The sequence below is a fragment of the Garra rufa genome, chromosome 2, assembly GCF_049309525.1.
Source record: "Garra rufa chromosome 2, GarRuf1.0, whole genome shotgun sequence".
NCBI classification, from domain to species: domain Eukaryota; kingdom Metazoa; phylum Chordata; class Actinopteri; order Cypriniformes; family Cyprinidae; genus Garra; species Garra rufa.
The window spans coordinates 18,122,542-18,266,720 of record NC_133362.1 but is presented as its reverse complement, the minus strand read 5'-3'; the positions used below and the strand labels follow the sequence as shown (position 1 = coordinate 18,266,720).

General features: G+C 37.1%; 3 protein-coding genes across 3 annotated transcripts; all 3 read left to right on the top strand.

Annotated features, from left to right (window-relative positions):
- Positions 1-10,175: 10,175 nt before the first annotated feature.
- Positions 10,176-13,892, top strand: LOC141325879 (E3 ubiquitin/ISG15 ligase TRIM25-like). The gene is made up of 7 exons (XM_073834607.1): positions 10,176-10,766; positions 11,431-11,532; positions 11,644-11,865; positions 12,364-12,520; positions 13,003-13,047; positions 13,138-13,179; positions 13,324-13,892. The coding sequence occupies exons 1-7, from the start codon at positions 10,176-10,178 to the stop codon at positions 13,890-13,892; spliced, it is 1,728 nt and encodes a 575-aa protein (XP_073690708.1).
- Positions 13,893-19,340: 5,448 nt separating this feature from the next.
- On the top strand, positions 19,341-24,975 carry ftr81 (finTRIM family, member 81). Its single transcript, XM_073833806.1, is given in 8 exon segments — positions 19,341-19,467; positions 19,470-19,858; positions 20,186-20,281; positions 22,929-23,154; positions 23,696-23,875; positions 24,019-24,057; positions 24,158-24,199; positions 24,423-24,975. Coding segments are annotated over 8 exon segments (1,590 nt in total). The 3' UTR covers positions 24,914-24,975.
- A 14,002-nt stretch (positions 24,976-38,977) lies between these two features.
- jag2a (jagged canonical Notch ligand 2a) lies at positions 38,978-90,172 on the top strand. The gene is made up of 26 exons (XM_073834606.1): positions 38,978-39,040; positions 39,535-39,855; positions 50,772-50,832; positions 60,257-60,511; positions 62,118-62,178; positions 63,802-63,932; positions 64,360-64,479; positions 65,558-65,671; positions 65,785-65,898; positions 72,814-72,927; positions 73,792-73,838; positions 75,839-76,012; positions 76,092-76,242; positions 76,408-76,572; positions 76,933-77,046; positions 78,319-78,432; positions 78,523-78,636; positions 78,716-78,832; positions 79,040-79,067; positions 79,313-79,398; positions 79,526-79,639; positions 81,023-81,138; positions 82,123-82,377; positions 83,198-83,329; positions 84,992-85,145; positions 86,110-90,172. The coding sequence occupies exons 1-26, from the start codon at positions 38,978-38,980 to the stop codon at positions 86,574-86,576; spliced, it is 3,702 nt and encodes a 1,233-aa protein (XP_073690707.1). The 3' UTR covers positions 86,577-90,172.
- Positions 90,173-144,179: the final 54,007 nt, after the last annotated feature.

Here is a 144,179-nt window from a genome sequence, read left to right as displayed (position 1 = left end):
AGCTAACAAAAATAGGTCCCCAGAACGTCCCCTAAATGGCCTCTGCGAACGTCCCCCGGACGTCATTGTGTAGGGTCCCCGTTACGTCTAGCGGACGTTCGCTAAGACGTCCTCCGGACGTTCACGGGGACGTTCACAGGACGTGCAGCGGCCATTCGGGACGTTTAGGGGACTTTCACTTTAAATTCTCTGGATGTCATTTTATTTTACATTTAGGCTAATCAAAGACAACAAACACATTATATAGAGCAAAATACGTTTATTTTAATTGAACATTTGTAAAGTTGCAGTGCTCTTTCCGTGTGTGGGTGTGGTTGCCAGCTGTGGGGTTTGTCCGACGGCAATTCTTCCCGTTATCTTCTATCCTAAAACAACAAAATGAAAACATGCAGTTGGATTATGTTTTTTTTAGTTCTAGGACTATAGTTTGTCCATTGAAAAATAATTTGCAAAGACTGTTGAGAATTTGGATTTAGACCAGGCGGTCAGTAATTTAGTGAATGAAGATATCCGTCCCAAATGTTTTTTCTTTTGCCGCATTGGCGTCTCTGTGTGTATTTTTACCACATGAAAATTAAATACCTAAGTTCAGTTTCTGTAAATATCATGTACATTTAACGTTAATCATTTCACCTTTACATGCTAAGGTTAGCTTCAAAAAGTGTTCACATGCTAACTGTCAGCAGCCGTACACGATGGACAACTTCAGCAAACGTTTTAAAATGTTAACTTTTCAGCATTACGAGATACACAGTGGTTATGGTAGCTAATGTTTATAAATATAAAAGTATAAATACCTTTTCGACCGACAAAAGCGAAAACAAAAGTCTGTGTCTGAAGAAATTACCGGGATGACCGTTAACTGTCACTAAACAGCTGAGCGTTGCCATGGATACATGCGCGTAACCCTAAAGTGATATCACTCAATCACGCGCTCATTTGAGCTACACTTGCTTGTAGCCTATCTCCCAATGTGGCTATATTGTATTACACATTTAAATGCAAAAATAAGAATCTTCCTAAATATATTTTCTTATTGGTTTACCAACAGTTTAATATGTAAATAGAATACATTTATTTGTCTTACCTTTGTTATTTTCCACTTTCTTTTCCATTCTTCGTTTTCTTGCCTGCATTCATCACTCTATATTATAACCAGGCCCGGACATAGGCATGGGCAAGGTGGGGCAATGCCCCCCTAAATGCTGTGACTGCCCCCCCAAACGTAAAGGCATGCAAAATTCCGAATTTCATAAAACAAACAAACTAAATTGCCTTATGTTATTTATCCTATTTACACGAAGGTATGTCAATTCGGTCTCTACATGATCGCGCGTTTACAATGTCTCCTCTGCGAAAACGGACGGGATCGCGCACTCCATTCATAAAAACCGACTTTACTATAGCGCGAAATACCACAGAATTCGTCGATTTTTGGATTAATAAATCCAAAGTTGGTCTGTCACTTAATTCAAATCGCGATATGGACTAGTGTCTGTGAAAACTGAAATGCAAAAAGACTGGAAAAGAATTTAAAAAGACTGATGATGATGGCAATGTAGAGTTTAAGGACCTCTATACCGTTTGCAAATATCTACACGGGTATAAGAATGCATTTCCTCAGCTCCATCGCATGTATGTATCCTCCCTTGTGATTGGAATATCATCTCCATCATGCTAAAGCGCTTTCTCCACTTTGTCTCGTGTTCTTACTCCCTTCCGCCGCACTATTGCTACATGAAAGAAAAAGAAATGTAGTTATTCTGGCTCAGGAGAAGGGCATAACCACAGGCCTAGATATGCATGCATTTGTTAGTCTTTTTGCACAGAAAAGCAGACGACTGATGCTTTAAAAAAAAAATTTGTAAAACAAATACACAAAAAAAGAAATAAAAAAAATATATGAATAAAATAAAAAGACAAAAAAATGAAAAGATAGATAGATAGATAGATAGATAGATAGATAGATAGATAGATAGATAGATAGATAGATAGATAGATAGATAGATAGATAGATAGAGACATTTAAAAAAGTCAAGCCAGTGTCCTATTTGTGCCGGTCCCAAGCCCGGGTAAATGCAGAGGGTAGGGCATCAAACATAAAACCTATAAGACAAATCAAATGGATCAAAGGAGAAGATAGAGATATGGATAGGTGGACTGATATGATGACAGCATAGTTATAGTTTTCTTTGCATAGATAATTAGAGAAGCTCACCCACACTTGCCCCCCCAATATTCTACATGCACCCCCTAATGGGGCTGGCTAAATCCGGCCCTGATTATAACATACTTTTAGAGCAACCTTATATTCTTCATGCATGGTGAATGCATAGAGCATAATTGTAGCTTGTGTTCAATTATATTATTGAAGGGTATCATGTTTTTGATGTATAAATGACAGCCTAACTGCTAAAAACAGACTCATGATTTGATGACATCTTTAATTACAGAAGTCACTCCTGTTTTCTTTTTCCAGAAATGAAAGTTATAACATTTTAACATTAACTTAATTATACAATTAATTCAAATGTATTATATTTACAATAAGTCATTTAGCAGACGCTTTTTTATGATATGGAATTGATATGACGGTCTCAGTCAGGTTTTTTTTTCTTTTTTGCTAATTATCTAATAAATAGAAAACAGATAGAATAGAAAAAGAATAGAGCAAGCTTAGATGCCTTTTTGTTTAATATATAATAAATAGAAAACAAATAAATAGAATGCAAAAATAGACGTCCCCCGAACGTCCGCCAGCGAACGTCCAAACGAGGACCAAATGCGGACGTCCTCAGAAAGTCGGCCAACGAACGTCCAAACGAGGACCAAATGCGGACGTCCTCAGAAAGTCCGCCAGCGAACGTTACAAATCGGACCAAATCCGGACGTCCCCAAAACGTCCGCCAGCGAACGTCAAAAAGAGGACCAAATCCAGCGAACGTTATAAAGCAGACATACTGCGGACCTAAACGGACGTTCGCAACGTCCGGGGACGTCCCCTGTTTGCTGGGATATGTTCTCCCTACACGTACGTGCTTTAATACTGTAGGTACACTATAATTACAGAAACATACACCGTAAGTTCAGTATACTTATGTAGTTCTTTGCAGGTTGCATATCTGGTTTGTTACCCCCTAATTACCCAAATTTAACATATTCTTCCCTTATACCTACATGTTCGTTATATATAGGAACACTATAATTACAGAAACTTACACCGTAAATTCAGTTTACTTACGTAGTTCTTTGCGGGCCGTAATCTAAGCGTTACCCATATTTTAACCACGTGTAAAAAATAAAAGTTAATTAGTTGCAATTAAGGCATATTAAATGTTAAAATGCATTTCAAATATAAAGTTAAGGGTATAATTACATATTTTACTCTTATTAATTTAATAAATGTAATAATTTAAAAGGTAAGTTTAAAAGTATCTTATCGGTGTCGATATCGATGATACTGGCCTTAAAAGTATTGGTATCGTATGGAAAACAAAATAAGTGGTATCGCCCATCCCTATATTGCTCACTTTCTCTGCTATTTACTCCAACACTTTGAATTGGAACATGACGTAATTTTGGTCTAGAATCGAAGTAGGCCTACTACATGTCTGCCATCTAGTGGAAGGAAATACAAATGAGAAACCACACCGAATTAGGAAATGCCTATTTTATTCGGTATGACGTCTTGTCGCAAATTTGCGACTTTAATTGGCGCTTAGAGGGTTAACGGTATGAATATTTATGCAATGTACTTAAGTGTTTTATTTTTAATAAATCCGCAAAGTTGTCACAAATCTGCTTTTTTGGTCTCTCTTCTCAAGTAAGTAAAGAGAAGACTGTCGATAACCATGCACGTATTGCCCACAGGGCACTTTTGAGAGTAGATGGTCCTGTTTGCCCGGAAGTATGCACTCCTAAAAATAAAAGTTACAAAGTTTTTTTCTTTTCTTTTCAGTGATGCCATAGAAGAACCATTTTTGGTTCCCCCAAAAAACCTTTCAGCGAACAATTGTTAAAAGAACCATTATGAACATTTAAAATATATATACAAACAACCGTTTTCCTCCATAAAGAACCCTTTCTGCAGTTGAAAGGTTCCAGGTTCCAGGTTCTTAATGGAACAATCGATGCCAATAAAGAACCTTTCTTTTTAAGAGTGAACAACGCACGTACGTGTTCCCTCGTTTATTTTGTAAGAGCAGTGCCCAACCTTTTACTATGAAGGGCGAAAGCTTGAGAACCGAAAGTAAAAGTTAGTTTATATATAATCATATAATATTACAACTTAGAATAAAAAACAAACAAGCACGTATATTCTCTACAAAAAAAATCAATTAAAAATGAACATATAAATAGTGTTTACACCATGGTTTACACTTTAATCTTCTGTGACATTTCTTTACAGGTGCTCATTGATTTTACCTCACCGAAAAAGTTTCGATTTCAACAGACTGTGGCTGCGTTCGAAATCGCATACTTCCATACTATATAGTAGGCAAAAAGCAGTAGGCGAGTGAATAGCCTAAGTATGTTTGAATCTTCAGTATTCATAAAAGAGTAGGCGGCGAATGCACTAATTCTCGCGAGATTCGGACGAACGTATACTTAAAGTGTGTTCGAATATGCTTACCTACTATATAGTAGGAAAAAAGAGTACGTGAAGAAAGAAGTATGTTCGAAACCTCAGTATTCATAAAAGAGTAGGCGAAAAAATCCCTGGATGTCCTACTGCTTCAACCCAGATTCGGAAGTGTTCATCTGATGCACACTTTTCAATCCCAGGAGGCCACAGAAGGCCAAAACGTCATTATCGAACGTGATTGAGAATCGCAACGAGGTTGTTTACAAATGTGAGTATTACAAAGCAAAACACGGTTCCCTGTCTTAAAATCATATTTGTTGAGCTACTATCGTAAACTGCTGATTTGCATAAGGTGTCAAGACGTTAGACAGTAACGTTAAAGTATATTTGTGATTTCGCTGTAAAACACGTTTTAATACGTATAGAGACCACATACATCTTAAAGATGATTACTAAATGTCTATTTAACAACTGACAGGAAAATGTTCTAAGAGAATTAAATGAGCACATCACAACACGAAACAGACATCTGAGTGAGTGATGGACGTTATGTGAGTTTATGTAGAATTCTGTTGTCAACACTGCTTTAGATTAATGTTATGTAAATAAACACATGTACATATAGTAACTAAACATGAGTTATCTATTTAATTTGTCTATTAGTACTGTAAATAAATTCAGGAGCATTTGTATTGGATAAAAAGCCAATTAACACAACAGCTACCTCATAAATGTAGGAATGAGTACATGAAGTGCTGCCATCAAAGGCTTTGAGAGAGTACACTACATACATCTATTTAAACCTTAAGTTGCAGTTTATTAATAATATAAAACAAATAACTTTAAGCAGAGCTATTATAGCACTTTTCTGATTCTTGATTTCTGTGCCTTTGTTGCAGATATTTTGTGGTGGAACAGGACCTGAAAGGAAAGGGGACAGCAGCATTTGCGGGGAAAAAAGTAAAATCTGAAACTTAATATAAAGTTAGATAATTTTGTTACTTCTGATACAGAGATTTAATGACATTGTGCTGTTAAAAGGACAGCTTTTGTATTGTATTTGTGCATCTTTGTATGATCTGAAATGTCTGCAGGCTGGTGTGTGCAGTGAGAAAGGAGAAATCCACAGCAGCATCCTGGAAGTGGTCAAGTGCCATCGATGAGACCCTCCATCACTCCACCTGCCCTTTGCCTCATCTGGACCAGATGTTGCTGTGGTCTCTTCATTCTCAGAGTCCAAAGAGCCAGCGAGAGCATCTAGAGAAAGACTAAAATACCAATATGTCTGAATAAAGCTTTGTTCCATGTGTCTTTATTTATGTTCATGGTTACTTTAATTTATTATTTTACTCATTTATCTTGTTGTCGGTAAATAAAAGTTTCATTTAACATATGCATTAATTAATTACTTGATTGTAAAAAAAACATGCTTGTTTTACTAAAAATATAATTAATTATAGGTCAGCATGTACCATTATTATTGATCAGTGCATTCTGAGGTAATCTTAATTTCTAAGTAGTAGCCTAATACTTACATTTTTTGAGTGTAAACTGTTTTCTCCAAACACAAGATCTTCGAGCATGCGGTTTCGAACGCAGCCTGTATTTAAGGGTTAACCATACTTATGCGTTTATCTGATAGCCTATACATCTATATCTTATATGTCTGATAGTCTTATAAAGCTTAGATTGCTTTTGTTTTTATTTTATTTGTATTTGACATAATACAAGTAGCCTACCCTGCTACTGCTGATCAATCTTGATCACAAAAGGATAAAAACGTTTACAAAAAGTGATGAGAAGAAATAAAACTCAGGCTACAGGTAATGTGAAATCTGCCCTCAAGAAAGCCCCTCCCTCTTCTCATAAAATAAAGTGGAACGATCTCTCTCTTGCCATTACAATTGGATACAAGAGATGGTAAGTATGCGAGGAGAGAAGGCCTATTTAATATTTCTCTGTTTATTCATAGCCTTTCTGGAATCTAGTTTATATTTGTGTTGCGAACATTTGTTAATCTATTGCGACAGCTAGGCTATATAAAGGTCGGCTATTTGCACTTTTTTTATTGTAGCCAACTGTTTTTTCCGTTACAGGAAGTGATTCGGTTTGCGATAGTTGTTGTTATCCTTTTGGATATTTAACTTTTACACATCTGGAACTCATGTTGTGCGTTTCCCGTACTTGCTGCAAAACTAGCAGTACGATAGATCGTTAACCCTGCTCCTGGGGACCCACTGTTCTGCAAAGTTTCTTTCCAACCTGCTTCAACACACCTGGCCTGTGACTTTTCAAGTGATCATGAAGACCTGGATTAGCTGGTTCAGGTGTGTTTGATTAGGGATGGAGCGAAACTCTACAGGAAAGTGGGTAAGACAATCTTTGTTTGAAGACTGTTACATCTAATTTTGCTCATGTCAAGGATTTATAAAGTCCATATATTATACAAACAGGAAATGCGTTAACCGCAGGCCGAGAGCTGGTGTTCCACCCACACAACGACGCTGTCTGCAAATGTTAGTTGGCACTATGGTTTGGAAATACCGACTTGTTGAACTATACTGATAACGACGGAATTTGTGACCCTGGTTGGCTAACGACGCTTTTAACGATGCTATCACTCCCAGGCGCGTTTTATTAATTGACAATGCATGGCTGTAAAAATTGTTTCAGAATACACAGCTTTCAGTTTCGATTCACAGTAAATGCTATACTCTGCATGTAGTCAATTGTCAGGTGCTGCGGGAAGTAGGGGTGCTGCAGCACCCCCTGGCTCGGAGCTAAAGAAAAAATGGGGGTGCTGGGAGTGGGGGAAAACGCCCCCCCTTAAGGAAAATGTGACATTGCAGTGAAACAAAACATAAATGTGACTAGAACTGCCATCCCGGTTTTGAGTGACGATGGCAGGAGTTATTCACCAAATATTAAAATTGCTCAGCCTTCATAATTAATTAGTATTTTGACTGAACATATTTTTTGTACAAAGGGGGCGTTTTGCCCCAGCAGTGGGGTTAAATGCCCCCTTTCTTACCAACCAGTTTTCTTCATAGATCAACAGCAAAATGAACAGACTATAGTTTTTAATCTCTAAAAGTAAAAGGCAAGTAATGTATCAACATGTATATATATTAATATTTATTTGAGGAATGTCCAAAATATCCAATTTTTTTTTTACATTTATATTTATACATATAACTAAGCCATGCAAACAAATATGTTGAGGTAATTTTTTTTATTTTGTTCAAATATTTTGATTTTACCACCTAGTTATACTGCATTAAGTGTAAAACAAAGGATTTGATAGACAGAAATATGTTATTATAGTAATTATAATAGATAGAAACTATGCCCTCTGGGGGGCGTTTTACCCCACAAGCTATGTCTTTTTTTTTTTTTTTTTTTAAATACAATTATATTTCTTATAAATAACATATCCTCTCAAACTACAGACTTCACTATTCATCTATCATACAACACTGTGGTATCCTACAGAACAATATTCTCTTAAACACTTGTTTACTTATATCTGAAAATTATAGCATTTTCCATGAAATCCTCTTCAAACACGTCGCTGGTGTCAGCTTTTTCAAGGAGATTTGTTTATTCCCGTTGTCAACGTAGTGCATAGCAACAGTGAAAAGGTATCTTGATTTTTTCTAGTGGTTATTTTGGGAAAAACAGTAGGGGGCGTTTTACCCCAGGGGGGGGCGTTTTCCCCCACTCTACCCTATGTAAATTATAAATATGTAAAAAAGAACTAAAACTAATTTCATTAATTCGAATAAAATCTATGACAAATAAGCAACAATTGTCGTGTGACGTCACCGCATCCGTTATTGAAGATTAAAAATACACCAGTCAACATGGCACAAAAACGCATTTCTGATTTTTTCGCGAAGCCCAAACAAAATAAAAATAGACTGTGCTGGCCGATCAGACCTGGAGCTTATGACTGTATAAGTCATTTCGAATTGTATCTTATAAACTTTTAAGCTTGTAAACTTACTTTTATATAATCGTTTGTTGCCATGACTTTGATCATATTTTTTCCTGTAACAGTCCAGTGCTGTAAATGAATAATTGCCGGATCCAAAACACCAGTTAAAAGGCATTGTGACCGACACTGACAATACAACTTAAGAGTCAATAGTTCAGCAGGATGATGGAAAATGTAAGTTACATTAAAAATAAAATACAATTATAGTCTATATATAAAAGGTATAAATATAAAAAATATATCTGACTTTAACACATTTAAAACCGATGTAAGGTGTGGCGCTGCGCAAACAAGTTCATGAAAAGGAAACCGAGAACCGGCATGACAGAACGCGCATCCTCTGAGCGTGCACTGTAAAAAGTTTTCACCAGTTTCAACTTAAAAACATAAGTTTAGCAGCTGCCTTAAGTTTTTAAGTTAACTCAACTTAAGTCATTCAAACTCACAAGTTATATAAACTCATTTTTATTAATAAGTTTATTAATTAATAATTAATAAGTTAAAATGACTTGTAGTTTTAAGCTGATTTAACTTAAAATCTTAAGGCAGCTGCTGAACTTAGGTTTTTAAGTTGAATCTGGTGAAAACTTTTTACAGTGTGCAAAAATAACACTTAACGGAATTATGCCCAACAATTTCTGTATGACCAAAAATAGTGGAGTAGTTTATGTTTTAGCTATTCGATCCCGCCGTCGCTTCGCGCGCACACCACATATTCTAGCAATTCAATTTGACATTGCAGTCTGTACATTATCAAATTAAAATACAGTCAATCAAACATTTAAAATATTACTCTGGTCAATTTAAATAGTCCGTAGCCTAGTATGTGTTTTTTTTTTTTTTTTTACATCGACATAGGAACATAAAGTACAAAGCCTAATAGTTTATAGTAATAGTTTATCATTCAAATACAATTGAATATGAAAACACTTTGGATTTGTAACGCAAATAAAATGGATTTCCACTTTTAAAACATAGTTTGTGGTTCATTATTATTAAAACAAATCAGTCATAAAATAAAACATCTAACTCTTATTAACAAAATGAAGAAGACTAGGTTATACTTGCATTGTAACCTAAATGGTTTCCCTTATTTAAAACGAATACTTAATTTGTGGTTCATTGTGTGTGTGTGTGTGTGTGTGTGTGTGTGTGTGTGTGTGTGTGTGTGTTTTTTTTTTTATGAAAACAGCAACAATAAAGACCAGCTCAGTTATTTTAAAACGAAGAAATAATTATTCATAAATAATTAAAAAAAAAATTTCTACAGCACCCCCCCCCCCCAGCTCAAAATGCGTTCCCGCGGCAACTTGTTTACAATTAGTACGTAACTTAAATGTTTCAGGCATATAATGATTTTTTTTCCTGTTCATTTCAGAAAGACCAGATTCAATATCTCGTCATCACAACTGTTTAATATCTAATCGAATTGGATCACTGTTTATATATTTGGTGCTACTATTTGCTGTGAGCATTCAAGATTTATACAGTTGGACAGTTCCCTGTATACTCCTGTCACACTGTGACGAGAATTCACTTACATTCAAAATATAGTCCACAACAATCTAAATGTCTGAGAGTCAAAGCTGCAAAATGGCAGAATCTTCTGATTACCAAAATCCTTTTAACTGTCCAATCTGTCTTCATCTTCTGAAGAGCCCAGTAACTACAGCTTGTGGTCACAGTTTCTGTATGAACTGTCTTAATGAGTGCTGGGATCGGGACAATCAGAAGGGTGTTTACAGCTGTCCCCAGTGCAGGCAGAAGTTCAGCCCAAGACCAGCTCTCAGCAGAAGCACTGTGCTGGCTGAAGTTGTAGAGAGAATGAAGAGAGAAGCACCAGAAACAGAAACAGCCCCTTCTGTACCGACTTTTGCTGTGTCTGGAGATGTGGAGTGTGATGTCTGCACAGAGACCAAATTTAAAGCCGTTAAGTCCTGTCTGACATGTTTGGCTTCTTACTGTGAATCTCACATCAAAACTCATTACGGATCTCCTGCTTTAAAGTGGCACAAACTGGTCAACACCTCACCTCATTTAATGGACCAGATCTGCTCTCAGCATCATAAACCTCTGGAGCTGTACTGTTCCCAGGATCAGAAGTTGATATGTGTGCAATGTGCTTTAATCACCCACCAGAACCACCGTATGACTTCACCTGCATTAAAAAGAGAAGAGATACAGGCAAGGCAACTGTTTTGTCTATGTAATTTAAAAAAAAAAAACATTGAATTTGTTGGTCAGATATGTATTTTAATTTTTTGCTAGACATGCAGAGCTCATTCTGGGCTTTTAAGCAGTAATCATCAAAAATGTATATTTGCAGTATTTAATAGCCAATATTACTTGTGTAATGTATATGATGGATCTGATGTAAACCTATTTATTGTTCAGAAAACATTGTGGTGAGGAACAGAAAAAAGAGCCAAGCTTGCAGGATAAAATTTTAGCTTGTGTTTGTTGCCATTATTGCTCAAGTGATCTGATCATTAAACAGTGCTGAATGTATGAGTAAAGGGTGTCCAAAACATTATGTCCAATCAAAATGCATTCAGAGTTGGTAAAAAAAACAACAGAAGTTTGAATATTTATATAAAATCTGCTTTTTAGCATGGTATGACCAAGAACCGCCCACAGCCATATAATGTAAAGCAACTAAATCGTTAATTCAAACAAAATAGTTAAAAAATAGTTTAAAAAAACAAAACATGTTCATCCCAACTCCATGATGTTGTGTAGTTCCATCCATTCAAATTAGAGCTTGCCAGACTGTTCATTGTTTGGTAACAGTTTCCATCACAGTTAAATAATTCTTACAGAAGCATCATACTAAACTATTATAATTGTCTTACAGGGAACCATGACATCAAATCAGAATGACCTAGATAAAGAAATGCAGAAGCGAGCACAGAAGGTGGAGGAGTTAAGAAAAGCTGTTGACTCTTTTAAGGTAAGCGCCTTTATGTTACTGTCTGCTGATAGATGCAGTAAAGGAGTGGATTCCTAAACCTATGTGCTACTTAACAGTATTTTTCCTGTCATCTTACAACACTCTTTACAGGCAGCAGTGAAGAACAGTGAGAAGATCTTTACTGGGCTGATCAGCTCCATGAAGAAAAGACAAGCTAAGATGACAGAAGTGATCAGAGCTCAGGAGAAAGCAGAAGTAAGCACAGTTGAAGAGCTCATACTTACAATAAAGCAGGAGATCAGTGACCTGAGGAAGAGACACGATGAATTGGGGCAGCTTTCACAGATAAAGGATGACATCTACGTCATTCAGGTAACAGAACTGACCATTCTGCCACTTCCTACTTCACCATATGTGCATGCCCTAAGTGCTAAGATATGTCCATATAAATGCACACATACATTTACAAAAAAGCAATCAAATGCAACATCTAGTGATAATGCATAAGTTTGCTAACACTTTAAAATAAAGTTCATTAGTTAACATGTTAACTACATTATCACAAACTGAGAATTAACAATACTTCTACACCATTTATTAGTAAGGTTAATTTTTAATATTTAGTAATGCATTGTTAAAATCAGAAGTTGTGCTTGTTAACATTATTTAATGCTCTGTGAGTAAACATCAACTAACAATGAACGATTGTATTTCTTTAACTAACATTAACAAATAAGGTTATCAAATACTATAATAAAGGTATTCTTCGTTGTTTTTTATGTTAGTTAACTAACATGAACAAATGGAAACTTATTGTAAAGTGTTACCATAAAAAATAAAATAAATTGTAAAAATAATTTCTATTTGCAGAATTTCTCCACTCTTTCCCAAATCAAACTTTTGGACTTGTACAAAATATCTATCAACAAAGATGAGACACTTAAGAATACTGAAACAGTTGTCTGTCAGCTGAAAAGCCAACTGGATGATCTTTGTGAACAAGGCCTTGTGATGATATCAGAGAAAGGTGAGATGCTATAGTTTATAAATCGTGTTGGTTGAAATTATGAATTTATATAATATTTGTACATATATTACAGAGCCCTATACCTAAGCAAGTTGCATGATTTCTGGTCTCATCTTTATGGCTTAAACTGTGTGAAATGAGTTTAGAGCAAAATATGAGCAATTATAATGAAGATAATACTTTAGAAAGCACTAATAAATGTTGTTGTAGCAGCAATTGTAGTTGTAACATTATTGTGTTGCTGCGCTAGTCATATAAGTACTTTAATCAACTATAAAATAGGTAATGTGAAAATAATACTACAGTAATAAATTATAATAACTTTTTGCTTGTTTGATTAGTCAAACCACAATCTTTAATTTCTCATTAATTTTTACAAAGTAAATCAACTTTTCTTTTTTAATGATATAGCCTAAATCACAGTATATTCAGACAGATTGTCATAATCATGGTAAAGAAATACTAATGTTTTTTTTTAATAGTTCCCACTTTCCATATAATGATAAACAATGAGAAGATCACAAAGTGTAAGTCAACATTTTTTCTTTATTTCTTCCAAATCAAGAACACTCAGACACGCACAATTATATACTTTTATGTTGTTTTTATTTGTTTAGATTTGCCATCAAAACCCATGACCAGAGAAGAGTTCCTTATATGTGAGTCATGCTCTGTAGCTTTGCATCATTTGACACATATGTTTAGACATGTTGCAGAAAATAAAGATGAAATTAGAGAATACACACCATAGAGAAGAAAACCAGTGCTGAAGTGCATGTTGAATTTCATTTTCTATTTAACAGATTCCACTAAACTAAGCCTGAATTCATCATCAGCCTGCAGTCAGCTCTGTGTAAACCAGAATTCTGTGTCAAGGAATGATGTAATACAACGATCTAATCAAATAAGCTACAACTCTGGTTACTACTACAATGACCATTACTCCTCTGGCTACTATGGGGATCAGAGATGTTTAACACAAACCTACCAGGTGTTGTGTAATGAGAGTTTATCTGGACGCTGTTATTTTGAGGTTGAATGGAACGGAGAAGGTTGCTCTATTGCATTGTCATATAATACAATTAGTAACGGAGGAGATAATTTTATCTTTGGCTCTAACGACAGATCCTGGATATGTGATTTTTCAACTTCTAACATTTGTGTAAGATACAGTAACCAAAATACTAATATTCCTGTGGTCACTAAAATTGGAGTGTTTCTCGATCATGAAGCAGGAACTGTGTCCTTCTACAATGTCTCTGATAAAATGACCCTCCTGCACAGAATCCAGATCAAATTCACTGAGCCCCTCTACCCTGGGTTTTCATTTTTGAATTGGAAAAATCAATCATCAGTGACAATTTGTATTTGATTGATTTAATTTGTAATGTAAATTGGGTTTAACCCATCATCACAGCCCCCTAAAACTATAATCTTCATGTAATTTTTATTTCTTTCTTCTTCTTTTTCTTCCTTTTTTCTGTTGCAAGAGTTGTGTCAAAATGCCTGTCTTGATGAATATCCACATAAAGGGTTATGTCTTAAGTGAAGTTAAACAGTTATTGGATGTGTGTCAATATAACAGTCATTCTGGAATCAAGAATGATGAAATTTCAATGGTATCTAAAATGTTGGTATCATCAAGTTATATTGGTCAAAAACAACATAAGCAATAACTTTATTTATTTAGGGGGGCCAGTGAATGTTTCGGCAGGGCAAGTACATATCTGATCTAATGGTCTGGCTGATCAGCTATAGTTTTAGCTATAGTTAAAATAATTAGCTTATATGATGACAATATTCTGTTAGTCAAATAGTAGTCTACATGTGTACTGATTTAAACTGTACTGCAGAAAGACTATTATATAATTTATCTTTTTTTTATTTTCTTTTTTTACTGATTTAAGGTGTGGCACCACTTAGGTAATAATCTCTTGGCAATGATTTTGAAAGTTACTGAATGAACCCTAATTCCAAGACATGGAAAGCCAAAACAAAAATGTCACAAATTAAGTGTCACATTCTGTGTGTGATCACATACAGCATTGTTAAAGCATAATCCTTAATTTAAATTCCTTTTAAATTCAATGCAAATTTAATGTCACATTCTATATGTGTCTTAAAAAGCATAATCCTTAATGTAAACTTTAAAATTCTTTACTTTTTTAATCCTTAACAGAAACTTTTGGCCATATACTTCCCAAAGAGTTTTTAAAAATGTTAATAAGAAGTTATCATAAATGTTCTTTTTCCTCTGTCATTATGTGTAAATATATGAAAAGGGACATGTCATGGGGTGTTTTAAGCCTGTTCTTCCATTTCAGTGATATCCAGAAAGCTAATGGTTTAACTTTTTATAGGCATTACTCTAGATTTCAAAGTTTACTGAGGGTTTAATGTGTGTAGTGGATTCAGGCAAATTGTTTATGGTGATGTATAATGCACAATAAATTACTTTTTTTTGTTGTTGTAAAAACTCGTTTTAAAAAAAATCGTTCATAATTTAAAAATAAATAACCATTAGAACTGTCTGGCTTGAGAATATTTTTGAATATATTAATTTGGCTGATATTTTGTGACATACAAAACAGGAATAGTACCATAACAAGCAATTAATAATAAGGGGGCAAAGTGGTATATGAACGCTGTGGCAGGTGCCCATCTTACCTCTTCTTGCCTTATGCCTGTGGGTTTTCTATCCCCAATGATAGAAACGTCACACTAGCATGCAAGGTTAAAAATGCCAAGATACCAGCAGTGAGAGTTACAATAGGAAAAGCTTGATAGAAACCTTCTTTTCTACTATAAACACTAGGGGTGTGACGAGATCTCGTGGAACGATGTGTCCCGCGAGATCTGACTGGTCTCGCGGGAACGACGATATCATGGCAAAACATTGGCTGTGTCCCAATTCGCCTACTTATACTACGCCCTAAAAGTATGTACTCTTTTTGTGAAGAAAAAGTACATACTTTTGAGTATGTAGCAGAATAGTAGGCAAGCTTCGGGACATACTACTTCGTCATAACTGCTTTTTTAACTGACGCTCTGTTGCTTAGTTACCTGAATCCTGTTTAAAATGCCCTGTCAATCATCACAGTTAACATTATCTACATTTCGTTTAATTTGATTTCCAACCTTATTAGAGAGAAATGAAGAGGCACGTTCTTTCAGGAGTCTTTCATGCAGTGAACTCTGCTCGTGTTTGCATAATTATGCATTTAAACGTTAATGACCAAACCTATCATTATAAAAGTTCATAATGTTGCTGCACATGAATATAACGAGGATAACATTAATTTATCAGGTTACACACTGATTATTTTTTCTCTACCTGTCCGTTGGTCGCGCATATTCTCCATGTTTGTAGTTTTTTAACACTTTTTATGCGTGTTTGTAGTTCTAATCGAATCCTCCTTCACTGCGCAATGTGTTGTGGGCGACATTAGCCGTTAGAGTGTGCATTGATCCGCACTTCGAATTCTGAAGTTACATAGTAGACCATCCGGGAATCTGTGGAATACTTTTTTAAATATATTACGATTTGGGACATACTAATTCTATTTTCGAATACTATTTAGGACGGATAGTATGCGAATTGGGACGCAGCAATTGTGCAGTGTTTACATTAGAGCTGCATGACTAATAATAATATATAATAGTTAAAATATCACGATCTCTATTCAAACACCCATGCGATCTTATTCATGAATGACAACGATTCAGCGATGTCTATTACAACTGTTTCACGTGCTCCACTGACGCTTACGATGTGAAAGTTATTGAAGACATTCAAATCTGCATTCTTACTGCTATGGTTTCAGAAAGCAACACAAACAGTCTTTTTAACCACATAATCATCATTATGTCTTTGTTACAGAAATTTAAATAGCGTAAGTACTGGGATAAAAGCTTATAGTTTGGATATAAACACTTATTGTCTACAGTAGCGACCAAAACAACGGTTATTCTCTTCACCAGGAGGTGGCGACAACTGCACGTTTAAAAAAAAAAAAAGTATTTATCATTGAATTATATTAAAGAGATTCCAATAGTGAAACAAGTCTTTATAAATTGAGACACGGGATCCTTCATTTTTTTTCAGACTTAAGCAATGAACATTATTCAGAACCACTAGTAAATTATGTAATTTTGTTTAGATTTCTAATCCTTTTTTTCTTCAGAATCGTGATCTCCAGTTTATAAAAGAAAATCGTTTTTCAGTTTACCCAGAATCATGCAGCATTAGTTAACATTTTTATTACTGCATATAATTCATTAAAATATAAGTTTAGTTTCATAAAGTACAAGTTCATATCAAAATGCACCTACATTTTTTTTGCATTTTGTGTTTTTTGTTGAATAAAATACTATTTTCCCCTATATATTTCATCGTTGAGGATTTATTTTAAAAAGTTAAAAATCTTGTCTCGTCTCATTCTCGTGAACCCAAAATCTCGTCTCGTGAAATAAGTGTCTCGTCACACCCCTAATAAACACTCAATAACATTATAAATTCTGATAAAATTATATCTGAATAACAAGCGTGTAAAAGCACCTAACCATAGTTGTAAGCCTAAAGACTTCCTGATAACTTACCCCTCCATTCCGATTGGATGATTGGAATGCTGTTCCAGGATCAACAAGGATGTGTATAACAAGCAATTAATTATAAGGAGACAGTAGTACACTATGCTCTTACACACTATGTACTTATCCACTATGCACTCAACCATATAGTATAATGAAATATATAAGGTTATTTTGTCATTCAACATCGGTCTGATAGTTATGAATTCTGCAAATGTACAAGGAGAAGTTCACTTCCCGTAACTATAATGAATTATATAAGGTTATTTTGTCATTCAACATCAGTCTGATAGTTATGAATAGTGCAAATGTACACAAACTATAACAATGTACACCTAACATTTAAAGCTTTAAAGGAGAAGTTAACTTACCGTAAATTTCTAAAGGCAGGTGCCGCCCAATCTTTGACCTCTTTTTACTTCATGCTGTAGTATCTATCTACTTGAAATCTAAAGTTTAGGATTGACTCTTCTACAACAAATAGGCCTATATGGCACAATATAGCAGTGCTGTGCAGCGTGTAGTGTAGAACCGCTTTAAAGGGGTCATCGGATGCAAAACTCACTTTTACATGTTGTTTGAACATTAATGTGTGTTGGCAGTTTGTGTACACAACCACCCTACAATGATAAAAATCCACTTAGTGGTATTTTTTATCTTTAAAAGTAATATCCTCTTTTTAAAATCAGGTCATTCTCAGCTTCTTGTCGGTGTGACGACACACAGACAGAGGCCACTCCCATGATAGTTGATTAACATGAGTGCCTTAACTAAGACCCGCCCTCACTGAGCTGAAACAGTACGACTTCGATCGCCATTTTGTCGACTCAGGTGCAGGGGAAGACAAGAATGTCTCTGATTGAGCGATTGAGGTGTTCTGTTGTTGGATGTAATAATGAAGGAAGCAGTAGTCATTTACTCCCGACAACTGAGCTGCTGAAGGCGCAGAGGATAACATTACTTTCGTTTTTAAAAAAGGAAAGCGCCGATCCCGACCTACCTATGTTTGTGTGAATTGTTCCTGATGCAGCTTCACCGACATCAAAAGTGAGTATAAGGGTTTTTTACAGATTACAATGTTAGTCCAGCTATAATAGTATCTAATATTCCACCGTGGCTATTCCCAATGCCAAGAGTTGATTTACAATTACGAACTAGCTAAGCAAGCTCTTAAACACTTAGAAAATAAAACATAGAAATACAGGTGATGCTTAGCAAGGAAGATGTTTAAGGGAAGATAAAGGAATTTATTAATAATGAATGGCAAAAAGCATGGAACAGTGATAATAAGGGCAGACATCTGTATAATATACAACAGCAAGTAGGGAAGGGAAGAAGTCAGTTTAGAAACAGGAAAAAAGACACTATTACTCGGATCCGAATTGGACATTATGGGCTAAATCATTATTTATTTTAAATCGGAAGACATGAACTGAGTAAATGTAATTATTGTGGACAGGCAGAAACAATAGAGCATGTTTTAATAAGTTGCAAAAAATATGAAAGAGAAAGATTAGATGTCATTAAGGTAATAAACACAGAATGGGTATAAAAAACATTTAGCATTCATAGCCTCTAGAAAGAAAATGCAGAACAACTTAAAGTATTCAGTGCGGTTATAAAATTGACTAAAAAAGTGGATTAGTAGGAAGAATTTAGTTTTTTTTTCTGCTTATTAGTGCTCCACACTCCAGTTCGGTTGGTGGCGGTAGTGCGGTAGAGTTGGTTTGCCAGCCGCTATAAAACTCTACTAGAAGAACCGTTTAGAACCGAAGTTTGACCTGAAGTTCAACTGATTACAAGGTATTAAACAAGGTTTATATAGGGCGTGTAAAAACAAGGTGTGCCCGCGGTGCCATGTCACTTGGTTAGGAAAACAGTAAGTTAGAGAAATGAGGTGGCTTTGATTTGAAAAGAGAGAGGAGGTAAACTAATAATTTAATCACCTGTAAATAGATTAATTATATAATTAATGTGTTTAACCAAGTATAGTTTAAAGCATGTACGCTACATTTCTGCTAAGGTGCATTCATTCATTACCTAAATAAAAGCTGTAAAGAAAGGATTAGTTTTTTATTCCTGTAGCCTACTCTTAATGTGCCAACATTCATTGCAACATTACTGAGTTCACCACTATGGAACTTGTCTTATAGTAGCAATATTGAGTAATCTATAAAAATTCAGTGTCCAGTAACATCACCTACTGTTTTTATGTTTTCACAGTAGCAAAATGGCAGAATCTTCTGATGATCAGAATCTCTTTAACTGTCCAATCTGTCTTCATCTTCTGAACAACCCAGTAACTACAACTTGTGGGCACAGTTTCTGCATGAACTGTCTTCATGAATTCTGGGATCGGGGATCGTGCTGGCTGAGGTTGTTGAGAGAGTGAAGAACAAAGCACCAGAAGCAGGAACAGTCTCTCCTGTCCTGAGTTTTGCTATGTCTGGAGATGTGGAGTGTTACATCTGCACAAAGAGCAAACTAAAAGCCATCAAGTCCTGTCTGAAATGTTTGACTTCTTACTGTGAATCTCACATTCAAACTCATTACACATCTCCTGCATTAAAATGGCACAAACTGGTCAATGCCTCGCCGCATCTACTGGACCAGATCTGCTCCCAGCATCGCAAGCCACTGGAGCTGTACTGTTGCAAAGATCAGGAGCTTATATGTATGCAGTGTGCTTTGATCAACCACCAGAACCATACCATGACTTCACCTGCAGCAAAAAGACAAAAAATACAGGTAAAATGACATGCATGCATAATATTTTGTGTTTGTAAATAAACTAATGACAAATGTGTCAGTCAAATATATTAAACAGAGAAAAGTGGTCTATGACATAGATACAAATATTGTTCTAAACAATTATTACAAACAGTATTATACTACTTATCAGAATCTTAGTATAATATTGTCAAAAGTTCCTTCCGTTAAAATTGAAAACAAATGAGGGTCTGTTTTCACAGCCAGTGTGTCACACTCAGTTGTGTTCACTGTTTCACTTGGGAACAGTGAAAAACTTTGTGAATAGACTTTTTTAGATTGCAACTATTGCTAATTCAATCACAGGTACAGTTGAAAGAAAATCAGGATGGCCTACAAAAGGAAATGTGTCAGCGAGAGATGAAGGTACAAGAATTAAGACAAGCTGTGGACTCTCATAAGGTAAGATGATTGTAACTTAAAAGTCTAACTTTACCTCTATGTTATTTCAGTAGTTCCTCAGGTTGATGTGCATATGCTGTTGATCTGGACTGTAAACGGCTATATGATTATTGTATTAAAGGCTCCTAGAAATAGGTAGACCTTTATTAAAAGACTTCTGTTTGATAGTCTAATAAGTGCAGTTCCTGATGTATCCAGTAGGAGGCATCATCGTTATAGTTTATTGCCTGCTGCGTCATTGTACAGGTCCTTTTCAAAAAATTAGCATATTGTGATAAAGTTCATTATTTTCTGTAATGTACTGATAAACATTAGACTTTCATATATTTTAGATTCATTACACACAACTGAAGTAGTTCAAGCCTTTTATTGTTTTAATATTGATGATTTTGGCATACAGCTCATGAAAACCCCAAATTCCTATCTCAAAAAATTAGCATATCATGAAAAGGTTCTCTAAACGAGCTATTAACCTAATCATCTGAATCAACTAATTAACTCTAAACACCTTCAAAAGATTCCTGAGGCTTTTAAAAACTCCTAGCCTGGTTCATTACTCAAAACCGCAATCATGGGTAAGACTGGCGACCTGACTGCTGTCCAGAAGGCCATCATTGACACCCTCGAGCAAGAGGGTAAGACACAGAAAGAAATTTCTGAATGAATAGGCTGTTCCCAGAGTGCTGTATCAAGGCACCTCAGTGGGAAGTCTGTGGGAAGGAAAAAGTGTGGCAGAAAACGCTGCACAACTAAAAAGAGGTGACCGGACCCTGAGGAAGATTGTGGAGAAGGACCGATTCCAGACCTTGGGGGACCTGCAGAAGCAGTGGACTGAGTCTGGAGTAGAAACATCCAGAGCCACCGTGTACAGGCGCCAGGTCAAGCCACTTTTGAACCAGAAACAGCGGCAGAAGCGCCTGACCTGGGCTACAGAGACGCAGCACTGGACTGTTGCTCAATGGTCCAAAGTACTTTTTTCGGATGAAAGCAAATTTTGCATGTCATTCGGAAATCAAGGTGCCAGAGTCTGGAGGAAGACTGGGGAGAGGGAAATGCCAAAATGCCTGAAGTCCAGTGTCAAGTACCCACAGTCAGTGATGGTCTGGGGTGCCATGTCAGCTGCTGGTGTTGGTCCACTGTGTTTTATCAAGGGCAGGGTCAATGCAGCTAGCTATCAGGAGATTTTTGAGCACTTCATGCTTCCATCTGCTGAAAAGCTTTATGGAGATGATTTCATTTTTCAGCACGACTTGGCACCTGCTCACAGTGCCAAAACCACTGGTAAATGGTTTACTGACCATGGTATTACTCTGCTCAATTGGCCTGCCAACTCTCCTGACCTGAACCCCATAGAGAATCTGTGGGATATTGTGAAGAGAAAGTTGAGAGACGCAAGACCCAACACTCTGGATGAGCTTAAGGCCGCTATCGAAGCATCCTGGGCCTCCATAACACCTCAGCAGTGCCACAGGCTGATTGCCTCCATGCCACGGCGCATTGAAGCAGTCATTTCTGCAAAAGGATTCCCGACCAAGTATTGAGTGCATAACTGAACATAATTATTTGAAAGTTGACTTTTTTTGTATTAAAAACACTTTTCTTTTATTGGTCGGATGAAATATGCTAATTTTTTGAGATAGGAATTTTGGGTTTTCATGAGCTGTATGCCAAAATCATCAATATTAAAACAATAAAAGGCTTGAACTACTTCAGTTGTGTGTAATGAATCTAAAATATATGAAAGTCTAATGTTTATCAGTACATTACAGAAAATAATGAACTTTATCACAATATGCTAATTTTTTGAAAAGGACCTGTATATTGTGATCAGCTGTGCACATAGAAGTTTTTCCTGCCTGTACTTTGGACGTTTGTTGGTGTTTTGAAGTTTAAAGAGTTAGTAAATGACCTTCAGGTAAGTTTTCTTCTATTTCTAAATAATTTCAACCAGGTTTGAAGTGTTTTTTTTGTACTTTGTACTTTGATATGATTATGCACAGATGTGTAACGATTTATGGATGATCGTCTGAAAAATGTGCAACGCCAGTAGGCTAATTACTCAGTTACATAATCGGGTTTACTTTGTAATCAGTCAGTAACTGTCAGTAATGTCAAATTTGATGCTGCATACATATTAACCAGTGATATTGCCCTGTGATGTTATTTGGTCAATTACACTGTTCATTAAGGCACATTCGTACTGAAGTCATTTTGTATGATATGTATATCACCTGCAAGTGCACATCTGCTGCATATTTAGAGTTTTAACTGTTATTCAGAGATACCGAATATTAGCATTCTTGACTAGGAAGTGACCGATTCATTTGTAAATGACTTTATTTTTTTTCCCCTAATGATATGGTTTGTTATTTTTAGACTAATACTGAATACATTTCGAAAAGAAGCTCCGGTCTCCTCATTCTTTGTGTCCTGACCGACACCTCAGGAGTGTATACTGATTTATAATTAGAGCCAGAACCTAGCAGTCTCCTTCCCTCTCCAACAATTATTGTGCTTATTAGAATAGTGCTGTATAGTTACGCTAAGTTAAAGCAAATTATACTGTATTATAGTTTGATAATTAATGTAAAGAATTTTCCTATTTTTTGGACTATGATTGGGAAAATTTAAAAATTTCATCTAACAGTGTTCTGCAAAGGCAGCAGTGGAGTACAGTGAGCAGATGTTTACTAAGCTGATCAGCTCCATGAAGAAAAGACGAACAGAGGTAACAAAGATGATCAGAGCTCAGGAGAAAGCAGAAGTAAGCAGAGTTGAGGAGGTCATACTTACACTGGAGCAGGAGATCAGTGACCTGGGAAAGAGACATGAACCTTTTGTTCTGACTGTTTGGTTTCCTGTGTCTGAAATCAGCTTTGATCCCACCCCAGCTTCTCTGCCCTGATTAACTCTCTTCACGTTGGACACATTGTTTTTGAACTGATGCATATCTATGTGAGCACCACTGTGAGTTGCTGGTTACAAACAATTGCATAACTAGACCTTGGCTGACAGGGCTGAAGCCCCTAATGTTTTTGGTAATAGCTCTGAATGTTTTTGTAATGAAAAAAAGAAATAAGGTTTAATGTTCATTACATTGAGTAGGGTACAAAATCGAGACAGGCTGCAATTCTAAATGTTATTAAAATTCTGGTCAGTGGACCCTAACCGTAGTTACCACCACTTGCTAACACACAGTGTGTGTTTAATGGGTCATTCAAGGGCTTGGAAATAAATCGGGGTGAGAAGGTGCCAGCTTCACAGTTTTAATCATAATTTTGTTTCATTTGGAATCTAAAGAACACTTGAATTCTCATTCCAACATCCAAATCAGAGTTCACTTAAACTGCACACAGCTTTTCAAACCGGCAAACCACTTTTAAACCAAATAAACTGAGCTGTGATGTCAGACAGATTCACCTTTTTTCCATCTACAGAATTTTTCGTCTCTTTCCCACTACCAATGTTCAGACTTCTGCAACACATCTGTCAGCCAACAACTGACATTTGAGGAAATAGATGAAATCATCGGTGAGCTCAAAAGCCAACTGGATGATCTCTGTGAACAAGACATTGTGAGGATATCAGAAAAAGGTGAGAGATCTTTTAAAGATGTTCAAAATTTTCTTGGCTTTAACCATAAACTTCGAAGTCAGAATTGTAAATCATCATTTAGAATTTACACAATATACAGTATGCAGGCAGAATGTAAAAATCATCCATGTTTATCTTTTTAGTTCCCACTGTCCATGTAATGGTGAACTCTGTGAACAAATAAGATCAAAAAGTGCAAGTCAACATTGTTTTTTTTTCTCATGTGACAAACAAAAACACCCAGATACAAAAATATATACATAATGTTTTGTTTTTGTTCAGATTTGCCATCTCAACCCAAGACCAGAGAAGAGTTCCTGATGTGTAAGTAGCTCTGTAATTGTGTATAAATGTGTGCTGAATGCAGTTACACAGCTCATTTTATAGAGTGAAGTCATGTAGGAATTAGATGGTGCCAACCCTGGAGAGGCTTTTATTGAACAATGAAAACAACAAAAAAGTCAAATTTACTAAAAGATTAATCCAAGATCTGACAGGAGTGAGGAAAAACCCATAATAACTAATATAGCTTTCTTTTTATCAACAGATTCCGTTGATCTGAATCTGAATGCTCCAGGCTACTCTACCCTCTCTGTGAAAAACAACAAGTCTGTGCTAAGGTGTAATAATGGTTACATGAGTTATGAGCAACATTTTCAGGTTTTGTGTAAAGAGAAACTATCTGGACGCTGTTATTTTGAAGTTCAGTGGGAAGGAGCAGGTTGCTCTATTGCATTCTCATATGACAATAGTGCTTCAAATTCTGCCTTTGGATCTAACAAAACATCTTGGAAATGTGACTTTCCAAAATCTAATATTCGTATGCAGCACAATTGGCAGGAGACTGACATTTCCTTGGTCTCCAAAATTGGAGTGTTTCTTGATGAAGAAGCAGGAACACTGTCCTTTTACAATGTTTCTGACAAAATGACCCTCCTGCACAAAATCCAGACCACATTCACTGCGCCCCTCTACCCTGGGTTTTCATTTTATAAATTGGAAAATAACTTGTCAGTGACAATTTGTGATCTTCCATAGCTAAACACTTAAATCTCATCTGTACCAACAGTGACAATTAGTGAACGGACACTAAATACAACACAAACAGTAGCAGTAAACAGCAGCAAACAGTATTTCTGCTGCTAATTGAATGTCATATTCTATGTGTTCTCATACAGGATTGGTAATTTCTGCCTGTTTCAGTGACATTCAGTAAGTTGTTTCATTCACTTTATAGGGTGTTTATGCTGATTCCCTTATATTGTATTTAGACTGAACTTCCATGCTGAAATGAATGTATTACGAAAAGTAAGTTACTTTTTGTTCCAACTGAGAAGTTGTTAATAGATCTGTATTACAAATGAGCTATTAAACATATTTAACCATTCTCAAAACTGTCTAATTTGATTTCGCAGTGCACCTCGGAATGTAATCATTTTGCAGAAGGTGTTATCTCAAGTGACATGCAAATCAGTAATGTTATGATAACCAGCAAGTGATCATAAGAGGACAATACGATTTTAAGCATTAATAGTGTTATATTGGGGTGGCAGGTGCCGTCTGATCTTTTAACCTCTTTTAACTTGCGTTATGCATTGGGGGTTTTCTATTTCAAAAGACAGATGCCAAAACTGGTGAGTGTAGGAGGTCAGATGTTAAGAATGCTTGGATTACTGAGGCATCCAGCAGTAGGTGGCATTCGATACAATAGGAAAACCTTGATAGAGACATTTAAGCCTGCTTTCTTCTAAACAACACGTCCACCCACACACACACTGGATGTGGTCTGCTTCAGTCAGGGTGTGTAATAAGCATGGCAGAGGTCAGCAGGGGTCGTACCAAACCTCTTGTGCAGTCAGCATTCTTATTTTAGCTCTGAACTGCTTAATGTGGACTATGAGACATTTAGGTATTGTAAACAATAACATCATGGACTTCTGTAAAGCTTGTTTAAACAAAATAATAATTAATTAAACTAAAACACATTGCCATAAAGCGAATTGGAGCGGCACTAGTTTTTACAACAGCGAAAAGTATGAAGAAAATCCGTATTTTTTAAAAACTATCCACCTTAGAAAGAGTGGGCGTGGCCATTTTTTTTTTTTTTTTTACATTTATAAATTTTAAGGGTCTGGCTTGGCATCCAGCTATTTTTAGCGGTACAAAACAGTTTGTTTTGCCTCTTGATATTGCAAATTGTTGTGTCTTACCATATTATTTTAATGTATTATCTTAATTATGAGCACACTGGTTTGTAGTGCAAACAGTTTTACCTTTTGCTGCATGTTATTCTTCTCGTTATTATAACGGATAATGAACTGGAAGTCTCACCCATAGGCTTACTTTCTAACATTATACTAGTAGTGTATAGGAAAAATATCACATACGTGGCAAATTGAGATGAATAGTTAAATGTGTGTTTGTGTACAGCTACACCTGCTGGTCAGATGAGAGAATAGATTCTCTTTATGTTGCTCACTCTCTCCTTCTCTATTTCACACACGCTATTCTAAACAAGATCACTCATTAAATCTGTCTTTTGTGAGGTTCTCTCTCTTTCTCCAAAGAGCCTGGGGTTGTACAAAGCTGCATAAATTATAATCTTTTCATATTCAAATAAGGCCCGGTGGTCGTTAAACCCATGAGGGGTTAATGATGAGAGAAAACTCGTTAAGGCTAGGCCAATTAAACTGCACAGGAATCCCTGCAGAAGAGCTATGTGTAAAGGAGGGCAATTAAGGACTAATTAGGAAGAATTTTCTTAATTAATTCCAAAAGGGCACAAGTGTGTGAGACCTCCCATATGATAGTTACTGTTATAAAAACACAGACTGTGTATCTAGAAAACACACGTAGGACATCTTCATATCCTTCACCCAGTTCTCTGAAAATGGGTCACCATCAAAGAGAAACTGGAAAATAGACACATTATGAAATATTTCTGCTCTAAGATCATTAGAATTAACCACCAGGGATTTTTACATTATAACAGCTGTCCTGGCATACTGTACAGACTGATATAGGCTACTGTATGTGCTAAAGTAAGATTTTAATACGATGATTGTAGGATGAGATATCGATTTGACTAACAAGATTTTAAAATGACTTGATATCCTGCTGAAAGTGAACTTGCAATCAGTTAAAGGCATCCAAGCACAGCATGAAATCTATGCAGACTGCGTTGAAAAGTTAGTTTGGCAAGTTTTTAAAAATCGATCGATTAATTTTACGTTCGCTTTTATTATTTTTATTATTATTCAAATCTAATTTGATTCAAATCTAAAGTGCTCCCTCATGTGGTTTTGAAGGGTATTGCTATATACTAGTCAGTACATCAAAAATCAAAACTTGACTGATAAAAAAGGGCAAAAACATTTGAGTATATACATGTGACCTACCTTTCAGTGTTACTCATTTCCTTTTTACTTAGAAACCTGTGGTCTTTAAAGCTTTTGTTTACGTTTTTCAAAATGATGCTAAATTATGAAGGGGTGTGTTTACATTTATTCATCATTACCTTTGTGGCAGATATATAAAATATGGATATACCATTATATCTTTGTTTGACCTATGTGACCCAGGACCACAAAACCAGTCATAAGGGTCTTTTTTTAAATTGAGATTTACACATCATCTGAAAGATGAATAAATAAGCTTTGCATTGATGTATGGTTTGAAGGACAGGACAATATTTGGCCGAGATACAAATTTGGAAATCTGAGCGTACAAAAAAAAAAAAAAAAAATTTTTTTTGAGAAAATCACCTTTAAAGTTGTCCAAATGAAGCACATAGCAATGCATATTGCTAATCTAAAATTAAGTTTTGATATATTTATGATAGGAAATTTACTTAATATATTCATGAAACATAATCTTTACTTAATGTCTTAATTATTTTTGGCACAAAAGAAAAATCGATCATTTTGACCCTTACAATGTATTTTTGACTGTTGCTACAAATGTACCTGTGCTACTTTTGTGGTCCAGGGTCACATATATCGTATGAAACATTTTTGTTTTCTCAGTAAGCGTGCTGAAATCATGAAATTATTTATCGTAAAGACAGTGTTTTACAATGTAACACTGCATTATTATGTGGTCAGGTAATAATTGGCTTCTGCGTAAAAGACTGACCGTAATACTGCATTTTGAAGCCAGACGATTTAAAATCCTACTTAAAAGACACTTCTCTGTTCACATACACTATTAAGTTAATCCATATCCAGACGTGCAGACGCACACACATATTTTGAAGTCAAAACAGCTGCAGGACCCACCTTCACAGATCTCTTTAAGCACAGAGAAGACGCTGCGTCTGTTATCGTGAGGTTTTAATGAATGATACTGTAGTTCAGTGGATGTATAGGTGGTGAGTGTGTGTGTGTCTTTGATGCAGTGTGGAGACATTATGTCTAGCAGTGTTTAAGAGCAATAATGCTCAGGTAAAGGTTGAATCAGCGTCATCCACCTGTCCTTTGTGTGGGCTTGTCATCCATCATCCTACAAGAAAAGCAAATGATCCCCTGCAAAGCCCTGGACAATAATAAAAAACATATTGGTTTATATCAGCGCTTCTCAAATGGTAGTTTTTGCAGGGCTGCTCTGATGATGGGCAATACTAAATGCAAATAATAAAATGACAGTAAGCATGTAATCATGCTTGGTTACAATGACAAAATAAGGGTTATCATCTTTGAAAACAGAAAACACTTGTTTATATTGATGTTTACGTCAAAGGATGTGCTTTGAATCAAACTATAAGGTATTTCCTAGGTATCACCTCGACAATATAATTAATAATGATACATTATCCATGTGTTCACCTGACAAATAAATATATATACATTTTTGGCAAAAATAAAAATCTGTAAAAATGATTGTGTATAAAAGATAATTGGAGTATGTTTTACATGTTTTATAGTGCACTACTTGCTGTTATTATTATTATTTTAATTAAAAATCATTAATAAAATGAAAAAAAAAATTTTGTTTAAAGACATTTTAAAGACTCACTTTTATACTACCATTCAAAAGTTTTTGAACAGTAAGATTTTTAATGTTTTTTTGTTTTTCTCACCAAGCCTGCATTTAATTGACCAAAGTACAGCAAAAACAGTAAAAATGTAATAATAATAATAATATTATATATATATATATATATATATATATATATATATATATATATATATAAATTTTACTATTTAAAATAACTGTTTTCTATTTAAATATATATTAAATATATATTTTAAAATGTAATTTATTCCTGTGATCAAAGCTAAATTTACTCATTACTGCCACATGATCATTTAGAAATCATTCTAATATATAAGTTCAAGAACCATTTTATTATTATTATTATTATTATTATTATTATCAATATTTAAAACAGTTAAGTCTTTTTTTTCAGGATTCTTTGATGAATAGAAAGATCCAAAGATCAGCATTTATCTGAAATAAAAACTTTACAATTATATATTTACTACACAATATAATTAACATTATACAATATACCGTTTGAAAGCTTGGAGTGAGTATTATTTTTTTTATTTTTTAGGGGTAAGAAGTTATAGAAATTAATACTTTTATTTAGCATGGATGCTTAAAAATGATCAAAAGTGACGATAAAAACATTTTATAATGTTACAAATAATTTCTATTTCAGATAAATGCTGTTCCTCTGAACTTTATGTTCATCGAAGAAACCTGAAAAAATTCTACTCAGATGTTTTTAACATAATAATAATGTTTTTTGAGCAGAAAATCAGAATATTAGACTGATTTCTGAAGGATCATGTGACTGGAGTAATAATGCTAAAAATTCAGCTTTGAAATCACAGGAATAAAATATATTCAAAAAGAAATCATTTATTTTAAATAGTAAAAATAGAATTTCAGAATTTGACTGTTTTTGCTGTACTTTGGATCAAATAAATGCAGGCTTGGTGAGCAGAAGAAAAAAAACGTTAAAAAATCTTATTGTTCAAAAACTTTTGACTGGTAGTGTATGCTGACATTTTGAATTGATGTCCAATTTGAAATTTGGGTCTTAAAATAAAAACTAGATAAGAAACACTGTTTTATATAAATAGAAGAGCACAGGACAGAACAGCTTAATAGAACAAGATATGCAGGAACAAATGTTCTATTAAGAACACATCTAAGTGTTTTTAAAAAGTGTGATGAAAGAAAGGCACATCATATTATATATGCTGAATGAAAAATGCATTTATGATATTTATATCAAAACATCAATATGTTTTCCAGTACACACTAAACGAAAGTATGTGGACTCCTGACACCACACCCATTCGTGCTTGCTGAACATTTTAATTCAAAACCATCATCCTGAAACCATCATTTTGCTGCTATAACAGCTTCCTCACTTCTGGGAAGGCTTTTCACTGCATGTTGGAACATAGCTGTGGGTTTGCTACCATTCAAACACACTAGCATCAGGGAGATTAGGTGATGTGATGTTGGGAGATTCAGGTCTGAACTATAAAACGTTCTTCCATGCCAGATTCTTTAAATCATTTCTTTATGGACCACGCTTGGTGCATTGAAGAAATCAAACCTGTTGGAACAAAGTTAGCAAGGTAGCAGGTTATTTCAAATCATGATATCACAGCGGTCTTTTGGCAAGATGCTACTAAGTTCATGTGAGAACAATTAGAAAAATGATCAATCACAGACCGGCATGTTTATCTTCAGAGAGACGAGATGCTCCCGGGAGCTTCTGAAATACAAGCCACCGTGAATCTGAGCAGCGCCAAAGATCTGAGGCGTCAAAGACAAACAGATCAGGCTCTTTAAACTCTTAACTGTCAACAAAGTTGACTCCATTTAGTACCGAATCCAGAACCCGGAGTTGTGATGTCACAAAGAGCCATTCGGGAGAACTCTGGAGTGTTCCGTGCTTACAGTAAACAAAGATAAGAGCCATTCTCATCTTCTCTTGTTTGACTGGAGTTTTCCTCTCTTCTGTTCTGCTTTGATTGATAAGATCTGCACAGGCATTACTTTTGGCATTAGGACAAATGTGAGTGTGCACTTTGTAGTCTTCTTGACATGTAGAGGCCAGACTTTCCTCCTTTCTGACGCTCTCTCTCTGTCTCCTTTTCCAGGGAAATTAATACCAGAATCATGCACATGAAAGGATTATAGCCCCACATATAAAAGTTTGCCCTCAAACGTCATGTCAAGGTTCAGGAATTAGTATCATTCATGCAAAAACCAGGAATGTGTTTTGGCATGGGATCGTACCGTGGAAGACTGAGAGTGATATGACCTTGACTGTGTGTTTTTCCTGTGCTGCTAAACTAAGCGGCAAAGTGTTTGGAACAGAACGGAATGTCTGTGGAATTCCCCTCGATTCCCCTGGATCTTGTAGTAGGCCTACCTTTGACAGATTTCGCTACAATGAAGTCTCTCAACCCCTTTTTTCTCTCATTCTCTCTCTATCGCAGGAAATGTTACCTCACACAGAAAAATACCTCTATGTGTGAAACACAATTGCACAGGATCTTTCCCTGCCCAAGAACATTTCCAACAGTTCTCTTGTTCTCGTTCGGAAAAAAACATGAGAACACAGAGGAGTGTGCGAGAAGTCATTAAAGAACATCTTAACAAGTCTTAACAGGAGAGAAAAACATGTTCATGCATCAGGTAATGAGTGAAAGTACATGCCTTTGAATAAGGTAAGGCTGAAGAGCTTAATTCGGTATAAAAGGTTTTATAGAAAAATAATGAGCAAAACATGAGTGCTGTTGTTACAAATATCACTGATAATTAAGCCTTCAGCAACTTTTGGAATGAGATATTGCAACACACATGCAATCTCATGTCAACTATAACTATTTTATATTTAGCAGCCAACTTGTATGAGTTCATACAATTTCAGTCATACTTTTTTGTGTGATATGACAATTAGGTTTAGGGGTGAACTTTCCTGCTGTTATCTGTACTGATCACATTGTACAAATTCACATGAAATCACATATCAGATTAAGCTGGATATTGTTTTTATAAAAAAAAGTTCAATAGACATAATACAATTTTAGACACAATATTGTTAAGTGCTTTGTCTATTTTTCAAGAGAAACCAAAGCAGAATTTGCATCTCAGAGCAAGACATAACAGTGGTGTTCCTATAAATGAATCAGTGTTTTAAACAAATTGGTTGAGTGAATAATTTAATGACTCACTTATAATACTTATACTAAATAAATCTAGCTGCATTCAAAATCAAAAGTAGTAGGTCATACAGTGATTAGTTTTCACCTACTGTTTTTCAGATACTATAAATTCAGACAGTCTTTTTTTTTTGCACAGGTTACTATATAGTTTAGAAGTAGGTATATTTAGATACAACATCTGTTTTTACGGAATCCTTTGAGTGAATGATTGAATGACTTGTTTTGTTCTTGAATTAATCTGGGTTTTTTTTTAACCAATGAATGATTCAATGATGAATGAACTCATAAATATAGTCGTTTGGCACCACCTACTGGCAGAACGATGTAACAGTTTTAACTGTGATTTCATGTGTTTTTAGCATTTTAATTTAGATGCAAGTTAAAGAACGGGAAGATGACTGTGGACGAATAAAACTTCCTAAAGACTGCGTTTTTGTTCTCTCCATTTCAGCACTGATGCCTTTGAGGCTTTTAGCAGACCACAGCTACTGAAAGAGCTTACAAACAGCAGAGACAAAAAACGCTAGATGCAATCCTGACAGGACGTAAAGATGCTGTTGCTTGTCATGATGCCGCAGCCACTGAAAAAGTTTCTCAGCGCGTATTTTACTCGATATCCGGGGCCTTTAGACTCCTTGTAGAAAAAAATCGATGCCACAACATTTGCTTTAAGCCTACACTTAAATCCTTAAAGTAACTGTTGTCATCCTATCAGTATTTTATTTGCAGAGTTGTGTATTCTGAATTGCGTTGCGGTAAAATAGCAACAGGTAGCACCATTTCACGTCATAATGCCCCTCACCCTATAGCCCAAAATGTGTATAAAACAATATGGACTTTTTAAAAAATGTAAATCTGTCAAGAATTTTCTACTGCATATTTCAGTAAGAGACATAATATACCTTATATTGAGCCATACATGTCATAACACCCAGGGTTCCCTTTAAGTCATTCTATGACACTCTTGGAAGTTTGCTGAATCTGAAAATCTGAAATCTCCACCTTGCATGCATAGACCTTCTGTCTTAAGTGTTTTATGTATATATGCACCCCCCCCCCCCACACACACACACACACACACACACACACACACACACACACACACACACACACACACACACACACACACACACACACATTATTTAGAATATTCTCATGTGTAGAAGGTCACAGTCACACACAAGTGGTCCTTAGGGATTTCTCTGAGAAACACATAATCCATGCACAACCAGCCCTGCCTATCTCCTTCTATTCAGCACTGTATATAAGCAACACAATGTCTCATTGTGTGTGTGTGTGTGTGTGTGCGTACTCCTCCCTCTCCTACAGCACACTAATGCAATGAATGATTGGCACAGCTGACTGAGCTGATAACAGCTCCATCCTCTACATACCCACCCACTGCTAGGCACGCACATACCCGTCTGAGGTTAACCCTCATGGGCCGCAGACCTATACTCTGCCATGGCATCTATTCCCAGAAGCCTGGATCAAAACCACAGCTGGGTTTTTAAAAACTGGCCTATGTGATGGGGTCACATAGCTGTCTAATTACCAGTGGTTTACAGTCTCAGGCTGGATCTTGTGATTTATTTATTTTTTTCCCCACTTTTTTTTTTTTATAATTGAATGTGAAAATGTAAGTTCTGTCACTAGCAGCACCAACACAACTGCAATCTGTCTGAATGCCCTGAAAAGGCAGAGTAACAAAATCAAAATAAAATTAGGTTCATATGCTTACAAGCTGTTTTAAAGTAAATTAGTGTATTGTTTGCCAGGTTGCTTACTGAAATCCTATGAAGATATAGAGCAGGAGTTCTCAACTCTGGCCCTCGAGGTCCATTTTCCTGCAGAGTTTAGCTCCAATCCTAATCAAACACACCTGAACAAGCTAATCAAGCTCTTCATCATTACTAGAAAGTTACATGCAGGTGAGTTTGATCAAGGTTGGAGGTAAACTCTGCAGGAAAGTGGACCTCGAGGGCCAGAGTTGAGAACCTCTGATATAGAGTGTTTGTCATCGACTGGCCATATTGTCGGCACAGAACGTAAAAAATGCCACTGAAAATGGACAATTATTGTCATGTTTTAGGCTGTTTTGGAAAAACATTTGGAGTAAACTACCAAAAGTTATAACAAATCAAGGAGAAGAAAAAACTGTCTGAGCGAACAAAAGGCATTTGTGGTTGGCCAAACTGAACCAGGATTTCCAGGGCAAGAATCTTGACAACATTTGTGTTTGTTCTTATCATTTCTGGGGGGTGTTCCATAAAACAAGTTTACCAAATAAGTCAGGCTTATCTCAGTTAGTCTGACTTATTTTGAGCCAAATCAAATGACAATAAGTCAGACTAACTAAAATAAGCCTGGCTTATTTGGTAAATTTGTTTTATGGAACACCCCTCTGGTCAGGTAGGTTAGGTGAAATATTAGGCTAATAATTTTAATTAATACTGCTTGTACGTATCTTTACCACCTATTAACTATAGTTTAACAAGATATTGTGCCCTTTTCGTGACGTAAGTGCAAACCGTCTACAGTACTTAAACGATAAATCCATAATGATTTTATTTTAGTTTTACTTCATTTTATTCGCGTTTGAAAACGTAAACACAATGCTTGCTATTCTTGCCCCGCCTCCGCCGTCTTCTGATTGGTCCGCTGTTTCGTAACTGACATTTGATATGTCGCGCTGTGTGCCAATTAAAGTTCTTATTTCAGTTTGACTCGGCGGACATGCGCGAAATGAAACGCCAAAAGAGAAGCGAGACGCAGCATCAAAAACATGAAAAGGCAGCACAGTGGATCCCAAAAATGCGGTATTTGTAAACCAGCCCTTATGATTTCGAAAGACATGAGACAAACATGTTCTCTGAGTGCACACAACATGTAAGTACAGTTCAAGATAAGTCCTGCTTTTTTCGTGAGAGCATAACTCACAGCTGTGACTAAAAACAAAATGTAAAACTTAAGAGTAAGCAAAGGGATCCAGTAAGTTTCATTGCAGTCACCTTTTTTAGGAACTACAATCAGTTTTCAGAGATATATCAGAACAGGGCAAGCTGAGGTGAGCTGTAATTTGCCTCTTCTGAAGATGACATGTCCAGGTCAACACATTGACATTTCGCACCCCTCCAGTGACCCCGAAAGAAGTGTAGAGTGCACACACTGAGGGAATCTGCATTAGTCGTAATAGAAGTCTGACTTGAGGTCAGAGGTTAAGCACTCTCACACTCCATCACTGACATTTATAAACCTGAGACAGAATTTCACACCTCCCAGTAACACACCTGCTCACTAACTCTTCAGCACTTCTGTTACTCTCTGCGTCTTCAAGTGGAAGGAGAGTGATTGGGATGAAGACAGAGTGAAAGCATTTATGGTGGCCCACATAGATTTGGGCACTTAAAAAATGCTGAACTTTGTAAAGCCTGACATACACTACCAGTCAAAAGTTTTTGAGCAGTAAGATTTTTAATGTTTTTTTAATGTTGTTTTTTTTTTTAAGAATTCTCTTCTGCTCACCAAGCCTGCATTTATTTGATCCAAAATACAGCAAAAGCTGTAATATTGTAAAATGTTTTTTTGCTATTTAAAATAACTGCTTTTTCAGATCAAAGCTAAATTTTCAGCATCATTACTCCAGTCTTCAGTGTCACATGATCCTTTAGAAATCATTCTAATATGCTAATTTGCTGTTCAAGAAACATTTTTCTTATTATCAATATTATTTATTATTATCAAAACAGTTGAGTACATTCTTTTCAGGATTCTTTGATGAATAGAAATATCCAAAGATCAGCATTCATCTGAAATAAAATTATACATTATACACTATACCATTCAAAAGCTTGGTGCAAGTGTATGTGTGTGTATATATATATATATACTTTTATTAAGCAGGGATGCTTTAAATTGATCAAAAGTGATGATAAAGATATTTATATTGTTCAAAAGATTTCTATTTCAGATAAAAGCTGTTCTTCCGAACTTTCTATTCATCAAAGAAACCTGAAAAAATTCTACTCTGCTGTTTACAACATAATAATAATAATAATAAATGTTTTTTGAGCAGCAAATATTAGCAGAATATTAGAATGATTTCTGAAGGATCATGAGAATGGAGTAATGATACCAAAAATTCTGCTTTGAAATCACAATGTATTCAAGTAGAAAACAGCTATTTTAAATAGTAAAAATATTAAACAATTTGACTTTGCTGTAATTTGGATCAAATAAATGCAGGCTTGGTGAGCAGAAGAGACTTATTTAAAAAACATTAAAAATCTTACTGTTCAAAAACTTTTGACTGGTAGTGTATGAATGTTATTTTGTATGTGAGCTAATCTGTTATGTTAACAGACAGAGCTGTAATCTTTTATCTTATCCTGCGTCAAACAAATCAATCAGCAAGACTATCAAAACTACAATTGTATTTCTGACTGCAGGCCAAACCTCAGCTGTTATTATAGAGCTACAATGGTGACAATGATGACAACAACAATACTTCAATTAGTCAGACTCAAATAACGTGTGCTTCTGGTGTAGATATTATTCCATGTGCAGTCGCTGGAAAACCAAGCTAGTTTCCCATCTCGAATGTGTACATGTTCTATGAGCTCATTAGAATGCAGGTGCTTTTCTTTCTATCACAGCCACAGTGTGTCACATCCTCAGAGTGCAGCAAGCATTGTTAACATCTAATTCCTCTTCATGCAGCTCTCGAGCTGACTTCCTCTCTTTATTCTGGCTATGGACCGGCACTAGAGGAACGCAGGATGGAGTCTTGACGGCAAGATTAGGACTGTAGCGTCACCCATTTCCTAATGAATGAGAGAGCGAGAGTAGAGACAGACGTTAACAAAAAGCAGGACATGACACAGCTATACAGAAAATCGGTGATATCATCTGGTTTAGTCTATTATTAACAAACTCTTTTATTTACTAAAGAGCAAAAGTTCAGGTCTGGTATCATGCCTGCGGGGTGGGAAGCCTTTGACCACACACACACAAAAAAAAATCCCACGCTGTTTTATCAAGAACAATAATGACTTCAAATAAAAAGAGATGTGAGAGTGATTATCGACAAATGCTTAATGTAAACAGACACAAACAGACATGTTTTGTTTCACTGTATTTATGGGAACATCTCAAAAACATGATTATGAGGATTTTAAACTGTGATGATCACATGTGAAGTTGTTCAGCATGTACACTACCAGTCAAAAATGTTTTAACAGTAAGATTTTAAATGTTTTTAAAGTATGTTCTGCTTACCGAGCCTGCATTTATTTGATCAAAAGTACAGCAAAAACAGTGAAATGTTAACATTTATATATATATTAACCTTGAAATATTTTTACTATTTAATATAAGTTTTCTATTTTAATATATTTTAAAATGTAATTTATTTCTGTGATCAAAGCTGAATTTTCAGCATCATTACTCCAGTCTTCAGCGTCTCATGATCCTCCAGAAATCATTCTAATATACTGAATTGCTGTTTATGAAAGATGTATTATTATTATTATCAATATTTAAAAGAGTATTTTTTTTTTCTTTGAATAGAAATTCAAAGATCAGCTTTTATCCAAAATAAAAAAGCTTTTGTAACATTAGACACTGTACTATTCAAAAGCCTGGAGTCAGTATTTTTTTTTATTTTTTTCTTTCTTTTTTTTAATTATCAAGACATAATGTTACAAAACATTTCTATTTCAATGCTGTTCTTTTGCTGAAATGCTGAAAAACGTAGCTGGTTTCAACATAATAATAATAATAGTAAATGTTTTTTGAGCACAAAATCAGAATATTAGAATGATTTCTGAAGGATTGTGTGACAGAATGATGCTAAAAATTCAGCTTTTAAAACACAGGAATAAATTGCATTTTAAAATCTACTCAAATAGAAAACAATCTAGTAGTGTAGCCTATTTGTCAAAGAATTTTCATTTTCAAATTAAAAGACAAGACTAGATGAAAGACAAGACTAGATGAAGCCAGCTAATGAACGACAGTCTCTTTATTAAACTTTTCAGGACCTGTGTAATACGGTACATTTAATTCATATAAGCCAGGGGTTTTCAAACCTGTCCTGGAGCCTCCCCTGCCCTGCACATTTTGCTTGTCTCTCTCATCTAATACACCTGATTCAAATCATCAGCTCATTAGTAGAGACTGCAAGACCTGAATTGGGTGTGCCTAATAAGGGAGACATACAAAATGTGCAGGGCAGGGGAGCCTCCAGGACAGGTTTGAAAACCCCTGATATAAGCCATTAATCGATCACTAGAGGGCGCTCTGTATCTTTTACCCACAATCATTCACCCATGCCTTGTCATGAGTGTAGAGTTAGATTGTGAAAGAGTACAAACAAGGCAAAATGCTACCCCCAAAAGAGGAAAAAACCTTAGTGTGAATAATCGTTTGCAGAATGCCAACGTACAATAATTATAAAACCGTTTAATTGCCAAATATTTTAGAATCGAAAAATATTCATTTTATGAAAGATTAAAATTCTTAAATTAAAGCAGTATTTGTTTGACGCTTTAAAATCTTTTCCCTTTACTTTACAATCGAAGTCAATAAGTCTGTCAGATCTATAATTTATAGGAAGGCCCCGCCCTCTGACAATCCGATTGGCTGACGCAGACGTTCTACTACAGCTGACGGCTTGCCAATGGTTTATTGAGCTGTCAATCAAACCCGTTCAGACGGCTAGTAGTTGACTGATATAGTGAGCGCAGCGCGCTGGAGGAGCGAGTGGATGCATGTGTGTGACTTTCATCTCATCTTCTGGAGGTCTTGCGGAGAACGGAATCACTTTGAATGGCTGGATTTTTGTGGATAATGATGCACATATGAGTTTTCTTTTTTTTAATCATGTCGTATTAACTTCATAGGAGTCATGCATAACTATCTCGGAGCTTGTTTCTTAGTAGTGTTTTTAATTTTGACGTTTTGGACTGAGGTGAGTTGAACTTCCATTTCTTTTACTTCCATGCCTTTTTAAGTCCACCTTTTCCTTCACTAGTTGTAAAGTCACAGATTAAACAGCCGTTTTACTCTGAAGTGAAGCTCATTCATGTTTGTCAAATTAGATTTTGAGATTCTTGACCTAACAGAATTATCCTGCTGTCAGTGGTATCATGTGATCCTTAAACTTTAAAGACGTTTTTAAATCAGTCCGCTTGCACTGTAATCGAAACTTTAAGCGTTGCCTTATTGCATTGCATTATTGCGCAAAACTGTTTATTCATATTTGCTGCGAGTGCACTTGATTAGTTTGCAATACCAACCATAAAATCATGCAAATTTAGGTGAGTGCACTGTATCCGCTATATTGTTTCGTTCTGCATGTTCTGTCTTGTATTTTAATGGGAGCAAGACAAATTATTCAGTGCAGTCTTACAAAGCCAAGCTGTTTGCATTTCATATTTTAACTGCTGTTTATGTTATTTTTAGGTGTGCCAGTCGTCGGGTTATTTGGAGCTCCAGTTGATCAGCGTGGAGAATGACAGCGGTGAGCTTGCGAATGGAAACTGCTGTGACGGCGCACGGAGCGCACAAGACGGTCTGTGCGAACGGGACGAATGTGACACGTACTTGAGAGTGTGTCTAAAGGAATACCAGGTGGAGGTCACCACATCTGGCTTATGTACGTACGGCACTGGAAGCTCAAGCGTGATCGGAGGGAATACGTTTCAGTTGAAAGGATTCAATGGAAACCCAAACAAGGCCAATGACCTCGGGACCGTTATCATCCCCTTTCAGTTCGCCTGGCCGGTAGGTGTTCTCCGATACCCTCTTTCATCAGCTCTTCAACAACAAACAAACCCTTTTTGTAAACATTTTCTGTATAGTATTTTGATTTTATGAGTTTTCAGAGTTTGAACTCGAATTTTCTTAAGTAGCCTTCTTAAATTCAAGGGTGTCAAAACTTAACAATGCTGGTTGAAACTTAGTTTGTACTTTATTTTACTTAAAATTAAGAAAAGCGAGTAGCTAAACTTAAGGTTGAACATTTTTTACGGTATAAAGGTGTTCGGATTGCAACCACAATATGATTGTAAGCAGCTTTTCTTATATTAGCAGTAAAATTGAACACACATTATAGGCCTATACACTCAAATGCTGAGTGAAATATGGATAAACCCAATGATTGAGTTGTTTTGACCCAGCAGTTGGGTTAAATTTTTAACCCAGCCATCTGGGTAGTTTTATTTAACTCAACTGTTGCTTTAAAACTACTATATGTGACCCTGGACCACAAAACTAGTCATAAGGGTCAATTTATTTTAAATTGAGATTTATACATTATCTAAGCTGAATAAATAAGCTTTCCATTGATGTATGGTTTGTTAGGATAGGACAATATTTGACTGATCTGGGTGCAAAAAAATCTTTAAAAAAAAACTTAGCAATGCATAAAACTAATCAAAAATTAAGTTTTGATATATTTACCATAAAAAATGTACAAAATATCTTAATGGAATATGATCTTTATTTAATATCCCAATGATTTTTGGCATAAAAGAAAAATCAATAATTTTGACCCATACAATGTACTTTTGGCCTGCTACAAATATACATGTGCTACATAAGACTGGTTTTCACATATTTCTTGCTTAAAATGAACCCAAAATTTGAATAAGTTGTAATTAAATTATTATTAAATGTTCACCTTTTGATTATTGTTGATGCCTCTAGTAATTTTGTGTGGTTTCATTTTAAGACAGACTTTTAGTAATTTTTAAACAATAGTTGAGTTAAATAAAACTAACCAGAAGGCTGGGTTAAAAATTTATCTCAACTGCTGGGTCAGAACAACCCAGTCACTGGGTTCGTCCAAATTTCACCCAGCACTGGGTTGTTTTTAACCCATAGTGTATGACTTTTGGGTAGTATGAAGTCACAAATAATATAAAGCCCAGCTAATGTTAAGAATTTTCTTCCTGTATCGCATATTATGCATATTAAGATGGTATCTGTGGAAATGATTTCTAGTCTTAGTCCAAAGTGCTTGATATTTCCATATTAAGCCAGCTTGACCATTTTAAGATTGTATAACCAACTGGTAGCTGGATTGTTGTTGGTCTAAGATGGTCTACTAGCTTGTACTAGCTAACGACCAGTTTAGACCAGCTAAAAACCACCTTGTTCCAAAACTTGTTGCAAGCAGATGGTCAAGACGCCCAAGTGCACATGCATGAATGGCTACTTGGTCTTAACACCAACTGGTAGCATACGCTTTAAACACTCATTGCAAAGCAAATGTTTGACTCGGTGGAAAGAGGAGAACTCGGTGTCACGGTGGTCACTGGCGTTAATCGTAGAGATGATGAGTAGAGCATCTCCAGTTCCGGCGCGCGTTTGGCTGCGCGAGCGGCGGCTGGTGCGTGTCTCTCGCGCGCGCGGAGTGTACAGTTACACGCTTAACTGATGGTGTCGTATTTATAGGACGTAGTGTGTTTTACTTCATGGCATGCAGACGGGGCTGCATGAAGAACATGTTTTGTTGGAGTTTAGAATGAAGACGATTAACAGACATTCATCTATCTATCTATGATGGTCTAGCTAAAAAGTAGCAAAAAAACACCCATCTGACAAGCCTGGTTTAAGTTTCTTTTTTTCTCAGCAGGGAATCTACAACATTTACAGCAAAATAGTTGCTACGATTGATGTTACTGTAGTAAGGAATCATTAATAAACATGCCACTTTCTCAGAAAAACAACTGAGCATCTTTTTTCTTAGTGAGACAATCTTAATATATGGTCATCAGTGAAGATGAGCACACAGGAATGCTGTTTTGAGCAAAAATGAGATTGCACTTTTTTTTCAAGAAAGGCACGATTTACACAAGACTAGAGCTGGCATGCTCGTGGAGTGATATCACAACCAGAGAGATAGAGAAGAGAAAGAGAGAGGCAGTGGGAGTTGTCTACATGATCATGTTTCAGATAGCAGCATTGTCGCTAAATAGACCAGAACAGATAGTTTGTAAGATAACGCAGGGCACATTACTGTGGGTAAAACATTTAACTCAAGCCACACAGCGCTTACCTCAGTGTGAGTTTGTTGTTGTTTTCTTAACCCTGGTAAATATGTTTTGTAAGAAGTGAAAAATGCTGAATCACTGCATTTGAGTCTTGTTTGCTTCCAGATTTCGGCCGGGGTGATAACAGTAGCGCTGTGGTGAGAGCTGCCTGTGTTCTTTTGTTATGTACACATGTCTTTTAAAGTGGATTTGTTTTAAACACACAATAATTGCTCAATTGAAGATGAAGTCATGTACATAGTAATGAAATGCTTTGGGACTGTGCATGATTATTTCTATATCTCTGTGTTTTTCTTTGGAATGTTGATCTTGGAAGAATCTGACCAGGACTGAACTTGAGACAACTTACAGATTGTTCAGTCAATCTATCTATTAGGGATGTAACAATATCAAAATCTTGTGATACAATAATATCGCAATATGAAGTCCTCAATACAATTTTTACTGCAATTTTTTTTTAAAAAGAGAATTTTGTACATTATAAAGTTAAATTATTCTATCTAATGCACTTTCAGAGTTAAAAATTAAGAGCTCCAACCTATGTTCTTAATTAAGAAAACTTAAATCAGAAAAAAGTCAGTGAATTGACTTGTACCTGAACTTTAAAGGGGACTCAACCCTCGTAATTTGAGGTAAACTTTCTCAGTCTTAATTACATTCACACTGGTGTGTTAGGAAGCCAAACAAATTTGAGTATTATTATTCTTATGAAAGTCATAGCCATATATTGTAAAACAATTGCACTGTAAATTGGTGTATCATTTTTGCTTTACACTACAGTAGGTAAATTACAGTACTTCTTGCCTAATTTCTACACTTGAAAGTGATGGTTTGAATTTGGACTGTAGTAACATTACCCATTGAAGCCACTAGCTGCCAGCAATTCATACTGCACTTTAAAGCTTTTATTTTGATGGAAACGACAGTAGAGCTTTTATTTTGACAGAAAACTCTGCCGTGAAAATAAAGCATAACTGGTGGCCGTTGTGTTCCCGAGCATGCACTAAACTCAAAGCACATGCGATAAATGAGTTCACTGCATTCACTGTGAACTGAGCTGTTCTGAGGCGCGGTAAACACCGGATCACGAGCTGATCGGCTGAACAAAATGCGTGCTTCGCTTTGAAACGCACAGTGAAAACAGACTTGATGAAGCCATATTGTGCTTTTGATTTTAGTTAGTTTGACAGATACTGTGCCAAAGCATAATGGCCCAAAACACAACTTTAATAACCTTTTGTGTTAGAATTAGGGATGCACGATATGTATCGGTCGATAACTTGCGCGTTTTGTCAGTAAAGCCGGTTCTGTAATCAGCGGTAAATGCCATCAGGTGCGTGATTTCACGTTGAGCCGTATATACTACACACAGCCGTTGTTTTCAGACGAGTTGCGCACATTCACACTGATAATGAACATTGCTATGCGCAGCTCGTCGGTAAACAACGGCTGTGTGTAGTATATACGGCTCAACGTGAAATCACGCACCTGATGGCATTTACCGCTGATTACAGAACCGGCTTTACTGACAAAACGCGCAAGCTTTATCGACCGATTGGTATCGGTGCATCCCTAGTTAGAATCATGTGACATGACAAGTTTAGACACTTAATTTAGGTTTAGACTTTCTCTCAGAACCGTTATCTGGTCACCTTACTTCAAATAGATTCATAAGTGCTGTTTAAACAGCTTGGCAGGTGAGTCATTTGAGAAACTGGTTTCACATTCAGCTGGTAAACTTCTGAAGATTCTTCCCTGCTGTAACTCTGTTGCAGTCTGAAGTGAGAGATGTTTGCAGTCTTGTGTTAATACTGGTGAAGACAGCCCATAGTAGGAAGGAAATCCTCCTGCTGTGATGTTTAATAGTTATTTTTGGAACTGGCAAACCTCAAAAACAAACACTTGCTAATGGGAATAATCCTCCCATAATGTTCTCTGCAGCATGTGCATGTTTAATGAATGGAAATGATGGTAGACAATGTACTGTTAAATACAGTTGCATCATTGCACTTGGTACATCATCACTGTTTAACTAATCTAAAATCTGCCAAGACACTGACATCTGCCGTTGTCCAAAGTTTCTTAGCAAGTCGGGGTGTGCCAGGGGAGGGACGCGGTTTACGGAAGGTGATGTTTATGAGCCTTATAAGTCCTGCTGTGCCTGACGTCCTACAGCTGTGAGATCTTTGATTCTCTTCCAGCATACCATCCTTTGTTTTTGGATAAAAATCCCATCCCACTGAGCACACACACACCACAATAATTTTTTTTTTAATTTAAGCTTTTCCAAGTAAGAGCTGAACAAGTCCATGTTCTGTTTAGACTTATTCTAAACCCAGAATGCACAGTTAAGAAAAGATATCTTTTTACAAAGCAAACAGAAATATACAACAGCAATGTATCTTTACCAAAGATAACGTTCGCTTTTTCTAAAGCAGTCTGGCTGTTTTGAGATATGGTTCAGGACTGCACTGTCATTTCTGTCTCTGTTTTAAATCACATAAATGTAGACCTGCCAAGATGCAAGGGAGATTGTGTTACATTACAAGTTTTACTAAAAGAGAGAGGGATGTAAGTGACAGGCAAACCTGACTCATTCATTTTTTACTTAAACAGTTATGAGGGTCTTTATTTGATCTCTTCTACTTTTTCCATTATTTCTTTATTTTCAGATCTTTTCTGTCCTCCTTTCACCTCATCCTGCTTTCCTTAAATCTTGGATGAGTGTTGGGTCTCTCGTTTCACGACTGTTTCTCTCCTCTTTTCTGTGAGCGCTCTGCACAGTTGGCTGCGCATTAGATCACAGGTGTTTGATGCAAACCCGTGTTGTGTTCTTGGACTGTGATGTTGTCTGCTGGTTACAGGAGTGATAACAGCTGATATTTGAATATTAGACCTATTAATGCAATAATGTTCCCATCTGGGCTGATTTAGTTCTCAGAAGCTTATAGGATAAGTTCACTTCCAGAATAAAAACCTTCTGATAACTTACCCCATTTCATCCAAGATGTTCATGTCTGTCTTTTTTCTTAAGGTTTTTGAGGAAAGCATTTCAGGATTTTTTTCCATATAGTGGGCTTCAATGGGAGTCAGCGGGTTGAAGGTCCAAATTGCAGTTTCAATGCAGCTACAAAGGATTCTACATGATCCCAGCTGAGGAATAAGGTTCTTATCTAGTAAAACGATTGGTCATTTTCTAAAAACAAATACAAATTTATATACTTTTTTGCAAGACAAGCATTTGTGTTTAAGTATATTTTTAAGTACATTTTTATTTTTTTTAGAAAATGACCAATCGTTTCAACAGATATGATGCTTATTTCTTGGCTGGGATCATGTAGAGCTATTTGAAGCAGCATTGAAACTGCAATTTGGACCTTCAACCTGTTGATCCCCATTGAAGTCCACTTTAAGGAGAAAAATCCTGAAATATATATTTTTTAAAAAACCTTTCTTTTTGACTTAAGAAAGAAAGACATGAACATCTTAGATGACATGGGGGTGAATAAATGAACAGGGAATTTTAATTCTAGAAATGAACTAATCCTGTAATGTTTGTTTTTCATGAACATCCCATCTCTACCACCATTACTTCTGACATTCATATTAAATGTTTATATAAGAGTTTTGCATTCTTTGCATATCTCTTGTAGTCTGTCTGTATATGCAGATCTTTAAATGTCAGTGAAATGGCATTTAGGCACTTGACAGTGCAGATTTTTTTTATTTTAATGGCTCAAATACACAGCTTTGCGTAGCTTATTGCTTCAATAAACCACCACCTCTTTAACTGAAAAACTGCACACAATAGAATTGCTTTGTTAGTTCTGTGCCACAGAAACCCAAGCACATAGGGTATGAAGTGACTTACACAGGTGTGTTACCAGCCTGCACATATCACATTCAGCTTTTAGGTGGAACAGTTTCCGTGTAAGTGTGTTACTGTGCATTGATTTGAATTTGACCTGAATCCTTAGAGACCGGTATATTAAAATCTAGTGAAAGTGTATATGATAATAAAAGGCACATTCAGGCTGGATTCTTGCAATATTTGTCCTCCTCACTGCCCTCTGAGGTGTAAAAACTGTGGCACTGCCTGCTCAGTGTCACTTAGGAGGTGTTATTTATTCATTGCCAGTGTGTGCGTGTGTTCCTGTGTATCTGCTGGCATGTGTATATGCATGTGGGTGTCTTATTTCCCTCTAACTAAGGAAAGATAAAATCTTCCCTGCTCCTGCTCCTCCCTGGACTGGTGGCTGGTGTCTGATGGCTGTCTTTAGAGATTAGTAACTTTGTCTTACGCCACTGCACTGACCAGGTGTTTACATCAATATGCTGCAAACTAAGCCTTTCATTAGTTTGCTGACACTGATTCCTCAGCATCCTGACACATTTAATGGCTTTGGATGTTATTCTTGATATTTTAAAGCAGTATGCAACCCCTAGGGGGTCTGTTGCTGAACTGCATGGGGTTCGCCAATTATTATTTGTTGTCAAACAAAATGAAACATACATTGCACAAAAATACAATACTGAGTTAATTTCAACCCAACATAAGTTAAACTTGTTTCATTGTCTTTCCCACAGTAATTATTATTATTTTTAATAGCTTTGTAATATTAGCATCGTAACAAAGTACTTAAAAACATTAAAGAGATTGTAAAGAGACCCAAAAATGAAATTTCATGACACAGATAATTTTATTTTGCAAGCTGATTATGATAATATGCAAACGCGTCAAATGTGACAGTAAAGACATTTATAATGATACAAAAGATTTTTTTTTTAAATAAATGCTGTTCTTTTGGTTTTTCTATTTTTCAAAGAATACTGAAAAATGTATTAGGGTTTGCAGAATTAAGCAGTACAACAAATCAGCATCTTAGAATGATTACTGAATGTGATATGTGACCCTAGACCACAAAACCAGTCATAAGAGTCAATTTTTCGAAATTGAGATTTATATGTCATCTGAAAGCTAAACAAATAAGCTTTCTATTGATGTATGGTTTGTTTGGATAGGAAAAGATATAAAATACAACTATTTGAAAATTTGAAATCTTAGAAAATCACCTTTAAAGCTGTCCAAATTCTTAGCAATGCATATTACTAATCAAAAAAGTTTTGATATATTTATGGTTGGACATTTACAAAATATCTTCATCAGAACATGATCTTTACTTAATATCCCAATGATTTTTGACATAAAAGAAAGAATGATAATTTTTACCTATACAATGTATTTTTGGCTATATACCCGACCCGTGCTACTTAAGACTAGTTTTGTGTTCCAGGGTCACATATAACACTAGAGTGGAGTAATGGCTATTAATGCAATGTATGAATAAATTACAGTATATTTTAAAATATTCAATCAAAAAATTCAAATTTTAGAATTATCACATTTATTTTTGGTCAAATAAATTATCTTAGTGAGAATAAGTTGACATTTTTCATGACACATGTCCAACTGAAAGGGAATCATAAAGAGTAATGATCAGTAGTCTGTCTTTGAGAACAGAGTTTGTTTGAAGTTTTCATGAGGATGTGATGATTGTGAAGAGCTCCAGGCTTAATCGCATGAACTTTGAAATATTTTAGTGAAACAAATATCACTTGTTTTTTTCAGTTTATGACTCATAAGATCTGGCTCAATAGTTTGCATATGCCTTGCCCAGTTTAAAAGCGTAGCCTTGTACACCTTTCACAATGTTAGGATTCACTTTCTAATTTCTGAGAAATTGAAATTATGTCAGTTATTATCTTCCTGGCTACTAATGTGTTTTTAACACAGCATACTGGTTTTTCAAGGCAGATTTAACACTTGTGGCTTTTAACAAGTAGCTGGACAAACAGTGAGACAACTATGCAAATGAAAAATAGTTTAATAATAATTTTATATTTGGATGGTGTTGTTTGTTTCTTCATGAACAACTTTCAGATTCCACCACCGTTACTCCTCCACTGTAACACTCATGTTAAATATTTTCTGAAGGGTTTTGGATGCTTTACAGATCTGTTGTAGCCTGTCTATATACATACAAAAATGTACATCTCTAAGTGTCAATAAAGTGCCAAAACATTACTTTTTTTTTGTGAGACACATGAACTTTAGTGAAAGGTTTAAAGCCTTGCTTGTATCAGGAGTCTTTCCTTCTTACATTTACTGCATGCACCTACAAGTTTGAGTGGTTTGGCTTCACTGATGTTAGCGTGCTGATTCATGCTTCCAGAGAAAAGATGCGTGAGTGTCAGCACATGAAATCCATGGGCATGTTTCTCATGCCCTGCTGCCGCAGTAAACCTGATCTCTCCCCAAACCAAAAAATATAACCTTTCAGCCAAACGTAGACCTGCTAAAATCACCTCTTCAGATATGTCCACGTTTTTTTCTTTTTGTGTGTGTGTGTGTGTGTGTGTGTGTGTGTGTGTGTGTGTTAAGCTTTACATCATACATAATTAAAAAGCTGTTTCATTGCATATGTTGTGCTAAAGTATTGGAAATGAATGGTGGTGTCATTTGCATTTGTATTTGTACAGACTTAAGCTAAAGGAAAAAACGCTTATTACATGCTCCTGTATGCTATCCTGTCCCAGAGATTTCTTCCTAATGTTTCAGACATTTCCTGAAATGTTCATCCAGGACAACGTTTGTAATCCAAAAGCACTCAGGTTCTGTCAGATTAAAGGGAAGAAACGTTAGTACCCCTCATTTAGGTGAAAAAACATGACCTCTCCCATCCTTCAGTCAGTTAGTTCACCTCACTCCCTGTGAAATACTGCTGGTTCAGGAACCTTTTGAAGTCCTTCTGCCCATACTGTTTTTTGACTTGAGTTAGCAAACCATTTTCCCATGAAATAAATGAACACTGTTGAAGCACGTGTCTGTGTGAAAAGAAGTGCATGCATAAACATCACGCAATCATTTATGAATTGTTGACTGCAGCAGTGACCTGATATACCTTCCTACAAACATCCTTGCACCATCTCATCATTCATCTGGTTTATAACCCAGCTAATCAGTCACCAGACCGTGGGAACCAGGTTATTCACATTGCTGTTATGACTTGCATCCTGTTAAAAATGCACGCACACATATACACGGTATCAATATGAGAACACAAAATAGATTTCCATTGTTTAATAAAGGCTACACACTAACCCAACCCTAGAATCTCAGAAAAAAATTGCTAGATATTATTATACTTAATTAATAGGTGTTTTTTTTCTTTGAGGATGTCCGTAGATGCTTTTATTTTGTGAGGTTAATGCGAAAAACTCTTTAGGATAGGATAGCTGGCATACCAAGTATTATACTTTCTTGTATTCTCCTCCTTATATTGTCTACAGTTATACAGTACACAACTGTTTAGAAGTTTAGTGTCAGGGTTTTTGTTTTTCTCAATAAATACATTTTTTCAAGCAGAATAGACACATTAAAGTGATCAAAAGTGACAGTACAGACATTCATAATGTTGCAAAACATTAATAAATAAATGCTCTTATTTTGAACTTTTTATTCAAAGAATCCTGAAAAAATGTATCACAGTTTCCACTTTATTTATTAAAGGGGACATCGGATGCAAAATTCACTTTAAATGGTGTTTGGATATAAATGTGTCTTAGCAGTGTGTGGACACTACCACCCTACAATGATTAAATCCATTTACTCCTTTTTTTTTGTAGTCCCCCAAAAACGAAGACCGTCTCAATTATCAAGCCGTTTTCATTTTCTGAGGAGTATGACGTCATATTGATCAGGCTCCGCCCACAACCACTGACAGACTGTTCTGTATTAGGATATTTCCACCCTCAAACAGTTGTACGTTGTCCGCCAGTTTCTCCATGCTCAAGCAGCTGTAGCGACGTTTCGTTAGCAATGCAGGTATTTTGTATTTGGATGTAAAAGTGTTAAAAGTCTTAATTTTCTCTCGACATTAGAGCCACTGAGGACGCAGTGGATTCGTTTTGTTTTTGATGTTAATGTGCCACCAAATACACAAAAAAGGGAATAGAGGGGTGGCATAAGCAGTAGCTCATTATCATTTGGAGAGACATGGGCCGAAATGGGTCAATGTGAAGAGCTGTTTGACAAGGTAAAAGGGTGTTGTTTTACACTACCATTGAGGATTTTTAACCAAAGTATGTTGCAGACATTTCATGAAGACCCTGAAGAATCATACCAACTTGTAGAAAATGGGCAGCCGATGTCCCATTTAAGCAGTGTTTTTAATATTGATAATTTTAAGAAATGTTTCTTAAGCAGCAAATCAGCATATTAGAATAATTTCTGAAGGAACATGTGACTGAAAGATTGGAGTAGTGGCAGCTGAAAATAGTAAATTGGAAAGCTATTATTTAAATAGGAAGCCATTACTTTAAACTGTAATAACATTTCCTTTGTTTACTGTATTTTGATCAAATAAATGTAGCCTTGGTGAGCATAAGAGACTTCATGCACAAACATTAATCTACAAAATAAACTTTTGAACTGTATTGTAATAAAACTCTTTCTTTCATTTTGACTCTGTAGGTAGACTAATATGAATGATATTTTGTGTTTGTCTTCAGCATAGACTTTGACTGTGGAAACCTATATGTCTGTGTATATTAGCTAACTAGCTCTTTCTCTCTATCTCCTAGCGAGCGTACACTCTGATCGTGGAGGCTTGGGACTGGGACAACCAAACGATCCCAGACAGCAGTGAGTAATGATTTCTCAACACCCTGACACACACCACCATGCACTGCTGCGTATGCTGTCTCATCAATACCGACAATCTCTCTCTCTTGAGCAAGTTCACATCTAGGGCTACAAGTGACACAGAACATTGTTTCTGAAACGAGATACAAGATGTATCCATTCAGACAAAGTTACTCAAAGCAGTGTAGAAGGACTGCATTAGCTTTGAAGTATGCTGTGCGTTTATGTAAAATTTCTTTCTTAGACAGATTCCTCCTCATTTTCTGTCAGACTGAGGCTATGCCCTTTTGATGTTTTCACACAGACAGCTGCTGTTTCTTTTAGTACAACAAACAAAGCAGGTGGCCGTCCAGAGTATTAAGACAGCTGGATGCCTGTGGTCTGGTGTGTCTTTGAACCACAAACGGTTACCGACTGACCAATTAAGAATTTGCATGCACAGAACTCAGCAGAAAATTACACTGATATCTGCAGAAATCAAATGCCTGTCATGCACTATGTTCCACACATCCTAATATAGTTCTCCATTATAGTAAAGGTTAAAAGCTAATGCATTTTTTTTCCTCATTAAAAAGTATCATACATACAGTTTAAGTCAAAAGTTCACATACACCTTGCCGAGTCTGCAAAATGATAATTATTTTACCAAAATAAGAAGGATCCTACTAAATGCATGTTTTTTTTTTTTGTTTATAACTGAACTGAATAACTTCTGAATTTCTTTAGTACTGAACTGAAGTTTACATACAACTTGCAGAATATACAAAATGTTATTTTTTTTTTTATCAAAATAAGAGTGATCGTACAAAATGCATGTTATTTTTTGTTTAGAACTCACTTGAGTAAGACATTTCACTTTAAAGACATTTACATATGTTCCACAAGAGAAAAGAATAGTTTACTTTATAAAAATGGCCTTCAAAAGTTTACATACACTTGATTCTTAAAATTGTGTTGTTACCTGAATGATCCACAGCTGTTTTTTTTGGGGAGGATAGTTGTTCATGAGTCCCTTGTCTGTCCTGAACAGTTAAACTGCCTGCTGTTCTTCAGAAAAATCCTTCAAGTCCCGAAAATTGTGTGTTTTTTCACCATTTAAGTATATTTGAACCCTTTCCAACAATGATTGTATGACTTTGTGATGCATCTTTTCACACTAAAAACAGAGGGACTCATATGCAACTATTACAGAAGGTTCAAAAACTCACTGATGCTTCAGAAAGAAAAATATTGCATTAAGACCAGGGGTGAAAACTTTGGAACAGAATGAAGATGTGTACAGAAGATACTTTTTTACAGAAGACAAAATAAGTTAAATTTAAATTTACCCTGATCTTCAAATTCAAAACGTTTCCACCCCCAGCTCTTAGTGCATCGTGTTTCCTTCTAAAGCTTCAGTGAGCGTTTGAACCTTCTGTAATAGTTGCATATGAGTCCTCAGTTTGAAAAGATGGATCTCAAAATCAAACGGTCATTGTTGGAAAGGGTTCAAATACACAAAAATGCTGAAAAACAAAGAATTTTATGTGACTTTAAGGATTTTTTTTGAAAAACAGTGGCCAGTTTGAAGGGACTCATAAACAACTATCACTAAACAAAAAGTCATTCAATCATTCAGAGAGAATCAAGAATCAAGTATATGTAAACTGTTGAACAAGGTCATTTTTTATAAATTCTAATATTATTTTCTCTTGTGGGCTATATGTAAATGTATTTTATGTGAAATGTCTTACTCAAGTCAGTTCTAAACAAAAAATAACATGCATTTTGTGTGATCCCTCTTATTTTGATAAAAAAATTAACATTTTGTAGAACATTTCATATCGACATTTGCATATCGACCATATAACCAAAACATTTCTGAGTGCATCTTTAAATCAGTTTTGGTTTATCAACACTGCACTTTCTTGATCAGAAAACACTGTAGGTCCGCTCTAATGATATGGAAACCCAGTCTGCAGGACATGTTAACACACAGTGTGAATGTTGATGTGTGTGTGTGTGTGTGTGTGTGTGTGTGTGTGTGTTGTCTTACCCAGATGTGTCCTGTTTTCCTCTTCTCCTCCTGAGGTTCTCCATTGCTCCATAATACATGATGACTCTGACAGGAAGAACCATTAATGAAGGAATTCATGTTCTGGGAGTTGGCCGATCATTAAAATGTACACTATAAACCCTAACAAGCTAAATATGCTCAAAGAATTTCAGGTAATTAATTACTGTGAAGACATTTAAAATTCAATTTGCCATCACAGGAATAAATTCTCTTTTAAAATATATTGAAATAGAAATGAGTTACTTCAAATTTAAATAATGTTTCACAATATTACTGTATTTTTGATCAAATAAATGCAGCCTTGGTGAGCATAAAAGACTTTTTTTCTTTTTTCACCAAGGAAAAAAATCTGAGCATTATTGCGACTAGACTGGAGATTCGCATATTCGACTGGATGGGAAGAGTTTATGTTAGAAAGTAAACTGTTATTTTATGTGTTTTTGGAAAAACATGTGATGTGGAGATCAGTTAGTGTTAACGTTGCTGCTATGTGAGGATTTCTAAGCAGGTTGTTCTGTGGTTACTACTGTGATGATGGCTAGAGTCTCTAGTTTGGTCAGAAACAAGTTATTAGATAAACTGCTTTATAGCAAGCAAATCCTATTATATTCAATAATATCTTTTTGTAAAAACTAAGGATATTTCGTAAAAGATCATTCTACTGCAAAGTAGAAGAAACATACATTTTGTGTGAAGCTTCATTTTATATCTCTCTAGACACTTTGTCAGATTTGAGTATTTGTATAGATTAGTTTGTTTATTTGTGTATGAATAACTTGTTTGGCTGTTTGTTGCTAGTGGCCTTAATGGGGCATGGAGGTTGTTTTAGCATGCAAATGGAAACTGTTTATACTTAGCATGTCATGTTTAAAGTCCCTGGAGAGAGTTTGGGTCTAAACAAAGAGTATGAGGTCATTGCCTCGTTAAGACATTAATTACTGTAGCGGCTCGTTATTTTCCACACATGTCTGTGAGCTAATTATTGTCTGAGCAGCTGCAGTGCTACTATTCTTCACACTACATGCACGCACACATACAAACAAATACGCCGCCGCCAATTAGTCATAAAGCAAAGGGCTACTGACAGGACTGGCATGAATATACTCTCTCACAAATACACACAACACTAACAAGGCACTGATTTGTTCGCATACAAATCTCTGCTGGACAGTTGTCATGTGACTTTCTGAAGTTCAGCGCAGGACATTCGGTTGCTTCAAACGGAGGCTAGATCTCAGACAGACAGACCGTGAGCAAGATCTAGTCTGCATTTTTTTGAGATGATCACCCAGATGACAAGATGTTGATGTTGAGACATAAACCGGTGAAGAGCCAGTGAGAGGCTGTGAATGCTCCTGATGCATTGTGTGTGGAAGGGTGCCAAGAATTACAGTTTGCTAATAGATGACTTCTCAAAATTTGCTAGCAGATTATAGGAAATTTTATTTCTGTGATAGGCTTTTGCAACATAGGCTCATTGGAAATACATGCCTCTATATACATGAAAAAAGTACCTATATGTACGAATCACTGCAGTTTCCAGCTGAAATGAACATGAGGCAGTAAAACTCCAACAAATTTTATTCCTTTTCAGACAAAGTATGATTTACAGGTACAGAGTTTTGAGTAATAAAGCCTAATTTTCACACAAAATTTTCTAATTCAGTAGGTTTGCTCAGTAGCTCACGTGATATGGCGTTGCACTTGAGTGATAAAGAGCTCTGGTACGATCCCTGTTAAACCTATGGTTTATGGTAACAGCTTAAAAGAAAGGTAAAATAGCACAGCTGCATCAGCAAATGCATTTTTATATCACTTTTGCATTTGTTAACACTATCAAGTAGGTTTAGGGTTGGTTTTAGTGTAGGGGATATTTACAACACAACAGAGCATTGACCTTTAGCAACACTCTGGATAGTTGAATTCTGAACAGTCGCAATACGTGCCTGTACCAACGTGATAAAACTGTGCCATGCTCACATATTGAACATGTTTTAGCACCACTCTCTGGAATTTTCACTTTGAAACTACTGTGAAACGTGTAGTAACGTAATTACTGTGTTGCAGAAATGTATGTAGAGGCATGTATTTTCATTAGCCTGGGTTGGGCTTTTTAATTAATAATAGGTAATATTTAATTAATACTTAATAATAAAATCTAATTCTAAAATATACATATACACTGCCGTTCAAAATTTGGGATCAGTAAAACTTCTCTTATGGCCATCAAGGGTGTGTTTATTTGATCAAAAATACAGAAAAAAACAGTAATATTACGAAATTACAATATAAAATATTGGTTTCTAATTTATTCTTGTTCAGTTTTCATCAGCCATTATTCCACTCTTAATTGTCACATGATCCTTTAGATATCCTTCTAATATGCTCATTTATTAATAAAATGGTCTATGTTGGCAACAGGCCAAATATTTTTTGGAACCTTAGCAATCTTTGATGAATAAAGTTGTAAGAACAGGATTTATTCAAAATATAAATCTTTTCTGATAATTTAAGTCTTTTCTATCACTTTTTATCAATTTAACGCAACCTTGCTGAATAAAAGTATAATTTCTTTCAATAAAAAGCAGAGAATAAAAATGCGCTGACCGCAAACTTTTGAGCGTTAGTGTATATTGTTAGAAAAGATTTCTATTTTAAATAAATACTGTTGTTTTTAATGTTTTATTCATCAAAAATTTCTGAAAAAAGTATCAGGTTCCAAAACAAATATTAAGCAGCACAACTGTTGCCAACAAAGATAATAAATCACCATATTGGAATGATTTCTGAAGGATCATGTGACACTGAATACTGGAGTAATGATTCAGCTTTGATTACAGGAATAAATGATCAAAAACATAATTTTACATCATAATAATATTTCACAATATTTTTTTTCTGTATTTTTGATCAAATAAACACAGCCTCGATGAAGATAAGAAACTTCTTTAAAAAACATTAAAAATCTTATATTGTGTGTGTATATATTGTGCAATATTTCTTAATATTAAGTACACAATTTTAGGTCTTGCAAAATTGCATTATAATGTTATTATTTTAGATAATAATGACAAAGTACTTCTTTGATAGAAATCATCATCACAGTGGGTGGTTTCTGTGTTTATATTTATGCATGTTTTTGTTTCCTAGACACCACAGACAAATCTGCTGTCACAGGAGATCAATTTATCATCAGGGTGTCATACCTGCCTTGCAGTTTCATTTTTTTATACAGGTGTTTATTCCAACTCTGCCTTCTAGAATTAGCTCACTTATGTAGATCAGGCCTTGAAGTAATAAAAAAAAAATAATCTGGCTTTAGATGCAAGAAGCCGGTTCTGGCGTTTGCAGGGCATCAGGTAGCGGGGGCCCTTGGAGGAGAGGGTCCCGCGGGGCTGTTTACCTTTCAGGAAGTCTGTCTTTCCAGCTCAACGTTTGGACTCTAAACAGCTCGTTCTGGCCAGCGGGTCAACTGCATTGTTCACGTATCGTCAAGGGGCAGAGAAAGGGTGTTATTGTGTTTCACTTGTACTGCAGCACTGGCTGGTAGATCGCTAGATGGTAATAAAGTGGATAAGTGGAAAAAATGCAAAAGGGAAGTTAAGAAAGGTGGGGTGCATTACCATGGAGGAAAACTTAGAAAAGTGGGCGAGAGAGCGTTGTGTAGTTATAGGGGAAATTATTTGGCCTTGTGCTACTCTTTGGTCTATTGTTTGTGATCTGTTATCGCCGTGGCGATGGGGGCCGACTCGCACCCATTGTGATGGAGGCAGTGAAACAGCAAACTGGAGACAGACTGATGGAGAGATGTGAATGAGACAGAAGGAAAATAATAGCAAGAAAAAGAAACTAAGAAAAGATGCTTTGTTTTTAAGGCTAACAGCAGCCATCATCTGTGTTTCCTGAGATTTTTCGTTATCTAAAGCTGTTGTTATGAGTTAAAGAGAGACTCTCAGATCAAGGCTGAAGTTCTAGTGTTGATTGAGCTCGCGGATAAACACGACTGATTGCGTTTTATACCTGGCGAGAGCTGTTCATCTGCTTACCTGTTTGATAGTTAGGGCTCTTATGCGTGAGTGTGACTGTGTTCTTGAGCTGGCTTATCTTCAGGGTCTCTCTCTCTCTCTCTCTCTCCCACACACACACACACACACACACACGCTACTGTGACTCTACCCAGTAACAGTCTCTAAGTGTCTCCTTCAGCTTATAAAGAGGGAGTGATTGGTGTGTATTTTTGTAACTAATTGCTGTAGATGAATTTTTTTTATACATTTATAAGTGAGGGGGAGAGCGAGGGGGGAAGAGAGGACAGCAAAAAGGGGGGATGGCACATTTGATATGAAAGAGCGTGTCGAATTCCTTTTTTTAGTCGGAAAGTAGGAAAGTATGTCAAAGCTTTTGTTCCACTTCTGGAATCGTGTGTCCATTTAAGGAAGAGAGCAAGTGGACTGAGATGGGGCGAGCGGGGTGATTTCAGCTGTGGGGAAGGATTCGTGAGAGAACATGCACAAGGACGATTTATAGAGCACCTTGGCTGACTGTCAAACATAACGACCTGTCAGAAATACCACTGCCGTATCTCGAAGACATCCTCAAATTGGTTAACTGGGTTTTAAAATATTTTCTGCATTCAGATACAGTCAAGCCCAAAATTATTCATACCCCTGGCAAATTCTGACTTAAGGTTACTTTTATTCAACCAGCAAGTTTTTTTGACCGGAAATGACACAGGCTTCTCCCAAAAGATAACAAGACGATGTACAAGAGACATCATTGTATAAAACAAATATTTCTCAGCTTTTATTAAAATTTAAACAAAAAGTGTCATGTCCGAAGTTATTCATACCCTTTGCAAACTGTCACAGTCTATGGAAAAATCCAAAGTTCTATACCATTCCAAATAGACCAAGCTGTTCTAAAGCATCCTAATTACCCTGATTCATTGGGAACAGCTGTTCAACTCAACAGGTGAAAAACAGGAGCTCTCTGCTGTTGGTTTGTGGACAGTCATGGCTAAGACAAAGGTCTAACGGACACCAAGGAGGACACCACTTCTCCAGATAAGGCACACAAAAACCCGCTTGGCCTTTGCAAATGCTCATCTGGACAAAGAAGAAGACTTCTGGTCTTCTGTTTTATGGTCAGATGAAACAAAAATTGAATTGTTTGGCCACAATGATGTAGCGTTTAGTTGGCATAAAAAAGGAGAAGCCTTCAACCCTAAGAACACCATCCCCACTGTCAAACATGGTGGTGGGAACCTAATGTTTTGGGGGTGTTTTTCAGTCGGTGGACCAGGGAACCTAATCACAGTAAACAGCACCATGAAAAAGGAGCAATATATCAAAATTCTCAACAACAACATCAGGCAGTCTGCAGAGAAACTTGGTCTTGGGCACCAGTGGACATTTCAGCATGACAATGACCCAAAACACACAGCAAAAGTGGTGAAGAAATGGTTTGCAGACAAAAATATTAACATTTTGCAGTGGCCCAGCCAGAGTCCTGACTTAAATCCAATTGAGAATCTGTGGAGGGAGCTAAAGATCAGGGTGATGGCAAGGAGACCCTCCAACCTGAAAGAGTTAGAGCTCATTGCTAAAGATGAATGGGCAAAAATACCAGTGGAGACATGCAAAAAGCTGATCAGCAATTATAGGAAGGGTTTGATTGCTGTAATAGCCAATAAAGGCTTTTCTATTGAATATTGAGAAGGGTATGAATAATTCTGGACATGCCACTTTTTGTTCAAATGTAAATAAAAGATGAGTAATCATTCTTTCCACAATATTTGGCCCGAGACACAACTATTTGAAAATCTGGAATCTGAAGGTGCTAAAAAATCTAAATGTTGAGAAAATCACCTATAAAGTTGTCCAAATTAAGTTCTTAGCAATGCATATTACTAATCAAAAAAGAAGTTTTGATATAATGATGGGAAGAAAATTACCAAAATATCTTCATGGAACATGATCTTTACTTAATATCCTAATGATTTTCATAAAAGAAAATAATTTTATATCAATAATTTTGACCCATACAATGTATTGCACACAAAAAGTATTCTTGTAGCTTTATAAAATTCCGGTTGAACCACTGATGTCACTTTAGACTATTTTATCAATGTCTTTACTACATTTCTAGGCCTTGAACGTGGTAGTTGCATTGCTGTCTATGCAGGGTCAGAAAGCTTTAGCTTTTGATAAAAAATATCTCAATTTTTGTTCAGAAGATGAACAAAGGTCTTAGGGTTTGGAACAACATGAGGGTGAGTCATTAATCACAGATTTTTTATTTTATTTTTGGGTGAGCTATCCCTTTAAAATGTACAGTTTGATGCCTGAATTCACTTGCAGCATTTAAGTGATTGATTGTAGTGTTATTTATTTATCATTTTATGACAAATTTGTGTAGATGCTACAGCTCATATTGGTAATATGCAAATGAGCCTCTAGCCTCATTACATGGTTGGGCTTCGAATGATCATGTCACCCCCTCATTCAGCCATATCCCCTATCATATCCCTAGACGATAATATTGCTAATTTAATCAGGTGTGAATTTCTCGTTTGAAATGGAAAGTGCTGCAATGTGAGAATCTCAAGCCAACACCCACCTTCATGAACAGCATAGATTAGATTTGAATCATTGTTGATGTTGTGTTCTCTCGCATTTTAAAACACTGTTTGTCTTTTTCCCACACACCCACACACACCCGCAAACAGACTTTCCCTCTCCCCTACATTGTGACTGTAGTTATTCGCAAGGTCACAGCGTTTCTCTTTGCTTCTCGAGAGAGAGTTTGGGTGTGTGTGTGTGTGTGTGTGTGTGTGTGTGTGTGTGTGTGTTTTTTCTCTGGGGTTTGTGTGGGGGGTTCTTCCTGGTCTGTTCCTGATTGTATTATTTCCTCACTGGCTCCCAAGCAGTCTGAGACAAGTGTGTGTTTCACTGAAGCAGGAAGACAGTCCGTGCTTCGTCATACACACACAAATACACACACACACACACACACACACACACACACGTTGGGTTTACATGTTTTATGGGGACATTCCATAGGCGTAATGGTTTTTATACTGTACAAACCGTACTTTCTATCGCCCTACACCTACCCTACACCTAAACCTAGCCCTCACAGGAGATTGTGCACACTTTTACTTCATCAAAAAAAACTCATTGTGCATGATTTATAAGCCTGTTTCCTCATGGGGACCTAAGAAATGTCCCCACAAGGTCAAAATCTACTGGTATTCCTATCCTTGTGGGGACATTTGGTCCCCATAACGTGATGAATACCAGGTACACACACACACACACACACACACACATATATATATTTAAATGAATGTTTTTGTCTTTCTCATAGGTGATGATTTGTTGATCGAGAGGAGTGTTAATCGTGGAGAAATGAACCCTGGAGAGGAGCGACAGCTCATTCAGCACAAGGGCCGAACAGCCAGCGTCCAGTACAGCGTGCGCGTGCGATGCGACCGCCATTACTACGGCAACAAGTGCAACAAACAGTGTCGCCCCCGAGATGATTACTTTGGCCATTACACATGCGATCAGTTTGGAAATCAGCAGTGCATGGAGGGCTGGACCGGCCAAGACTGCAAGCAAGGTGTGCGAGTTTGCTAAAGAGAGTGATCCAACAATCCAATTAATTCCCAACCTAAATTTTTTTTTTCTCATTTAAGAACCAATTTCACTTGGATATACATCACACAGAGAAGAAAAAATGATCTCAACTTCTGTTCTTGACATGTTAAAGAGTGCGTTCATCCAAAAATGAAAATTCTGTCATTACTTACTCACCCTCATGTCGTTCCAAACCCGTAAGACTTTTGTTCAACTAAAGAACACAAATAGGATATTTTGAATAAATCTGAGAGCTTTGTGACCCTGCATAGACAGCAATGCAACTGACATGTTCAAGGTCCAGAAAGTAGTTAGGACATCATTAGGACACAGAAGCGAAGTAATTGTTGTATAAAATTTTTATTTTAGTTTTTTTGTCCACAAAAACTATTCTCGTAGCTTCACAAATTAAGGTTATATCATTGATGTCAAATTAACTATTATAACAGTGTTCTTACTACTTTCTGGGCACTGAACGTGGTAGTTGTGTTGCTGTTTATGGAGGATTAGAAAGCTCTCGGATTTTATTAAAAATATCTTAATTTCTGTTCCAAAGAGGAATGAAGGTCTTACGGGTTTGGAACAATATGAAAGTGAATAATTAATGACAGAATTTTCATTTTTGGGTAAACTAACCATTTAATATATTGTTGCAATTTATGAACAAATGCAAATTTTTGCCAGCAAAAACTATTAATTCCTTATCTATTAGAATGTGGTATGACCAAAATCTTTAACTATATGAGTATTTTTTATTTCTTGTGTATTGCTGTTATAATGAGGTTGTAACTTTAGATGCAATCAAAATATTATTGATCACCGCAGCAAAAAACTAATGCAAGCCTGATAAGTAGAAAGTTCCCAACCAATATGCTAACAACTTTAAGCAGTTTATGCATACTTGACACACAGTATCCACGACACAAGCATTATAGCAAAATCTTTAGTCTTGGGGGCAGATTTACTAACAGCTTGCACCAGCGCAAACCATCTTTTGGTGTTAAAATAGTACTGTCAGGATTTACTAAAGACACGTAGTAAAGAATTAGTGCTGAAAAGGTGTGGACACAGTTATTTTTGCACCTGACCTTATTGAATATGCATTTGAGGGAGTTTCTCTTTCAGACACAAAATTTATGCTAAGGGAGTATTAAAATGAATCATGCAACTTGATTTATGGTTACGCTTGTCAAATTACTGGTAAATTGTGCTGCTCTCGGTAGATTGTGCTGGTCATTACAGAGATGTTCTGGCTGCATCTGTGTTCTTTAATGTGCGCATTGTTTGTAAATCACATGCAGAATTTATTTCCCTCCCTCTAGCGCTTTTATGGAATTGGGCTTTAATGCTAATTTTCCCAGTAAATCTGGCCCTTGCTCTCCTAGACTTGCTACTCTTAACTTTTCTTAACTTATACGTCCCATTTATGATAAAGTTTTCACATTTCCCTGACCTCCAGCAATGAACTTGTTATATGTGTGAACACCTTATTATTGTTGTCATCATTCTGTGACTAAATTACATGTCTAAATCAAGGAAGAGCAAAAGGAATACAATAAAGCTTATTCAAATTTCTCTGTCTCTTTCAGCTATTTGTAAGCAAGGCTGCAGTGAGCTTCACGGAAGCTGTGACGCTCCGGGAGAATGTGTGTAAGTGTTGTTTGATCTCTCTCAGTCTCTATATATTCTCAGGTCATGCAGTCTGACAAGATGAATGAGTCTGTTCGTTAGAGTAAAATTGTTTCGCACACACATTTTCTGGCATGTGCAGATGCTTTAAATAGTCTTGAATGAGCTGAGCAGACAACTGAAGGATAATATGATAATATTAGCTCCGCCTCCCTCATGAATGTCTATACTCAGAATGAAATACTAGCTTAATAATGAATACTCTGTAGTGAATACAGGATGTTATTTTTAAATATATGTGACCCTGGACCACAAAACCAGTCAGAATAGCATGAGTATTTGTAGCAATAGCCAAAAATACATTGTATGGGTCAAATTATAGATTTTTCTTTTATGCTAAAAATCATTAGGATATTAAGTAAAGATCATGTTCCATGAAGATATTTAGTAAATTTCCTACTGTAAATATATCAAAACTTAACTTAACTTTTAGTTAATAATATGCATTGCTAAGAACTTCATTTGGACAAGCTTAAAGGCAATTTTCTCAATATTCCAGATTCCAGATTTTCAAAGTTGTATCTCGACCAAATATTGTCCTATCCTAACATACATGAATGGAAAACTTATTGATTCAGCTTTCAAGAGCTTAATGAGTCTATGCTACTGTTTACACTTATAGACTTATGAGCTCACTGTTTGTCACAGTATGCTATACAATATAGTAGAGTAGTATGCCGTTTTGAATCGTCACCTCTCTCATGAGTGTGCAAGTCCATTTTTGTGTGTCTGAGTGATGTTTCTTTTCCTCTGTGTTAATTCAACCTTCTTTTAAAGTATGTGAGGTGGAAATGACCTTTTGACCACCAGTCTGTCTGGAATTCATTGCTGCCTAAGATTAGGAAAGAGACAGAGGTCATGACCCGTGTCTGCTACTGGAAAGAAGTTTACACTCCTGTTTCTGTGATACTTAGACTTCCCTCCCTTTAGAGTTATCGGTGTAGTGTACATGTGCAATGTGTGACACTACCAGAAATTCTAATATTTCTGTGTGAAGAAAAACAAAAGTGAACCTGGACCACAAAACCATTCTTAACTAGCACAAGTGTTTTTGTAGCAAGAGCCAAAAATACATTATATGGGTCAAAATTATAGATTTTTCTTTTATGCCAAAAATCATTAGGATATTATGTAAAGATCATGTTCCATGAAATTATTTGGTACATTTTCTACCAAAAATATATCAAAACCTAACTTTTGATTAGTAATATGCATTGCTAAGAACTTCATTTGGACAACTTTAAAAGCGATTTTCTCAATATTTTGATTTTATTGCACCCTCAGATTCCAGATTTTCAAATAGTTGTATCTCAGCCAAATATTGTCCTATCCTAACAAACCATACATCAATGGAAAGATTATTTCCTCTTATTATTATTGACTATTATGACTGGTTTTGTGGTCCAGGGTCACATTTCAAATGTGTATCTAAAAAGTAGGTGAAAAATCATACTATGTTGATATGATGTAATAGGTTTAACCACTGTTTGATAAATGCGTTTAATGGTGTAGATTCATCTCATGGAAGCTTGTGCAGAATTATCACACACATACACACACTCCTGCTCCGTGTTGGTTTTGTAGGTGTAAGTACGGCTGGCAGGGCCCACTGTGCGATAAGTGTTTGCCGTATCCGGGCTGTGTGCACGGCACCTGTGTGAAACCCTGGACGTGCACCTGTGAGAAGAACTGGGGAGGACTTCTGTGTGACAAAGGTAGGTTGAATCAGCATATTAGAATGATTTCTGAAGGATTATGTGAAACTGAAGACTGGAGTAATGATGCTGAAAATTCAGCTTTGACATCTCAGGAATAAATTACATTTTAAAATGTATTCAAATATAAAAAAGTTTAGCATAAGAGACTTGGTAGTTTGCCTAAAAAATTTGCAAACACACACATTCACAAAAGAACCCTTTTATATGAGATTCCTGGTGTTAGGACCTGAAATGTCTCACTTAGCTCAAAAATGTTTTGTTAAGATAGTAAATGAATGCAGTCGAGGTCTGTTCCCTCTCACTTGAGACATTTACTGACATCCACACACATTTTTCTTCTCTGAATGGAGTGTTGCGACGACTTCTGCCATATTCTTTCCTGCTGGAAAAAGAAATGAATGTTTATGTGTTTGTTTTTGTACAGATCTAAATTACTGTGGCACACACAAGCCCTGTGTAAATGGAGGCACGTGTCTGAATACAGAGCCAGATGAATATTTCTGCTCCTGCCCTGAGGGTTACTCTGGCAAAAACTGTCACGTCGGTAAGAAACCTTAATAAAACTCTGACAAAATTTTATAATTTCTCAAATGGGGTCATGACATGGATTTTTAAAAAAATATTTTAATATGCTCCTTGAGGTGATAATGTTAATTACTTTTTTTTTTTTGCACAAAAAAACTTAATACATGGAAAAATTATTATTTTCAACCCTTATTCTGACCCTCCGTCTAAAATGACCTGTTTTAAGGGGCGGGGCTTGTCAGGAATCGGCCACTGTTATGATTGGCTAACGTCATTGCATAGGAAACAGTATCAACGTCCCCTCACTATTGCATGCGAGTGTTTTGACAACATGATAAAAAAAAAAACGGTTATTTCCAAACAAAGCATTATGAAACCATTTACTTACAGTTTGTGATGCAGCTGCAGCCAGATCTAGTACCGCTTCATCTTTCAACAAATGTTTCTTTGTGAACTCTCCATGACACCGATCCTCATTTACAAAACAACATACTCAGATCGAACCTTAGACACGATCCGGGATGTCATTAAAAATAAACTATCCACTTGTTCCTTACGCTGGGATCCTTCTGATATCTGTACAAAGATACAAACAAGCTGTTTAAACCAAACTCATCAAAGCGAACGTTCTTTCACTCCATTTGTCCCATTGACGCAGGCCCAAGCGCATCTGTATACTGTATCCAGTGTAGACTTGATAGCAGCAGTGATCGTAATTACTATTTGCTTTTGACCCGACACAACGCCCGCATTCTGCTTCTCAGATGTTAGGCGACCGAACGCCAGTAGGCAGGGCCTTTGGTGAGAAGATGACTATTCATTGATGCCTTGCTCTGGAGGCAGTGTTTATGCAAATGTTTGTCCCCAGGTGGTGTCACCTTGCACCTCAGACCCAAACAAGCCATTTTTGGAGCTTGATTAAATGCTTTGTTTATAATGAGGAGGATGTTATAAGCTATGAAACTTGCAGGATGTTTTAATGGTTCAAAGACCTCTTATATGCTAAAAGATCAAGGCATTTCTCATGTCATGACCCCTTTTAATGGTTAAACATAAAACATAATTTTTTGAGTTTAACCAGTGTTTGTACCCTACAGCCGAGCATGCGTGCATGTCAAACCCATGTGCAAATGGCGGGACATGTCATGAGCTGGCATCAGGATTTGAGTGCCAGTGTCCCCCAGGGTGGGACGGCCCAACTTGTGCTAAAGGTCAGAAGTCGTTACTACTCTAGATGAGCCAGACTACACTCTTAATTGACATATTGTGCATATTTTTTTTAATTTTCTGTTGTTTTTTTCATTTGTGTGTGTGCATATTTTAGACAAAGACGAGTGTACATCAAATCCGTGCGCTCATGGGGGGACCTGCTTTGATCTGGAGAACGGCTTTGAATGTTTATGCCTTCCACAGTGGACCGGCAAGACCTGTCAGATAGGTGAGACCTAATGTTTGTGTGAATTCATACTCAAATCTGTTGGGGGCCATAAAACAGTACAAGGTTTAATTGGATCATAGCATGTCTAAATAGGGGGTCGGATGGTGCCTCTCAAATATCAGCAGTTCTCTGAGTGTGCATAGTGCTTCTTTAATGTAATGAGGTGTGCAACTGAATGTCGTGTTTACATCTTACACCACGAATTACTCACAGTTGATTGTGTTACGGTGCGAGTGTGCGTCTTTGATTGTTTGTTTTTTTCTGAGTGCATGAGTGTGTGATATGCTTGCAACTATGTATATATGTTGGCATTGCGTGCTTGTATGTTTATTTAACCTGAGTTTGCGGGTATGTACTGTATGTCTGTGTGATATGGAATTTCGTCTGAGGCTGTGTGGTCATGGCAGATAGCTGAATATTATCTGTAACTGGACCTAGGTGATTTAAGTAAAGCTATATTTATCAATAGGCCTGGCAACTGCCAAGACGGGGGCTAAATTTATCTTTTTGCGGGACTATATTAGAGTGATCATGGGGGGGAGAAAGAAGCTCGAAAGGGGTGTGGTGGAAGTATTCTACTCCACTGCAGCTAGTGCGACAGGAAATGCTTTATAACCTGTAAACAAGCGCAGTGTGGAATTGTAGCCGTGGTGTCTGGTTATGGGGGCGGGTCGGGTTTCCCAGGTTGCACTCCGGTCTCAGGTGTGGAGCGGGCAGGGTTACCTGTGCAGGATTGAGAAGAGAGTTCGATTTCATCTGCTGCACAACATCAGTCCCATATAGCTACAGTGCTACACACAACTTTTATTAGCCTTTATACACACTATAGTTACCTATACATATTAAACATATTTGCAGGGTTTAAAAAAGCACATTGTTAAAAAAGCTAATGATAATAATAACAATTATAATGTTACAAAAGAATTCTATTTCAGATAAATGCTGTTCTTCTGAACTTTCTATTAATCAAGGAAACCTGAAAAAATTCTACTGCTGTTTTTAACATAATAATAATAATAATGCTTGTTTTTTTGAGCAGCAAATCAGAATATTAGAATGATTACTGAAGAATCACATGGCTGGAGTAAATATGCTAAAAATTCAATGACTTTCTTAATGTATTTAAATAAACAGCAGTTATTTTAAATAATAAAACTATTTCACATTATTATTGCTTATGCTGTATTTTGGATCAAATAAATGCAGGCTTGGTGAGCAAAAGAGAATTCTTTAAAAACATTAAAGCTCTTACTGTTCAAAAACATTTGGTAGTATATGGGGGTAAATTTAAAATTTAAAATTATTCCCTTTATTTTAATGCTTATGTCCTGTATTAGATCATTTCAAGTCTTCTTGAGGCCCAAATGGAAGTCCCGTCTTCTTGCCCCCTTACTTTTTTAGTGTGTCTCAATGATTTTATGAGAGAACATAAATATTTAGAACAGTTTTACCTCATTTTTATGAGCTTCTGGTTAGAGATGCTCCGATCAGCATTTTTGGGGCCGATCACCGATTACCGATCACCAAGATCATGATCTGCCGATTGCCGATCACTGCCGATCACAGAATGGCAGGGGAATGGGAATCTTTGATCTATAATCTAGCAGAGTTTGCACCATTTGTAGAAATGAAACTAACTCTAAATTAACTATATTGAAGAAAAAAAACCTCTAGAAATAGGCTACAGTCAAGATCTTGAAGAACCACCAAGTTAGGGTTAAGTTGCTGATACCTTCCCTGCTGAAAAAAACATGCTGGTCCTTTGCTGATTTATGCTGGTCATGTTGCTGGTCAAGGACCAGCATTAACCAGCCAAAGAACCAGCATGAACCAGCAAAGGACCAGCATAAACCAGCTAAAACCAGCATCCCAGCACCAAAACATACCTAAGCAGCATATGCTGTTTTTTTCACCAGGGTTTGACGATAGCAAGACGATTATTAATATTATCCGTCAAAAAGGCGCCTAACTTTAGCGATGCAGTGCAGAGAGTCGGTTCTAGGATGCTTCAGAAACTTGTCGTGATATAAACACACGCAGAGAGTGGCCACGTCGCCTTAACGCGCCGCATGGGGAAGAGATTTATTAGGGCCCGAGCCCAAAAGGGCGAAGGCCCTATTGTTCTTCTAAGGGTTCTTATTTTTTTTTTATTTATTTTTTTTTTAAACCTTCTGGGCACTTTTGGGGGCCTTAACATACTCAAAAACTCTTGAAAATTTGCACACACGTCGGAATCTGCGGCCATCAGGACGCCACAGAGGCTGGGACCCGGGCATGGTTCAGGGCCTCTACAGCGCCCCCTGGAACACAGTTTGAAAACTTGATGTACTGCGCACACATACTTGCACGTATTGATATGAAACTCGGTACACATATAGATCTCACTGAGCCAAACAACTTTTGTACTCTATGTCATGGGCTGAACGCAACAGGAAGTGAGATATTTAGGGCTGTTTAAAAAGCGCATGCTCTGGAATTTAACGTACTCCTCCCAGGGTTTCCATAGGATTGTCACCAAACTCGGTCAGCATGATCTCAAGACATTGGGGACGCTAAATTGCGAGGGGATTTTTGATATCTCGAACGGTTTGGCCGTGGCAAGGCGACAAAGTTATGGCGAGAAATGAGAAACAGGAAGTGTCTAATTACTGTTGCACACATTGCTTGATTCTTATGAAACTTCACCAGTTTGTTTGTTGTATGATGCCGATTCCATAAATGTGACTATTATGAGTCAAAGTTATAGCGCCACCAACTGGCAGCAGGAAGCGTGTCATTTTCAAAATCCTTTGAAATCAGCCTCTTAATTTTACTTGATTTTCTTCAAACTTCATCAAAATAATGTCAAAACACGGCCGATGAGAATATGTAAAGGGGTCGATGATAAATCAAATACTGTTGCCATGGCAACGTGTCAAACTTTAAAATTTGATTCCTGTCTTTTCGAGGCAGATAACATGCTTAGAATTTCATGAAACTCAACACACACGTCAATATTAATGATAGTTAGACACTGGCAAAAGGTCATAAATGGGCGTGGAGCAGGCACTCTATAGCGCCATCTTTTGACAAAAGTTGGGGGGTTAGTTTTTCCTACAGTCACCAAACTCTGTACATATATTGTTCTCATCAATCTGGACAACTTTCTAAATCAAACTCATTAGCTAAGACCAACAGGAAGCCAGCTATTTTGATTTGAATGTGGATTTTTGGAAAAATCAGGCTGTAAACAAATTCACACTCCTTCTAAGAAAAATAAGGTATTCACACCAAACTTTTTTAACATGAAGAGAAGATTCTGAAGATGTTAAATTGCGAGCGGATTTGGGATATCTTGAACGGTGTTGACGTGGTGATTTTTTAAAGATGTAGTAAAAAACATAACCGTAATTTTTTTATATCTTTAAAGTGCAGCATCCAAACTCTTTACAACTTTTTTTCACACAGAGATCTTATCATTCTGAGCAAGTGCTGTAAATATAATTTTTTTACAAGCTTCTATGAATTAAAGAAAATTAAAAATCGAAATCAGAAACCTGCTGTCACTCTGGGTCTCTGTGTGTGTGCGTAGTTGAGTCACAGTAAGAGAGACTGAAGGGGGGAGGGGTGAAAGGAAGAGAGAGAGTGAAACCCATTACCCCATTACAATACTCAACTTGATTTTTAAAGATATTTTGAAAGAAAGAAGCGTTTATAGAGCACTTTGTGTATTGCTGTACACCCACATGAACTGTGTTCATGTTCATGTTAATTCACAGAACATAAACTAATGTTAAAATATACTATTTTACCATTAAACAATATATGAATACTTTTTTTGGCTTAAAATTAAAATTAATAAATACTATTTAATTATTGTTCATGTTAACTAATATAGTTAATGTTAACAAATGAAACTGGTTGGCAATTTTATATATTGTGTGCATGTGTCTGTGTGTTGATTTTAAAGTTTAACCCTTTCAATTCAGTAAACTTTAATTCCAAACTGGCTGAGGGTTACTGTGAATGCATGTGCCAACTGGGCACCGTTTTCCTAATTGATTCTTTGTTATGTAGCGCTTAAAAGCGATGTCTTATAACAGGAGTCACCTGCAAAGAAATATCCACACACAAATTGAACAGATAGGTAACGATGACATTTAAGCAGAAGTGGTGGACGTAAAACAAGCAATAATAACATTTTGTTATCATCATGAATTACATGTTCTTATCATCATCATCAGAATATAGGGAAAATGTTCCCTATATTGTGAACGGCTTTGGGATATCTTGAACGGTGTTGATGTGGTGATTTATGAAAGTAACAATAAAAAAGATGAAGAGTTATTTTCATATATCTTTAAATTGCATTATTCTTACTCATCAAAACTTTTTACATATAAAGAACAAGAAATTCTTAGGAAATACGTGTAGTTTCAAAATGTTATCATGCTCAGAGGCCCCAAAAACATTAAAAGTGTCAAATAAATTCGTCTGATTAAAGCTCTAATACCAGGGATGAACACTAGAGGTCCTCATAAGATAAGGAATCGTTTGACCTCTAATGCTATTTAGCTCATTGTCAGTGTATAAGAATGACAATAATCCATAGAATCAGTTGATATGTACTGTACTGTCAGTGTAATTTTACATAATTATTTTGTATAGGTGCTTAAAGAGCATTAAAAAATTTTTTTTATCTTTTAAGGAAAAATTATGTGATTTAAATACATATATACACTCTGACTGATAGAACAAAGTATCTTATAAGTATGACACTATACTGCTCAGTTCACTTAATTAGAATGAGAAACAAATACAAAAAGGCCAAAAAATCAACTAAGTTAATATGTATTTATTTTTAATATATTTGTTTATAATTATTTCACAGATGCTTATAGACTATTAAAATAATATTTAAAAATGCTTGTAGACCATAAAACATGGTAACTATTTAAAATAGGGTCCAATACCTACAAAAAAGCCTCTTGGAGCAAAATTTGACACCCAACAGGAAGTCGGTTATTTTTAATTTTCTCAGCAAATTTTGTAATTTTTGCCATTTTCAGGCCTCGTACTTGAAGGAACTCCTCCTAGAGATTTATCCGGATTAACGCCAAACTTGCTGAGTGTAATCTAAAGCACTTTGTGACGGTAAATTGCAAAGATCTAGAGTTTTCATTGGAGGGCGTGTCCAAATCGGTATCGCAAATTTCGATGTTTCGCCATGAAAAAGGAAGTTTCTATAACTCAGGGATACAATGTCCGATCTGTCCCAAACTTCACATGTGTGATAACACTCCTGACCTGAAGACATCTACATTCCCATATTCAGTTATAGTCATAGCGCCACCTGCTGGCAACAGGAAGTGTCATGCTGTACTCTACAACAAACTCCTCCAAGAGATTTATACAGATCAACACCAAAATCGGTCAGTCTAATAAAAAGGCTTTAGAGATGTTAAATTGTGAAGATCTTGAGTTTTCGTTGAAGGGCTTGTCCGTGGTGGCCTGACAAAGTTTGATGTTTGGTCATGGACATAGAAGTTGTTATAACTCAGCCATAAAATGTCCAATCTGCCTCAAACTTCACATGTTTGATAAGAGTCCTGGCCTGAAGACATCTTAAGGCCAATATTCAGATATCATCATAGCGCCACCTATTGACAGCAGGATATATCATATCTTGCACTAACTTAAACATACCAAGGTCAATCTGCACCAGACTTCATATGTTTGATGAAAGGGCTGGCCTGAACACATCTACATGTCAATAATCAGTTACAGGCATAGCGCCACCAGCTGGCAGCAGGAGGTTTGGCACATTTAAGTGACTTTGATATATTTTTCCTACATTTACTGTATTAAAAGCATACTACCCACCGTTTGCTGTTTTTCTAAAGCCACCGGTCGGCGGTGAGCCCTGGTGCGAGGGCCCGTTCATCGCTGCTTGCAGCTTTAATTTATATTAAAGTGCACCTCGCACTAGACTAGGCTATGTCCTTTGATATTGTAAATGTTCTTTGCTTGTTATTTGTAGCTGCTTTTTAAGATGATGTAAGGATTATATTATCCAGCATCGCAGTCATTAGGATAAAGGTAGTAAAATGTGGTTTAGGCTGAATTAAATATGATATATCAGAATCTGTCTGTATATAGGAAACATAAACATTCACCTCAGTAACATCTATATGCGTTCATTAGAATTATGATGCGATAAAACGGCGCTAAACATACGCAGGTGAATTACACGCGCACCGTTTCTCCTCATTCTATATGGACTGAACTACAACATTAACTGATGACAACAATCAGACATACAGCGGTAACATTATTGCAATATGACGGGTATAGAAAGATACATTCATTTACATTCAAGCACGCACATTCACCACTCAGAATGAAACCGAAAGTATACTTCTCCGGCAAAACTACAGTCAGCGCTCTGTACACGCACAACTTAGTCACATGCCCAAGAACAAGACTACCCTTACAAAACTAATAAAGAATTTAGTACTCATGTTGCATGTTGCCACTGGTAAGCTCCGCTCTGCTGTTGTTTACCTAGGCGCCGTGCATGCACGTGTGAAAAACTTGCGCGAGTAATTTCGGTCAGGTGATCGGCTTTTTTGATCGGCGCTTTTGGGGTTCGCCGATCAAGCTATTTTTACCCAATATCGGCCGATCATGATCGGTTGCCGATCGATCGGAGCATCACTACTTCTGGTATGTGTTTTGGAGGCTTGAGATCATTGATATTGTAGTAATAACACATACCGGGGAATTTAAATGTAAAGCTGTTAGTACAGAGGATGTGAATATGCCACGATGGGAATCATGAAACATGACCGAGATCTTGTGCTTGGTGGTGGGGCTTGAACTTCCATGCTCTCTCTAGCTCCCCTCATCCTCATCCTCCTCTTCTCTCTCACACAGATGTGAATGAGTGTACGAGGAGACCTTGTCTAAACGCTTACGCTTGTAAAAATCTAATTGGTGGATATCATTGCAACTGCTACCCGGGCTGGGCGGGACCGAACTGTAATATCAGTCAGTATACAAACTCCATAAAATCTACAAATTCTATATACCTTATATGTTTCCCCTCTTTTTCTGCAAAGCAGCATACTTTTGCTCTACTATTTCCTTTTCTCAAAATGCTGATTAAAGCTGCCTTGTTTTTCATGAAGCAGAAAAATTGCTTTAAAGGAATAGTGCACCCAATAATTTCTAACTTCGATCCAAACCCATGAAAAATTTGTTCTTCCACCATACAATATAACCAGTTTTGTGAACTGTATTAACCACACACAGAAAACGGGTCAAAATTGTACCTTTTGGGGTACAACAGCTTGTCACTGGAGCACTACCTTTAAAAAGGTACAAATTGCTACTCTAAGGTACTAATAGGTACTATAAGGTGCAAAAAAAGGTTTTAAGGGTACTGCTCTGGTGACAAGCTGTTGTACCCCAAAAGGTACAATTCTGGCCTCTTTTTTTCTGTGTGGCAATTTATAGAAAAGGTCTGACTCAAATGATTTGTTCATCACACCAAATTATCATATAGCTTCAGAAGACCGCTTTTATTGTTCTTTTTTGTTCTTTATGAAGTTTGAAAGCTTGTTTTTAATTGCATGGAAAGAGTGACCAACATAGTCTTCAGAATTAATGTATACAACAGAAACGTGGTCACTTTTGAGAAAGCAGCAAGAGTAAAGCTGTATCTTCCATCTTCAATTATTCGCTATTGCTTTGTCTCTTACAAGTTTTCTCCTAATTGTGCATGTGTTCTGTTAATCTGCCTGCTCTTGCATGTCTAAAAGCCATTTTGAGCTCGTTATGCTCTTTTTCTTTGTGTTTTTACACATTTCGGACCAGAATGTTGTGCTGATTGTGTTAATGATTATTTTACAGATGTCAACAGCTGTTACGGTCAGTGTCAGAATGGAGGAACTTGTCAGGTGGGCATATTACTGTTGTATTTGTGTTTATATCTCTTTTTAGACATTCTGGGTTGAATCAGATGCACTGCACTGCATGCTACCAACACTCATAACAGCGTAAAATTGTGTTTCTTTACACTGTTCTAAATTACACTATTCAACTAGGTAAATAACACAGTGCATGCCGGATTTTTACGATAGTCTTTTAATGCCACGTTAAAATTACAAGTATAAAGTGGAATTGTTTCGAGAACTGAGTCTTAGCAATTAAAGTTGCAAAATTGTAAGAGTATAGCCTGCACATAGCCTGGCTAATGCCAGACCACGTTATGACTTCGTCATGATTCGTGGTCTGGGAACCACATGTTCATTTTCTCGTATTTGAGGCGTGGTTTACGAATGCCCAGAGCCGTTTATTGGGCGATACGAATGTCTGTCAAATGCGCCTGTGCCAGAGCCATACAGAGAGAGCTTTGTATGGCTCTGGCCTGTGCGTAGCTCATAGCCAATCATTTCAATTATACCGTATGACGTATGTAGAGCGAACGCCAAAAGTTGCTCTTTTTTCAAAATAAACTTGCGTTCTAAACTACTTAGAACACTATACACCGTGTCTACACCGGACGCGACAGTTGCCGCGCCGCAACAGCTAAAGTCTGTCTACACTGGACGCGACAAGGCGACCGTTGCAAATCATTTAAACTTTGTGTGAGCACGTCATAAATAGAACGCGGCATCAGATTACTGTCTGGGATTTGCCGCCCCGCACCGCATCCAGTGTAGACAGCATAATAGGTTCTAATGTCATTTGTCGCGTCGCATCACGCCGCTCCCGTCCGGTGTAGACACGGTGGAAGGCTGCATCTAAAGATAACTTCGCGTCTGCTGCCATGCTGGATCCATAGTTATTAACAAACTGCTTTGGTGAGTCGCATAGAAGGCGTCATCGTCTTGCTGCTCCCTCCCCGTTCTGTGATTGGTTCCCTATCTTAGGTGAAAATTAGGTCCATGGTTTCCAGACTAGACTAGCAGCGTGAATAAAATCGCGCTGCGCAAGGCAGTATGGGGAAACCCAGGCTAGCCTGCACATGCAAATGGCCCGGATTGGGAGTACTGGGAGAAGTTGCCAGGCCACCGGAATTTATTTGAATATATGTGGGATTATTAGCAGAAATCATGTGTTATACTCGCAGAGACAGTATGCTTGGAAATATTATTTTACATCTTTGATTGCATTCATTAGGCCTATTTGTAGTGCACCAGCCACCCAATAATAGCACTAAGCTTTGTGCTTTTGAAAAAACTTTCATGTGTCATAAAAAAATTTGGTTCGAATTTCTGTGTTTTTGTATCCGTAGCAAGCATTTTGATAGGAAATGATGACGAATCCGAAAAAAATAAAAAAATACAAACATCTCAGACTCAGTGTGCAATGACCTTTATTCTCAAAATTTCTACATTATTCGCAAAATATTACGACTTCAATCTTGCAATCTTAAGGTTTTTTTTTTATTTTTTAATGTGGCACTAAAACGCCGTCATAAGATTCAGGCCATATTCATTACAAAATTTGTAGACATTAGTGAATTCCTCCCTTTCTGGCTTTTCAAACATTTCTGTGATTGCCTTTTATGTTTCTACTGTATGAAAACGTTTTTTTTTTTTTTTTCAAAATAGCAGAATTCAGTGAAATAAACCACGAACATCCTAACTCAAAACATACAGATTTTGCAGCTATTTAAGTTATACTTCTTAGGGAGAGCAAAACTTGCATATTTCTTCTGTTCTCAAGGAACCAATAAATGTTGGCACAGGTAGTAAACGTAAAAAGATAAAAAGAAATTGAGTAGGTGTTAGTTCCTTAAGTAATGAACTACCTCTTTAAGAAAATAACACGTAATGGAATTTATATTGGAGTAAGTTATCATTTCTTGGTTATTTGCTCCCTGACTTTTACAAGCTTTCTTGGGCTTCTGCCCTGCACACCTGTGAATCATCTCCACCTCTGTTTTTGTTAGGATGGTCGTCATGGTTATGTTTGCCAGTGCCAGCCAGGCTTCATGGGAAGACATTGTGAAGTACAGCAGAGCAGGTGTGCCAGTTCCCCTTGCCAAAATGGTGGACGCTGCCGTTCGCTAGCTACGGGTTATGAGTGCGAGTGTCTGTACGGATACACCGGAACCAACTGTGAGGTGAGGTCGATAATTACATACTGTTTGCACACACAAATATATTCTCAATCACTCATAAGTTCTCTCACTCTCTCTGTAGGTGCAGGTGGATCTATGCAGTCCAAACCCATGTCAGAATAAAGGCCAGTGTCACTCTATGCAGGGAGATTTTTACTGCGCCTGTGCAGATGAATACGAGGGGAAGACATGTAGTCAGCTACGAGACCACTGCAAAACCAGCACCTGCCAAGGTAGACTAATGACTTCATTGAAAGCCTCATAAAGTTTATGATGTTGCTGTAGCTCAGTTAGTAGTGCACAGCGCTGTTTGATTCCCTGGGAGTGCACTAGATAACAGCTGTGCTGTGTAATATTAATAAACAAAAGCTAACTATGTGTTCTTTTTCCCTCATTAGTGATTGACAGTTGCACTATTGCGGTGACAACCAATGGCACAGCGAAAGCGCTTCGGCACATCTTATCAAATGTGTGTGGTCCTCACGGGCGCTGCATCAGTCAGTCAGGAGGAAACTTCACTTGTGCCTGCCAACCAGGATTCACTGGGACATACTGTCATGAGAGTGAGTAATATTAAACATATCCAAATACACACCACTATTAAAGAGATGAAAATGAAAATTCTGTTATTAATTACTCACCCTCATGGCGTTCCAAACACACAAGACCTTCGTTCATCTTTGGAACACAAATTAAGATTTTTTGATGAAATCCAAGAGCTTTCTGACCCTGCATAGACAGCAATGTAATTACCACGTTTAAGGTCCAGAAAGGTAATAGGGACATTGATAAAATAGTCCATGTGACATCAGTGCTACGACAATACTTTTTGTGTGCAAAGAAAAAAAAAATATCGACTTCATTCCACAATCCACAATACACACACCAATTAATGAGGGTTTCTTTTCTGCTTTCTCTCTCAGATATAAATGACTGTGCATCAGCTCCTTGTCAGAATGGAGGAACATGCATTGATGACATTGATTCCTTTCGCTGTGTCTGTCCTGATGGCTTTGATGGGCAACTCTGTGAGCTAGGTAAAAATATCAGCTCTACATGTTTATCTATTGTCTCTTATAATAGCGAAGCTCTAAATATATTTAGTTAGAGAGATTTATTCTTCCAGAATAAAAGTACTTCCAGAATAAAAACTGATAATTTACTTACCCCCATGTCATCCAAGATATTCAAGTCTTCCTTTCTTCAGTTGCAAAGAAAACATTTCAGGATTTTTCTCCATATAGCGTACTTCTATGGTTCTCAAAGGGTTAAAGGTCCAAATTGCAGTTTCAATCCAGCTCTACACGATCACAGCCGAGAAATAAAGGTCTGTTCACACCAAGAACGATAACTATAAAGATAACGATTAAGATATAGTTAGAAATTGTTTTAAAATATTAAAGAATAGCAGAGAAACAATATCGTTGGAGAAATTGTCCAGCTGAAAAACAACAAAAACATTGACACCCAATCAGAACCAATCCTCCTATAATGAGCTCTAGGATTTAAAGTAGCAGACGCACGTCAGCCATTCTTAAAAAAAAAAACTAAAATTTACATACTTTTTTTTTAACCACAACTGCTCATCTTGCACTAGCTTTGTGATGCAGGTGTGTGTCTTTATGGATTACGTAATCAAGACAAGCATTTGTGGTTAAAAAGTATACAAATTTGTATCTTTCTTAGAAAATGACAGATTGTTTCTCTAGATAAGATCCTTATTTCTCAGCTGGGACTGTGTAGAGCCCTTTGAAGCTGCATTGAAATTGCAATTTGGAAGTTCAACCTATTGGGAACCATTGAAGTCCACTATATGGAGAAAAATCCTGGAGTGTTTTCCTCAAAAACCTTAATTTCTTTGCAACTGAAGAAAGAAAGACATGAACATCTTGGATGACATAAGGGTGAGTAAATTATCAGGAGATTTTTATTCTGTAAGTGAACTAATCCTTTAAGCAGCACAACTATTTTCAGCATTGATAATAATAATTTCTTAAACAACAAATCAGCATATTAGAATGATTTTTGATAGATCATGTGTCAAGACTGAAGTAATGGCTGCTGAAAATTCAGCTTTGTTTTATTCCATCACAGAAATAAATTCTATTTTATAATATTTTTACATTGTAATGACTCACAGTATTACTGCTGATCTGAGTCTGCTGTAGCACAGGCTCTAGCATATAGTTTTAGCGTAATCTTCGCAATTAGAATTTCAGTAAAGTACACCAACCTAATTTACAGGAGTGAACCACTATTGATAATTTAATCATGTCATCATATAATCATGTTTATAATCTTTTCTTCAGAGGTGAATGAGTGTAGTGGTGACCCTTGTCTAAATGGAGGTATGTGCCTTGATCTGCTGAACGATTTCTACTGTCGCTGCACTGACAGCTGGAAAGGAAAGACGTGTAATTCACGTAAGTGAATCTATGTTTAAGTTTTTCTTTTAATTTTAAGGTTTTATCTAACTGTATTTACTTGTACTCAAAGTAGATTTGTTGTTACAGGAGACAGTCAGTGTGATACCAGTACATGCGCTAACGGAGGAACATGCTATGATCATGTAGACTCTTTTCGATGTGCGTGTCCTTCTGGTTGGGGTGGCAGTACCTGTAACACAGGTGAGATAGAAACCAAAACACCTCCATGTTGACTTCATTTAGCCTATGCTTTTCTGACTAGCTCCGTCTGTCTCTTTAGCCATGAACAGCTCATGTGAATCAGGCCCGTGTCAAAATGGTGGGACTTGTATTGGAGGCGGCAGCGTGTTTACCTGCATCTGTAAGGATGGATGGGAGGGGCCTACCTGCGCTCAAGGTAAAGCCACACCCACTCATTCCTTCCAACTCTCTCTCTTTTCCCAAAATATCCACTAACTATACCTTGTGGACGTGTAAATGGAATATACTCCCACTGTGATTGGACTTTGGGTGTGCTGGCAGGCTGTGATTTGCCCTGGCAGGTCTAGTTTGATTTATCATCTGGTAGTTCTGCCTTTATGAGATGTTTTCATTCTATTTTCAGATGTTGATGACTGCAACCCTCATCCATGGTAAGTGATGCAACAGATAACATAAGTGAAGAAAAGCACAGAAAAGAGAACAAAACAATCAATCCCGTAAACATGTCATTCACAAAACTTTGGTTGAACTTTTGAATCTGAATATAGAATATAAATGTGTCTAAAGCCATATATCTAAGTAAATCTACTAGATAATGCACCTGTATCTTTATCTTTATAAGCTGGTAAAATAAAGTATGTTTTACTCAGATCTCTCTGTCCTTCTCCTTCTGTAGTTATAACGGTGGACAGTGTGTGGACGGGGTCAACTGGTTTCGCTGTGAGTGTGCACCTGGATTTGCCGGACCCGACTGTCGCATCAGTGAGTAAATAAATACGCAAATGTTTCTGAATATGATTCAGTGTCAAGTACAAAAAGAAAAGATCTGACGCTACTATTGATGCATTCAGACTAACACTCTCTACTTCTGTCACTTACTTAATCTCAGACATAGATGAGTGTCAGTCCTCTCCCTGTTCGTATGGAGCCACATGTGTGGATGAGATTAATGGATATCGCTGTCTTTGCCCCGTGGGACGAGCTGGACCGCGCTGCCAGGAGTGTGAGTTCCCACTGACAGACCACCCTACTTGTTTGCTTTATGAGAAATGAAGTGTTGAAAATCTTTGCTGTCTACTCGTGTCGTGTGAGCCCACCTTAACTGCAGCCAAATAAAACTGGACTAGACTAAATTGCCTGTTTCAGCAGGGGTCTGTGGTGGTACTGCACAGGCTCTGCCAACTTTTGTGTAGGGGGAAAAAATGCAATATGTGTTCAACATAAATATAGCTAAATGCATTCAGCTAAATGTTTCATTGTCCCTTACAAATTAAAATGCATTGAAGGATTACTCCACTTCCAAAATAAAAATTTCCTGATAATTTACTGAAGCCCATGTCATTCAAATATTCATGTTTCCTCAGTCACAAAGAATTCTTTTTTTAAACATTCCAGGATTTTTCTCCATATAGTGGACTTCAATGGTGCTCGATCTGTTATTTTCTAAAAAAAAAATACTCATCTTGTATAGCTCTGCGATATGCATGCGTACTCCAGGTCAGTACAGTTATGTATTGTATGTCGAAAAACTCCCATCTCATTATCTCCTCCAACTTCAAAATTATCTTACATCGCTGCAGAAGTACCAACCCAGTGTTTACAAACTGAATGTGCAACAAGGGTCAAACAAGATTTACAAAAAAAGGTAAAACAGCGATGTAGGAGCGATTTTGAAGTTGGAGGATAAAATGAGATGGGAGTTTTTCGATATACCCTAACTGTCTTGACTTGAACTGGAATGCACAAAATATGCATGCGCATCGCAGAGCTAGACAAGATGAGCATTTGTGGTTAAAAGTTGTATAAATATTCATTTTTTTAAAGAAATGCATTAAAACTGCATTTTAACCTTCAAGCAATTGAGCACCATTGAAGTCCACTATATGGAGAAAAATCCTGGAATGTTTTCCTAAAAAAAAAATTTTTTTTGCGACTGAAAAATAAAAGACATGAATATCTTGGACGACATGGTTGAGTAAGTTATGAGAAATTATTTCTGAAAGTACAGTAATCCTTTAAGTAAAATGTTATGATAATTTATTTATTGAAATGATTGGATGACATTATTATAGGACAGATTTTTTTTTTTTTTTTTTACAATTTTAAATAACTCTATTTCAATATATTTTAAAATGTAATTTATTTCTGTGATTGCAGCGCTGAAAACAGTCTTCAGTGTCAGATGATCTATCAGAAATCATTCTAATATGCTGATTCAAAAATTTTAATCAATTTAAGATTGGCGTTATTTTAAACATAAATGTCTTTACTGTCACTTTTGATGTAATGTATCTCTGCTGGCGCCAAACTTATAAACTACTGTAACTCTCACGATTTGATCTCTCTTTCTTTATCTGTGTTCCTCTCCATCTCTCTTCATCTATAGTTATTGGTGTTGGAAAGGCATGCGATCGCTCTGGGATGCAGGTTCATCACGGTGAGCGTTGGGAGGATGGATGCAACAGCTGTCAGTGCATGAACGGAAACATCAGATGCACTAAAGTGAGTACAACAATCTATCTCAGACTGTGCAACTGTACCAAACAAATACCAATTGCAGCATTGCAAAAATGCATTAAAGGAGTCATCGGATGCCCATTTTCCACTAGTTGATATGATTCTTTAGGGTCTTAATGAAAAACATGGTTAAAATTTCTCAATGGTAGTGTAAAACAACACCCTTTTTACCTTGTCAAAAACAGCTCTCGGTTTCGGTGCATGTCCCTTTAAATGCTAATGAGCTCTGCTCACCCCGCCCCTCTCTTCCATGGGGTGACGAGCTGTTCTCTAGGGACTGTAAACTTTATTAGGAAAGCACATTATTAGGAAAGGCGATTTGCAAGGATTCTTAAAAAACTCTTACTCAATTCTTCTATAGGTGAAGCTGGATCACAAATGATTTGCGCAAACATAGACACATTTAAGTAGTTCAGGGCGGGTTCACTTCAATACAAAAGTATCCTCTGCGTCTTCAGCAGCTCAGATGTCAGAAGTAAATGACAAGTGCTGTGTTCAATATTACATCCAACAACTAAGCACCTTAATCGCTTAGAAGACATTCTTGTCTACACTTTCTCTGGCATCGAAACAATGGTGGACAGTTTACAGCTCACTGAGGTCTATGCTAAAACGCCAGTGTCCGTCAACAGACATGGGAGGGGCTCTGCCAAAATTTGGTGAACAGCTTGATCTGAGATGGTGCTTATGATTTATGAGGATTTTAAAAAAGCCACTGAGTTGATTTTTATCATTATAGGGTGGTTGTGTACACACACTGCCAACACATATTTCAGTTCAAACAACAATTCAAAAGTGAATTCTGGTGACCCCTAAGAAAATGACCCCTAAGGAAATAACTTTGATCAATCTCATAAACATAAAAGTTTTTATGTAGATTTATTCTTTTATTTTTATTATCATCATTATTTATTTTTATCTCCATGTAGACACATTCTTCATCAAGAATGTTTTGTATTGTGTCCACAGGTGCATTGTGGTCATCAGCCCTGCTTGTTGAGGTCAGACTCTGGTGAGCCACAGCGCCCCCTGTGTCCACTAGGACAAGAGTGTGTCGAGCATCATTTTCTGTCTTGCCTTCGTCCACCATGCAATCATCTGGGTATATGCTCCACTCGTGAACGTCTCCAGCCCACCAGAACTCGGTGCCTACCCAACAACGGCTACCTAGATAACAACTGCGCTCGCGTTACGCTTGCATTTGATGCTGACACTGTCCCGCAGGTGAGAGTTTTTATTTAGTAAATGCTGAATGTACTGAAAGACAGACAGATGAAATACAGTTGAGGTCAACAGTTTACATACACCTTATAGAATCTGCAAAACGTTAATTATTTTAGCAAAATAAGATCGATCTTAAAAAAAATGCATGTTATTTTTAACTTAGTATCTGAATATATTTCACATAAAAGACATTTACGTAAAGTCCACAAGAGAAAATAATAGTTAAATTTATAAAAATGACCCTGTTCAAAAGTTTACATACACTTGATTCTTAATACTGTGTTGTTACCTGAATCATCCACAGCTCAGATTTTTTTTTGTTTAGTGATAATTGTGCAAAAGTCCCTTGTTTGTCCTGAACAGTTAAACTGCCCGCTGTTCTTCAGAAAAATCCTTCAGGTTCCACAAATTCTTTGGTTTTTCAGCATTTTTTTCCAACAATGACTGCATGATTTTGAAATCCATCTTTTTGCACTGAGGACAAGCGAGGGACTCATATGCAACTATTACAGAAGGTTAAAACACAATGCAAAAGCTGGGGGTGAAAACTTTTTGAATATGAAAATCAGGGTAAATTTAACTTATTTTGTCTTCTGGGAAACATGTAAGTATCTTCTGTAGCTTCTGAAGGGCAGTACTAAATGGAAAAATATATATATTTACACAAAAAAAAAATAATAATTTACACATCTTCATTCTGTTCAAAAGTTTAAAGCATCGGTTTTCCATCTGAGCTTTTGACCTCAACTGTATATACAGCTCTTTTACTCAGATACACTTGATTTTTCCAAATCAATTTTTTATTTGGTTTGTTTTACAGGGCACTACTGCTGAAGGTGTCTGCACAGAGCTAACGTATCTGCCAATCACACGAACCCTGGCCAAAGACCACACCCTTTCTATTCTTTGTGACCAATCACCTTCCAGCCAAAATGCAGTGGAGGTTGCTATGGTGAGCTCACTTTCTTTAATCATCAGTTGTTAATCCTATAAAATTACCTCATCTCATTGTAAACAAAGCCTGTCTGCTTAGTTACCCATGTTCAGTCTCAGCCACTTAGAAAAAATCTTGACATATAAAAACACTGTTGAAAGTAAAGTTAATGCTGAAGATTTAACTTTGTCTTGTCAGTTGTCAGTTCATTAAGTATTAGAAGCTGTTTTCAAATGCCAACAAATACAAACACAAACGTTTTACTTGGAAAGTTGGCCCTTGAAGAAAATCCCAAGTTTCCTGCTGCTAAACGCAACTGTGGCGACATTTATGTGTGCTTATCTCGTAAAAGCAATTACTCTAACATAACTTGAAGGCAGCATAAAACAGCGTGTATCAAAAGCTCAATTTTTTTCATCCAATAACACGCTCTTCCTGAAACCATCACATCTGTTTTCCTTCACTTCAGAGTGTTTATTTCTTTCTTTCCCTCTCGCCTGTCCTTTAAAACATTTCCCTGCCTTTCTTCCAGTTTGCGCTTCTTCAAAAAAAGGCCTTTTAAATCAGAGTCAAACGGCTTCCAAAGAGAGCTTGTAAAATTTGATTCTTTTTCTGATGTTTTTGTGCATTCGAGGCTCATTTTCTTTCATTTCTCTCATCTAAAATCCAGCTTTTCACCTTTAACATACCTCACCTGTCCTGCTCTACACCCTCTCGTCTTTCTCTCTTTATCTCCTTCACTCACTCTGAGACCATTTCTGTAGTAATGCAGACTCTTGGGGGAAGTTCTGGCCTTCTACTTTAAGCCCTTAATGGCCAGAATCTTAGTTCTACTCCTTTTGTGATGTTGTAATTCTGTTAAGATTTATGTTGTAACATTGAAAGTTTTCCGGAAAAGGAGCAGTAACCTTTTATGGTGCTTTTACTGATGTTATAAGCTCAGCATTGGGACGTCCCCCGTGGACTCCAGCGTAGTTATACCCTGACTATTACCACAGACTAATTACATGAGGCTGGTCATGAAATTTAAGGGAAAGGTGAAAAACATGTCCAGTCAGGTCTAACTTCTTTCATTTCTGATCTAGCAATTCTTTTTTTCCTTCCTTACTAAATACCTTTGCTCCTATTTTATGCTGTCTTTCTTCCTCTGTCATTCCAATGTCTTTATCATTCCTCTTTTTCCCTTTCTCTTACTGTACTTTTTTTTTTATAGTTTCAATTTGAGTATGCTTTCTTATGAAGTCAAAGGGAGTAATATTATTACTTCACACTATTTTATTTCCAGATTCAAATTAGATTTTCCCTTATTAGTTATCCTAATAAGACAGGGACTTTCTCATTGCTTGCTACATAATCAAATGTTTGTTTTGTTTTATTTTGTGGTTAAACTTTTCCTGGATGTCGTAATTTTTAATCTTGTGTCTGCTTGTTTCAGTAGCGAGGCTGTGTTTTTGGCTCTGTTGTTGTTATTTTTTATTTGACTATTTACAGATATTCTACTAGTGTTTACTGTCTTTTTAGGGTCAAACAGCATTATATTAAATCTTATTTCTTTGTTTTTCCAACAAGTGACATAATAATGTGAATGCAAGTAAATCATCAGGAATATAGCTAAGAGAAAGGACTTGAGTCTCTGCGAATTTTCATTTGCTCTTTTTCATTCTCTTTCAATTTCCACAGTCATATGAGCAAAACATCTTTGTTGAGGGACGAGCTCAGATAGAGGATGTTGTCCACACCATTATTGCTGTTCTGTCCAAACCTCACAACAACACATTACTGTTAGCTGTGAGAGAGGTCAGAGTTGACACTCAGGACCCGCATCCCAGAGTCGGTGAGTCAGATGTCTCTTTTATACCTCCTAACATAAATCGTAATAAAGATAATTTATTTTTGAAATAATTGATGTCATTTATTACATTATAATTTAAATGTACATATTATAACCAGGTTTGTAAGATGATTTCTATTCTAATGTATTTTAAAATGAAATGTATTCCTGTGATGGCAAAGCTGAATTTTTAGCAGCCATTACTCCAGGCTTTAATGTCACATAATTCTTTAGAGATCATTTTAATATGCTGTCCAATAAAGTTTTTTTTTATAATTTTTGGAGAAAACTGCAATACATTTTTAGGAATAAAAAGTTTAAAAGAACAGAATTGGTTTGAAATCTACACTACCAGTCAAAAGATTTGAAATATTTTTTTAAAGAAGTCTCTTCTGCTTACCAAGCCTATATTTATTTGATCCAAAGTACAGCAAAAACAGTACATTTGGAGACATTTTTACTAATTAAAATAAATGGTGTCTATTTGGATATATTGTAAAATTGAATTTCTGTGATTTCAAAGCTGATTTTTTAGCATCATTACTCAAGTCACACAATCCTTCAGACATCATTCTAATACTCTGATTTGCAGCTCAAAAACATTTTTTATGATGTTAAGAACAGCCGAGTAGAATTTGTTCAGGTTTCTTGAATAGAAAGTTCACAAGAACAGCATTTATATTATAAATGTCTTTATCATCACTTTTGATCAATTTAAAGCAGCCTTGCTAAATGAAAATATTAATTTCTATGGATAAAATAAATGCAGCCTTGGAAAGCAGAAGAAACTAAAAACAAAAATCTTACTGTTCAAAAAATTTTGACTGGTAGTGTAACTCTTCTGTAATATTATATATGCCTTTGGTGTTTTGGTGATAAAGTATTAAATAATTTTTAAAAAGTCTTACTGAGCCCAAAATGTTGAACGGTAGCGTATGTATTTCATTCTTTTTCTCTCTCTCTACAGGTTACCTCATTCCATTGCTATGTGTGCTGTTTGTGGTATTATGGATCTCCTGTGTCATCGTCTGCGTGTGGTGGTTCAGAAGACGCAGAAAAGCGAGACAAAGAGAGGACACGCAGATGGAGGAGAGCATCAACAACCAGCGTGGGACACTACTAAGCACTTGCACGCCTCACAAAGACAACACAGACCCGCTGCAGGAGAACAAGAACCTGCTTTACCCTCTGGATCGGGTTGGAGACGGAGCTGAGCGAGAGGAAGACGAGGAAGAGGGAGATGAAGAGAGCGATAGAGGGCTGGTTCTGCATAAGTGCTCATCTCTTGCATACACTAAAGGGGACGCAGTGTACACTATTCACACTACAGCCCAAATTCAGCCAAACAGGACACACTACAGCAGCAAAGACAATCGCTGCAAGAACAATGTGAATGAGATCTTAAGCGAGCACACGAAAGATCATTATGTATGAAAGAGCCAGACAAACTGGGAAAATACAAGTATTTTTTGCCGTCTGATCTAAATGCTTTTGGGCTTGTTTGATTGGTGTTTTTCATCCTTTTTTCATCATTGGGTAGTCAAACGAAATGGATTTGTGTCACAAGAATGCAGCAAATAAGACATTCAAAGAAAATCCTTTTCTTTTGTTTACACTTGCACTCACTTTCCTTAAAAAATAAGGAAATTTTTTTTTACACAAAGCTGAACTTAACGATTATGTCTGTGAACTGTGGTGAGACCTTTGACCTTTGGGGCTGAGGAGGAATCAGTGATAGGCAGCTTTAAAGAGTTCTTGATTATGTCCAGACCTGCCCAAAGTCAAGTGTTAGAAGCCGTTAAATCTTCCAGAGATATATATATATATACACAAGTGCCTCATTGAACCTTCATGATAGCGCTTACCTTCTATATACATTTCTCACACATATGTTGGTTCTTGTTTTTGTTACCAAATGGGTTGTTCACCTAAAGGAAGATTCTGTCATCATTTACTCACTCTCATGTCATTCCAAAACTGTATGACTTACTTTCTTCTGTGTAACAGAAGTTACTCAAGAACTGGAGCTTCAATAGAGATGCAAAAGCACCATAAAAGTATCACAAGATAGCTTTGTGTGATGAACAGAGCAAAACGTACATTAATATTTGTTAATATTCCACCACCTGTTGGGTTGTTAACCACCGAGTTGAGGTCAAAAGTTTACATACACCTTGCAGAATCTGCTAAATGTTTTATTTAGTACTGACCTGAATAAGCTATCTTACATAAAAGGTGTTTACATATTTTACATATAGATTTCTAATACTGTGTTGTTACCTGAATGATCCACAGCTGTTTTTTTTTTGTTTAGTGATAGTTGTTCATGAGTCCCTTGTATGTCCTGAACAGTTCAATTGCCCGCTGTTCTTTAAAAAAAAAATCCCTCACGTTCCACAAATTCTTTGGTTTTTCAGCATTTGTGTATTTGAACCCTTACCAACTATTACTACGTGATTATATGGTCCATCTTTTCACACTAAAGACAAGTAAGGGACTCATATGCAACTATTACATGAGGTTCAAACTGTCACTGTTGCTCCAGAAGGAAACACGATGCATTAAGAGCTGGAGGGTGTAAACTTTTGAATGAAAAATAAGTAAAATTTATCCTGATCCTCAGTTTTCTTTTAATGCATTGTGTTTCCTTCTGAAGCATCAGTGAGCTTTTTAACCTTCTGTAATAGTTGCATATGAGTGCCTCAGTTGTCTTCAGTGTGAAAAAATGAATCTCATAACCACAGTCATTGTTGGAAAGGGTTAAAATACATAAAAATGCTGAAAAACCCAGGAATTTGGGGGACCAAACAGCAGGCAGTTTAACTGTTCAGGACAAACAAGGGACTCATGTTCCTATCATCACTATCACTAAACAAAAAACACAGCTGTGGATCATTCAGGTAACAACACAGCATTAAGAATCAAGTGTATGTGAACTTTTGAACAGGGTCATTTTTATAAATCAACCTTTTTTGTCTTGTGAGCTATTATTATGTGAAATGTCTTATTCAGGTCTGTACTTAACAAAGAAAAAGATGCATTTTGTATAATCCCTTTTATTTTGGTAAAATAATTACCATTTTTGCAGATTCTGCAAGGTGTATGTAAACTTTTGACCTCAACCGTAGATCATTCTGAACAGTTTAGTGAACTGGATCAACTGATTCACTGAAAAGCTCCAACTCAAAAGAATCATTTGTTCATGAGTCAGACAGTCTTTAGCACTCTCTTCAAGAGGCGGATATTAAGCTTTTCTGTAAATGAGTTAAGCTCGTACTCTACAGAAAAATGTTGTATGACATCAGAAGACTTTTTAAAGAAACATTCATCTTTAAGACATTCAAGTTGCTTTTTTGTAATTACAGAACTAGCCTTAGTCCTCGTTAATTTTCGTTACACGACATGAGGGTGAGGAAATGATAAGTTTCATTTTTGGGTGAACCAATATACTGTTAAAAGGTTTACTTTTTTTTTTTTTTTTTACTGAAATTCACCTTCTTTGGGAATTGGTACTCACAGTCCAGACAGTAAGAGTATTCTGACTGATAAGTTCTCGCTCTGCTCTTGATGGTTAGAAATTATTGCTCAGTTTTTTTGTTTTTTTAATGCGATAGCCATATAAACAGTCATGATGTAAAGAATCAAGGGCCACTTCAGTCAGAGCACTATTGTGTAGTCTGAAATCACTTGGGTTTTTGGTCACACAGTAGGGCACAATGATTTTAGTTCTTTAATCACTGAGATATATTGAAAAAAATATTCATATGTACATATGTAAATAGTCAAATACATAGCTGTGTATATTTGAGTTTAGTAAGTTATGTGATGCCTTTTTATCATTGTCATTCTTAGAATTACTACTTTTTCTTATTCTCTCCTTCAGTCACTGTCCTTTTTTCAACAGTGTCATTCCTTTTATTTATGTTGGTCAGAAAATGTTTTATACATAAGTATGTAAAATGGCCACAGGTTGGTAGTCTACCTGTGGGGACTCTATAAGAAATACTTTAAACGATAGATGATCTGTCTTTATGTTAGAATAGATTATCGGTGTTATTTTTATGACTTTTCTAAAGAATGTCGACTAAGGATTGGACACATTGACCATGCTGAAAGTAAAAAAACAACAACAAATGTTTTGCCACCGATCAAGCGCTGCCTTTTTCTGAAGGTCATTGGAGAAAGACTCAAAGACTTCAAAGAAATATGCTGCATGTCCAAGTGGCACTCTGTCTCCTTGGAAAAGTCCAACAACTGCATTTTCAAGCCAATGTCAGTCATGATATAATTATGTGTTTATATTAGTGTCTCAGACTGTCTGGTTTTTAAGTTCGATGTTGGAAGACTTTGGAAGATTTTTTTATTTTATTTTAATGTTTTCAGAACATCATTGCTTGGTATTATGCTACAATTCAAACCAAACCACAAATGGACCAGAGTCTTGACCCACGTCAAGGACAGAAAACACTTGATTTCAAAGTGTATCTTCTGCCTGAGTATTGTATTAAATATCAGATTTTATATTTATAAAATGGTACTATAATACTATAATACCATTTTACAAAAGAACACTACGAGTAACGAGTTACGATATCAGAAATCCTGGGTATGACTGGGGTATTTTCCCTCTATTCATGAGCTGTTCAGTCATATTTGATTGGGGTCGAAATCAAATGCAATTAAGGTTTTTGGAAGGTCAGGAAAATTGTATCAGTGCATGTTGCTGTGGCTGAATGAAGGGAACAATTTATGTTTTTTCATTGTCTTGTGTTTCATTTGATGTCTTTAGTGCACAGAAAATATTGGATAATGATTGAATAATGCAAGATGTGACACTAATTCAGATTTACATTCTGAATCTGAATATCAAGGAATTGAAACACTCCCTAACATGGAAAAAAAAGGTCCATTACATTTCTGGCTGTGATTAGTTCTACATGCACTGATGCTCATACTGAATCTGGCATTTCATTTGTTAAATCTGTTTGATTTTCCCAACAAGTATTTATTAAAGACTTTTGTACCTATGAGATTTAATCGTTTTTGTATATGTAACATGTAGCATTTTCCATTTAAAAGAAGACCCAAAATATCAGCTCACACCTCATCTGTCAGCTGCTAACATCATGCATGACAGTAAAATCCACAGAACTAGAGAAGAATCCTCAGAGAGCTGATGAGGCTGATAACAAGGGTTTTGTTTTGACTCAGTCAGAGTAACGATGTGTATCATCTCTCTTAAAGATTAACCTGTTCTAACTCATCCTGCATCTCAGGGCTTTAATTTCCCAAGGAAAAAAAAGACACACCCACATAAAAATTCCTCCATTTCTTTTCAGAACTATTCACCTTGGATTACCGGATCTTTCAGCAGGATAAGGGTGTAAAGCTTTGGGGTTTTATGTGACGTAAGGCTTCAAAGAATTGGAACAACAAATGTATAGCATTTATAGTCACGATTAACTGGTAAAGATATACTTTTGATCAATGCTAACCCTTAATCTTTGAACAGTAAAGACGTCCATGTTGTTACAAAAGATTTCTATTTCAAAAAGATTTCTATTTCTATTCATCAAAAATCCTGGGAAAAAATTTTTATGAATTTTTTTTTTATTATGCATAACAACAGTTTTAAACCGTTAATAAGAAAGAAATTTCTTGAGAAGTTTCTTGACCACCAAATCATCATATTAGAATGATTTCTGAAGGATCACATGCAGTGATGGGAATAGTGGCATTATAAATAAACAATGTTACTAACAGCAATACTTTTTTCAGTAACAAGTAATCAAACGAATTACTGTTTGTCCAACGCTGCAACATCGTTAGTGTTACTGGCAATAAAATGCAGCGTTACTATTATTTTCATGTTACGTTCTTCTTCTGAGGTAAATTCTAGCTTATTCCTCTTAGTGTCGATTAGTAGCCGATATAAAATTAAAGATTGTTCACTAGATCATGTGGGCATTTACCTACATGTCTGCATGTCTCACGTGGCTGGACGGCTATGCAGTATTTGAAAAGTGGAGGTGCTCTTCGTGGGCGTGATTACATTAATTTCAAGCTTTCTATACATATATTTCTCATATCTGTGAGGCACGTATTCGCAGAGATTCAGGTTGTTTTATTTATGTGTCTGTGAAGAGAGGTGACGGATACAGAGACTGCAGAGAGCGCACCCTGTTTATTTTATTTATTTTACAAAAGCACATTGTTTTCTTGTTATTACGACTATACATAAATAAAAGTAGACCCTTTCTAGTTTCAAAATTGACTGAGTATTTTAGTTATTTTCGTGATCATCAAGAATAAACCAGACAGACCCCACCAGTGCGACAACAGTGTTGCCATGGGATGTTTTCATCTCCGCTAGTTGAAGCGACCTCAATAGTGTGATTTTTAGCCCCTGGAAGGTGTCTCTCAGATTGTCCCACAGCAACATTAAAATAGTTTAGATTAGTTTATAATGTTTTATTCATTTACCATATTTAATATTGGGGCATCCAAGTTATTTTACATATCTGAACATTTTTGAAAAAAGTAACACAATAGTTACTTTCCCTGGTAATTAGTTACTTTTATAATGGTGTAACTCAGTTACTATTTGTGAGAAGTAACTAGTAACTATAACTAATTACTTTTTTAAAGTAACATGCCTAACACTGATCACATGATATGAAAGTCTTGGCATCAAATAAATAAATTACCTTTTGAAATATATTAAAATAGAAAACCTTTTTTTAAGTCCTAGCTTCTTCTTTATAATGGCAGTGAATGGGTGTTGAGATTTTGAAGCCCAAAAAACTGCGTCCATCCATCATAAATAGTGCTCCACATGGCTCCGGGGGTTTAATAAACTCCTTCCGAAGAGAAACGATGCATTGCGTAAGAAAAATATCCATATTTACAATTTTACAACCGCAGTTTCTAGCTTCTGCTAACTGTTTTATGGATGATGCAGGACATAGGCATAGCGTAAGCTCCAGTAAGAATATGCTTTAGTTTACAGCAATAGAAAAAACGGTCTCCTCTTGGCTTATAAAGAAGTCATCCTCCGACACTTTTACTTCTAATTTGTGATCAGTGTTTTGTTTTGCTTTCTCTTCTGTCCTTCTGTGTCCGTCACTACGTTTACCTACGTCCTACATCATCTGTTTAAAACGCCACTCTCTTGTGAAAACGTGTATGATAGTTAGTGGAAGCTAGAGATTACGGATTATAAAATTGTAAATACAGATATTTTTCTTACACAAATGCATCGCTTCGCTTCAGAAGGTCTTTAGTAGCCACACTGAGCCATGTGGAGTACTTTTTATGATGGATGGATGCACTTTATTGAACTGCAAAATTTCAAAAGCCATTCACTGCCATTATAAAGCTTGGAAGAGCTAGGACATTTTTTTAATATAACTCCTACTGTATTCGTCTGAAAGAAGAAAGTCATATACACCTAGGATGGCTTGAGGGTGAGTAAATTATGTGGCAATTTTCATTTTTGGGTGAACTATCCCTTTAAATAAACAGTACATGACAGCATAGAAAAGAGCCTGTTTGTAACCCTGGACCACAAAACCAGTCATAAGGGTCAATTTTTAAAAATTATAATATGAAACTGAATAAATAAGCTTATCATTGATTTATGGTTTGTTAGAATAGGACAATATTTGTTCGAGATATAGCAATTTGAAAATCTGGAATCTGAGGGTGCAAAAAAATAAAAATCTTGAGAAAATCACCTTTAAACTTGTCCAAATGAAGTTCTTAGCAATGCATATTACTACTAATAAATTAAGTTTTGAAATATTTACGGTAGGAAATTTACTAAATATCTTCATGGAACATGATATTTACTTAATATGGTAATGATTTTTGGCATAAAAGAAAAATCAATATTGACCCATACAATGTATTGTTGGTTACTGGTACAAATATATCCAGTTTTGTGGTCCAGGGTCATATTTTTATATTACAGTATATTTTCCTTCAACTCTTAATGGCCAAAGTATTTAGAAGTCAGAGTGCAAGACCTTTTATTATTAAAGACGTCTAAAAAACTAGACCTTCAAATACTTGGAAAACCTTCATTCTTATTTTTATTCACAATTTAATCAATCTTCTATATCAGGGCTCTTCAATTCTAGTCCTAGAGGGCCAGTGTCCTGCTGAGTTTAGCTCTAACCCTAACCGAACAAGCAAATCAAGGCGTTAAAAATTGACTGCAAATTACAAACAACTGGGTCTGCGGTCTGCAGGTCACTGGCATTCCAGGGGCCTCATTTATAAAACTTTCTTACGCACTGATTTGATCTTAGAGTGTTCGTACGATCAAATCCACGTCAAAGTACAGATTTATAAAACCGTCTTTGACGTGGAAAAGTACTTATCACCACGTCAGATTCCAGCTTGGCGTACGACCGTTTCCTTGTGGTAATGCCTGGTATTGCAGATAGTTCAGCCTCACTATAATTTGATTTCTTGCGCTCCTTTTTACTTGCCATTGTCACAGAGTTTTTGCTTTAGGAATGAGCTCATTTTATATGTTAATTAATTAAGCAGGGGCGTTTCGACGGCGGAACATTCAGCTGCACACAATTCCACGATCATTTGTGATTTATAACCGAATGACTGGCATACGCATGGATTTCGTGTGTACGTTCGTTTCTCTGAATCGCTCTTACGATCAAATCAGAAAAGTTCTTAGATAAAATCAAGGATGGTTTCTACGCAAGTCTTTATAAATGAGGCCCCAGGGCTGGAGCTGAAGAGCACTGTTTGTAGTTTTGCACCCTCAGGTCCTTTTAGGTGGCCTGGTGCCCTTGGTTTGAACTCTGGGCTGAAATGACTTTATCCTGTAGCACGTCTGTGGTAGTGGAAAGGTGTCTATTTTAGGAGCGTGTTTTTCTTGCCGTACTGTAATATATACTTCATGAGGAGAGCAGGTGCTGGTAAGCTTACTGTATTGAGGGACAGTAAGTGCACTTGACTGCTAATGTCAACAGTAGTAGGTTTACGTGTAGGAATTTTGGTGTGTGTATGAACGAGTGAGCTTTGATTTGTTAGATGTTAGCTCCATGCTAAGCTGTAGAATTATTGCTGAGTCAGCAGTGGTATCAGGTTCACAATCCAATCCAAGCTGCATGCACAGACATAAAGAAAAGAATTTAGCGAACACGTTTGTTCTGCCAACAGGCATCTGGCAGCTCGGCCTTCAGTACCTGAAACTTGAGGTACACCTCACATTCCTGTTTTATAAACTGAGAGAGAATGACAAAGAGATGAAATCAGAAACTATGCTGTAAAAAGTGATCTTGCTTTTAAGTTGTCTGCACTCAAAATTCATTTCAGTGTTAAACAGTCAATACACCTGACGTAGTTGAGAGAAAATAAACGTTCTGAGACTGCACATTTAATTTGTGAACGTGCATCGAAGAAATTGCTGAACAAGTCGTTATTTTAGTTTTCTTTGTTAATAAAAAGTTTTCTCATAGCTTCATAACATTACGGTTGAACCACTGATGTCACATGGACTATTTTAATGATGTCCTTACTACCTTTCTGGACCTTGAACATGTCAGTTGCACTGCTGTCTTTACGACATCATCTTCTATTCGAAGATGAACAAAGGTCTCACGGGTTTAGAACGACATGAGGGTGAGTAATTAATGACAGAATTTTCATTTTTGGATGAACTATCCCTAAGTGTCCTAAGTACAGTAACACTTTATTTTCTCATTTTTAATTTGTACATTCACTAAAAGCAAGATGCCTCCTTTAGCCAAATATAATTTTTTAACACAATAAGTAACTAACTGTAATGACAAAACAATGCTGTATGTTCAATATGAAAATCTTTGTTAAGACTACTTTAGAGAAATTTTGTTTTGTTATATTTTCAAATAAGTTTGGGGGGTTTGTATACATTTTTAAATAATTCAAATTTTGTTGTATCTGTGACTCACAAGGTGCATCTTTATTTACAGTATGCAAAAATAAAAAAATATTGGGAATAAGTCTTTAAAACAGCTTTAAAAACAGTGTCACCACATTTGTATATTATAAGGTTATTTTTACAGTAAGTACAAAAACTGGTATTCACATTTAAAAGAGGTTTAGTGCATTTTGGTATGTTGTTTTGATTTGATTTCATTCAGTCATTTGTTTGTTGGCATTCATTCCTTATTTTATGCCTGATCCTAATTTACTTTTAGTCTGCACTTAATATAAAATATAAATAAATACTAGATGCGCTCAAACATTGCATACAAAATGTTGACATTCAGTGAACAATTTTCAGTTAAAAAGGCAAACTGAACATTACAAAAAAACATCATAAAGGAAATGAGAAATTGTAAGAAAAAAAGCCCTGTCAGCACAGTACTTATTTGACCTGACATACAGTCAAACCAACAATTATTCTGACACCAGGTACAATTGCTAGTTGGTGCAGGCCACTATAGTTCATTTATGTAAGTGAGGATAGCAAAATAAAGTAAATTGTGACATATTACACCCAAAAAGTCTTCATACAGTGGACTACCAGTAAAATTGATAAAGAATTTGGGACCCAAAATTTTCAAGATTAATTTGTTCTGACACAATTAACTCTCGAGTTCTCGAGTACCATTTTCTAAACTATAGCAAATAAACTGTGATAAAGTGAGAAATTTTGAGGGTGTCTGAATAAATTTAGCTTTGACAATTCATTTGTGAATATCAAGATGAATTTGTTCTGACACAGTTTAACTCTAAGTTCTTGTCATATTTTATTGCTATTATGCCATTGCAAACTGTGATAATGTAAGAGATGTTGAAGGTGTCTAAATAAGTTTTTATACTTTTATTAAAGCCTGTGTGTTGAGGCTGTTGAAGTGTTGGATATTTTGTTTTAAATGCAGACCAGTGTATAAAACACTGAAGGATCCGTGCTTGGATTTCCAGTGGGAGACTAAAGAGGAGTCAAAGCCTGTATTTCACTCGTCTCAATACCTTAATTGTTTGTGGAAACAGCTGCTAAAGACCCTCTGCGGGTTTAAGACTCCATGCTGGCATTGAACACATCCCAGAATTCCTCTTGCTCTCAACTGAACTTCATTCAGCTAGTGCTGGCAAAAAACACTACAGCAGCTGCCAACTGATACTCCTCTCATCCTAACACTTTCATTACCAAATGTGGTTTAAAACCAGATAATGAAATACTGCATAATTGTTAAATAGCACCTCTAAAATCACCATTTGCTTCAAGCACAAATAGTTGGGCATTTCAGGCGTGAGTTTCTGAGAAAACTGAATGGACAGTGATTATATTATTACCCCGATTAATCATTAAATTCCTGCCCTGCATTCTTGGGCATGTTTTGATCTGCCTTCTTACCTTGTGCCATATATGAAGAGCCGTGCTGGTCTAGATCAAACAAAATGTTCTCCAGGACTATTACAGAAGACGCCACTAGCATATCTCAGCACTTTATCACGTCACAGAGTTCAGAGAATTAGAAGTGATTTGATCTGGCCCAAAGCAAGACGTATGACAGTATGATGCAAGACACATTCTCACATCTCTAAATATATCTTAAATTCTGTCCAAACTAATAACACCTGTGCATGAAATCTTTCAAATCACAGAGGTCTTGCCATGAGCTTAAACTTGCAAATGCATCCAAGCATGTGTGTGTTCAGTTGATCTGTGCTTACAAAAATCATGTAGCGGCACGGATCACATTTTACATGCGCGCACACACTTACACACCACACCCTGAATTAAATCTCTATTTGGGAAAAAGACTGCTGGAGTGATTTTCATTTGATGTTGGGACAAGAAAAGACCTGTGTTATTCCAGGCCCTGACACAGAGGGTGTTACGTTCACCGCTCTACTGACGCGATTAAGATCTCATGTCCAGTGTTATCCCACATAATAAATATGAGCTAGGCAATTCTTCCTTTCTTTTTCTCCACTTTAGGGTGGACCCAACCTTAAAAGAAAAGCAAGGTAAATAGTTTGCTATTCGACACTCATGCGCACACACACACATTTTTACCTACTTGCCTATTTCTGTCTCTCTCTTTCTTGAAGAATGGTAATATAGGCATTCATGTGGCATCATGTCTCGGTCTTCCTCCTGGACGTCCCACCACTAAAGGTGTGGTCACACTTGACTTTGAGAAATTTCTTCTGAACCTGCAACAAACAGGATATGATGTCACATTCTATTAGGTAAATACTTTTGTCTCCACTCTTACACTACATTATTAATTCTAAGTAAACTTCCATTACATATTTAAGAGAATTGTACACAATTGTTACTTTTTTTTTTGATTGTGTGCTTTGCCATCTCTGGCCTGCTTTTCATCACTTGTCTCCACTCGATTAAATAGTGCTGATAGTACAGCTACAGCAGTGTTTCAAACACAAGTCATTTCTATCAAAGGTCTCTTCCTAAATAAAGCCTGCACAGTTGCCATATGTATAAAGGAATAGAGTAGTTATACAGTGATGGAAAAATTATTTGATCCTCTGCTGATTTTGTACATGTACCCACTGACAAAGAAATTATCGGTCTGTTATTTAATGTTAGGTTTATTTTAACAGTGAGAGACAGGTCAACAACAAAAAAAATACAGAAAAAAAAAATTGATTTGCTGTTAAATGAGTGAAATAAGTATTTGATCCCCTATCAATCACCAAGATTTCTGGCTCCCAGGTGTCTTTTATACAGGTAACGAGCTGAGATTAGGGGAAATCTCTTAAAGGGAGTGCTCCTAATCTCAGTTTGTTACCTGTATAAAAGACACCTGTCTACAGAAGCTATCAATCAATCAGATTCCAAACTCTCCACCATGACCAAGACTAAAGAGCTGTCCAAGGATGTTAGGGACAAGATTGTAGACCTACACAAGGCAGGAATGGTCTACAAGAACATCGCCAAGCAGCTTGGTGAGAAAGAGACAACAGTTGGTGTGATTACTTACAAATGAAAAAAAATAAATAAATAACTGTCAATCTTCATCGGTCTGGGGCTCCATGCAAGATCTCACCTTGTGGAGTTTCAATGATCATGAGATTGGTGAGGAATCAGCCCAGAACTAAACATGAGGATGATCTCAAGGCAGTTGGGACCATAGTCACCATGAAAACAATTGGTAACACACTACGCTGTGAAGGACTGTGAGGACCCCCTGCTCAAGAAAGCTCATGTACAGGCCTATCTGAAGTTTGCCAATGAACATCTGAATGATTCAAAGGAGAACTACGTGAAAGTGGTCAGATGAGACCAAAATCGAGCTCTTTGGCATCAACTTATTTCGCCGTGTTTGGAGGAGAAGGAATGCTGCCTATGACCCTAAGAATACCATCCCCACCGTCAAACATGGAGGCAGTGTTGTTTTCGTCAACGATGACGATGACGAAATAATTTCGTTGACGCCACTTTTTTTCATGACGATAACGAGACGATGACGAGATAAAACTGGCTTGTTGATGACTAAAACATGACGAGACGTGTGTGAGTTTTCGTTGACGAGACGAGAATAGACGAAAATGTTAGTGGATGGTCCGTCAGACGTTTAAAATGCATGACATTTCCGCTTATTGTGCATGCCAATTAAAACTTAAAAAGTATCTGACGCTATGGCAAGCTGTTTTAGCATTAAATACTCTTTGCTATACTAGTATGGCAAGCCGTTTTAGCATTCCATCCTTTTTTGTCTTTTATGTTCTAAAACATTCCTTCATTATTGCAATTATTGGTGAAAATAGTCGATCCGGAAGCTCACATTGTGTTGAACTATAGATCTGCTATTTTCAGAACTTATAAGTGACACTACCCAACAGCAAAATACTTACTGACCTACATTAATTTGTTAAAAGACTACTTTTTTCCCTTTTTTTGACTAAAACTAGACTAAAACCTTTTTGACTTTTCGTCGACTAAAACTAGACTAAAACCTTTTTGACTTTTCGTCGACTAAAATTGGACTAAAACTATCACATATAGAAGTGACTAATATTTGACTAAACCTAAGAAGCCTTTTAGTCCAAAAGACTAAGACTAAGACTAAATCTAAGATGGTTGTCAAAAACAACACTGCATGGAGGTGGAAACATTATGCTTTGGGTGTGATTTTCTGCTAAGAGGACAGGACAACTACACTGCATCAAAAGGACGATAGACAGGGCGAGAACCATAGGTAAGAACCTCCTTCCCTCAGCCAGGGCATTGAAAATGGGTTGTGGATGGGTATTCCAGCATGACAATGACCCAAAACACACGGCCAAGTCAACAAAGGAGTGGCTCAGGAAGAAGCACATTAAGGTCCTGGAGTGGCCTAGCCAGTCTCCAGACCTTTATCCCATAGAAAATCTGTGGAGGGAGCTGAAGGTTCGAGTTGCCAAACGTCAGCCTCGAAACCTTAATAACTTGGAGAGGATCTGCAAAGATGAGTGGGAAAAAATCCGTCCTGAGATGTGTGCAAACCTGGTGGCCAACTACAAGAAACGTCTGACCTCTGTGATTGCCAAAAAGGGTTTTGCCACCAAGTACTAAGTCATGTTTTGCAAAGGGGTCACTTGTTTCACTTATTTAAATTGAAATCAATTTATAACTTTTTTAAAAATGTGTTTTTCTGGATTTTTTGTTGTTGTTGTTATTCTGTCTCTTACTATTCAAATAAACCTACCATTACTATTATTTCTTTTTCAGTGGGCAAATGTACAAAATCAGCAGGGGATCAAATAATTTTCCCTCACTGTATAATAGGAAGAACTAATCCAAGATTAGCTCTTAATTCAAGCTCTAATCATAACAGATTGTTAAGCATACCACTCTTTATGAATCTGTGTGATTCAAGACCAGGTGCACAAGTTAGTCACAGATGACGATGTGTAGTGGTTAAATAAGTTGACATTTATAGAAAACGCTATTTTCCTGAGAAGGCAATTTAGATAAAATATGCCTTCAGTATATAATTAAACAAATTTCTTTAATGCAATGAAATTTAGGAAAACATTGATGTGATCAAGATTGTGTATGTGAATATGTACAGGAAATTGGGGTATTTAAAATAACGTTTTTACACTGTTCAAATGAGCCATCCTGATCTTAACCTAAAGTTAAGACCACAAATAATGACTCAAGTAAATCCTTCAAAGGAATTACTAATTATTTGTAAAGTGAAATGCATGATAACTCCCTAATATTGCCTGAAGTCATTGTAAGCTTTTGAGGGTTTTGAAAGTATCGGATATTAATCAAGTGTCAAGTGTCAAGAGTCAAGTGTTCCTACATCCTTCTAAAGGAATTACTGATTATTTGGATTAGTTATCTGAAGTAATCTAAAAGGTCATGGTAAATAGGCTTGCAACTATTGAATCACATTGTGATTTTTGTATTTTTACTTGAGGTCCTCATTAAATCAAAATGTAAGTTTTTTGGCTTTTAGTATGAATATGTTACCCTCAATGTTATCTATAAGCTGGTGCGCTCCAAAACAATAACAAAATTAACATTTAGAAGATTTAAGCATAGTCTCTCATTTCCGCCAATATGGATCAATGACTTCTGATGAATCATTCTGCACTTTATCTTCTCATCAAACTTTCTGTCCAATCACTGTCCTGTCGCCCCCTACAGTGTAAATTGATGCTGAAGCTCACTTGTTCACAGAGTTACTATTTTCTGTACGACGAATGGCATGTGCACTATATAGGGGACAGGAAAAATTCAGACAGTGTTAATATGCTTTCCATTGGGGCGAAAGAAGTCTGGTTTTGTGCTGTATCATGCGAATCGCCGCAGTGCGCACTGTCTGCTCCAGTCAGTTTATTTTTTAGAAATTACCTCAACACATGCGCTAAACATCCTGCCTAACTTGTAATGAGAAGCGTTTATTAATCTGTTGTCCAACAAAAGAGAACATTCAATAACATGTTTTTACTCCACAACATCAGTCGTGTTTACAATAATGTCCTTTTGTGATCTGATATTGTTCCTTATCCCAGAATAAGGCAGAAATGTATTCTATACTATAACAAAGTTGACTTGTCGATAAATAGACTTTATTCTTGTGAAATTACCCAAGATGACTCAAAGAACACATAAAAAACGTATACTGTCGCAGTCGTGTTTATAGTCTTCATGCTTAATCAGTTCTATGATCTTGATCGTTTCTATCTTTATTCAGTTACAGTGATGGCTGGATGCCTTTGCCCATATTAGAGATTTCCTGTAATGTCATGAGTTCTATTACTTCTGTGAGGCATATTTTAAGTTTCTGTGAGGGTGCACTCTGGCTTACAGTATGAATAATTCAGACTATACCTGTGTTTTATATCGCTCAGTAATGCTCACTTCCTATTTGGGGTAAAAATAGGAATAATAATACTAGGAATAATAATAGGAATTTTTGATGTAAACATGATAATGTGATACATTAGTGTACAGGAGTGCTTATTCACAGCATAAATCATCCAAGATGGTCATGTCTTTCTCTCTTCAGTCGAAATGAAATTAAGGTTTTTGAGGAAAACATTCCAGAATTTTTCTCCATATATAGTGGACTTTAATGGCAGCCAACGGGCTGAAGGTCCAAATTGCAATTTCAATGCAGTTTCAAAGGACTTTACATGATCCCATCCGAGGAATAAGGGTCTTATCTAGTGAAACGATCAGTCAATTTCTTAAACAAACAAAAAAAATTCTATACTTTTTAACCACAAATGCTCGTCTTTCACTAACCCTGTTATGTATATGCACATTAGGTAAACAGAAATTGGAAAAGTCACGTGTGGTTAGTTCTTTTGACTCTGTGCTTCAGTTCAGAAATGTAGGGTTATGGCTAATTTTCTTCTACAAAGTCAAAATCATCTAACATTGTTTTACTTTTTTTGTAAAGGGCGTTTTACTTTTTTGCATGTTCGCTTTGTAAACACTGGGTTGGTATATCCGACTGTGTCACGAGTGCGTGATTACGTAACGTGAGGTCGAGCTTGCAAGATGAGCATTTGTGGTTAAAAAAAATATATGTAAATTTTTTTTTTTTTTTTTAAATGACCAATCATTTCACTAGATAGGAGCCTTATTTCTTGGCTGGGATTGTGCCCTTTCAAGCTGAACTGAAACTGCAATTTGGATCTTTAACCCATTGGGCACCACTGAAGTTCAGTAGAGAGAAAAATCCCAAAATGTTTTCCTCAAAAACCTTAATTTCTTTTTGACAGAAAAAAGAAAGACATGAACATCTTAAATAACATAAATAATCAAGAAATTTTCATTATGGAAGTGAACTAATCCTTTAAAAATCACATTTTAAACCCCAAATTGCAATTTTAGAAAATCTGAAAATCACAGTTAAATTTCCCCCAAATAGTGTAGCACTAATGGTAATTCATTGGAAGGAATCACTATCTAGAATCTTACAAAAACCTCAAAAGCTTATGATGTCATTACTAGGGAGTTACCATGATCTTTACTTAGAATACTGTTCAAAATAATTAGTAATTCCTTTAAAAGGATGTAGTAACACTTGACTCATTACTATCCAATACTTTACAAAACCCTCAAAAGCTTACAATGATTTCAGTCATTACTAGAGAGTTATTATGTTATTCATGTTACAATACTGATCCAAATAATTAGTAACTCCTTCTGAAGGATTTGAGTCATTACAAGTGGTTACTATGACCTTCACTTTACAATTAATTACACATTATGCGCTATTCATATTGATAATGAACCTGTATACAGCAGTTCTTAGAAGTTCCTGGGGAGGTGTGAAAAAAAATAGTAGTTGGCCTACTAATTATATAATAGTAAACTACCACATTCAACTAAGCTCTATTACTTACTAATTAATTAATTCATCAGAGTATAAAAAAATACAATGCAAGTCCAACATAGGCTCATTGGAAATATGAGCGTCTATATACATTTCTGCAAAACCAAAAAAACATGCTTATATGTACAAATCACTGCAGTTTTGCTAAACTTGTATTCCTTTTCACGCAAAGTATGATTTACAGGTAAAGAGTTTTGATGAATAAAGCACAAATTTTTGATGTTGGGGATATTTCCAACACGATAGGGCATTAACCTTTAGTGACACTCCCTAGATATTTGAATTCTGAACAGCTGCAATACGTACCTCAAGCAGTGTAATAAAATTGCAGCAATACATGCCTTTACCAACATAATAAAAACGTGCCACGGTCATGTACTGAACATGTGTTTTAACACCACTCTCTGGACATTTCACTTTGAAACTGACGCAAAACGTGCAGTAAGATACGCAATTACAGTGTTGCAGAAATGTATATAAAGGCACGTATTTTCATGAGCCAGTTGCAGAAGTCAGTGGCTACTATCAACTGCTTGGTTACCAACATACTTCAAAACATCTTCTTTTGTGCTCAACAGAAGAAAAAAAAATTAACGAACACAAAACAAAGCTACCAAGAATTTGTTCAGCTGAGAGTGTTTACAAACATATATAAAAAATTTTGTTTAGAGGATAGCATTCAATATGTAAAACCATTGCTAGAGGAAAATACATATGTGTAAATGAACTTCCGACATTACAGAAAACATAGTTTTTGCGACAACTAGTTCTATGTGGCAAATATCCCCCTGTATGATAAGGTGCATGTTTTTGTTTTTGTAAACCAAACAAAGTAAAGGGCAGTGTGTGTCTATGAGCACATACGTGTTTGAGCGATCGTTCAGCTGTCTGTACCAACGCAGCTGTCCGTTGTCATACAGGCAGCTGCCACAGTCAACCTATCAATGAATCATTACTCCTTTACATAAACAAACCATGAGTGTGTGTGCTTTTTCAAATACAAGTATTGTGTTACAGCAAATGTTAAGATTGCTTGTTCTCCTTCCTTTGGTCTTTGTGTCTAAATGCGAACATATTTATGGATAATGATGAATGCATTGTATTGCATCCATGCATTCTTGTGTGGGCTGCAGGTTCAATGTCAAAAACTTGTAAAGCCAAGTTTCAGATTGAGAAACTACGCTGCATCTAAATTGCCTTTGTGAGAAGCATTGAACTACTGAATGCTCCAGGCTACTGGCCTTTTAGTGTCAAGTGTGACAGTGAAAATGCAGCAGGGTAGATGATGGTTTCTCATATATACAAAGTGGTTAAAAACACTTTGCACATGCGTTTGTTTAAGCTAAATTCACCACACAAGAGATAGACCAGTTGTAATAAACGGTGCATCACATCACATACTGGCAGCTATGTCAATTTCTTCCGTATGGACAGCGCATATGCGTCTGTGGTAGGAGGTCTCTCTGAAACTGAAAGGTGTACAGAAACCCCACCAACACTGGGAATCTGGCAGTGGCCCTTGAAGATGCGGCTATGCTGTTCTGACATTTGAAATTTAGAAAAGATATTTAGAAATAAACATTCCCACTATGCAAGCTGCAGATCTATAACCTTACAGTGTCACATGTAAGTGTAGAGTGTGTCCGCACGTTAGTGTCTGTGTCTATATAGCTGTTCTCTCATATCTCTGGCAATAGTTAGGTTGCAGCTGTTGCTCTCAGATGAGTCCAGTCATTCCTCAGCTGTTCCACTTCTGATCACTGAACATGTGCATGTGTGTGTTTCTTCAAAGAAAACTTACTAACCTCACTAAATCACTCAAAGGAAGCTGCAAAGTTACATTACCTACCCTTACAGAAAAATGTTTATTATGCAGACAAATGGCAGCAAAGACTGTGGCATTGACTAAGCTTCAATCAGTTTCAGGTTTCAGTGACTAGTTTCACTCTGAAAGTTTGGTTCTTGAGATGCGCTCCTCCCACTCACTACCTGAACACTTTGGGAAAAACTGTAGAAATATTACATGGGAAAGACTTCAAAGAGATGTGCAATAACACATCATCAGTCAATCTGATTGGCCACTATATGGAATAGATTGTTCTGGGAAAAAAGTGCTATGTGTGATTCTATGTGCCTGTACGTGTCGAGCATTGTGATCAGAAAACGTGATCTTTGTGAACTTCTATTCATTTAAAGCCAATCATTCGCTTGCAAACACAAACATATTTTTTCGATTGCATAAACTTTTCCATCCAGTGTTGTTATTGCTAACTACCAGCATTAAAAATATTTATATTAATTTAAATAAAACAAAAAATTAAACAAACTACTGGGAGAAAGAAAAATTTATTAAAAAAGGTTGTCTTGAAAACTGATATAAAACACATTTAAGCTGAAGCACAAACATTACTCAAAAACTGAAATAAATTACAACTAAACAGAAACAAAAAATGGAAAAATTACAAAAGCATGTAACTAAAACCTAAACTAAACAAAACAATACATTACCAGTCAAAAGTTTTTTTTAAGTCTCTTCTGCTCACCAAGCCTGCATTTATTTGATTCAAAGACTACTTTAAAAAAAAAAAATTAAATAACTGCTTTCTATTTGAAAATATTTTAAAATGTAATTTCAAAGCTGAATTTTTAGCATCATTACCCCAGTTACATGATCCTTCAGAAATCATTCTAATATTCTGATTTGCTGCTCAATAAACATTATTATTATGTTGAAAACAGCGGAGTAGAATTTTTCAGGTTTCTTTGATAAATAGAAAGTTCATAAGAACAGCATTTATCTGAAATAGAAATCTTTTGTAACATTTTTAAATGTCTTTAATCACTTTTGATTAATTAAAAGCATCCTTCCTAAATAAAAGTACTAATTTTTATAATTTCTTTAAGAAAAAAAAAAATGATACTGACTCCAAGCTTTAAGGTATAGTGTATAATGTTACAAAAGCTTTTTATTTTAGATAAATAATGATCTTTGGATCTTTCTATTTATCAAAGAATCCTAAAAACAAAAACAAAAAAAGTACTCAACGGTTTTAAATATTGATAATAATAATAATAATAATAAGTCACGATTCAGGCAGGAACACACGAACAACGACGTAATAAAAGTAAGAGTATTTAATAAATCCAATGGAAAACAGGCAGACACAGGAACACGGAGTGGTAACATTAAAGACCGACAGGATTGAAGGGAAAACACACACACACTAAATACACAGACTGATTAACACATCCAGGTGAAGACAATAAGGGAGAAACCAAAACACTCAGATCTGCGGGGGGAATTGATGGGAGAAACCAACATAAAAGTCCGGGGGTGTGACATTACCTCCCCCTCCCGGAAGGCACGTCCTCATGCCGACAAACAGAAGAAAAAAAAAAAAAAAAAAAAAAAAAAAACCCAGGACAAAGTCTTAGGAGGGGGCTTTGGTGGAGGACGGACTCCCGGGAGGAGGGCACAAGATGGAGTCCAGGGTGGTGACGGAATAGTCCATGGAGGTGATGACGGAGGGAGGAGCCAAGGAGGTGACAGGAGGGGGCTGGAGCAGGAGGAGCCAGGTGTGACCCAGGCCGCAGCCATGATGTAATCCCACGATGGAGCCGATGGAGGGAGGAGCCATGGTGGAGGAGAGGCTGACGACTCCATGGGGCCGACCGACGGAGGCGGAGCAGGTGGTGGGAGAGCCCGAGGTGGAGACGGAAAGCCGATGATCTTGGGCGACACCGCGGATCGGAGGGCCAAGGCGGAACCCAAGGCTCTGGCAACCAAGGCGGAGATGGAGATCTGGAGGACCGCGGCGGAGCCGGAGCGACAAAGGGCCGAGGCTTTGCCCGCGGGAGGGAGGAGGTCCACAGAGCCAGTGGGACGGAGCGACGAGGCACAGCCGGAGGAGTAGAGTCCAGAGGCGAAGGTGGGGTGACAACTGACCAGGGCGGAGCCGGAGGGACGATGGAGCCCGGTGGAGCTGGTGGACCGATGGGCGACGGTGGAGACGAGGGAGCAAAGAGCCGGGGTGGAGCCGCAGGGTCGGAGGGCCGAGGCGGAGTCCAGGACTCTGAGGCTGGAGGCGATGGTGAGGGATCTTCCAGCCATGACACCGATGGAGACTGGCAGACCCGCGGCGAACCCACCGCACAGATGGTGGGCTGAGGGTGAGCAAGGGGACAGACAGAAGACAGCGGAGATTCTGGAAGGCTGGGCGGAACTAGCGGAGATACAGGACGGATGGACGGACCCAGCGGAGATTCAGGACGGCTGGACGGAACCAGCGGAGATCCAGGCAGACAGGTATTTCCGTGACAAAGTCTATTAAGTCCCCAAAGTTGTGCTCATGCTCACCCCCAGTGGTGGTGCAGTGGGCAGGGCTCTCTATCGCCCTCTCTTGCTCCACGAAGCACTCCACCGTCGCAGATGTAGTGGCCGGCTCTCGCACCTGGTCGGAAGTTATGACCCCATCGGCGCTCCATACTGCTGTCGCACTAATCCGCGGGTCGGGGTGGCTGGCTGGGCTCTGGAGTGGCACTGACGAGGTTCTCTTGGGAACGGGTGGAAAACGAGGGTTTGTTTCTCGCCAGTGTCCACTCCACAAATGCGGCGAAGTCCGTTCGAGGGCCGTCCTCGGACGACGACGCTCTGCATGACGCGTTGAGACTTGCGTCATAGAACGCACAGAACGCGCCGTCCGGATAGCTGGTGGTTTGAGCTACGAGTTGAAACATTAACATGTATCCCTCGAGCGGTAATTCCCCCTGCTTCAGCCGTAGCAGGATGAACTCTGGACGTAGAAAGGAATCCATGGGGAAACACAACGGAAACAAAAAGGACTGGAAAAAACGAACGGGAAACAAAACGTAGGTGAACACGCAAAACAACTGTATAGGTCGGTCTTTCTGTCACGATTCAGGCAGGAAAACACACACACAACGACGTAATAAAAGTAAGAGTATTTAATAAATCCAATGGAAAACAGGCAGACACAGGAACACGGAGTGGTAACATTAAAGACCGACAGGATTGAGGGGAAAAACACACACACTAAATACACAGACTGATTAACACATCCAGGTGAAGACAATAAGGGAGAAACCAAAACACTCAGATCTGCAGGGGGAATTGATGGGAGAAACCAACATAAAAGTCCAGGGGGTGTATAATAATAATAATAATAATAATAATAATAATAATAATAATAATAATAATAATAATAAATGTTTCTTGAACAGCAAATCAGCATGTTAGAATAATTTCTGAAGGATAATGTGATACTAAAGGCTGGAGTAATGATGCTGAAAATGTTGCTTTGATCACGGGAATAAATTACATTTTAAAATGCATTCAAACAGAAAGCAGTTATTTTAAATAGTAAAAATATTTCACAATATGACTGCTTTTTCTGTATTTTCAATCACATAAATGCAGGTTTGATGAGCAGAAGAAAATTTTGTAAAAAAAAAAATCTTACTGTTCAAAAACTTTTGACTGGTAGTGTATGAAAATAAATTTTATTTTAAATATTGATAATAGTATATAAGTAAAACTAAAATAACACTATTTTCCACTTGCAAAGATATGACTGTTGATTTTTACATACTGATTTAAGGGTAAAGCTCTAGTTTTATAGTACAACTAACCCATATTGAAAGTAGTACAATTTAATCAAAACTGTATAATCTGTGTGCATGCAGGTATATGCACACACACACACACACACACACACACACACACACACACACACACAACTGATATTGGATCCATTTCAGTGATGTCATCATTTACCCATGCGTTTATCCCTGGAGTCGTGGAAGTGTGTGTGCGGCGTGTTATTGTGCGTCTCAGATGAGAGTATTATAGTGGTTTATTGATTTATTGTGAGTCTTCAGTCAGTCATGTCTTTATTAGGGTCTGTCATTAACCACCTTCTGTAAGATGGAAACACACTGGCAGAGTCTGGGAACTGGCCCTAGGCTGTGGGGTGTAGCCTGGGATTGTGTATGTGTGTGTGTATGTGTGTGTTAATGGGTGTGGCAGACTACTGTCTCCCTCAATGAGACGCAGACTTTTCCCAGCCTTGGTAATGGAGCCAGTCCTAAAATAAACCATCCAACACACAGATAAACACACACTGCAGCGTGCATTATTACTAGTAACTGCAGAACGCGTTACCTGAGAGGGATCTTTATCAGTTCAAAGGGAACTGACCCATTAAAGTGACCACTAATGGTGGGCCGCTGTGACATTAATGTAGTGGCACAGACACTGTTGCATCTAAAATGTTGCCACTCCTCATTTTGGTCTGTTACGTATTACAACGTCGCATTTTGCCATCCAATCAACATTAAGCTAACTAAAATAAGGAGTGCTGAATGCAATATGTGCATGTTCTCAGGAAATTAGTAAAAAGTGGGTCATGGATAGTATATTTTCAACACAATTGAAATAATATTTGGTCACTGCCAAGGTCATAAATTAACTCACTCAACAAAAGTAACTAAGAAAAATCCAGACTATTCATTGCTCCCAGAGGGTGCAAAGAAAGTGGGTAAGACCATTAACTCTGCAGGGAGTTGAGCTGATGGTCAACAACTGACAGACAAGGTCGCACACACAACTCAAAAGGATCATTTGAAGAGATTATGTAATGACTGAAAGTCCATGTACAAATCTGTTATCTTACACTCTAAAAATGCTGGGTTAAAAATAACCCAACTTGGGTTATTTGGCAACCCAGTAGTGGGTAAATATTGGACAGAACACATGCTGGGTTATTTTGACTCAGCTCCTTAGGTTAAATGTTTTTACCCAACACGCTGGGTTGTTTTATTTACTAACTATTGTTAAAAAAAATATTACAGTGGTGTGAAAAAGTGTTGGCCCCTTAATGATTTTTTATTTTTTTACATGTTTGTCACACTTTAATGTCTCAGATCATCAAACAAATTTAAATATTTATCAAAGATAACACAAGTAAACACAACATGCAGTTTTTAAATAAAGGGTTTTTTTATGAAGGGAAAAAAATCCAAACCCACATGGCCCTGTGTGAAAAAAATGTTTCAAGTGTCAAGTATTTTGCAATCAAAAAATCACTTAAATAGGACCTGCCTGACAAAGTGAAGTAGACCAAAAGATCCTCAAAAGCTACACATCATGTTGAGATCCAAAACAATTCAGACACAAATGAGCAAGAAAGTAATTGAGATCTATCGATAAAGCCATTTCTAAAGCTTTGGGACTCCAGCGAACCACAGTGAGAGCCATTATCCACAAATGGCGAAAACATGGAACAGTGGTGAACCTTCCCAGGAGTGGCTGGCCCACCAAAATTACCCCAAGAGCGCAGCGACGACTCATCCAAGAGGTCACAAAAGACCCCCACAACAACATCTAAAGAACTGCAGGCCTCTCTTGCCTCAGGTAAGGTCAGTGTTCATGACTCCACCATAAGAAAGAGACTGGGCAAAAATGGCCTGCATGGCAGAGTTCCAAGACGAAAACCGCTGCTGAGCAAAAAGAACATAAAGGCTCATCTCAGTTTTGACAGAACACATCTTGATGATCCCCAAGACTTTTGGGAAAATACTCTGTGGACTGATGAGACAAAAGTTGAACTTTTTGGAAGGTGTGTTACCCATTACATCTGGTGTAAAAGTAACACAGTATTTCAGAAAAAGAACATCATACCAACAGTAAAGTATGGTGGTGGTAGTGTGATGGTCTGAGGCTGTTTTGCTGCTTCTGGACCTGGAAGACTTGCTGTGATAAATGGAACCATGAATTCTGCTGTCTACCAAAACATCCTGAAGGACAATGTCCGGCCATCTGTTCGTGACCTCAAGTTGAAGCGAACTTGGGTTCTGCAGCAGGACAATGATCCAAAACACACCAGCAAATCCACCTCTGAATGGCTGAAGAAAAACAAAATGAAGACTTTCATTTCAGACTGAAACATTAAAGTGTGACAAACATGCAAAAAAAATATATCAAAAAACAGGAAGGGGGCCAACACTTTTTCACACCACTGTATATTGCAGGCATAAAATGGGCTGGAAATTAAAGCACACAAAATTATAGAGATAACAGCAATAATCAAAAGACAAACATTTATTCCCCTGTAGAGGATGCAAAAAGCCCATACTCTGACTATAACTCAACAGCTGGGTTGTTTAGTTAGAGACAGGCTCAAGCCAGCGGGATGGGTAGAAAAAATAACTCTGCATTAAAAATGACCCAGCAGCTTAGTTACAAAAAAAACCTACCCAGCACCTGGGTAAAAATATTAAAAATGATATAATAGGCTGAACCCAGCCTTTGGGTTAAAAAAATAACCTGCCATTTTTTAAGAGTGTAATATACAGCAAAGCTATGTGACTTAGTATCCATATTGTGAAACAACAATGACAAAAGACTGTTCGTTTGTGCTTTTGTAAACACTTCATATGCAAGTAGGGAGTGTTTGAGAAAAAGCACAAGTGTGTTTTCATTTATAATACATTATGAAAGGAACTTTACATTAAGATGACAGGTACTCAGGGTGTGACGTTCGATCGGAAACTGTATCCATGACTATAAGCGAGAGAAAGCAAATAAATAGAGGTTATGATTGTATTTAAAAAGAAAAAACCTAGTGCTGTCAAGCGATTAATCCCATCCAAAATAAAAGTTTTTGTTTACATAATATATGTGTATGTACAGTGTATATTTATCATGTATATATAAATACACACACAATATAATTCATTTAAACAAAGCATATTTTTCTTAAATATATACATGCATGTGTGTATTTATATATACATAATATGTAACTATACACAGTACATACATATATTATGTAAACAAAAACTTTTCTTGTATGCGATTAATCATGATTAATCGTTTGACAGCACTAGAGAGTGTTTATTAAAAATTTTCATCTAAGAAAAATTAAACAAGTACTGTTTAAATGAAGAATAATAATACAGAAAATTGTATTTGATTCAAAAGTTCAATTACACAAATGTTGTCTGTAGCTGTGTGGGAAAAGATACTGCATTTTTTAAAGAAATGAATACTTTCATCAGCAAGGATGCATAAAAGTGATAAAACTGATACAAAATACATTTTTTTTTTAAATGCTTTGAACTTTCTATTTATAAAAGAATCCTGGAAAAATGCATTACGGTTTCCACAAAAACATTAGGCAGATGAACTATTTTCAAAATTAGTAAAGGAAAGGCTGGAGCAATGGCTGCTGAGAATTCACCTTTGTCATAACAGGCCAACAATTACAAATATAAATATTCAAAATGAAACCAGTTATTTTAAATTTAACTAGTATTTAACAATATTACGTTTTTTACTGATTTTTGAAAAAAAAAAAAAAAAAATCACCAACCCAAAACTTTTTAATGGTAAGTGTAATTAGAAGAAAGAATTTGACCTACATAGACTGCTGCTTATTAAAATATTGTTTCTTCTTTCATCTAATTTCAATTAAATGGTTAAGTGGTAATCTGAACTAGTTTGTTCTCTTAATTCACACAGCATATAATCAGGCCAATATATAAACATTAAATTCAAGCTCCTGCAAGCAGCAGTGAGGTGAGTAACATAAATCTGGACCTTGCAATACTTGGTTTTCAGATTTTCTCCTTTTGGCAAGAGGCAAGGCAAGTATCATCCCTTCAAACTAATGCACCCTTTGGCAAAGAGCCAAAAATCAAGATGTCTCTAAAACATGACATTAACGTCTATCAGAATTTCACTTCTGGGGTTTTCAAATCAGCACTTGATATCTTATCAAAGAATGCATTGATTCTATCATTCTTACACCACTTCTAGTCCTTTCATGGGAATATGCAACTTGAGAATATGGTGCTTGGAGACCTATGATTTATTTGCAATAGTAGTAGAAATGTTTAGTGGGTTGGAAGGCTTACAATGGGCATCCTCTACTCTGCAGGTTAGTTTTGTAATGTCAGGTAGAACTGACAGGCTAAAATATAAACGTAGCTTTTGTTTCCTTGAGGTTTTTTTTTTATTCAATAGAGGGTTTGCACTTACGTCAAAGTTTGGTCAGTCACCCGGATGCACGGCCATATTAGAGATACTCAGATAGGCAAACAACAGCATGGATTGCATGGTTAATGTACTACTGAATACACTGTTCTGCTAATTTATGCTGTCTAAACCATGGAAAAAATGTGTGGAAGCTGCTAAATCATATAGAGAAGGGCTTAGTAAGCAGGGAAGGGTTCAATATTTTGTCCAACTAAAGTTAATAGATGGTAAAGTTATGTACAAGCAGTATTAAGAAAGATATTAGTCTAATATTTCATCTACCTGACTGGAAATGATAAGAACAAACGTTGTCAAGATTCTTGACTGGAAATCCTGGTTCAGTTTGGCCAACCACAAACTTCTTTTGTTCCACAGACAGTTTTTTGCACTCTTCTCCTTGATTTTTTTTTTTACTGCTTTTGCACTGTAAAGTATGAGTAAATCAGTTTGACGTGACTCATATGGCAGTATTGTCACAATACCTAATGAATCTAATCACACGAACAAGAATTAGGTCATATCCTAATCCAAGTATTGTCATAATGTTCCTGGCAATTCCCACTTACTGTAAATCTCACCACCGCAAAAACAGCAGCATTCTGAAAAGTTGAGATGTTTTTATCTCGATGCGGCGCGGACGCGCCTGGAAAAAACGAGCATGCAAGCCGCGCGTCTACATTTGAAATAACGAATTTGAGCGCGCAAAAGACGCTACATGTGAACGGCCCCTTAAGCTTTTTCCCATTTGTAGGATCATTTGCTTTTAGATTGACCCAAGCACCAAACACATGGAGTCTTTTAAAGTGCTATGCATTCTTATCTCAAATCAATTCAATATGATGGAGGGCTTCTTTAGACCCCTCAAAATATCTGTTTGTATCTAGGGCACATCTGCAATGCACCTGTGATGATGCTTCACTTAACACTATTCTACTGGATAAATCTAGAAAGGCAGGTGACCTTTGGTGGGACAAAACTAAAAGACTGTGACACAAACACTGACCTTTTGCGGTTTTGTGTCACTTTTTTTTTATCTTCATAGTCCTCCGCGTCCATAATCTGATCAGTTATACTTTTCAGACATCGATTCAATGTTGGGTGCATGCAGCTCTCCAGGAAAATAGAAGAAAGCACTAGAAAAGAGGTTTTTTTTTTTAGCTAAAATTGGCCATAGTAACTTAGGGGTTATTTTGTGAGATTTTTGAAAACTTCTTCAGCAGTAATTTGTGTCGTAATTTGTCCAGAATCCGGCTTGTTTAGTTTTCACTAAACTCAATGACGAGCTAACAGCTGTTAACTTACATTCTTTTAAATGTACAACCAATACAACAATTGGATAATTAAACAAGTTAAGATAATTAAATATTGAGTAACTTACATTACAGACATCATATTTCCCATTTCGTTTCGACCAGCTAGCTTCAAACGAAGCTAACGCTAAACTAACCACAACACGTCTCCAACCAAACACATACGCTGTATCCGAAATCGCCCCCTATACCCTATTCACTATTCCCTAACTTACATTAGTCCACTCATACAGTTCACTTGAAGGAGTGAATGAAAACCACTGAGGCTGTATCCGAAATCGCCCCCTATACACTATTCACTACTCCCTACATTAGTCTACTCATACAGTTCACTTGAAGGAGTGAATGAAAACGATTGAGTGAATTCGGACACTAAGTGCACAGGAAGGACTGCCGCTTTTGCTTGCTGTGTAATAATCATTTGAAACGGGCAGTTCCAGTAGTAATATTAAATGATTTATCTTGAACTCTGTCTCGGAAATTTTGCATACACCCTAGTTTAAACAATACAATAATCAATTTACAACGAACTTGTACCTGTGTTGTACACTGTATTACGCTGTGGACGAGCGCGTTCGCGTTGTAAAATGAACGGATGGATAATTCAGCTGCGGGCGCCATCTTCTGGTGATATGTATGGAGCTCATATTATGACAAAACTTTTTGAATTTGAATTGTACAAATTTGAATTATTGACAAGTGTCATTTAAAAAAACTGAATATTATATGGTATTTAACATAGTTCTGAATTCGATTTTTTTAAAACTTGAATATTGAACATTTGAAATTGAACACAACTGAATTTTCAAATCGCAGATTTTCAAATAGACATGTATTTTCAAACAGCAGATTTTTGTTCTGATTTCTAAGACTTCAAATATTCAGTTTTTAAAAATACAACTTCAAGTTTTCAAGATGAAAAAAAATTCGGAACATCAAATTCAGTGTTCAAAATTCAAAGCGCAGAAATTCAGATCGTACAGAAAGTAGGTCAGAGGTTATGCACAGGGAAGAGTAGATGATCTACGAAAAGTCGAACGAAGCATTCACTGTGACCGAGAGGGGGCATGTTTGGTTCACTTAGGCTAGTTTTGCCGTGGTCACAACATATTAACTCGTGGGTACGTGATAATACGCCGTGGCCACAATATATTATCTTGTGGGAACGTCATATTAACTCGTGGGAGTATGATGTCATGGCAACAAGATCTTTTTGTAAAGATAATGACATGCCGGAATCGCCGTGCGGCTGCTGCCTTCTCTTGTAGTGGAAGGGTTTTGTGCAGTTGAGGCGGTGTTCGCGACGCGGTCACAGTGCGCCTGCTGCGAAGCGCCGTGTTCGTGGAAGCGGCAGGATTTTGGGTGCAGGAGCACAACTTGCACTTCGCCTCCGCGCCGCTCCCATTGAAAATGAACTAGACACTCGCGACTGCCGCGTCCCGTTTGAAAAGGCCTGAAGTGATTTGTGCTTTTTTGGGAAAGACATTGCTATAGTTGCAAACAACAAGATCACATTTGATTTCGTTAAAAATAAACACAACAGAAATGTACTATATGTGTTCTTCTATTTATAATTCATAGTCCCATGAATAGTCTTCATGTCAGGCACATCTCTGTAATTTTTTTTATTATTATTATTGATCATACTAGGAGAATTCCATTACATGATCTTCGTTTTCAACACTACCGACAAATGTTCTATTTGTTGTTAAAAATCTGGTTAAAGGACATAACATATTTTTTATCTCTGGCGGCGCCTGACGCAAAGAGACGTAAGTGGCAGTATTTTGGCTGCAGGAGCACCGCTTGCCTGTTAACGGATCGGTTCTTTATATTTCATATTTGTATATTATTATTATTAAACAGTAGGCTAATACAATAGGCCTAATTTTATAATAATTATATTAACTGGTTAGGGCTTTATTTATGGGCTATATTAATTTTTTTTTTATGCTTATTTCCCTTTCAGTTCGTGTAGTGCTTTAATTAACTCTCTGTATAATTATGCTAGTATTATTAATATGCTAAAATATTTTGCAAATACTGTAAACGCCTGACAATTATGCCAATTAAGTTTTTACTTTATTAATGTATTTACCCCAGTTTGTGACGATAAATGAGCATGTTGTGTTCATTGTGTTTCAAATGAAACTGCATGAATGATTTATTCCTTAACTATAAAAATGTATTAGTTTATCAATAAGCCGAAATGAAATATGTTATATTCACCCTTTAATCTGCACTTCCAGTAAAAATTCCTCGTCGGCAAAACTTTCAGAACCTGAAGTCAAGAGATCTCAAGTATGATACAAAGCTATAGACAACTAACACAACATTTTATAGCCCGCATACTAATAACAGCCTAGATATGTATGTAGTCTAATTTGTTGGGGAGTCGCTCTCCAAACATCGGGTATTAAAATTGCCTTTGAATACGCGTGCGCGTTTTGCTTTCAGTTTCGTTTTACGCAAAGCCGACTGATAAAGAAGTGGGTATATGCCGTATAACTATGTATACACTGCCATCTTGTGGCCACGACATATTATCACGCTCCCACGAGTTAATATGATGTTCCCACGAAATTAAATGCTTCATTCGACTTTTCGTAGATCATCTACTCTTCCCTGTGCATAACCTCTGACCTACGTTCTGTACGATCTGAATTTCTGCGCTTTGAATTTTGAACACTGAATTTGATGTTCCGAATTTTTTTTCATCTTGAAAACTTGAAGTTGTATTTTTAAAAACTGAATATTTGAAGTCTTAGAAATCAGAACAAAAATCTGCTGTTTGAAAATACATGTCTATTTGAAAATCTGCGATTTGAAAATTCAGTTGTGTTCAATTTCAAATGTTCAATATTCAAGTTTTAAAAAAATCGAATTCAGAACTATGTTAAATACCATATAATATTCAGTTTTGTGAAATGACACTTGTCAATAATTCAAATTTGTACAATTCAAATTCAAAAGGTTTTGTCATAATATGAGCTCCATAGATATGGGGGAATTTAATCGGCGCGCGACTCTCACAGTGCATTGGGTTATCTCAAAGACTATAGAATACCCAAGACATGTCACTCGTGTAGTTTTGAATGGGGAAAAACATAGACATATATAGAGAGTAGACGCTGCATCGACCGATACTCCCTACTGGCGCTGACGATGTCTATGGGGAAAAATGCAACGCTCATTATGGCCGCGAAGCCCCGCCTTCTTAGTGAAAGAGCCAATAGTTGATTACAAAAGTCAGCGCGTCACTGCAGCTGCAGTTAGAAGTCCCGGTTGCTATAGAAACAATCGGCGCTCTAACTGTGCGTTCACACCGCCGCCGGCGAGAGCGTCAAAATTCGCTCTCGCCGCCCTGCATGCAACGCTGTAGAAAGATTCCTTGACGCTCTGACGATCGAACGGTTGGTCTTGTATTTAAAGCGGCCGCAAAGCAAACAAGCATGTCGATCTTATGCAGACTGACCACAAGTAGGGTGTAAGTTAGTTAACCTCATTAAATATTTTAAACATGAAAATAAGAAATTGAATTTAATATAGTTACATGTTTGCTAACGAAATAAACCAATTAAAAGCCATTTGCATGGAGTGGGTTTTGTGTTCATGGTTAAGTGCAAACTTAAAAATAGGGACACGTCCTAGATTATGGGGAAACCCGCCACAGCAATAATTAACTTCTCCATTTTCCTTGGGAACTAATGTGGCCGGAACCAAGTTTACAGGACTGCGTTCTTTGGAAACCTCTCAGCAGTGAACTTCTACATTCCGATTGGTTGCCGCCGAGCCACGTCATAGCTCATTACCATAAAGTTGACCTAACTTCAACTCTTCCCGACGCCCACACCGCCCAAAACGCGCCGCGCCGCTCTCGCCGCTTCTCGCCGCCGGCTCACATTGAAAATGAATGACTTCCGGCCACTTTGACGCTCTCGCCGCCGGCGGTGTGAACGCACAGTAAGACGTGCGCTCAGTACTGCGCATGCGCACTGGCTCATCTAGCCGGAAAAATAAGCGTATTTTCACTCTATTGGAGCACAAGGAACCATATTTATGAGGCAGTTCTTGTTGGATTTCTTTGAAGATTTAAAATATGAAATTTAATCGTAAGCTTGGTGAACAGTTTTGGAGAATTTGATGTTTCCCCATTCAAACAGATAGGAGCTGCACTTGTATGCCCGAGAGGCGTTTCAAAGATGGCCGCCGAGTGACACGACTTGCCTTAAAGGGACTTTTATCTCCAGCCCTTGAGTGTACATCGGTTGTACACTTGTTTTTTGCGGTGCATTGTGGGATTGAATGACTGCACTCGAGAACGTCCACTATGGTTTCGAACACCACTTAAAATGGCTGTCCCCTCAAATAGTGCCCTAGTATTTGAGGGTATATGGGGCGATCTCGGATACAGCCATAGTAGCGGCGTTTCCTTCTTGAATGAATCAAGGTGCGTTCCGATCGACAGGGTCCCTACGCAGTGTTCACTGCTCCCTAGTCCCTTAGCACGGTATATCCGTTGAAGTGGACTTCGCTGACAATAATCACTTATTTGGAATGCCCTGGAACGTCATCAAAGCAAATCAACTGCAGGTCACGCAGATTATGATTTAACATAAATAAATATTGTAATTTATTTTACTTTCAAATTTAAATACATATAAAATACATATAAACGTATGTATCTAAAAAAATATATTCCAAATGTATATGTTTAGACCGTTTAACAGATTGTAGTGGTCTTATCTCACGCACTTTTCCCCCCCACACAGCCTATATTTAACTAACCTGTGGTAACATTAAATAAAACAATACAGAGCTTCACCTTGCCAGTTTTACTTTCATTCATAAAATACAATACGCAAATGTAACATGAATCGCCATAACCATTCATAAACACTCTAATTTGTATAATAATAACAACATTATTGCAACCGCTCCATTGCAGAGCCTTTAAAAAACTCCAATGGCTCTGCTCCATCATTACTTCTAACTAGTGACGCGGTGCGCAATGACAGTTGGGTGATTTTCCCCGTCCACTTCCTGTGAAGTGAAGTACCGATGTTCCCTTATTCCCTATGCCGTTCGCAGTGCCCTTCGAACTGAACATGTTCGCTCCCTTCGGTTTGGAATCTCACTTAAGATGGCGGAATACCCTGTGAAGTCCACTTCGCTGTCCACTTACGGTCGAATGGAACGCACCTTCAGTGTTTCTGATTGAATCGTTTGAGTGAACGATTCAGTGAATCACTGATAAAGGAAGGGTATTTATCAAACGCAAGTAAGCGTCCTAGTCAGGATGTGTCCTTCCTAGACCAGCCCTTGCTTTCGGCTGAAAAATTAATGTAGCTTATGTTTCCATGAGGGGTCTTGAATATAAAGAAAAGTGATGCTGTGTTTCCTTTTTGAACGAATCAGTGTTTCTGGGCGAATCGTTTCAGTGAACGATTCAGTGAAACACTGCGTCCTTCCTAGTCGAGTCCGCAGTTCTAAAGCTTTAAGGCTAGAGTCCTTCTCATCATTAAATGCTAGAATAGACTGTCGAAGTGTGCTACATCGCACATTTTTCAGCAGCACGAAAATACTATTAAAATTATACTTTGAAGAATACTTTATATTGAAAAAAATGACATAAACTGACATTCTATTAATTCAGTATTGGTAATGACAACTGTCTGTGATCTCCCAGTGGTTTACATCATGTGATTAATTTACAGCAGAAAACGTAATTGCCTCCACCTCAAAAATCATTTTATGTCATCCATAACATGGGGGGAAATTACAAGGCCCTACAAGTATGGGCCCTTCGAATCAGCTGAGTAAAGATTCAATGACTCACAGTACAAAATAGACGCTTGTAACTATATACAGACATACAGTGACTATGTAACCTGGGGGAAGAGTCCCCACCACTAATGAATGGACAGTCTGGAAAGTCTGTCAGAACACATAAACACAGACAAGCAGAGAACAGTGTTGTTATTGTTAGCTAAAATTATTAAAAATAACTAAAAAAAATGACAAAAGTACAAAAACACTAAAACGTAGAATTTAAAAAAACCTACGAAAATAGAAAAATAAAAGCTAATGCAAAACAATAATACTAAAATAGTGAAAACTGCTGTAGGACTAAAGATCACACGAACTGGAACTATTTGACTTGCCATTTTTAGTAGCTTAGATTGAAATTAGTTGTCACAATGAAGTTGTAGTCTATACCAAAGTAACAAAACATTTTGAGTCCACTTAAATAATTTTTTCTAATAGTTTCAGATTTTCCAATCAAACCAACTCTCATGTCAGTAGATACAGTGGCTTTTAAATCTCTGTATGAATGAATAAAGTTGCAATCTTTGGTAAATGTTTGAAAACATTTTTTAGTGTGATGTCCAAAATGCTATTGGATCCATTTAAAACTGCAATGCAACTAGAACATGTTGAAAACACACACACATAGACTGTGGAGCACTGAATCGGTACAGTAGTAATCAGTAAAGGTGTAATTATCTCTGTCTGTCTCTGCTGTCTATTATTTTAGGGTTCTGCTGCTTGTCTGTGAAGGGGTCAAAGTTGACCATAAAAAGAGGCCTACACAGCCCCCTCTATTTCTTTCTCTCTAATTGGCTCATGTACACACACACACACACACACACACACACACACACACACACACACACACACACACACACACACACACACACACACACACACACACACACATCCTTTCTTTGACATTGCTGTTTGCCTGTTTATCCCTTTGAGTGTGAGTGTGTGTGAGTGTGTGTTTCAACAGCTGTTTTCAGCAGTTGCTTGTCACTTTGTCTGTGTTTTTTCATAGTGATTTTCTGTTAGGACCGTGACCATGAATATGACACACATCCAGTCAATTCACATGACTATAAAAACACTAACTGCTTGTGTGTTTACAACATATATATGTGACCCTGGACCACAAAACCAGTCATAAGGTTAAATTTTACAAAACTGAGATGTATACATCACATGAAAGCTCAATAAATAAGCTTTCTATTGATATATGGTTTGTTAAGATAGGACAATATGTGACCCTGGACGACAAAACCAGTCATAAGGTTAAATTTGACAAAACTGAGATTTATACATCATATGAAAGCTCAATAAATAAGCTTTCTATTGATGTATGGTTTGTTAGGATAGGACAATATTTGGCTGAGATACATCTATTTGAAATCAGAAATCTGAGGGTGCAAAAAAAAACTCAAAACACTGAGAAAATAACCTTTAAAGTTGTCCAAATTAAGTTCTTAACAATGCAAATTACTAATCAAATATTACATTTTGATATATTTATAGTAGGAATTTTACAAAAAATCTTCATGGAACATGATCTTTACTTAATTCCTAATGATTTTTGGCATAAAAGAAAAATCAATAATTTTGACCCATACAATGTATTTTTGGCTATTGCTACAAACATACCCCAGCGACTTAAGACTGGTTTTGTGGTCACATATGTTATTAGCTGTTAAAGGTGGAATAGGTGATTGAAACATTCAATAGTCTTCAGAAACATTTTTTGTTATGCTGGTGGAAATTCTCTTCACATCCTGATAGCAATCATTAAGTTAAGCAGTCTAAATGTATTTATAAGTATTTATATATACTGTGTATCTAGACCAAGAAACGTTTGTCCAATCAAAACACTCATTCTCGGGTTTGGATGGGGATTAGCTGGGAGGGTGGGACGTTAGCTTTCAGTGCCATCAGGCTAGAGTTAGCATTTTCCAAGATCTCCTATTGCACCTTTAATTGTTGAGCTGCTTCTACCTGATTTAACCCATAAAATAGTTTTGTTGGTTTAAATGAATGTATTTAGGTTGATTCAGTAATTAGGGCCCAAGCACCTATTGTATCCGTTATCCATTCTTGCTATTTCTACTTGCAGGGAAGTTATGAAATTTGGCAAACTGATAGATACTCTACATTAACCACCACAAGTTTGGAGTCTCTAAATCAAACTCTCTAGCGCCACCACTTGTCCAAAGTTTCACTCATGTTTATGCTAAAAACTTTTGAACCATAATGTCTAGAAGGAAAATTCCTCTGACTCCTTGGCTTATGCCAAGTTAAATGGATACCAGATTTTTGATGGATACCAATTTTTAAGAGTTTGAAAAAACTACTTTTTCGAACTTATCCTAGACGGTTTGACTGATTTTCACCAAATTTGGCTTAGATCATGTTCAGACCATGCTGAAAAAAAGTTATAGAATTCAAGTTGATTAGTCACACCATTCTCAAATAACACATGAACCAATTCGATGAAGAGCACGCAAAATGGATGTGAGGCTCTGTGTCTGCAATGGTTTGCCGTATTGAGACCAAACTTGATGTGTTATAATAACCGTGACCTGAGGTTACCTGCACAGTTTCAGCACAGCACCACCTAGTGGTCAAAAATTGATATTTATGCTTATATTTCTGCAAAGCTTTGACATATTGACACCAAACTTTATGTGCCATTGTCCCCTCACACAGAACACACAACATCGATTTTATAACAGAGCCACCTATTGGTCAAAAGTGATAACCCATTCAATTAAAATTACTACAAATTTAATTTATAATTTTTCATCCATTTTGACTAAAATCATCCTACAATGGCTTTAGTTACTCATTGTTGCAGTTGGTCTGACTCTTCATTCTGCCTCTGTTGTGCTTGCCTTGGCCCCTTAATTGCTGCTTGCAGCAATATTTCAAAAGTTATAATTTTAGGCTACGATTTTTTTCTTTCAGTTTTTTCACAGTGTGGAATTTTTCACTTAATACTGATGCATCTGACCCTCTCAGCACCTGAGGTTTTATGGCTTTATGCTTCAAAGGAGCCATGTCCAATATTTTTAACAATCCTCATTAGCATTTTATGGTTATTTTGAATTATCTTTTCATTTATTTTTGATTATTATTTTAATGTATTTAATTATGTTTTAGAGACATTGGAACCAAAAGCAGAGTTCATGTATAAAATGGAAACATAAATATATATACATCACTGCAACATCAATCCATTAGCAGCTTTGCTTGTCTTGAATGCTCTGTTGAATCACGTTTCTGCTTTATTAAAGATTCTAGGTTGAGGCAACTTTCCAATGAATCAAAAAGACATATCCGCTTCGTGTTACACGCATTCCTTGAGATTTCTGACCTGGGTCAAACAGCAAGCCAGGACATGCCCTTCCTCTCAGATCACACAAGTGCACACATATGTACGCACTTACACTAAAAGCACCAATAAAAACGAGTACCTGTTTCCTGCATGTGAACCCTGCAGGTGACCAATCAGAATCCCTATCAGCTCATTCCATGCAATTTATGTGAATATAAACCATTCCTGTGTGGGGAACACAGAGTCTGAACTTATAACTTTTTTAAACATTTCCAGAAAACATGTTTTGTCTTGCATTGTCCATCCCCAAAAATATGTTTGTTTCCTGTCAGCTTTAAATTCACAACATGTGCAATAAGGAATTGGATCAGTGTGTCTTGGAAAGTGTGAATCCATGAGCTGTTGACTCTGTGTGTGTTCATACCTGTCTGCACTTTGTTAAGGTGTATTGTGTGTAATGGAAGCTTGGCCATTAATCTGAGTCTCAGACACTCTGTCATAAACATGCATTACTTAGCCAGAAGCTATACTTATTGAATGGGCAGTGTGTACAAATATATGTGCATTAGTAGTGTGTGTGTGTGTGTGTGTGTGTGTGTGTGTGTGTGTGTGTGTGTGTGTGTGTGTGTGTGTGTGTGTGTGTGTGTCACGCCCAGTCATAAACTCTGACATTGGGTGCCTTCAGGCTATACTTTTTTGTCTTTTTAATCCCAGCGTGGCGTCTTCTTGTTATTCCCTGTGTCTGCACCTGCACCATTTCTCTGGCAACACTGCCTCCTGCTGGACAGGAGGGGTCTGAATGGCTATTTCTTAATGATATACTCTTTTTTTTTATCAGTCTTGGCACATTTAAAGACCCAGACATCTTACACACCTGTTGTGTGGTCCTAGAAGTTGGCTTGGTTTATTGATTCTCCTCACACGTGTGCATGTGGCCAAACAGCAGTGCTCTCTGTTTGTAATTGATTTCAGTGCCACACAGCTGTCTAAAGACAGCTCTAAAATCTTAAGAATTTATTATCAACTTCCACTGCTGATGAACATAACAGTGCTGCCTGTTTATTTTGTCACAGTTGTATTTGCTGCTGTTTAGAGATTCTTTAGGATGTTTATAACATTAATGATCTGTTTAGTGTTAAAGTGTTATTCTTTTAATTTTTTTAAATGTCCTGAAATGAAAGATTAAGATGACTTCATGGAAAAATTGCCATTGATAAGACATTTAGACACCTTTATATCACAGTGAAGGGGTTTTGTTTGGTGTTAAACTACTCTTCTGAAGGTTTCGTGTTCCCCAACATCATTGTTCAGTCAGAACTCACAAGGAATCTTTTGTCTTCAATAAAAGCTGAATGGTTTGGTGTGGCCTATATAGCAACTCCATAAGAGACAGTAGAAAACAGAACTCTGTCTGTCGCAAAGTAACAGGGTGGGGATGCAAAATGCAGCCCAACATACCAGAAGAACAAAAACTTAGAGGTGGAACTGTGTCGCTTACAAGAATCACCATTCACCCCACAATGTATCAGTCAGCGGAGACCGCCACAGTCTGAAACGATCGCCTGCTATCAAGATAAGAGTATCATTTTAACACGCACCATTTTGGTGTTTTGTTTGCACTGCCAGTGAGCGATGGGGTTTGTTAGAGGGTTAATCTGCATGAGATATTAATACTTTGGTGTGTTGATTCAATTGAAATGAAACTGTAAAAGAGGAAGTCAAATGAGAATGGAAAATCAAATGGAAAATTGACAGAACCGGAACAAAAGCAAAGAAATGTGCTATTTATTTTAGGTTATTTTATTAAGATCTATAACACAGAGAACAGCACTCATATCTCTGAAGCCCTGCAGGATGCATGTAAAGATCCCCATGCTTTGCCCTCATCCTTTCTGTGTGTATATATGTGTGTGTTTATATCCTGGGGGCTTGTTACCACATCAAGGTTCAGGAACAATGGACCCAGAGCGGATATCCTCCACATGGACAGGTGTGGTGAGAAAAACCTCATACCCGCTTTTTCTCTCTTCCTCTTTCTCGCTGTCTTTCCATCTTGTCCTTTTGTATCTCTTTATTTCTCAAAGCATCATATCTCTTCTAATAGTCCTTTATCACTCACGTTTGAACTCCCTTTAGCTAAAGTGAGCACTGTCCATTATTAGTCTCAATGTGTTGCATTATTCTACTTGTGCAAGACAGATGAGGTTTGATTGTGAAGTCAGACAGGTGGGATGTAAACTGATATTACTGTCCCCTCAACTGCTCTCAACAGTTCCTTATCAGTTGCTGTTTTGTGTGGAAGAGTGTGGGAGCACATTTGAGAATGTGTGGGCTTACTCAGCAGTCAAAAATTTTTATGAGGTAAATCTGACGCATATGTCCTTTGGAAATATTCAGGGACAATTTCAATTGAAATTTTCCAGTCTTTGAATTTGCTTGTGACACTTTCGGTGGTAGTTAGACCAGTATTTAAAAGACTGTCCTAATGACTGAGTTAAGTTCATTTAAAGGGTTACTTCACCCAAAAATGAAAATTAGCCTATGATTTACTCACCCTCAAGGCATTCTAGATGTATATGACTTTCTTCTTTCAGTCAAATCTAATCGGAGTTACATTAAAAGTTGTTTTGGCTCCTCCAAGCTTTATAATGGCATTGGGCGGGGGGTTTCTGTTCAACAGTTCAAAAGAAGTCTAATAAAGCGCATCCATCCATGATAAAAACAAGTGCTCTACAAGTCTCTGGGGGGTAAATAAAGGCCTCCTGTAGCGAATCGATTAGTCTTTGTAAGAAAAACACTTCGCTCTAGCTTACTCAGCATTCTGTTCTGTTCCGGGCGAATGACGTAGGATGTATCCGTTGCGCATGTGCCACTAAAAAGTGATGAAAGTGGAAGCACAGAGGAGAGAGAAAAAATAAAACACTGGTCACAAATTAGAAGTACAAAAAGAGGATTTGTAAAGATCAATGTCGGAGGATTTCACTATAAGCCAAGAAGAGACTGTTTTTTCTTTGCTAAAGTAAGGAAACTTTGCTTCCTTTGCTCCTGTAAACAAATGTTGGTTTTCACGAGATCAGCAGCACATGCGCAATGCATACGTCCTACGCCACGTGCAAGCTAGAGATAAGTGATTATTACGTTTTAAATATGGATAGTTTTCTTACAAAAACACATTGATTCGCTACAGGGGGCCTCTCCCCTCCCCCCTGGAGCGCTGTGGAGCACTTTCTATTATGGATAGATGCACTTTATTGGACTTATTTCGGACAGTTGAACAGAAACTGCATTATAAAGCTTGGAAGAGCCAGGCTTTTTTAATATAACTCAGATTGGACTTTGACCAAAAGAAGAAACTCATATACACCCAGGATGCCTTGAGGGTGAGTAAATCATGGGCTAATTTTCATTTTGGGGTGAACTTGCTTTTTTTGAAGTTTTTTTATTTTTTTAATTGCATTTATAGGACATGATGTGTGGCCAAGTATGGTGACCCATACTCAGAATCTGTGCTCAGATTTTTAATCATCCAAGTGCACACACACACACACACACACTTAGTAGTGAACATACACACACGCACCTTAAACACACACCTGGAGCAGTGGGCAGCCATATTGCTGCGGCACCCGGTGAGCAGTTGGGGGTTCAGTGCCTTGCTCAAAGGTCTCACTTCAATATTGAAGGTGGAAGAGAGTGCTGGTTATTCACAGTGTGTTGTGATTCACTAATTGAAGGATTGAGCAGAACCTATGCAAGCAAAACTCTTACAGGACAGTTATGTTTTTTTGTAGTTGTCTCATATGGTTTTTAGATACACTGTTATTTGTAAACGTTATATCTGTTTATGCATGCTTTATCCATACTACAACATAAAAGTAATGATAGAACCTTTTAATGGAAAACACATCAACAAAGAATAAAGCATACTTACAGGTCGTGGCCCATAAACAATAGCTTCTGCTTTTATCCACCTCTTTCCACAACATGGGTGAGACTTCGGTTACTTATCCGCTATAGGGAAATAATGAGAAGAATAACAATGTGCTGTAAATGGTAAAACTGTTCACACTACCAACCAGTATCAAGCAGCAAAACAAACTTTGAGCTGTTTTGTCAAACCATAGTTTTCACATGATTCATACTAGGGCTCTTCATCACTTAAGTGCAATGTCATGTTGCGTGAGCTACCGAGCAAACCTACTGAATTATAAAACTCACGCATATGAAGCTGTATATGTAAAGACAACATTCAAAAGTATCAGTTTTAGCCTGAAGTAATTTTGGGATAATTAGGCTTTATTAATCCAAACTCTGTGAAGTCTGAAAAGTAATAAATGTTGTCAGAGTTTTACTGCCTCTAGTGTTCATTTTAACTGGAAACTGCAGTGATTCCTACATATAGGTAATTTTTTTTAAGTTTTGCAGAAATGTATAGAGGCACGTATTTCCAATGAGCCTATGTTGCGTAAATGCGAAAAAAAAAGAAAAAAAACGTTTCCATTGCAGTTTTGCAAAATATGCCTTTTTCAAATTGCCTGAAAAACCATCACATTTTCATTTGCAATTTCAATTTGCACAATTTGAAGGGTAATGGAAACGCAGCTAGTGAACTGACATTAATAGGTCACATAACAATGACAACATGGAATGTAGTATGACATGTAAATGTAGTATGTCTGGATTAATTTCATAGTAACATTCATACTACACAGGACATCATTTTTTACGGGCATGAAGTTATTAGTTATTCAAAAGTATTATCTACTCAGAGAGTATGGGATTTTGAACGTTTCAGGGATACAAATGACAAATGTGAATCTGGACCACAAAACCAGTCATAAGTAGCACGGGTATATTTGTAGCAATAGCCAAAAATACAATGTATGGGTCAAAATTATATTTAAAAAAAAAAAAAATATGCCAAAAATCATTAGGATATTACGTAAAGATCATGTTAAGATATTTTGTAAATTTCTTACCGTAAATATATCGAAACTTAATTTTTGTTAGTAATATGCATTGCTAAGAACTTCATCTGGACAACTTTAAAGGTGATTTTCTTAATATTTAGATTTCAGATTTTTAAATAGTTGTATCTAGGCCGAATATTGTGCTGTCCAAACAAAGCTTTTTTATTCAGCTTTCAGATTATGTATGAATCTCAGTTTTTCAAATAATTGACCCTTATGACTGGTTTTGTGGTCCAGGGTCACAAATATGTATGTATGTAAGTATTTATTTATTAACATTTTAACTGCAATGGTATTCATTTAATGTTGATCTCTGAGTCCAATCTTATTCAGTGACACAGATATTTTAAAAAAAAAATCCATGTTTGTGGAATGAATAAAAATCTTGCCCCTGCAAATACGCTTTCAAACAATTTCTGAAATGGCCTGAACTCTCAGATGAAAAGAGTTGAAGGGTGAACTCCAACCTTATTACAGACCCTTAATAACAACTTTTAAAAGGTTTCTTTGCCGATCTCAAAAGCTGTTCCAGAGCATCCACAAGAAAGCAACTAGACGAGGAAGAAGAAAAGAACAAAAGAGAAGTGGAATTACTTGGGGTTCAGTGGTGCCACCAGTGCCCCTTCATATTGTTTTCCATGACACTCTGTTAATCAGCTCTCTGCTCTCCTTTTATGACGTCATAAATCATTATCTGACTGCAGTGAAATAATTTCACCGCCTCTTTGCTTTGTAACCATAGCAGCTGGTCAATAAACTGCAACTTAAACACACTGTGTGTGTGTATTCTTCATGGTAACATGAGATTCACTCATTCACAGCTTTAAAAGTAAGGCTGTTTTTCCTTTTTACAACCTAAAATCAAATGCACACAGAGTTAATATTATGTTTGGTTTTAGTGGCTAAAAGTCACTCACGCACACACATTCGGTGTAATCTTCATCTTCAAAACTGACATTGTTAAACAACACTGCCATTTCATTTAGGGATTTTCAGCCACAAGACTGACTTCATATAACCACAGCCCCCAAAGAATGTGTATGCACTGCCATTTTCAGAATAATACCATAACATAATACAGTTACAAAGTGTAACACTGGGGAGGGGAGATGATTCCAAAGCCGTCAGAAGCCAGAAATGTTCTCACATGGGCCTGGATATTTGTCATCATCTTTAATTGCTGCATATGTTGAAAATGAGCTTGGAGGGATGAAAACAGTTGTGTTGAAATAACCTTTGACCTCGTCTCCCTTGCATTAGCTCGGGTTATGGAGTTCATAGTAGCAGATCTGCCCAAAACACACACACACACACACACACACACACACACACACACACACACACACACACACACACACACACACACACACACGTTGGGTTTACATGTTTTATGGGGACATTCCATAGGCGTAATGGTTTTCATACTGTACAAACCGTATTTTCTAGCACCCTACACCTACCCTACACCTAAACCTAGCCCTCACAGGAGATTGTGCACACTTTTACTTCATCAAAAAAACTCATTGTGCATGACTTATAAGCCTGTTTCCTCATGGGGACCTGAGAAATGTCCCCACAAGGTCAAAATCTACTGGTATTCCTATCCTTGTGGAGACATTTGGTCCCCACAACGTGATGAATACCAGGTACACACACACACACACACACACACACACACACACACACAAATGCACAGTGCTGAGGTCGATTTTGCTGGCAGATTTACTCATACATGCATAAACTAGTACACACAGGACCCTCTTGATTGGGAAAATGTTTTGGCCATCAAGCCTATTGTGTAAGTTCACAGCAGCCCTGGAGACCCCTGAACTAGCAGGGTTCAAAGAGATCATCTCCTTCTGCACCAGATGGGTAACCGCCCCCTTCCCAGCAGCCAATCAGACTTCGATGATCTCTTTTGTACCAACAAACCAAACGCTTCTACCACGAGTCTTTTGAGCAATCACCGAACTTGCTTCATCCGCACGCTGTGTGTAATTCCATTTTAACAGTCGCTTCGGCACAGACCTACAGAGCAACGGTTCCGTAACATAAAGACATTTTAAATTAGCATTGCAAAACTGCATAACCACACACTTACACAAGTGCACGACTAGAGAACAATTACAGTGCTGAAACTCTGGCTTGATGAGCAGCAAAGAAGTACTGCACGAGGGTAAACGCTAGAATGTTTTACAACAGATTTCTCTAAAAAACAGTTTCTCTAACCATGCTTACATGCATATCATTTTCTGAATAAGATCCATATTCTAATTAAGTCTCTATCATGAAAAACTACAAAAACTCAGCATATTTCAAAGAAACAGACTATTCTGTTGAAGTAGTGATGTGGGGTAACCAAACAGTTGACGGTAGCCATTGACTTCTATAGTATTTTCTTCCATACTATTGAAGTCAATGGCCACCGTCAACTCTTTGGTTACCCACATTCTTCAAAATATCTTCTTTTGTGTTCAGAAAAGAAGAAGAAAGAAACTCGTACAGGTTGGGAACATCTAGGGGCTAAGTAAAGGATGACAGAATTTTCATTTTTGGGTGAACTGTTCCTTTAATTTTCAGTCATTTTGCACAGCAACTCATTTTTGTCTTTGACAACAGCACACAAAAATGAAAGATATGCAAAAAGTAGGGTATGAGGTGCTTACACCCATCTTGTTTTTTTATTTTTTCTATTTCTTCTATGTTTGGAGAAAAACTGCCCTCCTCCTTTCTTCGAAAAAAAAAAGATTGTTTAATAGCTTGAGTTTTCACAACTGCCTGTATTGCATATCACACAAAATTCAGTGTTGGGGAAAGTTACTTTTAAAATCATGCATTACAATATTAATCCATAAAAAAGTGACTAATTTCACTAATTGCAAAAAAAAAAAAAAAAAAGACTGTGAATTGAATGGTAAAAGACTGTAACTGTAACTGTAAACCTGTTAAATGGTTAATGTTAAGTTTCCCTACTATATACAGTGAAAAGCTGTATTGGACATTGCATGCAATTTTACGGTACATTCTTAAAAATAAAGGTGCTTCACAGTGATGCCATAGAAGAACATTTTTGTTTAAACGGTTCCATAAAGAACCTTTAACATGAAGAACCTTTCTGTTTCCCAAAAGGTTCTTTGTGGCGAAAAAAGGTTCTTGAGATTATAAAAAGGTAAGAAAGAGATGGTTCTTTAAAGAACCTTTGACTGAATGGTGTAGTATGCCGTTTTCAAAAGTGAAGAAGAACGTAAATGTATAGTGTTATTGTGCAATAACTGTAAATTGACATTCACAGAGTTCCCTGTGTTACATTTTTAAATTTGATGTTTTTTTTTTTAAGTAATAACATGTTAGTATTTAAAAGCTGCTTGTGATGGGCTTTGGTTCATCATGTGACTTTCTCATCACCACCTGCTTTTGGTGGTTATCAGTATATTACAAAGGTACAAAACAGATTTTAGTACTTCAATATGTTGGTATAATAACATTCACAAATAACATTATATCAGTTAATGAAATTATGGTATTTAAATGTTAAAACCATAAAACCTAAAAAATTGCTACCATATTTTTATGGTAAAATTCTGGCAACCACAGCTCCTGTTTTTTTACCCTAAATTTTACAGAATTTGTTTACAGTGTAGTTATTTTTTGTGAAAAGTAATGCATTGCGTTAATTCTTATTACCTGGGCTGGGCTTGCTTATTTGTTTTTAAAACCCAAACCCAAAAGTTAGATTTCTGGCAACCAAAAGTGCAATTAATAAGTCTCAGGCTGAAGAAAGTGCCTTTGCTCTGCACGTAACTACACTCTTAAAGAATAAAGGTTCTTCACAGCAATGCCATAGAACCATCCACAAAGAACCATTCAGTCAAAGGTTCCTTAAAGAAGCATCTCTTTCTTACCTTTTAATAATCTGAAGAGTCTTCTTTCGCCACAAAGAAGCTTTTGTGAAACAAAACGGTTCTTCAGATGTTAATGGTTCTTTATGGAACCATTTATACAAAAAAAGGTTATTCTATGGCATTGTGAAGCACCTTTATTTTTAAGAGTGTACTAATTTCTCAATAAATGGGAAAACAAAGTAACTTGCGTTACTTAAGTGAAAAAGTAACTCAGGTGTTTTCTTGTAAATGTAAAAGTAATGCATTACTAGTTACTTGAAAAAAGTAATCTGATTACATAACTTGCATTACTTGTAATGCGTTACCCCTAACACTGACAGAATTGCTCATGTATGCACATGAACAGATATAAATGATTATTCTGTTACAGTGGATATTCCAAATACCCAAACTTCTGATTAATACCGAAAGATACCACTAAACTTTGGAGTAAATTAGTCTATAGTGTTATAATAGATAACATTACTGGACGAAAGTCACCTCTGAAATGATTTGTGAGTGAGAGTTTATAACTTGCTTATGTAACAGCATGTGTGTGTGTGTGTTTTGAAAGTGTGTTCATAGTGAAATAGAATTCCTCTGTGCAACACTGATGGCCAACTAGCACTCTTATGGTTTATAATACTTCTTCTGTCTATGTCTTTTTTTATTTTGCATTTATCTTTTCCTCATGTCTGGCTGACCTAATACCAGTATTATTGGTCTCTAGGGTAACCTCAAGAAAATCCCTAGATAAAATATGATTTAAGGTCAGTACTTCAGTCCCACAGAAGTGCCTTGAAATGCACAGCGTTATTCAATGTGTTGATGTAATTGTCTCTGAAACAGGAAGTCAGGACCCAAAAATGAAAATTCTGTCATTAATTACTCACCCTCATGTCCATGCTCCAAACCCATAGTTTTGATGAAATCTGAGAGCTTTCTGACCCTGCATAGACAGCAAGGGCCCTAACACATTCAAAGTACCAAGTACATCGACAAAATAATCCATGTGACATACGAGAATACTTTTTGTGTACAAAAAACAAAAATAATTAAAGCTGCAAGCAGCGATGAACGGGCCCTCGCACACGGGCTCACCGCCGACCGGTGGCTTTAGGAACACAGCAAATGGAGGGTAGTATGCTTTTAATACAGTAAAAATATGAGAAATATGTCAAAGTCACTTAAATGTGCCAAATTCCCTGCTGCCAGCTGGTGGCGCTATGCCTATAACTGATTATTGGCATGTAGATGTGTTCAGGCTGGCACTTTCATCAAACATATGAAGTTTGGTGCAGATTGACCTTGGTATGTTTGAGTTAGTGAAAGATATGATATATCCTGATGCCAACAGGTGGCGCTATGATAATATCTGAATATTGGCCTTTAGGTGTCTTCAGGCCAGGACTCTTACCAAACCTGTGAAGTTTGAGGCAGATCGGACATTTTATGGCTGAGTTATAACAACTTCTATGTCCATGGCGAAACATCAAACTTTGTCACGCCGCCACAGACACGCCCTTTAACGAAAACTCAAGATCTTCGCAATTTAACATCTCTAAGACCTCTAGATCAGACTGACCAAATATAATGTTGATATCATTAAATCTCTAGGAGGAGTTTTATACAAGTCATTTCCTGTTGCCAACAGGTGGCGCTGTGATTATAATAGAATATTGGCCTTCAGATGTGTTCAGGCCAGGACTTTAATCGAACATGTGAAGTTTGAGGCAAATCGGACATTTTATGGCTGAGTTATAACAAGTTTTATATCCATGGCGAGACCTCGAAATTTGTCAGGCCGCCACGGACACGCCCTTCAACGAAAACTCAAGATCTTCACAATTTAACATCACTAAGGCCTTTATATTAGACTGACCGATTTTGGTGTTGATCTGTATAAATCTCTAGGAGGAGTTGGTTGTAGAGTACAGCATGACACTTCCTGTTGCCTGCAGGTGGCGCTATGACTATAACTGAATATGGATATGTAGATGTCATCAGGTCAGGAGTGTTATCACACATGTGAAGTTTGGGACAGATTGGACATTTTATGCCTAAGTTATAGCAACTTCCTTTTTCATGGCGAAACATCGAAATTTGCGAGGCCGCCACGGACACGCCCTCCGATGAAAACTCTAGATCTTCACAATTTAGCGTCACAAAGGGCTTTAGATTAGACTCTGAAAATTTGGCGTTGATCCGAATAAATCTCTAGGAGGAGTTCGTTCAAGTACGAGGCCTGAAAATGGCAAAAATGACACAAAATTTGCTGAGAAAATTAAAAATAACCGACTTCCTGTTGGGTGTCAAATTTTGCTCCAAGAGGCTTTTTTGTAGGTATTGGTGTGTTACATGTGTGTACCGATTTTCGTGCATGTACGTGAATCACAGCTGAATGCGCACACCGCGGAACGTGTAAAGGTGGCGCTGTCGAGCCATTTTGCCACACCCACTTCTGCAACCCATATCAGACGTAAATTTTCGCCAGGTCTGATGTGTGTGCGAAGTTTCATGAGTTTTCGGGTATGTCTAAGCCCTCAAAAATGCGATTCATTTTGGAGAAGAATAATAATAATTAAAGCTGCAAGCAGCGATGAACGGGCCCTCGCACACGGGCTCACCGCCGACCGGTGGCTTTAGGAACACAGCAAATGGTGGGTAGTATGCTTTTAATACAGTAAAAATAGGAGAAATATGTCAAAGTCACTTAAATGTGCCAAATTTCCTGCTGCCAGCTGGTGGCGCTATGCCTATAACTGATTATTGGCATGTAGATGTGTTCAGGCCACCACTTTCATCAAACATATGAAGTTTGGTGCAGATTGACCTTGGTATGTTTGAGTTAGTGAAAGATATGATATATCCTGCTGCCAAGAGGTGGCGCTATGATAATATCTGAATATTGGCCTTTAGGTGTCTTCAGGCCAGGACTCTTACCAAACTTGTGAAGTTTGAGGCAGATCGGACATTTTATGCCTGAGTTATAACAACTTCTATGTCCATGGCGAAACATCAAACTTTGTCACGCCGCCACGGACACGCCCTTTAACGAAAACTCAAGATCTTTGCAATTTAACATCTCTAAGGCCTCTAGATCAGACTGACCAAATATAATGTTGATATCATTAAATCTCTAGGAGGAGTTTGATACAAGTCATTTCCTGTTGCCAACAGGTGGCGCTGTGATTATAATAGAATATTGGCCTTCAGATGTGTTCAGGCCAGGACTCTTATCGAATATGTGAAGTTTGAGGCAAATCGGACATTTTATGGCTGAGTTATAACAAGTTTTATATCCATGGCGAGACCTCGAAATTTGTCAGGCCGCCACGGACACGCCCTTTACCGAAAACTCAAGATCTTCACAATTTAACATCACTAAGGCCTTTATATTAGACTGACCTATTTTGGTGTTGATCTGTATAAATCTCTAGGAGGAGTTGGTTGTAGAGTACAGCGTGACACTTCCTGTTGCCAGCAGGTGGCGCTATGACTATAACTGAATATGGATATGTAGATGTCATCAGGTCAGGAGTGTTATCACACATGTGAAGTTTGGGACAGATCGGACATTTTATGCCTAAGTTATAGCAACTTCCTTTTTCATGGCGAAACATCGAAATTTGCGAGGCCGCCACGGACATGCCCTTCGATGAAAACTCTAGATCTTCACAATTTAACGTCACAAAGGGCTTTAGATTAGACTCACCAAATTTGCTGTTGATCGGAGTAAATCTCTAGGAGGAGTTCGTTCAAGTACCACGCCTGAAAATGGCAAAAATGACACAAATTTTGCTAAGAAAATTAATAATAACCGACTTCCTGTTGGGTTTCGGATTTTGTCCCAGGAGGCTTTTTTGTAGGTATTGGTGAGCTACATGTGTGTACCGATTTTCATGCATGTACGTGAATCACAGCTGAAAGCGCACACCGCGGAACGTGTAAAGGTGGCGCTATCGAGCCGTTTTGCCACACCCATCTCTGAAACCCATATCAGACGTCCATTTTCGCCAGGTTTGATGTGTGTGCAAAGTTTCATGAGTTTTCGGGTATGTTTAGGCCCTCAAAAATGCGATTCATTCCGGAGAAGAAGAATAATAATAATAATAATAAACGAAGCAGATCCAATAGGGTCCTCACACCATCGGTGCTCGGGCCCTAATTAAAGCTGCAAGCAGCGATGAACGGGCCCTCGCACACGGGCTCACCGCCGACCAGTGGCTTTAGGAACACAGCAAATGGTGGGTAGTATGCTTTTAATACAGTAAAAATAGGAGAAATATGTCAAAGTCACTTAAATGTGCCAAATTTCCTGCTGCCAGCTGGTGGCGCTATGCCTATAACTGATTATTGACATGTAGATGTGTTCAGGCCACCACTTTCATCAAACATATGAAGTTTGGTGCAGATTGACCTTGGTATTTTTGAGTTAGTGAAAGATATGATATATCCTGCTGCCAACAGGTGGCGCCATGATAATATCTGAATATTGGTCTTTAGGTGTCTTCAGGCCAGGACTCTCACCAAACCTGTGAAGTTTGAGGCAGATCGGACATTTTATGGCTGAGTTATAACAACTTCTATGTCCATGGCGAAACATCAAACTTTGTCATGCAGCCACAGACACGCCCTTTAACGAAAACTCAAGATCTTCGCAATTTAACATCTTTAAGGCCTCTAGATCAGACTGACCAAATATAATGTTGATATCATTAAATCTCTAGGAAGAGTTTGATACAAGTCATTTCCTGTTGCCAACAGGTGGCGCTGTGATTATAATAGAATATTGGCCTTCAGATTGGTTCAGGCCAGGACTCTTATCGAACATGTGAAGTTTGAGGCAAATCGGACATTTTATGGCTGAGTTATAACAAGTGTATTATCCATGGCGAGACCTCGAAATTTGCCAGGCCGCCACGGACACGCCCTTCAACGAAAACTCAAGATCTTCGCAATTTAACATCACTAAAGCCTTTTGCTTAGACTGACCGATTTTGGTGTTGATCTGTATAAATCTCTAGGAGGAGTTTGTTGCAGAGTACAGCATGACACTTCCTGTTGCCAGCAGGTGGCGCTATGACTATAACTGAATATGGACATATAGATGTCATCAGGTCAGGAGTGTTATCACACATGTGAAGTTTGGGACAGATCGGACATTTTATGCCTGAGTTGTAGCAACTTCCTTTTTCATGGCGAAGCATCGAAATTTGCCAGGCCGCCACGGACACGCCCTCTGATGAAAACTCTAGATCTTCGCAATTTAACGTCACAAAGGGCTTTAGATTAAACTCAGCAAATTTGGCGTTGATCCGAATAAATCTCTAGGAGGAGTTCGTTCAAGTACGAGGCCTGAAAATGGCAAAAATGACACAAAATTTGCTGAGAAAATTAAAAATAACCGACTTCCTGTTGGGTGTCAAATTTTGCTCCAAGAGGCTTTTTTGTAGGTATTGGTGTGTTACATGTGTGTACCGATTTCCGTGCATGTACGTGAATCACAGATGAAAGCGCACACCGCTGAACGTCTAAAGGTGGCGCTGTCGAGCCATTTTGCCACACCCATCTCTGAAACCCATATCAGACGTAAATTTTCGCCAGGTTTGATGTGTGTGCAAAGTTTCATGAGTTTTCGGGTATGTCTAAGCCCTCAAAAATGCGATTCATTTTGGAGAAGAATAATAATAATAATAATAATAATAATAATTAAAGCTGCAAGCAGCGATGAACGGGCCCTCGCACACGGGCTCACCGCCGACCGGTGGCTTTAGGAACACAGCAAACGGTGGGCAGTATGCTTTTAATACAGTAAATGTAGGAAAAATAGATCAAAGTCACTTAAATGTGCCAAACTTCCTGCTGCCAGCTGGTGGCGCTATGCCTATAACTGATTATTGACATGTAGATGTGTTCAGGCCAGCACTTTGATCAAACATATGAAGTTTGGTGCAGATTGACCTTGGTATGTGTGAGTTAGTGCAAGATATGATATATCCTGCTGCCAATAGGTGGCGCTATAATAATATCTGTATATTGGCCTTTAGATGTCTTCAGGCCAGGACTTTTACCAAACATGTGAAGTTTGAGGCAGATCGGACATTTTATGGCTGAGTTATAACAACTTTTATGTCCATGGCGAAACATCAAACTTTGTCAGGCCGCCATGGACACGCCCTTTAACGAAAACTCAAGATCTTCACAATTTAACATCTCTAAGGCCTCGAGATCAGACTGACCAAATATAATGTTGATATCATTAAATCTCTAGGAGGAGTTTGGTACAAGTCATTTCCTATTGCCAACAGGTGGCGCTGTGATTATAATAGAATATAGGCCTTCAGATTGGTTCAGGCCAGGACTCTTATCGAACATGTGAAGTTTGAGGCAAATCGGACATTTTATGGCTGAGTTATAACAAGTTTTATATCCATGGCAAGACCACGAAATTTGCCAGGCCGCCACGGACACACCCTTCAACGAAAACTCAAGATCTTCGCAATTTAACATCGCTAAAGCCTTTTTATTAGACTGACCGATTTTGGTGTTGATCTGATTAAATCTTTTGGAGGAGTTTGTTGCAGAGTACAGCATGACACTTCCTGGTGCCAGCAGGTGGCGCTATGAGTAAAACTGAATATGGGCATGTAGATGTCATCAGGTCAGGAGTGTTATCACACATGTGAAGTTTGGGGCAGATCGGGCATTTTATGCCTGAGTTATAGCAACTTCCTTTTTCATGGCGAAGCATCGAAATTTGCCAGGCCGCCACGGACACGCCCTCCGATGAAAACTCTAGATCTTCGCAATTTAACGTCACAAAGGGCTTTAGATTAGACTCACCAAATTTGCCGTTGATCCGAATAAATCTCTAGGAGGAGTTCGTTCAAGTATGACGCCTGAAAATGGCAAAAATTACACAAATTTTGCTAAGAAAATTAAAAATAACCGACTTCCTGTTGGGTGTCAAATTTTGCTCCAAGAGGCTTTTTTGTAGGTATTGGTGAGCTAGATGTGTGTACCGATTTTCGTGCATGTACGTGAATCACAACTGAAAGCGCACACCGCGGAACGTGTAAAGGTGGCGCTATCGAGCCATTTTGCCACACCCACTTCTGCAACCCATATCAGACGTAAATTTTCGCCAGGTCTGATGTGTGTGCGAAGTTTCATGAGTTTTCGGGTATGTCTAAGCCCTCAAAAATGCGATTCATTTTGGAGAATAATAATAATAATAATAATTAAAGCTGCAAGCAGCGATGAACGGGCCCTCGCACACGGGCTCACCGCCGACCGGTGGCTTTAGGAACACAGCAAATGGTGGGTAGTATGCTTTTAATACAGTAAAAATAGGAGAAATATGTCAAAGTCACTTAAATGTGCCAAATTTCCTGCTGCCAGCTGGTGGCGCTATGCCTATAACTGATTATTGGCATGTAGATGTGTTCAGGCCACCACTTTCATCAAACATATGAAGTTTGGTGCAGATTGACCTTGGTATGTTTGAGTTAGTGAAAGATATGATATATCTTGCTGCCAACAGGTGGCGCTATGATAATATCTGAATATTGGCCTTTAGGTGTCTTCAGGCCAGGACTCTTACCAAACCTGTGAAGTTTGAGGCAGATCGGACATTTTATGGCTGAGTTATAACAACTTCTATGTCCATGGCGAAACATCAAACTTTGTCACGCCGCCACAGACACGCCCTTTAACGAAAACTCAAGATCTTCGCAATTTAACATCTCTAAGGCCTCTAGATCAGACTGACCAAATATAATGTTGATATCATTAAATCTCTAGGAGGAGTTTGATACAAGTCATTTCCTGTTGCCAACAGGTGGCGCTGTGATTATAATAGAATATTGGCCTTCAGATGTGTTCAGGCCAGGACTCTTATCTAATATGTGAAGTTTGAGGCAAATCGGACATTTTATGGCTGAGTTATAACAAGTTTTATATCCATGGCGAGACCTCGAAATTTGTCAGGCCGCCACGGACACGCCCTTTACCGAAAACTCAAGATCTTCACAATTTAACATCGCTACGGCCTTTATATTAGACTGACCGATTTTGGTGTTGATCTGAATAAATCTCTAGGAGGAGTTGGTTGTAGAGTACAGCATGACACTTCCTGTTGCCTGCAGGTGGCGCTATGACTATAACTGAATATGGGCATGTAGATGTCTTCAGGTCAGGAGTGTTATCACACATGTGAAGTTTGGGACAGATAGGACATTGTATGCCTGAGTTATAGCAACTTCCTTTTTCATGGCGAAACATCGAAATTTGCGAGGCCGCCACGGACACGCCCTCCAATGAAAACTCTAGATCTTCACAATTTAACGTCACAAAGGGCTTTAGACTAGACTCAGCAAATTTGGCGTTGATCCGAATAAATCTGTAGGAGGAGTTCGTTCAAGTACGACACCTGAAAAAGGCAAAAATGACACAAATTTTGTTGAGAATATTAATATTAACCGACTTCCTGTTGGGTTCCGGATTTTGCTCCAAGAGGCTTTTTTGTAGGTTTTGGTGTGTTACATGTGTGTACCGATTTCCGTGCATGTACGTGAATCACAGCTGAAAGCGCACACCGCTGAACGTCTAAAGGTGGCGCTGTCGAGCCATTTTGCCACACCCACTTCTGAAACCCAAATCAGACGTAAATTTTCGCCAGGTTTGATGTGTGTGCAAAGTTTTGTGAGTTTTCGGGAATGTTTAGGTCCTCTAAAATGCGATTCACTTTGGAGAAGAAGAAGAATAATAATAATAATAATAATAATAAACGGAGCAGATTCAATAGGGTCCTCACACCATCGGTGCTCGGGCCCTAATAAACGAAGCAGATCCAATAGGGTCCTCACACCATCGGTGCTCGGGCCCTAATAATAATAATAATAATAAACGGAGCAGATTCAATAGGGTCCTCACACCATCGGTGCTCGGGCCCTAATAATAATTAAAGCTGCAAGCAGCGATGAACGGGCCCTCGCACACGGGCTCACCGCCGACCGGTGGCTTTAGGAACACAGCAAATGGTGGATAGTATGCTTTTAATACAGTAAAAATAGGAGAAATATGTCAAAGTCACTTAAATGTGCCAAATTCCCTGCTGCCAGCTGGTGGCGCTATGCCTATAACTGATTATTGGCATGTAGATGTGTTCAGGCCAGCACTTTCATCAAACATATGAAGTTTGGTGCAGATTGGCCTTGGTATGTTTGAGTTAGTGAAAGATATGATATATCCTGCTGCCAACAGGTGGCGCTATGATAATATCTGAATATTGGCCTTTAGGTGTCTTCAGGCCAGGACTCTTACCAAACCTGTGAAGTTTGAGGCAGATCGGACATTTTATGGCTGAGTTATAACAACTTCTATGTCTATGGCGAAACATCAAACTTTGTCACGCCGCCACAGACACGCCCTTTAACGAAAACTCAAGATCTTAGCAATTTAACATCTGTAAGACCTCTAGATCAGACTGACCAAATATAATGTTGATATCATTAAATCTCTAGGAGGAGTTTGATACAAGTCATTTCCTGTTGCCAACAGGTGGCGCTGTGATTATAATAGAATATTGGCCTTCAGATGTGTTCAGGCCAGGACTCTTATCTAATATGTGAAGTTTGAGGCAAATCGGACATTTTATGGCTGAGTTATAACAAGTTTTATATCCATGGCGATACCTCGAAATTTGTCAGGCCGCCACGGACACGCCCTTCAACGAAAACTCAAGATTTTCGCAATTTAACATCACTAAAGCCTTTTTATTAGACTGACCGATTTTGGTGTTGATCTGTATAAATCTCTAGGAGGAGTTTGTTGTAGAGTACAGCGTGACACTTCCTGTTGCCAGCAGGTGGCGCTATGAATATAACTGAATATGGGCATGTAGATGTCTTCAGGTCAGGAGTGTTATCACACATGTGAAGTTTGGGACAGATCGGACATTTTATGCCTGAGTTATAGCAACTTCCTTTTTTATGGCGAAACATCGAAATTTGCGAGGCCGCCACGGACACGCCCTCCGATGAAAACTCTAGATCTTCACAATTTAACGTCACAAAGGGCTTTAGACTACACTCAGCAAATTTGGCGTTGATCCGAATAAATCTCTAGGAGGAGTTCGTTAAAATACAAGGCCAGAAAATGGCAAAAATGACACAAATTTTGATGAGAATATTAATATTAACCGACTTCCTGTTCGGTTCCGGATTTTGCTCCAAGAGGCTTTTTTGTAGGTGTTGGTGTGTTACATGTGTGTACCGATTTTCGTGCATGTACGTGAATCACAGCTGAATGCGCACACCGCGGAACGTGTAAAGGTGGCGCTGTCGAGCCATTTTGCCACACCCACTTCTGAAACCCATATCAGACGTAAATTTTCGCCAGGTCTGATGTGTGTGCGAAGTTTCATGAGTTTTCGGGTATGTCTAAGCCCTCAAAAATGCCATTCATTTTGGAGAAGAATAATAATAATAATAATAATAATAATAAACGAAGCAGATCCAATAGGGTCCTCACACCATCGGTGCTCGGGCCCTAATAATAATAATAATAATAATTAAAGCTGCAAGCAGCGATGAACGGGCCCTCGCACACGGGCTCACCGCCGACCGGTGGCTTTAGGAACACAGCAAACGGTGGGCTGTATGCTTTTAATACAGTAATTGTAGGAAAAATAGATCAAAGTCACTTAAATGTGCCAAACTTCCTGCTGCCAGCTGGTGGCGCTATACCTATAACTGATTATTGGCATGTAGATGTGTTCAGGCCAGCACTTTCATCAAACATATGAAGTTTGGTGCAGATTGACCTTGGTATGTGTGAGTTAGTGCAAGATATGATATATCCTGCTGCCAATAGGTGGCGCTATAATAATATCTGTATATTGGCCTTTAGATGTCTTCAGGCCAGGACTTTTACCAAACATGTGAAGTTTGAGGCAGATCGGACATTTTATGGCTGAGTTATAACAACTTTTATGTCCATGGCGAAACATCAAACTTTGTCAGGCCGCCATGGACACGCCCTTTAACGAAAACTAAAGATCTTCACAATTTAACATCTCTAAGGCCTCTGGATCAGACTGACCAAATATAATGTTGATATCATTAAATCTCTAGGAGGAGTTTGGTACAAGTCATTTCCTGTTGCCAACAGGTGGCGCTGTGATTATAATAGAATATAGGCCTTCATATTGGTTCAGGCCAGGACTCTTATCGAACATGTGAAGTTTGAGGCAAATCGGACATTTTATGGCTGAGTTATAACAAGTTTTATATCCATGGCGAGACCTCGAAATTTGTCAGGCCGCCACGGACACGCCCTTTACTGAAAACTCAAGATCTTCACAATTTAACATCGCTACGGCCTTTATATTAGACTGACCGATTTTGGTGTTGATCTGAATAAATCTCTAGGAGGAGTTGGTTGTAGAGTACAGCATGACACTTCCTGTTGCCTGCAGGTGGCGCTATGACTATAACTGAATATGGGCATCTAGATATCTTCAGGTCAGGAGTGTTATCACACATGTGAAGTTTGGGACAGATAGGACATTGTATGCCTGAGTTATAGCAACTTCCTTTTTCATGGCGAAACATCGAAATTTGCGAGGCCGCCACGGACACGCCCTCCGATGAAAACTCTAGATATTCACAATTTAACGTCACAAAGGGCTTTAGACTAGACTCTGCAAATTTGGCGTTGAACCGAATAAATCTGTAGGAGGAGTTCGTTCAAGTACGACGCCTGAAAAAGGCAAAAATGACACAAATTTTGCTGAGAATATTAATATTAACCGACTTCCTGTTGGGTTCCGGATTTTG

Coding starts and splice junctions, on each gene's coding strand:
- LOC141325879 (XM_073834607.1), top strand. CDS start 10,176: ATGGCAGAATCTTCTGATTACCAAAATCCTTTTAACTGTCCAATCTGT. Junction 12,521..13,002: donor TGTGATGATATCAGAGAAAG/GTGAGATGCTAT, acceptor TTTTTTTAATAG/TTCCCACTTTCCATATAATG. Junction 13,048..13,137: donor CAATGAGAAGATCACAAAGT/GTAAGTCAACAT, acceptor TTATTTGTTTAG/ATTTGCCATCAAAACCCATG.
- jag2a (XM_073834606.1), top strand. CDS start 38,978: ATGCATAACTATCTCGGAGCTTGTTTCTTAGTAGTGTTTTTAATTTTG. Junction 79,068..79,312: donor GACTGCAACCCTCATCCATG/GTAAGTGATGCA, acceptor CTCCTTCTGTAG/TTATAACGGTGGACAGTGTG. Junction 79,640..81,022: donor TGGACCGCGCTGCCAGGAGT/GTGAGTTCCCAC, acceptor CTTCATCTATAG/TTATTGGTGTTGGAAAGGCA.